The sequence below is a fragment of the Conger conger genome, chromosome 2 (assembly GCF_963514075.1).
Source record: "Conger conger chromosome 2, fConCon1.1, whole genome shotgun sequence".
NCBI classification, from domain to species: Eukaryota; Metazoa; Chordata; class Actinopteri; order Anguilliformes; family Congridae; genus Conger; species Conger conger.
In genome coordinates this window covers 34,825,567-34,969,745 of record NC_083761.1, presented here as the reverse complement: position 1 = coordinate 34,969,745, position 144,179 = coordinate 34,825,567, and the positions used below count along the sequence as shown (strand labels likewise).

Below are 144,179 nucleotides of genomic sequence, written 5' to 3'. Positions count from 1 at the left end.
ACTGGCCTGAAACAGATCAGTAAAATTCCTAATATTCTCCGTTCGTAAACGGGGCCGTATTGAAAGCTTAGTGGTTACTCTCGTTCCACTCGTTTATCTGACTCCATTTAAGATATATAATTTAGAAATTTGGGTTCGGAATTTACGCGAACCTCGGGAGTGATTACACTCGACTCGTACCTGCGCCACCATTACTCAATATATGTTCTCGCGATTAACATTATTGCTGAATATCTCAGTTCAGTGTAGAACTCAGAGGCTGAGGGTCCAGTCAACACAATACATGCAACACAGTCATGATAGTTGCGAGCCCAGGTCGGCGTAGCATTAACTGGGCTCCTTAGAGATAATTTGACAGGAACCAGCGCCGTAACGCCCAGGGGTTCCCTTCGCGTAAAATCACAAGAGCCGTGCCTAACCGACCCTTTAAGTTGGCAGAAACTTGCTGGCCTTACAGCTTAGAACTATCACATGGGTACCAAGCTCTCAGTTCGGTGTAGAACTCAGAGGCTGAGGGTCCAGTCAACACAATACATGCAACACAGTCATGATAGTTGTGAGCCCAGGTCGGCGTAGCATTAACTGGGCTCCTTAGAGATAATTTGACAGGAACCAGCGCCGTAACGCCCAGGGGTTCCCTTCGCGTCAAACCACAAGAGCCGTGCATAGCCGACCCTTTACGTTGGCAGAAACTTGCTGGCCTCACAGCTTAGAACTATCACCTGTACCAAGGGACTGCCGATCGGTCAGTCCTTGGTCCCCATTGTCCCCCTCAATATTCAGTTGTAATTTAGGCTGAAAAGGTACAAGATGAATTAGAGTCATGGAGATCACGCAAGTTACAAACAAAATAGTTTATTTGCAGACGGGTAGGCAGTTAGCGTAGAATTACACAGTCAATTACGAAAAGACAAATTGAAGATAAAAAGAATAGAGTGACATAGTCTTACCCAGCCTGCTTTCGCTACACACATATACAAAGTATGCACAGTGTGGGAAGTCGAGTGCGATCTTCCCTGATAGGCTTGTCTCCCTGGCTTTTATGCCAAATCATGTGTTTGATCCAGGCGGCAGTGCCATAAATTAGCCTGGTGGGGTTGTCGAATCTGGGATTTAGACCCCCACCGTTGGGGGTTGTTGCGTAGGGAAAATTAGATGATTACCAAGAGAGGACGTGTAGGTTTTCCCTTGAGTTATTGAAACTATGGTTTAGTAGAAACCAATTTGGTATGAAATGTATCTCATCTGATTCCTTGATTTTACTGGATCACATCCATACCAAACAGATTATCCTAATGTTTTGTTATGGTGCAGTTACCATGAAACCTCCCTCCTGTGTATCCATTTTACATGTAATTCCTGTTATTACAACACTGGGCATAATGCAATACAACCAGGATCACATGGGCAATGTTTACAATATTTTACTGGGTCTATTGACCATCTCAACAAGAGTTTTTTGGTTTTCCTCCAAGAGAGTAGTCCCTGGGGTAATGACAGCAGTGCCCAAAGGAGGGCACTGTGGTACTGCCCGGAGTCTTTCCCCCTGGAAGTGACCAGGTGTGGGGTCATAAGATATTAGGCACATTCTTTTCCCGGGAGTTTTAATGGCCCTCATGGCCTAATTGCCCGGGAACCGCTCATCCACCCACCATATGTCTATCCCTTATCTTCTTGGCGTCACTGGTCTGGAACTCGTCAAAAGGTACTACAAACAGCATTGTCCTTTGTCCCTTTTGACACACACCAGAACCCCCACCTCACAAATGGCAGGGTCACACTTTGGCTTCCTCCAGAACCCCCAGCTCACAGGCTCCTCACAGATGGCAGTCACACTTTGCCTCCCTCCTACAACCTGACAAACACATTCATATCAAGAGTGCCTTGGTCGCCATTCTTTTCTCATCAGATACAATTATGCCACTCCACGAGAGCCGGCCAAACTCGGCTCTGGCAGTGCCGGTAATCGAATCCTGTTCCTCAGTGTGCAACTGTAACAAACTGATGCCTGCATCAAGGTCCTTTACTTTAGCTGTGCAACACTGCAGCTCCCTCACTAGCCACAGATTTGTAGCTATTAATTAGATCATTAGATATGTAGTGTTGGAACAGCAAGGCCAATTCCTTTGTTATTCCATTTGGGGTTGAGATAAAACGATGAACACAAGACAAAAATTCTGAATTTCAGCTTTTATTTCCTTATATTGACACCAAGATGTGTTAAGCTACTTAGAACATAGCACCTTTGGTATGAGACCACCCAATGTTTAGGTGAGCAAAAGTATTGAAACTGAGAGTATTTAAGTAAATGAAAGTAAATAACACTTAATATTTGGTAGCATATCCCTTACCTGCAATAACTGCATCAAGCCTGCAACCCGTTGACATCAACAAACCGGCCCCCTGCATGGATTATCGTTCACAAACTAATCTTCAATTCACCTGTGGTTTTGCTATTGGCTTTGTCGTTCTGAAGCCTGACAGAACAATCTGGCCAAGAATGAACCAAGCCCCAACCCAGGAGGCGCTGAGACTCCAGGGAGGAAACGGAACTCCGCTCCCTGAACCAGGATGTGGCAAGTCTACACCACCAGATGGCTACCCTGGCTAGCTCACTGGCCAGCGCCCGAGTCTCTCACCCCTTGTCTGTTCCTGCTCCCAAGCCCGTCCATGCCCACCCAGAACCCCGTCTGCCCCCTCCTGATCATGACAATTGTGATCCTAATTCTTGCGGATCATTCCTGTCCCAGTGATTCTTGATGTTCAAACTACAACCAACCACCTTTCCGTCTGAATGCTCCAGGGTCACCTATGTCATCACCTATTGTTCGGCAGAGCTCGTGAGTGGGGAATGGCATTTTGGGGACTCAGGCAGGTGCAACTCCACCCTCATCTATGAAGAGGGCCTTCGACCGAGCTGTTTCTGGACTGCTGCTACACACCAGCTCTTCTGCATCCATCAGGGTGTCCAATTACTCCATTGAGTTCCGGACATTGGCAGCCTCGGCCGGGTGCATCCAGACCTCTCTTCGCGGAGCCTTCAGCAATGGGCTTTCAGACCAGATTCTGCCAATCTCTTTGGATGCCCTATAGACCTGCCCATTCGTGTGAACTTGCGGCTGAGGGAACAACAAACCGCAAGACGTTCCAGGGAACCCGACTACCCCCAAATTACCCCGGCCTCCCGTTCCAGTGGCTTGCTTCCAAGAGAAGACCCCGAGCCCTACTCATGCAAGTTGTCAAACCAGTCTATCCCAGCAGGAGAGAGACCGAAGAATGTTGGGGGGCTCCGTCTTTACTGCGCCGGACCAGGTCATCGCATCAGCAACTTCCTGGTAAAAGACAACGCCCTTCAGTGAACCCAGGGGGTCCTGATGGGTGCCTCCATGCATCCATCCCCCTCAACATCCCAATCTACCCTGCTAGCTGCTATCTCCAGAGAAGGGGAACGACACCAGGTGTGAGTCCTCCTCAATTCGTCTATTCTCCCTGTTACCCCATTCCGTTGGTTTCCTCTGCCTTCTCCCTGAAAGGCTGTCAGTTCTTCACCAAGTTCGACTTTTGGCCTACCACCTACTATCCGTGAGGGGGAAGAATGGAAGATGGCCTTCAACACCCCTAGTGGCCACTATGAGTTCCTGGTCATGCCTTTCTGCGTCAGTAAAATTCCAGAACCTCATAAATGACATCCTTGGGGACATAATCTCCAAACTCCAATATCATCATCTTCTCTGCCTCATTGGAAGACAATGTCATCCATGTTCACCAAGTTCTCCAACGTCTCCTGCTGAACTGGATGTTTGTCAAGGCAGAGAAGTGTGAGTTCCTGTGTCCGGTTGCATTAAACACCTTAAGTGTAATTTCCCCTTGAGGTTTCCTTTAAGTTTCCCTAAGATTTAAGAGAGTTGCACAACAGACCCTTAAGTGTCTCTTGAGGCTTTCCTGAAGTGAAATGTCAGAAACCCTCAAAAACACCCTTAAGTGTTGTAGTTGTAGACCTACACATCTTCTGCAACTCATCAGAGAAAGCCTACAGGTCTGTAGCCTACCTACGTGTTGAAGATGCTGAGGGGCACGTGCATGTGTCATTCATCATGGCCAGGTCACGAGTGGCTCCCAAAAGACAGCTTTCCATGCCTCGTCTAGAGCTCAGTCCGCACTGACAGGGGCACAACTGGCAAAGGTGCTCCAGACCGAGCTCACCCTACCGATCAGGCAGACTGTCATGTGGTCAGATTCTACTACAGTGCTCAGCTGGATCCAGTCAGAGTCATACCAGTACAAGGTCTTTGTTGGGACAAGAGTAGCCGAGATTCAAGAGCTCACTGGTGCTGAGAGCTGGAGATACGTCGACTCTGAGCTTAACCCAGCCAATGACATCACCAGGGGGAAGACACTGCTCGAACTCTCCCAACCTAACCGCTGGAGCCAAGGGCCTGACTTCCTGTTTCAGCCTCCGACTCTGAGAGTAGAAGAATCAGATGAGTGCAGGAAAACCACATTTTGCGGCCATCTCATAGCCATGGATGCGGCCTCACCTGACCCTGCTCAGTACACCACATGGTCTGACCTACTACAAGCCACATACGAGACCATTCACGGGGCGGCTGGACCCCCGATGTCTGCCTCCGCCCGTCTCGAGACAGAGGTGGCTCTCCTGAAGCGAGCCCAGACAGAGATTGTCCCAGAGGAAATGCATGCTTTACAGCATTCTAACCCTGTACGTCCAAGCAGCTGTCTGAGTCCACTCTCTCCAGTATACGACCAGACTCTGGGCCTCATCAGGGTCGGACGCCTCCGAAAAGCTGAAAACCTACACGAAGACACTCTTCACCCCATGGTCCTCGCCCCTGGGCACGCCATCACAAAACTCTTAGTGCAGGATTACGATGACCACCTACTCCACACGGGTGCTGAGCGAGTTTTCGCTGAGATCAGGAGAACCTACTGGATACTCCAGGGTCGCCAGGCAGTCAAGAAACACCAACGTCAGTGTCTGGATTGCCGCAAGTGGCGCAGCAAGCCTGTGGTTCCCCAAATGGCTGCCCTTCCTGCTGCACGGCTCAGAGTTAACCAGCCTCCCTTCTGGTCTACAGGTGTTATCTGCTTCGGTCCCTACACAGTGCGAATAGGACGGCGAAATGAGAAAAGGTGGGGCATAACATTCAAGTGTCTTACCACACGTTGTGTCCACCTCAACCTGATCCCTAGTATGGACACAGACTCCTTCCTGCTGGCCCTCCATCGCTTCGTGGCAAGGAGAGGCAAGCCCTACGAGCTACTGTGTGACAGGTGCACCAACTTCCGCTGTGGAGAGAGAGAGCTCCAGGAGGCCTTTGAGGCTCTCAAACCATCCCTCAAGGAGCAGCTTGCAAAGCAGAGCATCGCCTTCAAGTCCAATCCTCCACTCGCCCCTCACTTTGGTGGAGCATGGGAGAGGGAAATCAGGTCGGTCAAGGCCTCCCTTCAAGTCGTGCTCAAAGACCATACGGTCCTGGAAGAAGTCCTCATGACTGTCCTCATTGAGGTCGAGGGCATACTGAACTCTAAGCCATTAGGCTATGTGTCATCAGATCTCGCTGACCCAGATCCCATCACTCCAAATCTTCTGTTAATGGGGCGGCAAGACTCCTCCCTCCCACAGGCCGTCTACGGTTCCAGTGACCTGCTAGGACGTCGGCGGTGGAGACACAGCCAGGCGCTTGCCGACGAGTTCTGGGAGCAGTTTACCCGCAAGTACCTCCCCAGTCTTCAGCTCCGCCAGAAGTGGCGGAACTCCACTCCTGACCTCGCAGTTGGACAAGTCGTCATGGTCGTCGACTCACAGCTCCAGCGGGCACTGTGGTCCATCGGGCGCGTCACAAGAGTCATACCCAGCGACGACGGCAGGATCCGCTCTGCAGAGGTGGACATTAAAGGTAACATATACACTCGGCCGGTTGCCAAGTTGATCGAGCTTCCGGAGATGCCCAACGACACACCAGCAGGCCCACTAGCCCAGCAGTGACTTTCCTATGATTACGTATTCATCAAGTCGAATCCGGGGGCGGCTGTGGAAAACTCCGTCTAGTGGGACTGCTAAGTATTACAGTACTCTCGCTCTCGCGTAGGCTCTGCCTACTGAGCATGTGCACTAGAGACTAATGTCAGTTTGTATCCGGAGCTGTTGATAGCAGTCGAGTTCTTTCCTGCTAGCCTGGTGTATTTATGTTCATTTTCCTTTGTGTTGGTGTGTGTCACTGACTAAGTAAGTAACAGCTTTAGAGGATGTATATTTGCGTTTACCACTGTTAATTGCTTATCCAATACTTGTTAGTTCTTCAACCGTGGTAAATTGTCGCTAGCCACACAAAGCCGACATTCCTTAACTAACGTCAACTGTAGTCCCCTCATCCATGTTGTGTTTGTGCTATCATTTCGAACTAGGATGTTGTTGGACGGATATATCCTTATGTTAAGTGCGTTATCTGTGTATGATGTCAATCTGATTATCTTAATATGTTGGCTTAATTACCGCAGTGTTCATTCAGTGCTAGTAGGATGCTAATTCCCGTTACTGCTTAAGTTTCGATTTCTCAGAACTCCATTGCGGTAGTAAGATTGCGTCATTTGTGAAGCTAGACTGCCATCATGTGGACATTTAATGTAACAGCACTTTTGTCATTTTAATTATTGCAACATAGTTTGTACCGTACTGTTGCTGACACCTATTTTTATATTGTGGATGGTGTTGTTAATATTGTCCATCTTTATTTTCTTTGTTCTTTTTATAGGAAACCATACCACACTTAGATACACTGTTTGGAGTGGCTTTGTGTTTAATTAAAACCACGTCAAACCGAGTCCGAAGTCTGCAGCCTCTTTCTTACCGAAGAGAATAGCCAGTTTGAGTACCGCCAGTGCAGTTGACGCATACTATCTCTCACAGTAATCAAGTAGAGGTTTAATTAATGGATATGATATTTCAGTAGCGATCTAGCGATCTAGCTAGAAAACTAGCTACAAGGTGATAACGATCATTTCATCATTGATTATCCACTCGTCTTAGTAATGACTTTACGTCCAAAAGAGTTAGGATATAAGCAGCTAGCTAGGATATACAAGTAATCATGTTACCACAACATTTATCAGCTGATTCTGTTGTAAAATATTTCGTAGCTTGCCAGTTTCAACTTTAAACTTGTCCTTCGGATTTTTCAGCTTGAATGTAAGGAATTGTATGATAGAACACATTAAAAGTAAGCTTACCAGTGATCCATGCAAATTCGATATAGTCCATTCCTTCTGGTGTACATGGTACATTGTGATGTGTATTAACAAGAATCCATAGCTAGCTAGCTCAAACCAGGATTCGCACATTATTGCTAACTATTGCAATAGCTAGTTTGGTGAATGTTAAATTGTATGTTAAATATGGGACAATGTCAATAGATGCAGTTACACCATGTCCTTTCTGAGTTTAACTTTAATATTTATTTTCATATTCATGCAGCTAAGTTAGCTACCCTGTAATGCAAGCTTGGGACTCGACTTGAGTAAAACTGACATTTCACATTACTGACATCAACTGATTATTATGCAAATAACTGGTAATTTATTCATGCTTGAGTTGCCATTGGAAAGTAATTAGCTGAGACTGCCAGCTAGGTATTGTGTTTATGATGCGCAATCACCAAAAGGTATGCTTTTCAATCCAAATCCGAATAACATACAAAATTACCTACATTGCTACACTGTGGAAAATGGTCTAATGTGATATTCTTTATTTATTTTGTATTATTGGCCTTGAAGAAATGCTTGTGTCTTCTTAATTATAACTATGTTCGCTGCTGGTTCTTCAAATCGTGTTCAGGAAAGAAAGAGTCGTTACTCGAAATTTGAGGGTGCAAGACAAGTTCAGCTCTTTATTTTTGGTTCCAGGTAATCGGTACGTTCACCTGAGCTTTCTCCAATCTTACACAATCCTTACTGGGAATGACACAGTTTATATGCAGTATCTGAACAAATGAAAACTATCTGAAAGGAAGCGCTTCATCCTCTGTGACAAAACACTCCTTTAGATAGGATTTCTATTGACAGGTTTCCTGGTTAGGATGAAGACAAATGGTTATTGGCACCTAGACCTCAAATTAAGGCATTTCAAAGGACATTTTATTAGAGTGGGGAAAAAGGGTGACTGTGGCGACATGCATTTGAAGGAATAGGAGCAGAAGTTGCATGTAAAATATTTTAAATCAGTTATATTTTGAAGCTTGATAAAAACACTGAAATCTAACAGCCTTTAATAAAAAGGGGAACAATCCCAATTGGATTCATAATCTCTGAAATAAACTTTTTATGTTTCTTTCAGACAATCTGAACTACAAACAGGCATATTAGACCACAAATTTATCAGTGTCAGTAATTCTACGCCAGAGGTTTTATAGGAATATATCATTACCTACATCACTTGCCCTCCCTCCTAAAAAGCCCACCTGTGACAAAACAGTCCTCTTGAAAGTGACAGGAGCACAGAACAGAGCATTGCTCATGGACTCTACTTGTCCCTTTTCATATTGTGCCCACTGAATCCATCTTTCGGGATCTTTGTTGGGAAACCTAGGTATCTGGAAGGTTAGGTATCTGGAATGGCACTATGTGAATAGATGATTATTATTATTATAGTTATTATTAGTATTAGTAGTAGGCGTATTTAATATTACCACAAATTTATTTCTCAAGTCTGACAGAAATTCTAAATTATTTGTATTGTAGGGGTCCTCGCACGGGCTCCAAAATATGTAGGGGTCCTCGCACGGGCTCCAAATAACGTAGGGATTTTACTCCGGGGCGCCAGTTAATGTTATGTAGCAGTATAACTGCAAAAAGTAATCAGTCTCATAAAATTACTGTTATCAGAAATATCCAACCACAAATTTAGTATTTCAATTAATAATTAAAATAACCAATATTAATGATTGAACACACCGATAACCTGATGGTTGGAAGTTCTTCGAAAGACTGCTTTAACTCGGCTCTCATGTCTATGTGATTCCAAAATGGACACCGGGGTGTAATAAAATATATTTATTAAACAACGTACAAACACAGAACAGATACCCTAACTTCCCCTACTAATTCCCGTTAGTTTGTGTGTGTGCGTGTGTGGGCGCGCGCAAGCGCTCGTGTCGCTTGAACAAAGGAAAGGTAAAAGTGGGAGTAGCTAGCTTGGGTAAGCTAGAGTTCTGGGTGTGTTAATGAGTTTCAGTTGTTGCTGTGAGAAGAGTGACTACTTGTGTAGTTCACTCTATATATGCGTGAAAGACGAAGAATCAATTCACGTACATACACGGCTAACAGAATACATTCAAATGATAAGACAAAGCAAATATAGAAACACAGATTCAAAATAACAGTTAAGACTAAGCTAACACTGACTATGCCTGCAAATGCTTGTTTAGTCTTACTGAGTCCATACGCATTGCTGGATCCAAAAGACGTGCTGTCCTTATAGGAGCCGCGATGGTGCTGTGAATGCGTGTCCTGGAGAGGTGCGCAAAACTGGGCCCGCGTGTTGTTGTCTGGTCCGCTCGGTTGCTGGAAGTAGGTTCGCTGGTCCTTTTTCCTGGTGTAAAAGTTTGTTGCTGTTGTTCGTTGGTTAGCTTTGCAGGAGTAAACTGATGTAGCGTTCCGCGTACACCAGTTTCCACTCGCTATAGGCCAAGAAGTTACCGCAAGGTAACTGGGTGTGTCCGTAGGCCTGGTAGTGCGCTGTGCAGCATTCAGCCTCTGTCCGAGTCTCGGAACAGATGAGCTGAAGCGAATGGCCAAAAAGGGTGCGTCGAAGAAGTGAATGAAGAAAGGGAAGAGAAGAAACAGAAGAGATACCCCAAGAACGTGTCTTACTCTTATACGGGAAAGTTTATTGCTCCAGCCATTACGGGATTGGCTGAACCAAGCGAGACGTCATGCGGGTGGACGTCGCGGAATTGTCCTGTGGGAATGTGGAAGTTGTAGTTCCTACAGTATGTATATATCGGTATCAGCGTCCGTATTGTGCAAAGGTCTTAGGCACCTTAGATTTTTTAAAATATAAATCTGTTAGATATTTTATATGTATTTTTTGGTTTTCTGCAATACTGTGTCTCAGTAGAAATCTCAAATTTCAAATTTGAGATTTCCAAACATTAATTTCCAAAAAATGAAATGTCAGTGAAATGTTTGCGTTTGCACTTGATCGAGGTGAGACAGCCAAAGTCTGCAGAATACCTGTGGAAAGTTTGGAACACCCTACCAGTTGATTTTCTGTAGGACAGTTTACCTAAGAGAATTGACGCAGTTTTAGGATGGTCTTCCTCTGTCTACCTGGTCTTTTGACAATTTAATTCACCAGTTGTTATTTTCTTGGTAACAATGAACCAAACTGTTGATTTGAGTATGCCCAGTATTTTTGGAATATTCCTGATTGTTTGTGGTTCCGATATGGATGAAAATACCCTCAAATGACAGTCTGTACTTCAACCTTGAGTGCTAGAGTAGCTACAGAACCAAAATAACCAAAAATGTGTCACTGTCCAATGAATTATGGTGCTCACTATATACTAGTATATAGGCGATTCCTTGATTGGGGTGCCATTTGCGTCCCATATTAAATGTACAACTTTAAACTTTGCATTTTCCCCTCTTCTCTCCTACAGACAATCACACCTGACATCCTCCCATTTGTCGCCTCTGTTGTGAAGTCCTCCCCGTCTTCTGGCTATTTTCCATCATCCTCCAAGAGGGCCCAAATTACCCCGCTGCTAAAAAAGCCTAATGCAATCACTGATTTCACCAACTACTTTACATAGTGTTGCTGTTACATTCGGTTCGACCCACAGAATCTTTTCATTATGGTCTTTATAAGCCATTCATCAGCTAATCATCACGTGTTCAATCCAACCAACCAAGAGTGAGACGGGTGCGTGGGGGTTGGACCCAAAATGCACGACTCAGACAACAAAGATGTGAATAAAGTCCCGTCAGAGACTAAAGGGACTAAATTCATACACAGTAAATCCAGCCAAAACCGTACAGTACCGAGGGAGAAGGCAGTCTCGAAATCGGTACACCATGCAACAAGTGCAGTAAGTCCAGCTGTCAGCGGGGCAGTAGTGCAGACGGACGGTAGGTAGGCTCGGAGTCGAAGGTGGTGCAAGAGTCAAGACTGAAGTCCGCTCCGTGGGGCAAAAGCACAAAGACAGCAGGCAAGAGTTTGTGGTACAGGCAGGCAATGGTCAACAAAACAGAAGTCAATAACGATGGTCAATAAACAGGCTTGGATCACAACAGGTAGACAATGGCTTGGAAAAATGCTCAAAAGCGCAAGTTAACAAGATAATTAGTTATCGTTAGTAATAAACCTATCCTGACCTAGCATTAGTAAATAGTAAATGACATGCTCAAGAAACATAAGGTAAACATGAACACATGGTTAGAATGTTAATATTACTCAATCATGATCTAACGTTAGTAGATTAGTAAGAAGACATGGGAAAATGAAACAATTAGGGAAGCCTGAGTGACAGCAAGGGAGAGAGAGAACGCATGAACCCAAGGTTTGCGGAAAGATACAAAAAAGTGTATTCTAATCAATGAACGGAACAACATAACATAAAACAAACATAAATTGTGACATAACAAGTTAGTGAACTGTGACATGAATAAACTATATAACATGACCTGACAAGACTAGAAAATACATCGTAACAAAAACATGAAACGTAACATGACATGAAAATGAAACGTAACAAGAAATAAAACATAAAAACGTGGCGAGAATAGACTAACATAATATGTGACATGGCAATAAAATAACTAAGACAATAACTAAACATGAAACATGACATGACAAGCATAAAACGTGACAGTCTAGTATTGACTCGCGACTAATAAAACAACGGGCATATCATTTTGTTCTCAAATCATGTCATTTCACACACAGTAATATCACACATTACTTCTTATTCTTATATGTCTTATATTCTGTTTTTAGTGTATTGTATTCTATGTTTTTAGCGTTTCCATGTTTTTGTTACCTCTGTCCACCCTGTTCACCCTGTCACTTCATTCACTTCCTGATTGTTTCCCCACCTGATTCCCATTCCCTCTCATTACTTGTGTTATTTAAACCCCTTTATTTGTTCAGTTCCCTGCCAGATTGTTATGTGTTTATGCCATTCAACATTTTCTGATTGATACCTGTTATGACCTGTTTCGTTCCTGACCTCCGAGTTCAGCTTATCCCGTCTATCTGATTCTGACCCGTAGTTTCTCGGCCCCTTTCTGTTTTTCGACTTTTGTTTCTGGATTGTGTTTTCATCTGATTAGCCTGTTTGTTTTCGACCCCTCGCCTGTGACTGCTACTGCTCTTTGGATTACCATTGATATATGTGTTTGCTGGAAATCTGACCAATCGCCTGGACTATCTACTACGAACTGCCTTATCCCTGCTGTATCTGTTTGTTGGCCATTGAACCTCGCCTGTCTGACCTGCAACTTTATAATAAAGACTTATTATAAATACGACGCCTTGGTCTCACATCTGGGTCGCCTGATCATTTTGGGTATCGCTGGGGAGAAAATGTGGCTGTAACCCCCTTAGTTTGGTTGAAAAAGGCAGGAATTTCTCCTTTATAGCCTATTATGAACTGGACGACAGGCGACAGTGGCTCTAGATCTGGAGGACCATGCAACAGCTGACAGTGGCTCAGGCGGTAAGAGTAGTCGGAGGGTTGCTGGTTTGATCCCCAGCCTGGGGTTTGTCGAAATGTCCCTGAGCAAGACCCACCCCTAAATTGCTCATGACAAGCTTGTTGGTGCCTTGCGTTACATGGCAGCCAATCACTGTTGGTGTGCAAGTGTGTGTATGAATGGGTGAATGAGAAGCATCAATTGTACAGCACTTTAGATAAAGGCGCTATATAAATTACAACCATGGATGCCATATTGGTTTCTGCAACTTTGACAGTAGAAGCAAGTGGGGATGTCCTTTCCATACACTGAACTGTAAGATAACTGGAAAGGAAACATGGTCATTCAAGCCCATTGAATTCAGTTCTTTCACAAGTGGCACCACCGCAAGATGGCTGTCATGTCCCGGAAATATAATTACAGATGAGCCTGCCATTCATTTTCTAAGAGTGTTGTTTAAAGTCATCATACTCACTCCAGCATGAATTACAGGCCCAAAGCCCACATTCCAGTCATCAATAGAAGCAGGCAATATAATAAAATAAGCTTTCCAGGGTCAAAATCTTTCTAGGTTGAACCAAAAAGAAAGAGAGATCAGCGATGAGTAAGCAAACTGATCTCTGATTGGTTGAGGCTGATGCTTATGCAGCCGTAGTTGCATCACCATTTTGTCATGTGACAAGGCCTCACTCCACTGTTGCTTCAGTGACAGTTGAGCATATATCTTGAGCAAAAGTGATACTGTGTTGTCGTTTATGTCGCTAGTTCACACACGTTTCCTGAAACTAGACATTGTTTCTCAAAAGAAAATGGTCGTGTTTCTGCAAAACCTCAAGAAATGTTTTTGTGCCTCCAAATCATAAACACAACACAACAACTGAAGATACGTCATGAATAGAAATGATAAGCACTGGTGTGACACTTAAAATACACTATTGTGAATTAATTTAGGCATCAGTATGTTTTTGAATAGTGTTGTACAGTGAATGTATACACAGTTTCCTGTTGTTTGTGTTATACTGGCCAATACAAAGGATAAAAACTACATTGAGATGGGTTTCATCTTTTTTCCCTAAATCATAGTAATGTAGACAGTACTCATGAAAAATAAACAAAAATGGAGAAAAAGCGACTGGAAAACTACTGGCTGTAAATAAAAATTGTAAAAGTAAAACCATTTTAAATTTTTAAAAGTGCTCTTGATCATGTAACATAATGATAATTTACTTAACATGATTTCCCCCCCCCCCCCCCCCCCCCCCTAACTACTCTACAGAATGATGCAGCCACCCTTGAGATGACTCTGCAAGTATCATTTAACATGCTGGCTCCATTGCTTAGATTGCGGCCACAACATCACTGGGGTTGAGTTCTTCTCCTCTCATTATTACTCCTACTCTCACTCATCCATCGGCCTCTTGCAACAATTTCAGCCACTGCCTGCCAACACAGAATAGCTCACGTTTTCCCCTTTGTGCAAAGGCTCTGATTGTGGATCATATAACTCAAGCATTATAGGTTGACCTGTATAGAGTGTGTGTGTGTGTGTGTGTGTGTGTGTGTGTGTTAGATAGATTAAGTGTATTTATTTTTAAAGGAGCACTTGACTTATTTGGATTAAATGCTAAAATTATGTGTGTAGGCATTTTTAAAATCACAGTCAGTGTAGCCGTTTTCTAGATATGGGGCAAAACTTGATGCATGATGTCACTGGATGTGTTTGGCTTGAATCTCCAGCATGTGTTACCCAGAAGGTAACGGGTGCTCAAACTCCACCCTTGACTGGTTTATGGGCGGCCATCCATCCAGGCGATCACATGACACTCCAATGAAAATACCGTAACATTAGCATACAGATATTAGGGAACCTTCCTTGTCTCGCGTGAGTGATATGAGGACAACTCTGAGTTATGGCACGGCTCCACTGCAGCAATTGCCATCATTTTGACATTCTACCGGCTCCATTGCAGCCATCGCCATCATCAATACATTTGACAGCCTACTGTTGTGTTTTGCTAGCTCACTTACATTGGATGTCGACAGCTATGATGTTTTCACTCATTAGATAAAGCTACGATGCTCTGGTTCAGTTGTAACCAACTAATTTAGAAAACTAACTAACTCCAGTCTCAATTCATTTGAAAGGAAAAGAAAAATAATTGAGAGACTGGAGCTAGTTTGCTAAATTACAGACTGTGATGATGTAGCCGATGTTAATAGCCATATGGAGTTAAATAAGAAGAAACAAGCAGAACAATTACATTTCTCATTAAATTGAATTCACTATATGGGAATGAACCTCAGCTATTCTCTAACTTTGATGCCATCGAATGTATACTTCTGCGTCAAATCTACGAAGAGGCTGCGCCGTAGCCTAGATTTGATGCAGAAGTATGCTGTCCGTCATATCGCTCAGGTTAGCCAGTTAGGTTCTGTGATATTTGTATGCTAGTACAGAAGATGATAGAAAACTCCCATTTTTGAATCGAGGCAGTAGGCTGTCACGTTAGCAAATGTTGCTAGGCTATCAGTATATGATCACCGGTCTAAATTCATATGCTGGCTACCGCCGAAAAAATATCAACTTGGAATCGCAAGAGCTGCACTGTATGATGAGGAACATTGGTTTTATATTGAATATTGTAGTTACATAAGCAGTTTGCTGTTGATTCCTATTCTACAGACAAGGGCATGAAGGCAGTGAATGTGTATGTGTATCGGGTCAGAACTAATGTTGCAAATTAGATTCCCAATATGCATTGTGTTGTATGTACTAGCATTAATAAACTTTGGGTGGAAAAGCAGACTGTTTGTTATGTGATTGCCTAGATGGGTGGCCGGGCATAAACCAGTCTGCATTCAAGAGTGGAGTTTGAGCGTCCGTTACTTTCTGGGAAACACAGGCTGGAGATTCAAGCCAAACTGGACGTGTTTGTTTTGATAAGTTTTGCCCCATTCTAGGAAACGGCTACATTGACGGTGATTTGAAAAAATGCCTCCACACATAATTTAAGCATTTAATCCAAAGGAGCTCAAGTCAAAAAAGTGTGACAGTGCTCATTTAATTTCAGTGATTTGCATGTGAATGTAAGACAGTTACTTTATTACACATGAGATAAATTGTGAGTATTGTTCCTGTCTGCACATGCACTTGAGAACAATGAAAGAATGTCATGCACAGTACAATGTGTTATGAGGGCAGCACTAAATCAAAAAAGGAAGAGGTAGAGTCAGTAATTTAGAATAAATATTCTGATATTCCACTGAGAAAAATTGTTACATTATCGGGTGGTCTAGCAGATGGGAAATTGTTGAGGTATATTCCAAAGTGTCCTCTGACTACCTGTCTCAATGTAGCCATAAAATAAATGTGTAGTATGTTTGAAGGAGGCTTAATAGTAATTTCACATGACTTAAAAATGTTTTTATTAACCTTTTTTAAGATTAGGAAGTAGGATACAATAGATAAATTCAGTTAAGATATACAGCCTCAATTCTTTGTGGCATGGATTCCACAGTATGTTGAAAACATTCCTTTGACATTCTGTTCCATGTTGACATGATTGCATCATGCAATTTCTGCAGATGTGTCAGCTGCACATTCATGCTGCAAATTTCCCATTCTACCACATACCAAAGGTGTTCTATTGGATTCAGATGCCTTTACGGCCACTGAAGAACATTCGACTCATTGTCATATTCATGTAACCAGTTTGAGATGACTTCTGCTTTGTGACAGGGTGCATTATCATGCCCTACAACCTGTGCCCTTGACCCTATCCCCTCTTCTCCAAACTATCACACCTGACATTCTCCCATTTGTCACCTCCCTTGTCAACTCCTCCCTGTCTTCCAGCTGTTTTCCGGGATCCTCCAAGAGGGCCCACATCACTCCGCTGCTAAAAAAGCCTACCCTGGATCCCTCCATCATCCAGAACTACCGCCCGGTATCTCTTCTTCCTTTCCTTTCTAAAACTATAGAACGAGCCGCTTCTACTCAACTTTCTTCCTTCTTTTCTAACAACAACCTGCTAGACCCCCATCAGTCTGGCTTCAGATCGGGCCACTCGACAGAGACTGCGCTCCTCTCCGTCAGTGAGTCACTCCATGCCGCACAAGCAGCCTCCCTCTCCTCTGTCCTCATTCTTCTAGATCTCTCTGCTGCCTTCGACACTGTGGATCACTCCATCCTCCTGTCTGCCCTGTCAGCAACGGGCAGACAATTCAGACTTCTGGACTCAAATCTGTAGGAACACCTTCACGATGACCACCAATACTAACCTGCAACTAATACAAGTTCATTCACAGAACTCATATCACTCACCAAAAGATGTTTAAAATGGGATTTGAGGACTCAGACACTTGCACTCACTGCTCTTTGAATACCCCAGATAATTACTTCCACTCGACCTGGCTCTGCCCACCAACTCACCATTTCTGGAAACAAGTCATAAACCAAATATCTCTCATCTCATATCTCACCTGTCTGTTTGTCTGTTTGTCTGTTTGTCTGTTCATCTTCCTGTCTATCTGCCCATTGGTCTGCGTGTTCATATGTATACACAAGTCACTCTTTCCACACTTTATAATTATTTTTATTATTATTCTTTATTTATTTTCTTTTTTCCATTTATTGTTATTTTTAGTGACTCTGTGTCTGTTTTGTTTTACCCTCCCCTCAAAGGCTTCATACTGTTTTCTTCCTTTGCTCTCTCCCTCTCCCTCTCCCTCCCCCTCTCTCTGAAATTTACCAATGTATATATGTTTGTTTTTGTATTATTAAAAATAAAGTTGACCTCCCAAGAGGGTGGTGGCGGGAATATAAAAAATAAATAAAAAATGGCTTGCATTTTTCCCAAAGACAGTTCTGGTTTTCATGTTGGTTTATCTTTTCTAACACAAATGCAGTCTTCACAGGCAAAAACCAAGGTTAAAGCCAAGAGTAGACATTCAGAACTATTTATTGTTCAAACAAATCAATCTAACAGGACACATCTGGGCAACAAGAAACACCTGTCAGTCACATGTTCCAATACTTTTGCTGACCTAAAAATGAAGTTGGTCTGACATGCAACTCTTAATTGGTTCTTCACTTCTCTTTTGTAAAAGAGGTATTCAACTTCAAACAAACATCATTTCATAAACCACTACACATAATTATATTTTTCACTGAAAATATTGACTGATTTTCTTGGGTTTTTACATTGAAGTCAATGGACAGAAAGCGCTTTTCACTCAGCAGGCATTCTTCCAGGTGCTTCACTGCCTGGACCCTCCCACCTTCTCCAGTTCTCTTTATGCTCTATGGTTCTCACTCTCACCCCCAAAAATTGCTAAACACTTTGAAAATCTCAATTGAACAATGCCTCAGAAATATAGCTAGAATGGCGTACATTTATTTAGCAGCCACTTTTATCCAAAGCAACATACAACATGCAAAAGGCCATTAGAACAACTATAGAACAGGTTGGATAAGGTACAATTCATAAAGAATCAGCCCAAAGAAATAACCATTCATTTATTTAAGAATGAACACAATTTTATATTTAATAGGGCAGCATGCCAGTGTCAGAATCTGGACACCAGCAAACCCTGTTCTTGAGTTTATTGCTCTTAATGAACTGTTCCAACTGTTTATTTATATTCAAACATTTCATCAGGCTTATTTTCCATTCAAACACATACTTTTCCCCCAGAAAACTCTTGAGGAAATGTCTCTGAAATGTAAACAAACATGGCAGTGCCCACAAAGATAACGGTGGCTAGCTAACAAGTCACAAAATAGCAACAGCTATACTATTGAACGAGCACACAATAGCCACTGCTACAATAACATTAATGTGGTTAACCTTAGCTACCTAAGTATTGATTTGGTGTATCTGTACGGCAATCATCGGTATAAAGAGTGAAAAGCATAGCTGAACTCCCACAACCGGGGAACACCAACATTGGTCGTGATGGCAGATGAAAGGGTTTTGTTCACCTTTACAATCTGCACTCTGTTAGTGAGAAAAGAAACATACCAATGAATTAAGTATGGATTCAGTTCCAACTGGACCATTTTGGACACCAAAATATCTGATTGTATTGTGTTGAAGGCTGATGAAAACTAGAAATAGGGCTCTTACATAGGTGTTGGGATTGTCTAAATGTTATTATTAAATTATATGAACCAAAGTGACAACATCATCTTCTGTACCACAACCCTGCTTATAAGAAAATTGGCATGGATTGAGTTTGTCTTTTGTTGTACTGACAAGATGTTGGAGCAGAATTTCTAGAGATTTCATTATCACTGAGGTAAGAGCTATAGGTCTAAAATCCTTATGTCCTTTTGGACATGGAATCTTGGGTATTGGTTTTATGTGTGAAGTTTTCCATGACAGAGGAACAGTATGTTTATCTACAGATGCCTGGAAGACTGGTTGCCACACTGGAGCCAGCTCAGTTGCAAAGTTCTTCAAAAGTTCTACACTCATCCGGCCCAGCAGCTTTCTTAGTATTAGTACGCTGAAATATTTTCCTAACCTCTTCAACAATGATGATAATTCTGTCTGAAGTAGCAGGTATCGAGCATTATCAGAATTATCTAGTGATTGAAATCTGGTAAAGAGTTTAGGTCATTGGCAAAACAAAGTTCATTGTCTGTCACAATAGGTTTAGGTGGCGATAACATTCCTGTTATAGTTTTCATAGTATACCACACCTTTTTATGATTGTTGCAAGAGGCCAATGGAGAGTGAAAGTACAAGTAATAATGAGACGAGAAGCACTTTGAGCAGCAGAAGGACTGCAACCTCAGTGATGGTGTGGCCGCAATCCAAGCAATGTAGCCGGCATGTTAAATAATACTTGCAGGGTCATCTCAAGGGTGGCTGCATCATTCTGTAGCCAGGGGGAAATGTATGTAAAGAAAATGATCATGTTACATGATCAAGAGCATTTTTTAAGTTTTACTTTTACCATTTTTGTTTACACCCAGTAGTTTTCCAGTCTCTTCCCAGTTTCTCCACTTTTGTCTATTTTTCATGAGTACTGTCTACGCTACTGTAATTTAGAGAAAAAAAAGACCAAACCCATCTCAATGTAGTTTTTATCATTTGTAGCTATTGGCCAGTATGCCACAAACAACAGGAAACTGTATATAAATTCACAGTACAACACTGACTATTCAAAAACATACCGATGCCTAAACTAATTCACAATAGTGAATTCCAGAATGCTGCAGCCCACCTGATCACCAGTCAGCCCAGGTCGGCTCATGTCACCCCTCTCCTCATTGGCCTGCACTGGCTTCCTATTGCCGCAGGCATCCGATTCAAGGCCCTAGTGTTGGCATTTCAGGCTGCTAAGGGGACTGCCCCACCTTACATCCAATCCTTAATCACTCCCTACTCCCCAGCTAGACCACTCCGGTCTGCCAGCTTGGGTCGCCTTATGGTTCCCTCACTATGAGCACCTGGCGGTCGAGCTGCACGTTCACGCCTGTTTTTCATTCTGGTTCCTGAGTGGTGGAATGACTTGCCTACCACTGTCAGGACAGCAGAATCCCTCCCCCTATTTCGACGCAGACTAAAAACACACCTTTTCAAACTGTACCTTAGTCCTACCTCCTGATTCCCCCCCCCCCCCCCCCTTTCCCTATCCCTCTTGTCTAACCCAAAAAATATATATAGAATTGCACTTATGATGACTGCATGTTTAGAACAGCACTTCATGTGTATTTTTACTAGTTATGGATGTGTTGCTTTAACTTGTGGAAGAACCTATGCACTTGTAAATCGCCTTGGATTAAAAGCATCTGCCAAATTACAAAAATGTAATGTAAATTGTAATATAGTGTATTTTAAGTGTCACACCAGTGCTTTCTATTCATGACGTATCTTCACTGTTGTATTGTGTTTATGATTTGGAGGCATAACATTTCTTGAGGTTTTGTAAAAACATCACCATTTTGTTTTGAGAAACTATGTGGAGCTTCAGCAAAAGGGTCGACCTAAACTACAACACAGTATAACTATTAAAGTGCCTTTATTTTGAATGTACACATCTGTCACGTACGTAAACGTCTCACCCAAATTATCGTGGTACACGCGCGTTTCGGCTCAGCTCTCGGCAGTCCGTTTGTTTACATTATTGCGTGGCTGGTTTGCCGACGCACTCTGAATAGTCTGGTTGTCGTACAAATCCGGCTCAAATTAACGGATTTTATGTTCTTGCTTTCCAAGTACTTGTTGGTGCACTTGTAAATTAAGCTTTTAAGAACACGAGCGTGCAATTTGAGACACAGTCTTTGCGAAATGTTTTGCACGGTCTGCACTTATGGATAAGCTAACGTAATGTTAGCCAGATTTCTGAACAAAAACTTTCTCCTCCCCTTGCCCTCCACCGTCATGGTCCTAAAGCCCTCCCTAGTACCTCACAGTTGCTCGCTTAAGTTCTTACACTGACTGTATAAAAACCTTAACCATTACAGTCATTTCGGCGAACTACACCAATAACCGTGGGTTTATTTTAAGGTAAGAATGCGAACGCTATATAACGTTAGCTAATAAGACACAGCACGTATCAATTTCTTACTGCATTAAATGTAGCTAGTTCGAGCTAACCGTCTCTAACGCCGCCGGTCGTAGGCGAAGCGATTGTTTTGCCGGTCCTAAAGCCAGCCATTTTGTGCGAATATCTTGTTAGCCAAGCAAGGTAGCTCGCTTGTTGTCTTCAAAGTTGATAATTCACGATGTGTTGCAGAAACTAATATTTTGTTCAATTATTCTCGATACGTTTGCTTTAATAGTACACCCGCAATAGACAATCTATTTAGAATAAGATGCTTCATTTGATATTGTTATTTTAACTTCCTTCATCCAATGTTCATCTAGCCTAATAATTGTCCCTGAGGTCCTAACGCCGGCCATTTTGTGATTGTACATTGTAGAGGGCATATTGCAAAAATACTTACCAATGTAGCCAACCACTGCAGTTAGGTGGTAATGCCGAACCTTTTAAAAGTGGAGCTAATGTATAGAACCACATCTGCATTTACGCAAGTGCTAATGCTATATTCTTAGTGGAAATTTGAGCTTTATAAACGGTATCCTTGCTTATACATTATAATAATTTCACATAACAAAAGCGCCCATAGCAAGCGAGCTAACTTATATGTTATGGTATATAAGATAATATGTGAATAACAGGTCTCTACATGAAGTATTAAAACAATAATCATAATAATAATAATATTATTATTATTATTATTATTATTATCTTAAAGTTAATACTTTCACTACATGTTTCCTGTTTCTGCCAATTAACCTGGCTAAATGAGCTTAACTGGCTGTAGATACCAACACATGTTTTCACATGATCATAGATCAGTAAAACATTTCATATAGGGACAGAAGAATGGTGTTTGTATGTAATTGTGCGCTTTTAAGAAATGTCTGATGGCTTAAATGTTATGGCTAATTAAGTCATTAAAGTCCGAATTTGTCATGAAAACCAGAAACTGATATGGCCCTCATTGCCCACATTTGAAAAAAATAAAACATTTATTGACTATACATTTTTCATCCATACCAGAGACCTGCTCAGTGAAAATGGCCTCCCCCCATTCAGGCAGTTCACCTGTGGCAGGACTAAACATCCCTTCATCTGCAGAGAATGAGACAAAAAAAGAAATAAAGAAGGAGAAAGAAGATGTCAAGGAGCAACCTAGAAGAAGCAGAGGTAAAGGGAAACAACTAAAGACTATGCGCCCTAACAAATGCTCCTCCTGCCATGAAGATTCTCCAAGTCCTTCAGGTCTTCAGAAAATTTCTGCACATGGCAAGGACTGGCAACCCCACACCTGTAATCAATGTGAAAAGACATTCCCCAGTCAGTCCCAGCTGTCCAAGCACCAGCGCTCCCACTCCGCCCTGCGTCCCTTCCAGTGTCCACAGTGTCACAAGGCTTACAAGACGCCCACTGAGTTGCGCAATCATACCCGTTCCCACACGGGAGAAAAGCCATTTGTCTGCTCTGAGTGTGGCAAAGCCTTTATGCAGGCCATCTGTCTGCGCATTCACATGACACAGCACAGTGGGGAGCGGCCTCACTCCTGTCCCCATTGCTCCAAGAGCTACCCAACACTTTCAAAGCTTAAAGTGCACCAGCGGTCACACACAGGAGAGAAGCCCTATTTTTGTGTGGAGTGTGGGAAGCGCTTTGCAGACCCCTCTGTATACCGCAAGCACAGACGCAACCACCAAGGACACCGACCCTACTCTTGTGGCTTGTGTGGCAAGACTTACACCGAGCTAAAGGATCTGAAGAATCATGAGCGCTCACATACAGGAGAGAAACCTTACCTCTGCTCGGACTGTGGAAAGGCCTTCTCCCGTTCATCCTCACTTGCTTGTCACTTACGTATCCACTCTCAGAGTAAGCCCTACCAGTGTGATCAGTGTGGGAAGGGGTTCACACAGTTGTCTTCTTACCAATCTCATCTGCGCACGCACTCTGGGGAGAAACCCTTTCTCTGCCCTCAGTGTGGGAAAATGTTTTCTGATCCTTCCAGTTTCCGTCGCCACCAGAGGGCACATTCTGGCTTCAAGCCCTATCCCTGTGATAAGTGTGCCAAGCGCTTCCGCCAGCCAGCAGATTTGGCAGTTCATCTACGGGTTCATTCAGGCCAACGGCCATACAAATGTCAGAGCTGTGACAAGGCTTTTGTGGCATCATGGGACCTGCGGCGCCACATGCTGGTGCACACTGGGCTTCGACCCTTCTCTTGCTCTGAGTGCGGGAAGTCCTTTGCTGAGCGCTCAAGTCTCAACAAGCACTGCAGGGTACACTCTGGGGAGCGTCCCTTTAAATGTAATTTGTGCTGTAAGGCTTTTGTTGTCTCTTCAAGCCTGCGAAAGCATGAGCGTACACATCTTGCTGAGAGACCACCACAACAGCAGCCAGTGTCTGAGTCTTTGCAGCCTTTTTCAATGTCTCTCTCCACTCCCACCACTCTCCCCCAGTTTTCATGCAGCCATTGTGATGCTACATTTGGTACATGGGAAGAGGTCCAGGCCCATGAAAGTCTCCACAGCATCCCTCCTCCATCTACCACTGTTGCTCTACCACTAGGTCCGCACACGTGTAGCTTGTGCCAAGCAGAGTTTATCCAACTATCTGATCTACGTGCCCATGAGCGCACCCATCCCAAGCCTCGGCCCCACATTTGTGAAAGCTGTGGAAAGGGCTTTTTGAACCAGGCCGGTCTGCGCAAACACCAGCGCATTCATTCAGCCACCCGACCCCATGCCTGCCTATATTGTGGGAAAGCTTTCTTGTTTGCCGCCTATCTACGTAAGCACATGCGCATCCATCGTGACTCCCTGCCCTCTACCCCACCAACTCAACCCCCCCAAATTACAAACACCCAGGTCCTCCCTTCTCAGCAATCTGTGAATGTTGTTTCTTCATGCACTACAGATCCCAGTGCTATCGCTTTGGCTGTTCCAGTGTCTGTATCTCTGTCTGCTTTCCAGACCCTGCCTGCCACTGTGTACATTGACAAAGCAGAGGGTCTCTAATGCAGACTGGATTTAATGCATTTGTCATTGGGCTGCATTTGGGCTGGAGGATCAGTTAGTTGTGGTCTTGAAGAATTAGTTTTCTTCTGGCTTTTACTAAATCATTTATCACCAGCGCAATGACCACACTGAGAAATGTCGAATTCATATATGCACAATATGCAATCGCATATAATTTGCAACACCACAACGCAAAGGAAATGTTTTCATTTTTAATTTATATGTGATGGTCTCTTAAGGTTCTGCCCAGTGGTGTAGGTTATGTGGGAAATTATATATTATGGAGGTAGCCTTGAACTTCTACCCTGAAATGTAGTATTCTTTCATAAGAATTTATATTCATGCCTTTATTTCTCTACTCAGTGATTATTCTAGTTGGGAGGTACATTGTGACCTGCTGAGAGGTACATTGTGATGAATGCAATGTAATGTTTACATTCTTTTTTGCTAGTTGCCAGCAAAATCTGGTTAATTTCATTTATTTGCCATGCTCATTTAGCTTCTCTGTTGTCCACTCTCATCTGTTGACCCTTATTTGTGTTGAATTATAGCATCATTATTTATTGTAAAATTGACAAAACCAAAGCGGGCAGCCAGTAGTGTAGTGGTTAAGCTACATGACTGGGACTCGTAAGGTCGGTGGTTTGATCCCTGGTGTAGCCACAATAAGATCCGCACAGCCGTTGGGCCCTTGAGCAGGGCCCTTAACCCTGCATTGCTCCAGGGGAGGATTGTCTCCTGCTTAGTCTTATCAACTGTACGTCGCTTTGGATAAAAGCGTCAGCTAAATTACATGTAATGTAATCATGATCAAATGAGGATCATTATTTTATCCCCTTTTTTGCTATATTATGTTATAGTACATTTTCAACAAGGCTGATGTAGAACCAAAATTACAAGACACTGCTAAACAATTAGTTATGAGTAGGGTCACCAGTTTCTCTCCCATTGTTTTCTCTCATGGTAGGGTAGAGCAGGGCATATTGTCACACTTTTCACTCTCTTGCAGTTCTTGAGTGCTGTACATCACAGTGAAATAAATGTCATCCCAAATGAAAGACTGAAGTCTCAGGCACATTTTATATTCATTACATATTAATTTATGTACAGGGCTATTGTCAGTAGAGTAGAGTGTGTGCAGTTCTGACAACTTGCCCCATCAGTGGGTAAGTTAATTCAACAAAGTAATTTATTTTTTATTTTTTTCCCCATTTAAAATTAAAAACCAAATATAACTTCATCAAAGGACCTGCAGGGCCAGACTTGGCAGGTGCTTTGCCCTCCAAGTGCAATTGACAAACAACTGCAGAACACCCCCTTTCACAGCATCATAATGTTTGGGACATGTTATGTAAATAAAAGTAGTCATGTTTGTATTGTGTTGCATATCCTTTGCATGCCAGGATTTCGTGATGTCTGGTATCTTATTTTCAGTTTGTCCTACAATCAATACTAGAGTTATGCATTTGAAAGGATCTCTATGGGAATTGGGGGGTGGGACTAGATTCAGCTGTAAATTATGCTGAGACAGTATGGCACATTTGTTGGCTAAATAGCTTTCAAGTCATCAAGAGTCCATTTCGAGCCTCAACCACCATGCTGCTGCCAGACACGCAGTTGATACGAAAATAATTGTTTTTCCTGGATATTTTTTCCATTGAGTTCAATGGGAAAATTTGTCAGGAGAAACTATTCTTTTAAGGATGGGTCTTTGTCTCAAACATTATGGAGGGCACTGTATATTTGTATATGATAATCCATTTACAATAACATTAGTACTATTGCAAGAAATGTAGTTGCTAATTATACAATATCACAAAGATTTTTGCACAAATTCTATGTGTCAATTTATAGTGGGGGGAAGTCATGTGACAACTTGGCCCAAACTGAGAGATATGACTAATTAAGGCTATATCTCAAGGTCAGCTTAACATAGGACTGCAGCTAAAGTAAAAGACATTTTATTCTCTCCTCAGTACAAAAATAGAACTTTTTACATTCAAGAAAGTTTTTAAATGTGAAGTGCCATGTTTTTTACTTTTGAAGCTGAAAAATAAAACCATCCTCACCTCAGATTAGTGTGATTTTGACCCCATGTAAACAAGAACATCATAACACAAAGTCACACAAAATAACTATTACATTTTTGAGGTAGTGTGTCTTGTTTTGGAGAAATGAACAGGATGACAACTTACCCCCGCTCTCCGCTACTTCAGTCCTCTGCCGGCTAGAGATTGCGATAGCCTTTTTGTCATGCCACCTCAATAATTCAAGCTGATAAAGTAATTGGCACTAATTAAGCACAGCGATTGACTGACACTGTTTACCAGGGAGACTGTGGACATGCTGCAATATTTTTATTTGTACAGGGGCTTTGTTGGAAGCCCATGTAAAAAATGAGAGAACGTTTAATTTGCAGCAAGCAATTTTTTTTACCTGAAGTTACCTGAAGTATTGCTTGTAAACAGCACTGTCAATCATCATCTGTGCCTAAATTGGGGGCAACATTGGCTCAGGCGGTAAGAGCAGTTGTCTGGCAGTCGGAGGGTTGCTGGTTCCATCCCGCCCTAGGTGTGTCGAAGTGTCCCTGAGCAAGAAACCTAACCCCCAAAAAATGCTGACGAGCTGGTTGGTGCCTTGCATGGCAACCAATCGCCGTTGGTGTGTGAGTGTGTGTATGTATGAATGAATGAGAAGGATCAATTATACAGCCCTTTTCAAAAGGTGCTATATAAATGCCAACCATTTATCATTTAACTAGTGGCAATTACTTTATCAACTTGTATTATTCAGGTGGTGCTGATTTGAATTGTTTCAGACGGAGCTTGACAGAAAGGCAATCACAACCTCTAGCTGGCAGAGGACAAGGGGAGACAAACTGCAGAACAAACAATTAATAATTGTAAGAGCATTAGTATTTCTTGTGTGATTGTTACACACAGGAACTGTATATAAAATGCTAAAATAACTATAATAAAATGCTTTTGAAATAAGGGTTAACTTTTTTGTAGAACTGTACTGAATAAATAAAACTGTTTAAGGCAATATACTTTAACTGCTGGAAGACACCGCAGCATGTTACTGATAAACAAATGGTAATCAAAAGATAGATATCTTATTCATTCATTTGTTTAGGATAGTCTCATGTACTCTTATTTTATGACCCCCCCTCACCACAAACTTGTGTGGCAAAATGATAAATTGTTATATACTTTTTTTCACATTCACTTACAATGACATATAGCCCTATATTGATCTTCCTATAATACATTGAAGCACATAATATCTAACAAGAGTTTGCTCAGTTTTGTAGGCATAAACCAGTATATTGCAAATGATGTAAGAAGTAAACAGCAAGTCCTCTGTTGCATAATATTAGACACCTAGTCTAATTTTCTTTTCTTTTTTTAGATCAAACTGAATTTATACGTTTTCAAAAGTGACATGCAGGAAAGCAGCCCATATTAATACACAACCCTATATTACTGATAGTACCGAATTTAAACAAGCTGTGTATTTTCTTAATAGTTAAAAGTATTCTTGCACAAAAAAATGAAATGTGTTCCCATGATTGATAAACAAATGTTGTTTGTTACCCATTTAACAAGTTGTTTGTTAAATGGGTATCAGATTTAAGTGTGTATGTATTCAGGTAAAATTGGTTCAACTGATTTCCTTGTAATGTGACTGCACGAAGGGTGTGTTTACTGCTTATATATATACATTCACTGAACACTTGTACACCTACTTATTAATGCGATTATCTCATCAGTCAATCATGTGGCAGCAGTGCAATGCATAAAGTCATGCAGATACTGGTCAGGAGCTTCAGTTAATATCCACACCAACCATCAGAATGGGGAAAAATGAGGTCTCAGTGACTTCAACCGTGGCATGATTCTTGGTGCTAGATGAACAGCTGTTTGTGTTTCTGTAACTGCTGATTTTCACTCACAGCAGTCTAGAGTTTGCAGAGAATGCTGTAAAAAACAAAAGCATTCAGTGAGCAGCGGTTCTATGGGCATTTGTGGTAGGACTTTGTGGTAGGACTATTTAAAAAAAGTTTGGCACAGACATTACAGCTGATCCAAAAATGATGAGTCTGGTCATCCAGGTTTCTTTTAATCAACAAGTCTCAGTTTTTTACAGTTTTTTTACTTTATCAATGTATTATATAGCCTAACTAACTATATTCTGTTATGCATTACCATTTCATAGAACAGAATCATTTTAAGTAATAACTCACCATGGTATAGAGACATTTTATCACAGCTTAGGGGGCGTTGTTGCAACCACCGTAGCTGTGATAAAATTTCATGGAGTTATTGATATTATTGACACAATCCAGTTAAAACAGTTTTCTTATGAACAGTTTCATTAAGAGAATAGTTTACAAGAAAGTCGGTCCCATATGCTTGTAATTAGTGCCAGGTGGTTGCTATGCAACATTAGTAAACTTTAACGTTGTTCTGCTAGCTAGTTAGCTTGCAAGCTACCGAGAGTGAGCAAACAAGAGTTTAAGCCTTTGTTTATTTGATGTTTATTTGTACCATTGTGCAAACACTGAAAAACTGTCCAACCGCTTTCCGAAGGTCTACTTGTTTTATTTTTTGCTGTAGGGCTGCTCTGCTTCCTCCGGTCCGCAAAGTTTCCACCTGTCGGTCACTCTAAAGCTCTTGCACTTCTGCCTGCTTACTGACACAAATCTCTCGCAAATCAAGACCCCCATCTGATAGTTTCTGAATCACGTCAAAGCAGAGGCAGTATGTAGCTCTGCATCCCTGCTTGCTTGCAAATATTCTATTAGAAGATTTGTCCTACCAGTTTTATAAAATAAAATAATTCACATTCAGGTTTTGGAAGCTGTGGATCCTGTATTGTTAAATGTGTTAATAACGTGTCATTTTGAGGTGTTCTGCCTGTAATATAGGAACCGCAAGCTATAGTGCGTTAAAAAAAGTGAATAAAGTGCTATTTTTGAATTGCTTCAATTTAGTTCAATATTTCAAATGTAGTGGAAACATTACACATTCAATTCCAAATCAAATTTTATCAAGTCTGCATTATTCTTTTACAGGAAGCAAAGAAAAGGAATAATAATCTGTACAAAAAAATGGCAGTGTTGACATTTTTCTCTTCAAACTCTCTTCAAACTGTATAAACTGAAGACATTTTTCAAGATTTAACTTCAGAATTACTGAACTAATACAAGCCCAATTCCAAAAAAGTTGGGATGCTTTGTAAAATGTAAATAAAAACAGAATGCAATGATTTGCAAATCTCATGAGCCCATATTTCATTCAGAATAAATCATAGAAAACATATCAAATATTTAAATTGAGAAAATGTACCATTTTAAGGAAAAAATAAAGTAATTTTGAATTTGATGGCAGCAACATGTCTCAAAAAAGTTGGGACGGGGGCAATAAAAGGCTGGAAAAGTAAGTAGTCCTAAAAAGAAAGGAACATGCAATTAGGTTAATTGGCAACAGGCCAGTAACATGATTGGGTATAAAAAGAGCATCTTAGAGAGGCAGAGTCTCTCAGAAGTAAAGATGGGTGGAGGATCACCAATCTGTGAAAGACTGCGTCTACTAATTGTGGAAAGATTTCAGAATAATATTCCTCAAATTCCTAAAATTGCATCATCTATAGTACATAATATAATCAAAATTTGAAATTGATTTGGAAACCATGGACGCTGCGTCCTCCGGACTAAAGATGAGAGGGATCATCCGGCTTGTTATCAGCGCTCAGTACAAAAGCCTGCATCTCTGATGGTATGGGGGTGCATTAGTGCCTATGGAATGGGCAGCTTGCACATCTGGAAAGGCACCATCAATTCTGAAAGGTATATAGAGGTTTTAGAGCAACACATGCTCCCATCTAGACAACGTCTTTTTCAGGTAAGGCCTTGCATATTCCAGCAAGACAATGCTAAACCACATGCTGCATCTATTACAACAGCATGGCTTTGGAGAAGAAGAGTCCGGGTGCTGAACTGGCCTGCCTGCAGTCCAGACCTTTCACCAATTGAAAACATTTGGCGCATCATGAAATGAAAAATAAGACAAAGAAGACCCAGGACTGTTGAGCAGCTAGAATCCTATATCAGACAAGAATGGGACAACATTCCTCTCCCAAAACTCCAGCAACCGGTCTCCTCAGTTCACAGACGTTTATGGGCTGTTGTTAAAAGAAGAGGGGATGCTACACAGTGGTAAACATGGCCCTGTCCCAACTTTTTTGAGACATGTTGCGGTCATTGTCTTGTTGAAACACCCATTTCAGGGGCATTTCCTCTTCGGCATACGGAAAACATCCCCATGCCATGATTTTTGCGCCACCATGCTTCACAGTCTTCACAGTATACTATGACTTGAATTCAGTCCCCGGGGGTCGTCTGACATACTGTCGACCAAGGGTGCCCACCTCTTGAACTGCTTGCCAATAGAAATAAAGGAATCAATAAGATTCTTAGTGTCAAATGTCAATGTTGGCAATGTTGGCTGAAACACAAACAGCTGCTTGCATTTTTAGTCATCATAATACCAAGTTAGCTTGTTATGGAATACTTTCCTACTAGCATTTTTTTGTAATATTTAACACATATGTATCCTTTTTTTGAAACATCGTGATATGTATACATGTATTTAACATTGAATATTTGTATTTTAAGTGTGTATGTTTCTCAGCATCTTCCATTTAACAACTTGTGTCTTATTTTCAATCTTCTTCCTAGGGACCGGGGTTGGAAACTAGCAATAGCTATAATCCCTATATGCAGAACATCAGAACAACATCAGAATGAGATGGCCATTGCAGAACATGGCTGTTGTTTTTACTTAACTATTTCTTTGTGGATTTTTATGTATGCTTGGAGTCAATGTCTTAATGGACAATCTACCCTCGACTCCTTGCAGAGGCAACCAGATTTTCTGCCAAGGATTCCTGGTACTTTGTTGAATTCATTGTGCCATTGATCATAAATAGTGCCCCTGGACCACTGGCCACAAAACATCTCCAAAACATCAATGACCCACCGTCATATTTGACAGGAGGTATGAGGTGCTTCTCCTTGTATGCATTCAATTTTGCCGCCAAACGTGGTGTGTATGGCCAAAACATTCAATTTTGGTCTCATCTGACCATAGCACTCTCTTCCAGTCATAATACCAATGAGGTTTGGCAAACTCAAGATGCTCTTCCCCTTACAGTCCTAAGTGGTTTGTTCAACCATTTATGTATTTTTCTGTGCCCATTATCCAACTTGTGATGGTCAATTACCATCTGTGTCTTGTGAATTGAGTTCTTTGACTTTTCTCATGCTGATGGTTGACGTTTCACTCAGCTCCACCTCTATAATTACAAAGAAAAGACAAAGCAATGCCAATATGAAAATATATATTTTTTCTATATAGTTAACAACAATCTTAACCTTGGTGGCTTAATAAACTACATTTGGTTAATATAATAATGAAGAACATAAGTAAACATGCTGTCCCAATTAGTAGTAGTACATAATACAAATGCTTACAAATGAACCTCTCTTTAAACCGAAGGGATTTCCTTCACAGTGCAAAAATAGTCTTAAATAAAAGCATATCTACAAGTCTGACCAACAGATATATTTCGTTTCAACCACAATTGCCATCTAAGAATTTAGAAGCTTGTTGAAATTCCTGGATTGCAGTTGTGGTTGGAACAAAAACCAGCATACAGAAGTATTCCAGGACCGAGTTTGGGAGCCACTGTATCAGACAACAAAACATGGATGTACATATGTGAATAAAAAAGGAATCACAAACCATCACAAATTGTTGTAATTCTAAAGAAATTAACAGTTTTTACAAGAACCACGTAACCGCATGAATGAAAGCACAAAGAATAATTGTTGTAGCGGGCAAACACAGTGCTCCTGCACAGTCCAGTGACTACATAATTCAAACACTGTCATTGTTCACATTAATGATCTTCTAGAGAGCCTGTATATTTGAACTGTAATATTTCTGGAAGGGAACAGAAAAACGGCACTTTTGCCATGGCCCACAGTTTATCTGATTGGCCAATGTGACATGGCATGTCTGTTTGCAGATTGTAATGGCTGCCTTCTATCAACATGCTAAATTATCAAGCTTTGTGTGCTCGCTAAGCAATTTAACCAGTGTTACCAGACAGAAATTTCGTGAAAATTCTGAACATTCAGAATATTGTGAATAAGTGTTCTTAACACCAGGCTTATGTGATATATTCTGAACACAGGAAAGTAGTGGGGGTTTTGTCCATTTCTCCATAATTATCGGAAACTTGTTCATGAAGCCCTTGATTTCATCCAGGTGCTAATGCATGAAGACGGGGAGATCAACAGGGCTGCAAGAGCAAGTAGGCTAACGTTAAAATAAAAATAATACAACCATCCAAGACATTTGTGTTGCTTCTGACTTTAGCAAAGACTGTTCAATGTAGCTAATGGAAAATGTGCTATTCTTTGATTGTGTTTTAAGTAGGGCAGTCAAACGATCACTTTTTTAAAATCACGATTAATTGCAGGATTTCCATAGTTAATTGCAATTAATCACATTTTTAATCGCATATTCTGTTATTTTGCATTTCAAAACTGTTTATATGTCAAGTCCATATTAACAATGTAAAGCAATTCTTACCAGAGTGTCTTGAATGGGAATTAAATGAATGCAAAGATGATGCCTTATGATCTTGACTTGTCTTTGCACTTCTTTTGATTTAAAAGAAATAATGTAGACAGTTACAACAATGTCCACTTCAAAAATATAACTTAAACAGAAAAATAAAATGCTACAACAGTGTGGTCTTGAACCATGATGAAGAGGTAGGAGACAACTTCAAAGTGCTTATTCTTTGTAACATTTTCAAAGGATGTAATCTTCATTATTCTTCTGTACTGCAAAGGGGGAAAAAAAGTTCAATTAAAACATTTACTGCGACACATTGTATTCAAAACTGTGCCATCTTTCTCTCCTATTTCTTTTCTTTAAGCCAATTGCTAAGACAGACCAGTCTGGTAACTAGCCTCTTTCTTGCCTCAAAAGAAAAACATGACCTGCTATGGAAGTAGAAACTTCAGTCTGAGTTCTCTCACAAGAGAGTCTATGTGTGACTTAAAAATAAGACTGCCATCTATTAAAAAACCCAAGTACTTATAGGTTGACACTTTCAATTTCCTAACTCTGTGTAGTAATTGTGTGAGGGAGTATCTGTGGTTCCTTCTTACTCTTATTAAAAATCACCAGTTTAGATTTATCTGGATTTAATCAACATAGCTCAATACAGCTGGGCCTGAACCATACTAAAAGCGAATTGAAGTTCATCGAAAGCCCTTTTTAATGTTGCAGCGCAACAATAAATAATAGTGTCATCTGCATAAAAATGAAAAAAAGAATTTGCCACATTTTTTCCAATATTGTCAATGTAGATCTTAAATAAAAGCGGTCACAGTACAGAGCCCTGTGGCACCCCCTTCTGGACAGTTAAAACAGTGGACTGCTTTCCAAACTGGACACGTTGTGTTCTACCTGACATTCCTTAAACCAAGCAACTGCCTGACTTGATAAAGCTATGTTCACTAAACTTTTAATATTGTGGTCAACAATGTCAAACGCTTTTCAAAGATCAATAAAAACGGAAAAGCAGTGCATTGTCCATGGCAGCAATAAGATCGTTTACCACTTTCATTGCTGCTGTAGAAGTGCTATCTTGCTTCCTAAAACCTGATTGAAAACTAGATAATATATTGTTGTCACTTAAAAACTTCTTCATCTGGTTGCACACTTTGTTCTCCAGGACTTTTGCAAGAACTGATCAATTTGAAATAGGTCTATAATTGTTAAGAAATTAGGGTTCTCCTCCTTGTAACAGGGGCAGAACATAGACCGACTTCCATACACTAGGGATGACATTTAGCACCAAGGTAAGGTAAAAAAAGATATGGTAGAAGCTCTGCAATCAAATCAGCTGAACGATTAAGAAGATAAGGATCCAATTGATCAGGTCCAGCTGCTTCTTTTGGATCTATATCTTTAAGAGCTATATGTACTTTGGCTACAGTAAAAGGGGAAAAACTAAAACTCTGTCTACTTTCAAACAGAGAACCAGAGGAAATAAAATGTTCATTAAAACAGTTCAACATTTCTGCTCTGTCAGTGACCATATCAGAGCCCTTTGTAACACAAGATGGTCGATCATAGTTACAATTTGTATTCATGGATTTTATTGCTTTCCAAAATTTGGAAGGATTGTTAAGATTCTCTGTTGTGAGGTCTGATTTTAACTTAGTGTGATGTGTACATCTATTTCTTAAGGACCTAAACCAATCAGATTCAGAATTTGTTCTCCTCACCATAGCCCATAGTTTCTCTCATGAATGAGTTTATATAACTCCTCAGAGAACCATGGATTTTCCCTAGCTTTAATTCTATATGTTCTAACTGGGGCTTGCTTCTTTGTAATTCCCAAAAATATGTCTATAAAGAAGCTCCAAGCCATTTCCACATCTGGGATAAAACGAATCCTATTCAAATAACAATAATAAATATCATTTAAAAATTTGTAAAACTTTGTTTGTGAAAAAAGCAGGACTTGGATTTAGGGACCTTTGTATTTCTTTTAGCTGCAATAGCACAATGATCGCTCACATCATTCACAAATATACCAGTAGCAATGTAATTGTGAGAGGCATTCGTTAAGATAAGATCAATACAAGTGGATTTCTCCATACACTTCAGATTTGGACGTGTTGGGGCATTCAATAATTGTGTGCGGCAAAATTGACTCATTTCATCACAGTAACCCTTAAAATCATCAGAGGTAGGTTTTAACCAACAATAACTACCTCATTGTAGTCAAGTTTACCCATGCATTTAGCAAACGATTTCAGCATGTCATTCAAAGCAGACGGGGGTCAGTAACAGCCAACCACAGTAAGGAGGCAGTCTTTCGATACCTCAATTTTGAGAGCAAGCATTTCAAATTGTTTACATATAGATTCCGAGAGCAATACATTTGTACGAAACTTGGTTTTTGCATAGATAGCAACACCTCCCCCCTTTTTAGGTATATCGGTACGTAGCACATTATATCCATGAATAAAAATATCTTTGTCGGGAACAGATTTGCTCAACCACATCTCAGATATTACTAATATATCGGCACCTGTTGTTTCTGCCAAAATCCTGATCACATCCATTTTTAGCACAAGACTATGAGCATTAAAATGTGCAATCCCAAGGCCCCACAAACTTTTGCAAACACCTCAGACCTGTATGTGAATATTTCCAGAGATCAGCAACAATAAAACAATCCAACATCTCAGTTTTGAGTTCTTGCATGATTCTCCTTTTCTAAGACTATACACAAAGTGCAAAAGAGAATCTTCTGATAAGACAAAATAGTAATTCATCAATAACAAATAGTGCAGATGCTGTAGGATTTCCGAGTATCCATAACAGTCTCAGGTAAGATTATCCGTAGCGATAAACCTGCATGATTTGAGTAACAAGCTCTGCTCACCACAGAAAGTGAGTAGACAGCATATTACGAGTAGACTTTTCATTTTGGCTAGTAGCACAAACACCATTCAGGTGAACAAAGATGTTACACCAAAAGTCCATCTGCCTAGAAAGGTACCAGTCATGCTAAGAGAGAGACTAAAAACCCAACTAGACAGGATGGAGAGGCTAAATGTGATTGAGAAAATCGAAGAACCGACCCAATGGGTAAATCCTTTGGTGATTATTGAAAAACCAAATGGCAGCTCACATGTGTTTAGATCCACGTGACTTGAATACAGTAATAATGATAGAACATTATCAGCTGCCAACAGTGGATGAGATCACTCACAAGCTTGTGAAAGCAAAGTATCTTTCAGTTCTCAATGCAAGCTCTGGCTTTTGGCAGATAGATGATGGCTCTTGTCTGTGCACCCTTAATACGCCTTTTGGCCGCTATAGGTTTCCGAGGCTCCCCTGAGGTGTTTCACAGGACAGTGAACCAACTATTTGAGGGCATCAAAGGTGTACAGACCTACATTGATGACATTCTGATATGGGGAAAGACAAAGGAACAGCATTAACAAAGGTTAAGGAAGGTATTAGAGCGAGCTAGAGCAAAGAACTTCAAACTAAACAAAGAAAAGTGTAAAATAGGTTTGGAGGAAATCAAGTAATAAGGTCATGTGCTATCCAAAGAGAGACTGAAACTGGACAAGAGCAAAATACAGGCAATCACAGACAGGCCAGTAGCTTATGCCTCAAGAACGATGACGGAGACCGAACAGCGCTATGCGCAAATAGAAAAAGATGTTAGCAATCGTGTTCAGGGCAGAAAGATTTCACCAGTACATTTACGGTAAAGGGGTTGAGGTGGGTGGTGGCACGGATGGTGCAGTGGGTAGCACTGCCGCCTCACAGCAAGGAGGTCCTGGGTTCGAATCCCCGTCGCCCGGGGCCTCTCTGTGCGGAGTTTGCATGTTCTCCCCGTGTCTGCGTGGGTTTCCTCCGGGTACTCCGGTTTCCTCCCACAGTCCAAAGATATGCACATTAGGCTGATTGGAGAGTCTAAATTGCCCGTAGGTATGAGTGTGTGAGTGAATGGTATGTGTGCCCTGAGATAGACTGGCGACCTGTCCAGGGTGTATTCCTGCCTTTCGCCCAATGTATGCTGGGATAGGCTCCAGCCCCCCTGTGACCCTGATCAGGATGAGCGGGTTCAGATAATGGATGGATGGATGGATGGGTTGAGGTGGAAATGGACCACAAGCCCTTGGAAGTAATCATGGTAAAGCCATTGAGTAGCGCTCCGGCAAGAATTCAGAGACTATTAATGCGCCTACAAAAGTATCAGCTAAAGGTTACATGCAAACCGGGTAAGCTCATGTACGTTGCACACGCATTGTCACGTGCTTACTTACCAGACAGAGGACAACCTGAAAAGGAAAGTGACATACAAATGCACATGTTGACGATAAACCTACCTGTTTCCAGTGTAGAGGCAGAGGAACTTGAGAAAGAAATCGAAGCACAAGTGAACATGCTCTTAATGAACTTCTTAATGTCTCCAGTGATAAATTCAAAGACATAAAAAGAAAAACAAGAAATGATGTGACACTGACAAAGGGCTTGAGCTAGTTTGTTTTATCGCTGTGTTAATCACTGAAACTGGTTGCCTACCTGTTAAGCGATTGAACATTTGTTTTAATAGCACTGGAATTTGTCACTAGATTAGTCTTGATTTGTTATTCCTTGTAAGCGATTTTAGCCAATTGAAATAGGTGTCCTAGATTGTTATGTTTCACCCCATCCCAGTCTGCTCTCTCCCTTGCAGAAGACACCCCTTGCGACATGGGCCTCCACGGCACCGGAACCCCTCCAACATCTGCTACCCCCTGCTGACCCCCTGTGAGGACTTTGCGGTTACAGGGGGACTATGGAACTGCCAGTCTGCCACTCGGAAGGCTGACTTCATCCCCGCGTATACCTCCCTCCAGTCCCTACAATTCCTTGCCCTTACTGAGACCTGGATCACACCTGACACACCTCTCCTCCAACCCACTCCCGCTGCCCTCTCATCCTCCTCCTTCTCTCACACTCCCCGGCCATATAGCTGTGGCGGTGGTACTGGTTTGTTCATTTCCCCCTCATGGAAATTATCTGTTCTCCCCCTCTCTGACCTGTCCATATCCACTTTTTAATAACATTTTGAGTAACATTCAGGTCCCTGGGTTTCCTTAATGAGCTAGACACCCTTCTCAGCTCCTACCCTGAGGATGGCACCCCACTTATTCTCTTTGGAGACTTCAACATCCACCTTGAAGCCTCCCAGGCTGCTGCCTTCCTACCACTACTCCACTCCTTCGACCTCTCCCTGCAACACTCTCCTCCAACCCACAAGGCAGGCAATGTCCTAGACCTTGTCTTCATCAGGAACTGCTCATGCTCCAATTTCACGGCTACCCCTCTGCATACATCTGATCACCACTTCATCTCAGAAGATCTCCAAATTGTCTCTTATAATCCAAGAAAAAACAATAGGGGTCCTATACACCCTAGGTGCTTCACCCCCTAGTAATGATAGAAAAAAACATTAGGGGTGAGACGGGTGCGTGGGGGTTGGACCCAAAATGCACAAGCAAAGTCCATACACGAAGATCCAGCCAAACAAACAGTAAACAAACAAAAAGCACGGTGCCGAGGGAAGAGGCAAACTCGTAGTCGGTAGACGTGCAGGGAAGTCCGGTAGCAGGAGAGCTGTCAGCGAGGCAGAAGTACAGGCGGACGGCAGGCAGAGGCGTAGTCGAAGGCGAAGCAGAAGTCGAAACCATAAAACAAACAGCGAGGCAAAGGTACTGTAATAAACTTTGTTGTTAGGTGTTTTAAGGATAGCGTAATGCTGCCACCACCTTTGGTATACCGGTCTGGTCCGGTGTCAGGGGAATGAGAATGTTCACAGACTGTTACGGTACAAAAGATACAAGTTTTATTTAGGTACCATTCATTAAGACATCACCCAGCAATATGTCCCCAAAAAGGTCAACCCTCAGTACTTAGATGGCCCCCCCACTTCCCTAATAGATACGGCACTGCAACTCAAGTGAATTAGAAAGCTTGGCAAACACACTGCCAGAAACACTGCACAGTATAAAGCACCGCAACCCACTGCACACTAAGGAAACGGTAAAATGCACAGCACTCTAATAAGGACGACTACAAACTATAGGTCAAGTCAAACCACACAGTATGAAAAAATACACGGCACTATATAAAAGGGCCACTAGAGCTAGGCTGGTCAACACCCACTTTCACCCATAGAAGGGTGCAGAGGACCCCTCTAGTTACTAATGCTGCCTCCGGGGGCTCTTGGCAAGGTGATGAGCATTGGGTTAAAATACTGTAAATATCTAGAGATAAATGATGTAGACTTAAGACGAAAAACACTGACAAGACAACACTGAACATGAAAGTCTCTAGAGCGTTTTAAAACTTAACTCGCCCCGGGCCGACGAGAGGATAGGAGTCTCCCGTCCCCGTGGCAACAAGACGCGCCCGCAGCAGCACACTCGCTGCTGTAGCCGGCAAGCAGACGTGACGGTCAGGCGGTTTACTTGTAGAGGCACGAGATGGCATGCTGAGCTTCAGACGTGACGGTCAGGCGGTTTACTTGTAGAGGCGCGAGAAGGCGTGCTGAGCTTCTCCGCCGGTCATCTCATCCAGACTGCAAGGAATACTGCTAAGAATATCGTTCCGGACCTATACAGGCCGTCGGTCAATATTCGCAGTTCCTTCAGACAAAGCAGCCCAGACTCTTCTCCGCCCGGCCGTTCAATGTCTCTTTTCTAGCTCCGCGGCTGCTCCCCACACCCACAACACAGGTGAGCATCATCAGTCATTAGTCAATCGTTCCTCAGTACGTGCAACACAGGTGAGTCATCAGTCCACAGTCCAACGATGGTCAACGAAACAGAAATCAATAAACAATAGTTGGTAAACAGGCTTGATCTTAACGTGAATCAATCAGTAATGATGCTCAAGAGTTGCGTAGTAAACTAGAGGCAGACAATTTCGCAAAGAAAAGTTGCGCGACTGGGCTATAAATGCGGGTGTAGACAGGTGTAGACAATTAGTTTAGAGAGCAGAAAGGAAATGAACAGGTGCGATGGATGACGAGTTTAACAAGGTAATTAGTAATCGTTAGTAATAAACCTATCCTGCCCCAGCATTAGTAAATTAGTAAATGACATGCACGAGAAACGTAAGATAACAGAATACATAATTAGTTTGTTAGTTCTACCCAATCCTGATCTAGCGTTAGTAGTTTTAGTAAATAGACAAATGGAAACAATTAGGGTGTGAATGACAGGAGAGAGAGAAAAGGCGGAACGCAAGGTTTGCGGAAAGACATGTAAAAGTGTAGGTTTAAACGGTAACCAGTCTACGTAACAATAAACGTAAATCAAAACTTAACACAAAACGAAACTAAGACGATAACCACTCAACATAACAATGTAATATAATCGTAACGAAACATAACTAGACATGACGAGAAAATAAATCGTAACAAATAAACTAAACATGACGAACCTAGACTAACATAATACATAAGACAATACGTGACTACGACAAAATGAATAAACATAAAACATGGCAAGACAGTGACAAGGGGTCCTCTCATTATAATCCTAGCAAAAACAAAATGGGTGCTTGGACCCCTTAATGAGTGCCTATACAGAAGAAAGCAATCAATTGGTTGGTTGACTTATGACTTATTGTAATGTTATGTTGTTTCTTAAGGTTCACAGAAGATCCGTGTTTATTCGTTGACAAGCAAATTCAAACGACGAGCAAATTGAACATTAATTAAACATTTTCCACTATGCGGTATCTAGCCTACATAAAAATAAATAAAGCAATATATTATCATTAAGCTATTTATGTGAAGCAGGGGCGAGAGACCAAGAGCGACCGGGAAGGGATCAAAGTTACCAACGATAAGTTGGATAACCACTAAAATAGGCGAGGAAAGAACGAAAAAAGGGAACCAAACTTCACGGCGATCTGCCAACAGAAAATAAGATTGCAGTCACCTGCTTGAAGAGCTATTTAAGTCTCTTCCTGGCACTGCTCTGAGCTTTGGTGTGATTATAATCATAATCAGCCATGATTATACCTGCATTCCACATGCAGGAGGCAATTACACCTGCTGAGCTAAGCCGGCAAGCCCTGTAGAGGGCTAGATTGGTAAATACAGGAATTTTCAGGACTAGACAGTGAGAAACCATGACAATTTATCCATCGGACATTGAAAGCAAAATTTCCCAGAGTTTGGAACGCACCATTTGATTTGAAAAGAGAGAGAGAGCGAGAGAGAGATAGAGAGAGAGAGAGAGAGAGAGAGAGACGCTGTTCGGAACATTGTTACATCATTAAGAAGAAAGAGAGTGCTGTTGTAGTTTGGGGTCATTGCCTTGTGTTTTGTGCCTTCCATCCAATGGGTTTGGAGGTTGTCGGGGAAGCAAAGATTAAGTCCTGGTCTGGCATTCTACTATACATTTCATCCATCGTTTTCTCATTTTTGAGCTTTGAGCTTTGCTTTCTTGGGCTATTTTATGAGTAAACCAGCTGTGGTTTGGTAATGTCTTCCATTGAGATTGTTACTTGTCTGTTTCTGTAACCTTCATTCTTTTAAGGGAGACTTCATACATTTCTTAATTTATTTACTGAATTCACTTAATGGGGCGACATTGGCTCAGGTGGTAAGAGGGTCGTCTGGCAGTTGGAGGGTTGCCGGTTCGATCCCACCCTGGGTGTGTCGAAGTGTCCCTAAGCAAGATAGCTAACCCCCAAATGGTCCTGATGAGCTGGTTGGTGCCTTGCATGGCAGCCAATTGCTGTTGGTGTGTGTGAATGGGTGCAGCGCTTTGGCTAAAGGTGCTATGTAAATGCAGACATTTTCCATTTACATTTACCAGTCACCATTTAATTTCAACCTGGTTCTAAGACGCCTAATAAAGAATAAGTCATCCTTTTAAAAGGATGTGCAGAGGTATTACTCGTATATTTTGTATATATTCTGTATATAACTGTATAATTTTCATTCTTTAAATATCATCTATACTATTAGGAGTACTCTAACCTAAATGTATGTTCTGTGTTGACTGGCGTTGAATTTTAAATGAATGGAATTTAATATTTTATATTAATGTAATCTTTGCATTTATTAATGTATATCGATGTAATGTAAAGCATATTTGTAATGTTATGCATTATCATTTAATGTGTTATGCACAGTATGTTAGGTGTTGACCCCAGGAAGACTAGCTGATCACCATGGAATCAGCTAATGGGGATCCTTTAAATAAACAATAAACAATAAGCAATACCATTGTTGTAATGTGTGGTTATTTGTGTTACTGTCACCTTCCTGTCAGCTTCGAACTGTCTGGCCCATCTCCTCTGACCTCTCTCATTAACAATGCGTTTCTGCCCGTAGAACTGCTGCTCGCTGGATAGAGTTTTTTGCACCATTCTGCAAACTCGAGAGCAGCTGTGCACAACTCCTCGAGAGCGTACTGGTTTTTGCTCCAACCAATTGCCATGTTTTTAATTTGCTGACAGCTCTATAAATCTTAGAAAAAGAGTTTGTTATGTTCCTGAGTCTGTTAGTTTATTCACTGATAGCGAGAGACAGGTGCAAACACTTTGCTGAAACGATAACGTTAGTAAATTAGTTACGTGTATAAATCTAAATTACCCAAAATAAGTGACTGTTAGTTCATTAATACATACATAGAGACTGATAGTATCACTACGTATCCTAGCTCTCCTAGTTTCCCCCATGTTATTGTTACATTACCCCATTATGTTCTTCACCTGTTGTTTATTTGTTAAGCCCTCATCACTCCCGTGCCCCGCCTAGTATGTCACTTCCCCTATGTATTTAAACCCCAGTCTCTGCTTGATACTTTGTCAGAACATTGATCAATTTTCAGTTGCCAATTCGTAGTAAGCCTGATTATTTGAGATTCATGATGAACGGCACCCTTTGCCATTGATTCCGAGTTTGCCTTACCCTAGTGTTTTGTTTGCCTTTCTGATTATTTGGTTATTTTGACTTTTTCCCTCTGCCTCAACGTTTTTTGCCTAGCCCTTTTGTACTTTTTAGCCTGTGATTTTCGGATTATTGACCCCTGCTTTTCTTTTGACAATTCTTTTGCATCTCGATTCTGGCATTGTTTGATTACCTGGCTTTAAATTGGACTGAATGAAGCAGTGGAGGCTGGTGACTTCCAGAATTGAGGAGGCCATTTTTTTCCGCTTGCTCACTTCACTCGCGATGGAATGTTCCCTGTTCTCTTATCTGTCTTTGTGCTGGCCAAAGGCATACTATTTGGAGTGTAAGCTACAGTCAGAAAGTTCTGGCTGATGAAATTCATTGTGCAGAGCTTAGCCTTGTGCCTTCCTGAAGAAATGACATTGCTGTAAGTCTATGAGCCTGCCTGATAATTAAGCTGAGAAATGACATTTGGATGTAATATAAATGCCAAGTGAACATGTGTAAAAGGCAGGAATTTTAATTATGGAGTTAAAAACAATTTTGTTTAGCTTACATTTTTCATTCTTCTACAGCTTCAACATGTAATCACCAATTTAATCAAGTTTAGCATATAAAAAAGATAAGATAACACTTTCTTTATCATATGTAGTTTTATTCAATATATTTAATATAAAATATGTAAAAATATGGTTCCAGTTGGCTTTATCTAACGTTAACGTTATCCACTAGAGGGCAGCACTCTATTCGTATTTAGAGTGAATTTCCTCACAGAGCAACAATTCGGTAATTTGATATGGAAGATTATTAAATTGACTTGTAATAAAACGAAATGGACTACATTAAAAATAAAACTGTTCAATAAATCCCAAATGGTGTCTAACATATTGAATGTCATTCTCACTCCCTAGTATCTGGAATCTGCATATCTCCAGCCCAAGATCTCGAATTGCGCTAGAATCTCGCCGACTTCCGAGGTAGTTTTAAGCAAAAGTGTTTGGCCAAATGAGCTATAAACTCCAGGGATGATAGCCAGGGGTGTTCTCTAAATTTCCTGAAAAGCACAAGTTGATAGGACACTCGTAGCCACTATGGCGAGTGTTTGTTTGACTGAAGTGACTAGCGAATTCTCAAAATGGCTTCTGTGTTGAATAGGAAAGGAAAGGACAGTTGATTCCAAATGAACCAGTAGCATGTGATTGGACGAACAAAATGTCAATCTTTCAGCCCTGGACACAATGCACGGTGAGGCCAGGCCTCCGTTGCCCACCCATTTTCAGTGATCTGGCCAATCACATATTGGCATGAAAAAAATGCATTACATTGACTTCTATGAAAAGCGAATTTCCTAGGGGAGGCCTGGCCTCCCTTAATACAAACTGATAGGGAAATCTGGCCTGTTGCTTTACAATTGCAATATTGGGTTTTAGCCATGGGAAAATTTAGATTTATGAACAAAACTAAAATAATATGAATATAAAAAATAAAAAATATGTTTTTTGTTAAAATAAATAAATAAAATAAATATATTTATTGTTTTTTTTTTATCTCTCTCTTCTCTCAAATTATTGGGGAGGCCAGGCCTCCTCCACCTCTATGGAGGAGCCTCCACTGGAATGAAGACAATGTTTTTGCATACTCCCTAATCCGCGTCTGGGTCCTCTGAATGGTACATTACAGAGTTATGTTATGACAAGTGTAACCTTTAAAGGTAATAATAATAATGGGCTAATAAATAATAATTGCTAATAATAGGCTTCTTCGCATACAATTTTCTCTTGAATTTCAGCTTTTATCACCTTTTGTATAGGGTGGCCTGTAGCGTAGTGGTTAACGTACATGACTGGGACATGCAAGGTTAGTGGTTTGATCCCTGGTTTAGCCACAATAAGATCTGCACAGCCAGCCGTTGTGCCCTGCATTGCTCTAGGGGAGGATTGTCTCCTGCTTAGTCTAATCAACTGTGCATTGCTCTGGATAGGAGCGTCTGCCAAATGCCATTAATGCAATGTAATTAATCAGACTACCCAATTTTTAGGTGAGCAAAAGTATAGGAACATATGACTGACAGGTGTTTCTTGTTGCCCAGATGTGTCCTGTTAAATTGATTGAAATAAATGTAATAAATTTCAAATAAAGTTATGAATGTCTACTCTTGGTATTAGGAATTTGCCTGTGAAGACTGCATTTGTGTTAGGAAAGATAAACCAACTTGAAGATCAGAGAGACTTTGTGAGAAAAGCACCCACTCATCAGTAGTAAGAATAGGAAGGCGAGATTACAATTGCCAAAGAAGTACAGAGATGAACCACAAAAGTTCTGGAACAAAGTTTTATGGACTAATAAGACCAAGATTAGCCTCTACCGAAGTGATGGAAAGGCCAAAGAGTGGAGAAAGAAGGGATCTGCTCATGATCCAAAACCTCATCTTTGAAACCTCATCTGTGAAACACAGTGGAGGAAGTGTCGTGGCTTGGACTTGCATGGCTGCTTCTAGAGTGGGCTCACTAATCTTTATTGATGATGTAACTTATGATGATCAGGATGAATTCTGAAGTCTACAAAAACATTCTGTCTGCCAACTTACGGAGAAATGCATCCAAACTACCTGGGAGGAATTCATTAGGGAGAGGTTTTACACTGGCCAAGTCAATCACCAGACCTTAACCCAATTGAGCATGCATTTCACCTCCTGAATAGGGGATTAAAGGGGGAAACCCACCAAAACAGACAACTGAAAGAAGCTGCAGTAAAAGCTTGGAAAACCATCAAAAAATAAAAATGCAACAGTTTTGTGATGTCAATGGGTCGCAGGCTTGATGCAGTTATTGTAAGCAAGGGATATGCGACCAAATGTAAATAATTATTTCCTTTAATTTACTTAAATATTCTCTGTTCAAATATTTTTTCTCACCTAAATATTGGGTGGTCTGATACCAAAGGTGCTAAATTCGAAGTATTTTCAGTACATGACTGGGACCTGGTTTGATCCTCGGTGTAGTAACAATAATGTCTGCACAATAAGGCCTTTGAGCAAGGCCCTTAACCCTGCATTGCTCCAAGGGAGCTGTAAGTCACTTTGGATATAAGCATCAGCCAATTGAAATGTAATGAAGATGTTCAAAAACAGCATTCATTAAGTCTTCCTCTTCAATCGGCAATATGCATTCAAGATGCAGCGCCAAGAGGATACAGACCATAAGTCCATTGAAACAAGGTCCCGGTGCTCTGGCTCCAGTAGGTCATCAGCATCCACAGCAGCTATCCGGGCACATCCAGCTTAGATACGGTATTTGGCACCATGACACACATTGGCTCCTAATGCCTACTCCAACGAGTCATCAGATGTGGCCAAATATCTGATTAGACAGGAAATGGTGAATTCAAGTCTGCAGAAGTTTCATGATTTTCCCCAAAACTACTGGGGATGGAAATCTTATTTTCTCAGCACCACCACTGATTTGGCCATGACAGCAAGAGAAGAACTGGCTGTTCTTATTAGATGGTTAGGGTCTGTGTCTTCTGAGCTGGCAAAGAGGATTTGTTCCGTGTTTCGTGTTCTTAAGGAAGCAGCAGGCTTGCTTTTGGTATGGCAATGGCTAGAAGAAAGCTACAGAGCCCCAGAGGTTATTGAACATGCTCTGTGAAAGAAAGTTGAAGATTTTCCGAGAATCTCAAACAAGGACAACGTCAAGCTTAGGGAACTTCGAAATGTTCTTCTGGAGCTTGAGCTGGCTAAAGCGGAAGGATACCTACCTGGGCTTGCATTCCTAGACACAGCACTTGGCATAAATCCCATTATAGGAAAACTGCCATATGGATTACAGGAGAAATGGATCACACAAGGATTGAAATACAAGACCACAATCAATCAAGATTCATCCACAACCATGCTAGGACAAGCAATGACCCAAGCTTTTCCTTTTCATCATCCAACACTGCAAGCTATTCAAAGATAGAAAGATCTGTGGGAAACAAAAGCAAAACCCACATTTCTGTGTTCTGTATTCCTTCACCGAGCCACAGCAGGAGAGTCTCTGCAAAAGACTGCAAGCTTGTAGAACCAGAGGCAGATGCAGAAATCAGGCTAGAAGTTACAGCCTTCTCCACCAAGGCTTCAGTAGGATTTCTTGGCTCACAACAGTTAGAGACTACTGGTATGGCCTGGCCAAACTCATTCCCGTTAGCAGGATCATCTCCAAATTACCACAATTTGGCATAGCCTGTAGTGTAGTGGTTAAGGTGCATGACTAGGACAAATATGTATATATATATTTGTTCAATTAATCAAGATTCTGCTTACTTTTGTTTTTATTATACAGATATCACTGTACTGATATAAGGTACTCCATCCATCCATCCATTTTCACCCGCTTATCCGGAGTCGGGTTGCAGTGGCAGTAGGCTAAGCTGGGTATTCCAGGCATCCCTCTCCCCAGCAACGCATTCCAGCTCCTCCTGGGGGATCCCGAGGCGTTCCCAGGCCAGGAGAGATATATAATCTCTCCCGCGGGTTCTGGGTCTACGTCGGGGTCTCCACCCAGTTGGACGAGCCTGGAAAACCGCCAAAGGGAGGCGCCCGGGAGACATCCTGATCAGATGCCCGAACCACCTCAATTGGCTCCTTTCGACGTGAAGGAGCAGCGACTCTACTCCGAGCTCCCTCCGGATGTCCGAGCTCCTCACCCTATCTCTAAGGCTGAGCCCGGCCACCCTACGGAGGAAGCTCATTTCAGCCACTTGTATACGCGATCTCGTTGAACATGGTGTATAAAATGGGTGTAAAACTGACAGTCAAGGTTCAATTCTGCAGAGTCGATCTGGCTTTGTGCACTTGTGCTAATAAAGTCTGATTTTCCTGAAGAGCTTGCTGCTGTGGTGTCTTTTCCCTCGTGAAGTTGTTTTTCAACAAATTAGAGATTGGACTTTGATTTCTGTCATTTCCTAGACACGACAGGAGCACACCCTCCGGTCCCCCTTCTTGAAAAAGGGGGCCACGGTCTGCCACTCTGCACCTCCGACCTCCACGCGACACTGAAGAGTCAGTATCAGCCAAGCCAAGAGCTTTTTGACTACCTCAGCAACTTCCGCCAGGGATATAGGTGCAGATTCCCCCGAGTCTTCAGGCTCTGCCTCTTCCACAGAGGACGTGTTGTTTGGGTTCAGGAGCTCCTTGAAGTGCTCTTTCCACCGCCCGACAACATCCCCAGTCCGGGTCAGCAGTTCTCCTCCCCTGCTGAAAACAGCCTGAGACAAGCCTTGCTTTCCCTTTCTGAGTCGTCGGATGGTTTGCCAGAACTTCCTCGAGGCCAACTGAAAGTCCTTCTCCATAGCCTCCCCAAACTCCTACCATACCCGGGTTTTTGCTTCAGTGACTGCCAAAGCCACAGCCCTTCTGGCCACCTGGTACCTGTCTGCTGCTTCAGGGGACCCCCGAGCCAGCCAAACCCGAAAGGCCTCCTTCTTCAGTTTGATGGCCTCCCTCACCGCTGGTGTCCACCAGCGGGTTCTTGGGTTGCCGCCCTGACAGGCACCGATGACCTTCTGGCCACAGCTCCTGCCTGCCGCCTCTGCAATGGAGGCTTTGAACATGGCCCACTCAGACTCCATGTCCCCAGCCTCCCCTGGGATGCATGAGAAGTTCCTCCGGAGGTGGGAGTTGAAGACCTCGTGGACAGGGGCCTCTGCCAGACGTTCTCAGTTCACCCTCACTACACTTTTGGGTTTACCGGGTCTGTCCGGCAGCCTCCCCGGCCACTTGATCCAACTCACCACCAGGTGGTGATCAGTTGACAGCTCTACTCCTCTCTTCACCCGAGTGTCCAAGACATACGGCCGCAGGTCTAATGATACGACCACAAAGTCGATCATCGATCTTTGGCCTAAGGTGCTCTGGTACCATGTACACTTATCAGCTACCCTATGCTCGAACATGGTGTATGTTATCGACAATCTATGACCAGCACAGAAGTCCAATAACAAGACACTGCTCGGGTTAAGATCAGACAGGCCACTCTATCATTCCCCGGGTGGAACTCCCAACACAGTGGCGCTCAGCCGGTGGCTTGTGAGTATCCCCATACCCGCCCGGCGCCTCTCACCCTGAGCAACTCCAGAAAGGAGTTTGGTTCCGGAACCAGTCCTGTGCGTGGAGGTGAGCCCAACTATATCTAGTTGGTACCACTCCGCCTCCTGCCAGAGAGGTGACGTTCCACGTCCCCAGAACCAGTCTGCGACGCTGAGGATCAGCACGCCCGGATCCCCGCCTTTGCCTACTGCCCGTTGGGCAAAGCACCCGACACCGATGCCGACCCCCGCAGGTGGTGAGCCCACAGGGCGGCGACCCCACGTGACCAATTTGGGCTGTGCCCAGCTGGGCCCCATGGGATAAGGCCTGGCCACCAGATGCTCGCCGACGAGCACCCCTCCCGGGTCTGGCTTCTGAAGGGAGCCCCGGTATCCATTTTCCGGGCGAGGTATCTTGGTACTTGTGAGGCCGTATCATGGAGTCTTTGAATCGCTCTTAGTCTGGCCCCTCCCCCGGGACCAATTTGCCTTGGGAGACCCTACTGGGGGCTAACGCTAGTGCCCCCGACAACATAGCTCCCAGGATCACCGGGACACACAAACCTCTCCACCACGTTAAGGTGGCGATTCCTTGGAGAGGGATATAAGGTACTACAGAATCAAAAGTGTGATCAAAGTAAAGTGTGATCAAAGCAGTAATACGGATGCAAATGCTTGTACTAACCTGTTATCTCTATATGCTTCCAGTAACATTCAGTCACAAGTAACAACACTAGCAGGAAAAAATCTAAACAAATGCACGTTAGAAGAACTACAGACATGGAAGTTACTGGAGGTTAATTATTGAAGTGGAAAAAACTAAAAGAGCTATACGGTCCAAGTTCTGGGTTTTACCGAGACACTACATGACGAGAAAGGGCTTGGGCTGTTGAGTCATTGCTCCAGTGGTTGGAGTAGAATGTAAGTATTTTGACATTACTTTTACATATACTTTGCGTAGTGGCTAAGGTACATGACTGGGATCCGCAAGGTCGATGGTTTGATCCCTGGTGTAGCCACAATAAGATCCAGCAGCTGTTGGGCCCTTGAGCAAGGCCCTTAACCCTGCATTGCTACAGAATGAATGTCTCCTGCTTAGTCTAATCAACTGTAAGTCGCTTTGGTTAAAAGCATCAGCCAAATGACATGTAATGTAATAAATCTATGTAGCTGTTTTGTATTATTTTATTATTATCATTATGAGAAATAAAATGTGTCTAAAAACATAACATTATATACAGGTGCATCTCAAAAAATTAGTAAATTGTGGAAAAGTTCATTTGGAAGACTGCTGACTTGACAGTTGTCCAGAAGCCACAGAAGGTATTTGCTGCAAGGGCTGGCTATTCGCAGAGTGCTGTATTACATTACATTACGTTATTGGCATTTGGCAGACGCTCTTATCCAGAGCGACATACAGTTGATTAGACTAAGCAGGAGACAATCCTCCCTCCCTCCTTGCTCAAGGGCCCAACGGCTGTGCGGATTTTTATGGTGGCTACACTGGGATTCGAACCCCCAACTTTGCCTGTCCCAGTCATTTACCTTAACCACTAGGCTACAGGCCGCCCATGTATCAAAGCATATTCATGGAAAGTTGACTGGAAGGGATAGCTGTGGTAGGAAAAGTTGCACAAGCAACAGGGATGACCTTGAGTGACTTACCAGTCTCTCCTGGCGGCATTCTCTTCCGATGTCACTGCCGCCAAAGCAAAATACTATCGAACACAAATTCAGAACTCTGCTTCTAACCCCCGGAAACTTTTCTCCATTTTCTCCTCTCTCCTCAACGCACCGCCTCCTCCTCCTCAGTCCTCCTTCGCTGCTGATGACTTTGCTGATTTCTTCGATGAGAAGGTCACAGTCATCCGCAGATCCTTTACAACCACCGTCCCCTCACTGTGCCCTTCCCCCACCCTAGGCCCATCCCTTCCTTTTCCACTTTCTCCCCCCTTACAGACTCTGATGTTTCTCAACTCCTGCTCTGCCTCCGCCCTACAACCTTGACCCTATCCCCTCTTCTCTTCTCCAAACTATCACACCTGACATTCTCCCATTTGTCACCTCCCTTGTCAACTCCTCCCTGTCTTCCGGCTGTTTTCCGGCATCCTCCAAGAGGGCCCACATCACTCCGCTGCTAAAAAAGCCTACTCTGGATCCCTCCATCATCCAGAACTACCGCCCGGTATCTCTTCTTCCTTTCCTTTCTAAAACTATAGAACGAGCCGCTTCTACTCAACTTTCTTCTTTCTTTTCTAACAACAACCTGCTAGACCCCCATCAGTCTGGCTTCAGATCGGGCCACTCGACAGAGACTGCGCTCCTCTCCGTCAGTGAATCACTCCATGCCGCACGAGCAGCCTCCCTCTCCTCTGTCCTCATTCTTCTAGATCTCTCTGCTGCCTTCGACACTGTGGATCACTCCATCCTCCTGTCTGCCCTGTCAGCAACGGGCATCTGTGGCACAGCCCTGGACTGGATTGAGTCCTACCTCTCTGGTCGCTCCTTCCAGGTTGCCTGGGCTGGTTCGGTATCGACACCTCGGCCCCTCGCCACAGGAGTTCCCCAGGGCTCAGTCCTTGGGCCGCTTCTTTTTTCTCTCTACACTCGCTCCCTTGGCCCTGTGATCACTGCACATGGGCTATCCTACCACTGCTATGCGGACGATACCCAACTCTTCGTCTTGTTCCCGCCGTCTGATACGCAGGTTTCAGCCCGTATCTCTGCTTGCCTGAGGGACATCCAGAGCTGGATGAACAACCACCATCTAAAGCTCAACCCAGGTAAAACTGAAATGATATTCATCCCTCTCCCGATCTGGATCTCTCCAAACATTGGTGCTAGCCTTCCAAGCAGTTAAAGGGTCTTCCCCAGCTTATCTGCAAAAAATCATCAGACCCTACACCCCTGCCAGACCTCTTCGTTCAGACTCCACAGGCCGCTTGGCACCTCCCCCTCTCAGAACCTCCACCTCACGCTCACGACTACTGTCTGTTCTGGCTCCACGGTGGTGGAACGAACTCCCCGTTGAGGTCAGAACTATAGAATCTCTCCCCACCTTCAAGCGCAAGCTGAAGACACACCTCTTCAAGCAGCACCTCTCCCCATCCCTCCCTACCTCCCTGTGAACCTTAATTGTTGTCTCTGTGACTTGCTTTGTGTATCGGTATTTTTAGTTGGCTAGGTAAGCAGTGTTTGGATAGTTAACTTTGGTGACTTTTGCTCTGTTTGTTTGTTTGTTCAAAAAAAAAAAAAATGGCCCTTGTCCTTATCTTTGTTGTACAGGTAGCAGTTGAAATTGTACTTACCTCTAGGGTCTTTCAGCGAACTTATCCCTGGTTATGGGTATGCACTTTGTTGTACGTCGCTCTGGATAAGAGCGTCTGCCAAATGCCAATAATGTAATGTAATGTAATGATTGTCAAGCAAAGTCAAGGAAATGGGCTACAAGTGTCACATTCCTAGTGTCAAGCCACTCCTGAACCAGAGAGAATGTCAGAAGTGTCTTACCTGGGCTAAGGAGAAAAAGAACTGGACCGTTGTTCAGGTTGTTCAAGTCCTCTTTTCAGATGAAAATAAATTTTGCATTTCATTTGGAAATCAAAGTCCCAGAGTCTAGAGGAAGAGTTGAGAGGCATAGAATCCTAGTTGCTTGAAGTCCAATGTGAAGTTTCCACAATCAGCGATGATTAGGGGTGCCATGTCATCTGCTGGTGTTGGCCCACTGTGTTTTATCAAGTCCTGAGTCAACGCAGCCATCTACCAAGAGATTTTAGAGCACTTAATGCTTCTATCTGCTGACGAGTTTTACGGAGATGCTGATTTCCTTTTCCAGCAGGACTTGGCACCTGCCCTCAGTGCCAAAACTACTAGTAACTGGGGTTTGCTGACCATGGTATTACTGTGCTTGATTGGCCAGACAACTCACTGTAGGGGAAAATTCACAGAACGAAAGATCTCCCTCCTAAAAGCATGATAACCAATCACAAGTCAAAATCAGACTCCGCCTTAGTGAGCAGGCTGGTTCCTCCAAAACTCTCGACGATGTGTGCTAAAAGTTTATCAATATATCTGTATTAAAGTATGATATGTACCCTGTATAGTTTCAAACTGATTAACTGCTAAATTGTGCTAGGATTACACGGTGAGCCCAGCCAGCTGGCAGGGGGGGCCCCGTCTTGAACTGTGTAGACCAAACTGTCGAGGACACGGGCAGAGTGAGATATGACTGTACAGCTGAGTTCTCCAGGACTCTCGATGTTTTATGCCAGGAGTGTATCTATTTGACCTAGAACATTAATTATAGCTGAGCTTATGAAAACGCAAGAAACCACAGTGAAAACTGTCGAAATGAGAGCAAAGAATGCTACGTACATTTATTCCCTTAGAAGAGAATAATGAATCAAATGTTTAGTATGTCTGTATATTTTCAATGATTTCTGCTGCTTAGTTCATTACATTTTTTTACATTACATTATTGGCATTTGGCAGACGCTCTTATCCAGAGCGACGTACAGTTGATTAGACTAAGCAGGAGACAATCCTCCCCTGGAGCAATGCAGGGTTAAGGGCCTTGCTCAAGGGCCCAACGGCTGTGCGGATCTTATCGTGGCTACACCGGGATTAGAACCACCAACCTTGCGTGTCCCAGTCATTTACCTTAACCACTACGCTACAGGCCGCCCTCCCGTCTTATAAAAAGCGAAAGATACAGAGTGACGTGTATGGATGACGTGTTAGAGGGAGGGCATCCAGAACTTTATGAGGTCTGGTAGTTTGCCAAGAGCAGGTGCGGGGTGAAGTGAGGACACGTAGTTGGCAGAATGCCCTGAACTTTGTACAGAGTTGGCAGAGCATAAGGACCGTTGGCAATTTGCCACAATGACGTTGTGGGAGGAGCGTTGGGAGGAGTTACGATAAGAAAAGTGTGGGTGATTTGCCAGAATGCGGTTTGAGGAGGAGTTGTAGGTGGAGTAACTGTGTATAAAATGGGTGTACAAATGCCAGTCGGGGTTCAGTTCTGGAGAGCTGATCCGGCTTTATGCACGTGTGCTAATAAAGTCTGATTTTCCTGAAGATCTTGCTGCCTGGTGTCGTCTTTTCCCTCGCGATGATGTTTTTCGACAAATTGAAGATTTGGACTCTGTCGTTTCCTAGACACGACATTTGGGGGCTCGTCCGGGATACGAAAGAGAAAGAGAAGCTCCCGGCGACTGGAGACCAGGGCGGAGAGTACTTTTTGATAGGCTGCAGCTGCAGCTTATCAGGGAATGAAAGTATTCAAGGACTCTGATCTCCTCTCCCGGACTCCGGAGGCAACATTCTCTCCTATAACTAACCCGGCAACTAAATTAAGGGGAAAAACGTAGCAAACTTTTCAGGAAACGTGCGCGAGGTGAACTGTGAGTAAACGGTGTGGGAATTTATTAATTGTGTTGGAAAATGTTTTTTTAGCAGAACTTGTATTAAGTCTAAAAAGTATATTGATACTGCGGACTGAAGTTATATTGTTGCTGCTAACGATTTTAAGTTATGTGATAAGAGGTGCCAGAGACTTGGAAGGAAAAAAACCCAAAAAGGGGATCCTGCAAGCTATATCTAGGTAGTTACCTCAAGGTGTGATGTAAGAGAAAAATTGCTGTGATGTAAGAGAAAATACTGTTACGCTGTGCTGATGCTTCGAAGGCTTGTGCGAATATAATGTTGTTTTGAGGCAACAAAGGTAAAAATAACGCTGTGCTGAGGCTTAGAATGCTTGTGCGTGTGCGGATATAACGTTGTATTGAGACAACGGAGGTAAAAATCGTTATTTATGTATGTGTAAGATAAGAAACGCAAAGAGTGAATAAAAGTATTAACGGGAGAAAATACAGGCTCTGGCGGAAAAATAAAGATAAAATATATAATAATATAGATAATAATAGGGAAAATAAAGGTTAAAGACATAATAATATAGATAATAATAGGCGGAAAAAATATAAATAAATAGATAATAATATAAAAGTATTACGGGCAGTATATGAAAATGAAAAAGGGAAAGAAAACTGCGATTGAGATAATAGCGGGGGTGTATCTTAAATGTATACAGGAGATAGAAACTATCTCCGATAAGTGGAAACAAAAAAAGAACTAAGAAAATGGTGGCAAAATGGCCGTTTGATAAGAAAAATATGCGGAGGAGAAGGAGAGCGTAATGGCGGCGGGTAGAAACTGAAGCGAAGAGGCGACTCCGCCTCCATATGACGTGTGGCCTTGGGAAGGAGGAGTGTGGAGAAGGGTGGTCAAAACAGGTGCAGAGGGACTTAGCTGGGTGATACAGAACTATAATTTTTTAAAAATAAAACAAGGACAACACAGAAACCCATACGGTTTCGCGATAAGGAGGAGCTCCCCAAAATAGTAGGGCCATTATTAATTAGGGTTGCTGTACCTCGATACATTCCCTGGTCCACTCAGGGCATGCAACATGTAATAACAAATCTCCCTGAGTTACAGAATGGAGTGAGCCACTGGTTCAGGGTGCTGGAGAAGGAGATGAGCGGCCGAATCTTGGCTGTCGGGGGCCTGAAGGCTCTCCTGGGGAAGGTTGTGGGGATGGAAACAATGCTGGACATATTCGAGCAGGCTGGCGTTGTCAGAGCCCAGATGCAAACCTACAGCAGTGGACAGTGGGCCATTTGACAATGTACGTGCTGCGCAGGTGGAGGCTGATAACCGAAAGGGACGCACAAACAGATCCTATAATGCCGTAAAGCCATACGGGAGGGGATGTCACCAGGAGTGGGGTGCCGCCTCGATGAGGTGGTGGGACTGAACACCATGACACACAGGGAGTTTGTGGATCATGTGGCGCATGCTGAAGAGAGACAGCGAAAAGATGGAAAAAAGCTGGAAGATCAAGCAAAAGACATTCAAAGAAAACTACTGTGCAGCTGAAGGAGCTGGAAGCCAAAGAACAAAAGCACCCCCCACACCCGAACCATGGAGCAGCCCGATGGCGCCCCGCCCAGCGGTGGTCTACAACTTCTCCGGCATCCCTCACCCAGTGGCCATGCAAGGTAATATACAAGGGGGGGAACTACAAATGGGTGGGAACCAAATGAAGGGAGGGCCAGGGAATGGTGGGCAAACCAATCAGTGGAAAGGGGAGCAGAGTCAGCGCAATTTTGATGATGCTGGTAGGGGTAGTATTTATGATAGCTGGTATTTATCTGATTCTAATTGGAGTAGATAATCAAAGTAAAAATAAAAGTAAACTTGGTGAACTTAGACAGAGTAGTAACACATAGAGCCAGACGCCTTCCTAAAGGTTCTTTGTCTCTTTTTATTTTCTTGCTCATGTGAGCTTGTGGGTGAGGGACGTTGTCCCCGGTATTTGTATTTTGGTTTGTGTTTTTTCCTGAGCTGCGTCTCATGGTTCTTTATTTCCGTGCCTAGTGTTTTTTCTGGGTTGTATGTTGTTATTTTGGTTTTGGTTTTTTAGGGTCACTTTATTCCAGCTTACAGCTGGGAGTGCCAGAAGCACCAACAGTGCCCCAGCGGACCCAGTACGAGAATTGCAAGCCGGCTCATCAGTGGAGGGACGTGCAGACCACATCCACTGGTTGGAAGATCAAGCCAGCTCACCAGTGGAGGGACGTGCAGACCACATCCACTGGTTGGATCCAGGAGCCCACCTGTTACATGGACTATGGCAATTCCTTGTGCTACGAATCAACATGTTAACAAAATTAAAAGAAGTGTGTGATAATTTTAATAGTTGAGTCACTTAGGATAATACATACAGCTGTGATACGGCTATAGCCAGTCAAATTACGCGGGATGCACTTGTGCAGAGAGTGTTGGAGGAACCATGGAAACGCTGTTATATTGAGTCTGAGGCAATTGGATGCTGCTATAGCAGCAGGGGATGTGCAGGAACCCAACTTAGTATGGTGCATTGGCCAAGGGAGATATTCGGGGCCATAGGTTTTGACCCCGAAAGGGGGGAATGTAGGGGAAAATTCACAGAACGAAAGATCTCCCTCCTAAAAGCATGATAACCAATCACAAGTCAAAATCAGACTCCGCCTTCGTGAGCAGGCTGGTTCCTCCAAAACTCTCGACGATGTGTGCTAAAAGTTTATCAATATATCTGTATTAAAGTATGATATGTACCCTGTATAGTTTCAAACTGATTAACTGCTAAATTGTGCTAGGATTACACGGTGAGCCCAGCCAGCTGGCAGGGGGGGGCCCCGTCTTGAACTGTGTAGACCAAACTGTCAAGGACACGGGCAGAGTGAGATATGACTGTACAGCTGAGTTCTCCAAGACTCTCGATGTTTTATGCCAGGAGTGTATCTATTTTACCTAGAACATTAATTATAGCTGAGCTTATGAAAACGCAAGAAACCACAGTGAAAACTGTCGAAATGAGAGCAAAGAATGCTACGTACATTTATTCCCTTAGAAGAGAATAATGAATCAAATGTTTAGTATGTCTGTATATTAGAAAAGTATATTAGAAGTGAATATTAATGAAATGTTTAGTGTGTCTGTATATTTTCAATGATTTCTGCTGCTTAGTTCGTCTTATAAAAAGCGAAAGATACAGAGTGACGTGTATGGATGACGTGTTAGAGGGAGGGCATCCAGAACTTTATGAGGTCTGGTAGTTTGCCAAGAGCAGGTGCGGGGTGAAGTGAGGACACGTAGTTGGCAGAATGCCCTGAACTTTGTACAGAGTTGGCAGAGCATAAGGACCGTTGGCAATTTGCCACAATGACGTTGTGGGAGGAGCGTTGGGAGGAGTTACGATAAGAAAAGTGTGGGTGATTTGCCAGAATGCGGTTTGAGGAGGAGTTGTAGGTGGAGTAACTGTGTATAAAATGGGTGTACAAATGCCAGTCGGGGTTCAGTTCTGGAGAGCTGATCCGGCTTTATGCACGTGTGCTAATAAAGTCTGATTTTCCTGAAGATCTTGCTGCCTGGTGTCGTCTTTTCCCTCGCGAAGATGTTTTTCGACAAATTGAAGATTTGGACTCTGTCGTTTCCTAGACACGACATCACCTGACCTGAACCCCATAGAGAATTGTAAGGATAATTTTCTTAATTGATTGTAAAGATAATTTCCCAATTGATTCTTAATTTACAATGTGTGTTAACATAGAGATAATCACGTGATCAAAGATAACCTTTTATTATAATCCTTATTCATATTAGACCACTTCTTTATTAAGTGTTAAAGGGGAGTCTTTTATTTGTCTCTTTTCCAGCAGGCAGATAGCCTTTCACCTAGATGTCTCTGCTTCACCCAGAAGGGGGTAGTTAGCACACTCCGGTTCTCATAGAAGGCCAACAAGGGGTAACAGTGAAGACAAAATACTGATAACAGTAAAGACCAAATACTGATAAAAGTTAGCAGCCACCTGCGTGTACTTTTGTTTATGTTCCCCCCTCCCTTCTGGGGCAGTATACTGAAAACTGTATTTAAGTCATACTGTGTGTATGTGCAAATTGAAGAACTATCAGAAAGCTGGTAGGCCTTCCACTCTCTTATTCTGTTTGATCAAATAAATGAGAAAGTTAAACTGAAGAATAGCTATTGTTGTGTTTTTACTGGATCTGTTTCATCAGACGATGCTCACCTGTGATATCTTATATGTGCATTTTTCGCCGCACAGAATCTATGGGGTATTGTCAAGGGGAAGATGAGAGACTCCAGACCCAACAATACAGACAAGCTGAAGGCAGCTATCAAAGCAACCTGGGCTTACATAACATCTCAGCAGTGCCACAGGCTGATTGCCTCCATGCCACACAGCATTTATGCAGTAATTTGTGCAGGAGGAGCCCCACGACAAGTATTGAGAGCATAAGTGAACAACTTTTCAGAAGGTCGACATTTCTGTTTTATAAATCCTTTTCTTGATTGGACTTATGTAATATCCTAATATTTTTAGATACTGGATTCTGTAAATGCCTCACAGCAAGGAGGTCCTGGGTTTGAATCCCTGTCCGCCGGGGCCTCGCTGTGCGGAGTTTGCATGTTCTCCCCGTGTCTGCGTGGGTTTCCTCCCACAGTCCAAAGACATTCAGGTTAGGCTGATTGGAGAGTCTAAATTGCCCATAGGTATGAGTGTGTGAGTGAATGGTGTGTGGGCCCTGCGATGGACTGGCGACCTGTCCAGGGTGTATTCCTGCCTTTCGCCCAATGTATGCTGGCATAGGCTCCAGCCCCCCTGCGACCCTGTTCATGATAAGTGGGTTAGGATAATGAATGAATTAATGAATGAATGAGCTGTAAGCCGTAATTGTCAAGGTTAAAACAAAAAATTATTGCAATTTTTTGAAACGCATCTGTCTTTATTGTGTAGTATTAGTTTTTCCATCATGGAATGCGCTCTGAAAAACACATCCCAGAGTGGTTGTCGTGTCTATGAAACGACAGAGTCCAAATCTTCAATTTGTCGAAAAACATCTTCGCGAGGGAAAAGACGACACCAGGCAGCAAGATCTTCAGGAAAATCAGACTTTATTAGCACACGTGCATAAAGCCGGATCAGCTCTCCAGAACTGAACCCCGACTGGCATTTGTACACCCATTTTATACACAGTTACTCCACCTACAACTCCTCCTCAAACCTCATTCTGGCAAATCACCCACACTTTTCTTATCGTAACTCCTCCCAACGCTCCTCCCACAACGTCATTGTGGCAAATTGCCAACGGTCCTTATGCTCTGCCAACTCTGTACAAAGTTCAGGGCATTCTGCCAACTACGTGTCCTCACTTCACCCCGCACCTGCTCTTGGCAAACTACCAGACCTCATAAAGTTCTGGATGCCCTCCCTCTAACACGTCATCCATACACGTCACTCTGTATCTTTCGCTTTTTATAAGACGAACTAAGCAGCAGAAATCATTGAAAATATACAGACACACTAAACATTTCATTAATATTCACTTCTAATATACTTTTCTAATATACAGACATACTAAACATTTGATTCATTATTCTCTTCTAAGGGAGTAAATGTACGTAGCATTCTTTGCTCTCATTTCGACAGTTTTCACTGTGGTTTCTTGCGTTTTCATAAGCTCAGCTATAATTAATGTTCTAGGTTAAATAGATACACTTCTGGCATAAAACATCGAGAGTCCCGGAGAAATCAGCTGTACAGTCATATCTTGCTCTGCCCGTGTCTTTGACAGTTTGGTCTACACAGTTCAAGACGGGGCCCCCCCCTGCCAGCTGGCTGGGCTCACCGTGTAATCCTAGCACAATTTAGCAGTTAATCAGTTTGAAACTATACAGGGTACATATCATACTTTAATACAGATATATTGATAAACTTTTAGCACACATCGTCGAGAGTTTTGGAGGAACCAGCCTGCTCACAAAGGCGGAGTCTGATTTTGACTTGTGATTGGTTATCATGCTTTTAGGAGGGAGATCTTTCGTTCTGTGAATTTTCCCCTACATTCCCCCCTTTCGGGGTCAAAACCTATGGCCCCGAATATCTCCCTTGGCCAATGCACCATACTAAGTTGGGTTCCTGCACATCCCCTGCTGCTATAGCAGCATCCAATTGCCTCAGACTCAATATAACAGCGTTTCCATGGTTCCTCCAACACTCTCTGCACAAGTGCATCCCGCGTAATTTGACTGGCTATAGCCGTATCACAGCTGTATGTATTATCCTAAGTGACTCAACTATTAAAATTATCACACACTTCTTTTAATTTTGTTAACATGTTGATTCGTAGCACAAGGAATTGCCATAGTCCATGTAACAGGTGGGCTCCTGGATCCAACCAGTGGATGTGGTCTGCACGTCCCTCCACTGGTGAGCTGGCTTGATCTTCCAACCAGTGGATGTGGTCTGCACGTCCCTCCACTGATGAGCCGGCTTGCAATTCTCGTACTGGGTCCGCTGGGGCACTGTTGGTGCTTCTGGCACTCCCAGCTGTAAGCTGGAATAAAGTGACCCTAAAAAACCAAAACCAAAATAACAACATACAACCCAGAAAAAACACTAGGCACGGAAATAAAGAACCATGAGACGCAGCTCAGGAAAAAACACAAACCAAAATACAAATACCGGGGACAACGTCCCTCACCCACAAGCTCACATGAGCAAGAAAATAAAAAGAGACAAAGAACCTTTAGGAAGGCGTCTGGCTCTATGTGTTACTACTCTGTCTAAGTTCACCAAGTTTACTTTTATTTTTACTTTGATTATCTACTCCAATTAGAATCAGATAAATACCAGCTATCATAAATACTACCCCTACCAGCATCATCAAAATTGCGCTGACTCTGCTCCCCTTTCCACTGATTGGTTTGCCCACCATTCCCTGGCCCTCCCTTCATTTGGTTCCCACCCATTTGTAGTTCCCCCCCTTGTATATTACCTTGCATGGCCACTGGGTGAGGGATGCCGGAGAAGTTGTAGACCACCGCTGGGCGGGGCGCCATCGGGCTGCTCCATGGTTCGGGTGTGGGGGGTGCTTTTGTTCTTTGGCTTCCAGCTCCTTCAGCTGCACAGTAGTTTTCTTTGAATGTCTTTTGCTTGATCTTCCAGCTTTTTTCCATCTTTTCGCTGTCTCTCTTCAGCATGCGCCACATGATCCACAAACTCCCTGTGTGTCATGGTGTTCAGTCCCACCACCTCATCGAGGCGGCACCCCACTCCTGGTGACATCCCCTCCCGTATGGCTTTACGGCATTATAGGATCTGTTTGTGCGTCCCTTTCGGTTATCAGCCTCCACCTGCGCAGCACGTACATTGTCAAATGGCCCACTGTCCACTGCTGTAGGTTTGCATCTGGGCTCTGACAACGCCAGCCTGCTCGAATATGTCCAGCATTGTTTCCATCCCCACAACCTTCCCCAGGAGAGCCTTCAGGCCCCCGACAGCCAAGATTCGGCCGCTCATCTCCTTCTCCAGCACCCTGAACCAGTGGCTCACTCCATTCTGTAACTCAGGGAGATTTGTTATTACATGTTGCATGCCCTGAGTGGACCAGGGAATGTATCGAGGTACAGCAACCCTAATTAATAATGGCCCTACTATTTTGGGGAGCTCCTCCTTATCGCGAAACCGTATGGGTTTCTGTGTTGTCCTTGTTTTATTTTTAAAAAATTATAGTTCTGTATCACCCAGCTAAGTCCCTCTGCACCTGTTTTGACCACCCTTCTCCACACTCCTCCTTCCCAAGGCCACACGTCATATGGAGGCGGAGTCGCCTCTTCGCTTCAGTTTCTACCCGCCGCCATTACGCTCTCCTTCTCCTCCGCATATTTTTCTTATCAAACGGCCATTTTGCCACCATTTTCTTAGTTCTTTTTTTGTTTCCACTTATCGGAGATAGTTTCTATCTCCTGTATACATTTAAGATACACCCCCGCTATTATCTCAATCGCAGTTTTCTTTCCCTTTTTCATTTTCATATACTGCCCGTAATACTTTTATATTATTATCTATTTATTTATATTTTTTCCGCCTATTATTATCTATATTATTATGTCTTTAACCTTTATTTTCCCTATTATTATCTATATTATTATATATTTTATCTTTATTTTTCCGCCAGAGCCTGTATTTTCTCCCGTTAATACTTTTATTCACTCTTTGCGTTTCTTATCTTACACATACATAAATAACGATTTTTACCTCCGTTGTCTCAATACAACGTTATATCCGCACACGCACAAGCATTCTAAGCCTCAGCACAGCGTTATTTTTACCTTTGTTGCCTCAAAACAACATTATATTCGCACAAGCCTTCGAAGCATCAGCACAGCGTAACAGTATTTTCTCTTACATCACAGCAATTTTTCTCTTACATCACACCTTGAGGTAACTACCTAGATATAGCTTGCAGGATCCCCTTTTTGGGTTTTTTTCCTTCCAAGTCTCTGGCACCTCTTATCACATAACTTAAAATCGTTAGCAGCAACAATATAACTTCAGTCCGCAGTATCAATATACTTTTTAGACTTAATACAAGTTCTGCTAAAAAAACATTTTCCAACACAATTAATAAATTCCCACACCGTTTACTCACAGTTCACCTCGCGCACGTTTCCTGAAAAGTTTGCTACGTTTTTCCCCTTAATTTAGTTGCCGGGTTAGTTATAGGAGAGAATGTTGCCTCCGGCGTCCGGGAGAGGAGATCAGAGTCCTTGAATACTTTCATTCCCTGATAAGCTGCAGCTGCAGCCTATCAAAAAGTACTCTCCGCCCTGGTCTCCAGTCGCCGGGAGCTTCTCTTTCTCTTTCGTATCCCGGACGAGCCCCCAAATGTCGTGTCTAGGAAACGACAGAGTCCAAATCTTCAATTTGTCGAAAAACATCATCGCGAGGGAAAAGACGACACCAGGCAGCAAGATCTTCAGGAAAATCTGACTTTATTAGCACACGTGCATAAAGCCGGATCAGCTCTCCAGAACTGAACCCCGACTGGCATTTGTACACCCATTTTATACACAGTTACTCCACCTACAACTCCTCCTCAAACCGCATTCTGGCAAATCACCCACACTTTTCTTCACGTAACTCCTCCCAACGCTCCTCCCACAACGTCATTGTGGCAAATTGCCAACGGTCCTTATGCTCTGCCAACTCTGTACAAAGTTCAGGGCATTCTGCCAACTACGTGTCCTCACTTCACCCCGCACCTGCTCTTGGCAAACTACCAGACCTCAGAAAGTTCTGGATGCCCTCCCTCTAACACGTCATCCATACATGTCACTCTGTATCTTTCGCTTTTTATAAGACGAACTAAGCAGCAGAAATCATTGAAAATATACAGACACACTAAACATTTCATTAATATTCACTTCTAATATACTTTTCTAATATACAGACATACTAAACATTTGATTAATTATTCTCTTCTAAGGGAGTAAATGTACGTAGCATTCTTTGCTCTCATTTTGACAGTTTTCACTGTGGTTTCTTGCGTTTTCATAAGCTCAGCTATAATTAATGTTCTAGGTTAAATAGATACACTTCTGGCATAAAACATCGAGAGTCCCGGAGAAATCAGCTGTACAGTCATATCTTGCTCTGCCCGTGTCCTTGACAGTTTGGTCTACACAGTTCAAGACGCCCCCCCCCTGCCAGCTGGCTGGGCTCACTGTGTAATCCTAGCACAATTTAGCAGTTAATCAGTTTGAAACTATACAGGGTACATATCATACTTTAATACAGATATATTGATAAACTTTTAGCACACATCGTCGAGAGTTTTGGAGGAACCAGCCTGCTCACTAAGGCGGAGTCTGATTTTGACTTGTGATTGGTTATCATGCTTTTAGGAGGGAGATCTTTCATTCTGTGAATTTTCCCCTACATGGTGTTTATTTATATATCCTTGAATAAACCAAATCATCTCAGTCATGGTTGTTACACCTTCTTTGTACAATATGTGATTTCTATTTTCCAGAAAAAGGTACTAAGAATACTATAATTGTAGTGTTGAGGATTGGCGGACAGCCAGGGGCGACCATGGGTGATACCTTATAAGTATTAATAATATTAATACCACAAAATCCCGGGAGATAAGGGAACCGGGAAAGGAACAGAAACGAATACGGAGACACTCTCCGATCAACCTTATAAGTATTAATAATATTAATACCACAAAATCCCGGGAGATAAGGGAACCGGGAAAGGAACAGAAACGAATACGGAGACACTCTCCGATCAAATCCAAAGAAACGCCCAAAACGGCTATAAGAAAATAAAACGACCCTTCAAGAACAGGGCGAACAACCCAAAAGAAATAAATGCTGTAATGCGAGCACTGAACACCCCAGTCCGGGGAAACAAAATAAAAGTACAACCTAGCAAAAACACCAGGCACGAAAATAAATAACCATGAGACGCAGCTCAGGAAAAAACGCAAACCAAAATACATATACCGGGGACAACGTCCCTCACCCAAGAGCTCACACGAGCACGAAAATAAAAGTAGAAACAAAGAACCTTGAGAAGGGCGTCAGCTGCGCACACTGCACTAACGAACTGAGCACCCTTCTTACCTTTTTCTTTAAACAGAGAAAATAAACCCAACCAGCACGATACCTGACCCATATAAGTACCGAGTCTACCGTGTGCTTTTACCAGCTTTGCGCCAGAGCGAACAGTGGACACCAAAGTGTCGACTTTATATACACCTTCAGGAGGTAGGTACCCTTGGCACTAATGAGGGCCACGACCGGTACTACCTCCCAACCCTGACAATAATGTATAAACTATTGAACTAAATAACTCGTGGCAGGCTAATTCATTTGGTGTTGGTGTTCTTTTCTGATATGCCAAGAGTGCTGCCGGGAAATATGTTTGCTGTTTTCCATTCTGAGTCTTGATCATGTGTTGCTATAAATAAAATAAAAAATGTGTTCGTATTAGCTAGTCTCATGCGGAAAATATTAAGCGCTATTTAGCTGCCTAGTGTGAAAATGCCCTTGAAGCACAAAAGAAAGGTCGCAGAAAAGAAAGAATGAAAAGGACCAGGAGGAAAAGGTAGCAAAACTACCTAAACTGGACGGCTTTTTGAAAAAACAATCGCTCAACTGCTACCCTGTTCCCAGTAGCAGTTGTCCATCGCTGCACGCGACGGCGGCGAAACCTTGGCGGTAGGACAGCCAACTAGGTATATGTTAGCCTACTGTATGTTTTCAAGAGAAAATTCGGCTACATTTGGCTGAAAAGTGAAAGTTTTCTAGCAACTACGACGTAGCCATGCTGTATCCAGGTGAACCCTCAGCTGTACTGGGGTTAACCTCGTCCGTCTATATGTCAAAACGTCTCTCAACCTTTATTTCCAACCCCGGCCCCGAGTCGTCTTGATTTCAGTTTTGCCCAACGCAGTAAAGTTAATGTGAGCTAACTTCATTCTTAAATTGCTCAATCTTATAATCATTAATTAACATAAGTCAAAGTCCGTAAATGTACTTCACTCGCATTGCATTCAAATTAGCCAAGGAAGCTACTAATTCATCCAGCAGTTACCGTGAATTCGATTTGTTTGTTTAATTGCTGGACTGGTTTTCTTCTGTAAACCAGCGTTCCAACAATGTTAAGTCACACGGCTGTTTATAAAAACCTTATGATATCGAAAGTATAAATTGTATCGCTTAACAAAGAGGAAGCGACCAAATAGGTTTGTTTAGTTTTATCAACTGGAGGAGGAGTTATGTTCATAATAATAATAATAATAATAATAATAATAATAATAATATCTGCAATAAATATAAATATACTGTTAGTTATTTAAACAATAATGACAAGTTGAAAGATAAAACAGAAGCTAAGACAGCAACTGATTTTCATACATTAATTAATATTTTATTGTAAAAAATGCATTCAGTGAATTAGGCATAAGAACAGTGTTGTGCTTTTCGTTTGATACTGCCACGAGTAGCATAGGCCTAAGCTTTAGTTATGTAAACATCCCAACTATCCTTAGTTGATTTGTTGACTTGTTGATTTGATTCTATGACCATCCACGTTGGTCCATGGTTCTGACTTGAATACAAATGTTATAAAGTATCACAAATGATGTGTCCCAATAGTTACTCATGAGCCAAATAAAATCCAAAGTATTGTCTGTGAAATTTCTCTATGGTGTGTGTGTGTGTGTGTGTGTGTGGGGGGGGGGGGGGGGGGGGGGTTTGTGTGCGTGCCTAGCTTATATGTCTTTGCATGCGCGTGCCTGCGTCTTTGTTGGCATTTTTTGTCAGAGGAAGGGCCCATAAACAAATCTTGTACCGGGGCCCATCCTAACTAGCTGCAGCTACTGGCCCTTTTTCTTCTGGTGGGTTCAGTTCTGCTCAAATCTGCGTGCACAAAAAGCGTCTGTGCGATTGCGTGTCTGGTGGGTTTGTAGCGTAATAGTACAGTAGGTGGCGGCAATGCATTCATTTTCAGTTTACCAACCGCCACAAACACCAAAAGAAGAAGGTGATGCGAATGATGTCTCGCGCCCTCCCGCATCCCGTAGTCAGATGTCTCTCGTCACTGCGGCCATTTCTCCTGGTTGTATGGGCCGTTCTGTATGACGCGAGGGAAAGTATTTTGGTTCAGGTAAAGATTTGTGTTATTTTGTATATTTTTCTTGAATTTTATATCCACGCTTTTAACGGGGGTTAAAGATAAACCATAATTTCACAAATTCCCAACTCATACATGTTGTAGAGTTAACAGTGCCGTAAATCTGTCTTGCTGAACTATTCTCAGCCAGCATAGCTAGCGAAGTTAGTTAACGTTAGCTAGTCTAGCTATATAGGAAGGCTACGTTCTTAGGCTTGCGAACCACCCAGATTCGTTGTCCAGCTGACTGGCAAATAATACACACGAGCTAATTTCCCCACGAACTAGGTTTTTTTGTTTCCAAGTACGCTAAACGTCTTGCTAGTTGGCTAACTATGGCTACAGTTGGCTACATACAGAGCATGTCAGCTTGTGAGTTATCAAGTTAGCCCGGATGTTAGCTTGCAAGCTGTGTTCTTGCAGTTACATACGCGATCTATATCAGCATACACTGACATGGTAAAGATGCTCCTCTGCGACAGTGTGGTGGGGAAAGCTGTTGCTGACGAGAGACTACGAACCGTGCAGGCTTATACGGTGATGATTCCTTGTAAAATTGTTCACGCAGGTACACACATCGTTTTATATTGACGGTATCAGTTTTTAATTTATGTTAAGATTAACCAGATAAAATATTTAATAGAAATGTTCCTGCATAACAGAGTGCAAAACTCCAGTAGTTGTGCTTCCAGTTCTGTTCGGAACATCATTACAAAAATGCTAAACCGTTTTTGTAAACTGTTTATCATCCCAGTTTGAAAGCGGTTAGTCGTTTAACCGATAAATTATTGCGTATGAATGCTAGGCGTTGTATCTTATTTACGAACCCCCCCCCCCAAAAAAAAAAAAAAAAAAAAAAAAACTGGAGTAGCCTACTGACAAAAAAAGTATTGTATTTTCAAATGTTATAAAAGGTTTCATTTAATCTAGTTGTAATCGCATAATAGCCAAATTAAGGATTTACATTTACATTGACATCGCGTAGTTAAAGCCGTGTAGGCTATGTCCTGGCGTGCTGGTCTTTTCTTTATTTTATTTTTTTTTTTTTATGCATCGGTTAAAGTTATAATTCTTCGTGTTTTCACATATGCATTCTGCCTGACAGACTTGATTTGCTGAAATGTGACCAATCTGCTGCTATTGAGAACTTTGTAACAGACAGTGTTGTCGACTCAAAATTCCGTGGTCCAATGTCCAATATTTACGTGATACGATAAATCTGGTCTATTTTAGGCAGGAAATCCAACCAAAACGGTGTAAACCGTATATATACAAATCGTGTTTTGTACAGATACCATAGTTGACTGCTCTAGTTAATGATTATAATTTTATGCCAATGGTTTCTATACAATTTGGCTTATGTTTTTATGTAGCAGTAGACTTTGCCGATCATTTGATTTTATACGGCGCAGGGCAATCTTTGTGGTGACAGGATTAATGTGGTCCTTTTTGCTTTAAATTGTTTTGCTTTCAATATCCGATGGATACGATCGGCTGCTGGTCTAAGGATTTTTCTTTTGTGCCAACAGTTCTACTTGATTTTAGAAATAGTTAAACTACACGATCCTGCAAAATGCAGGTAAACATTTGGCCAACATCAAATATATAAAACATTGTATAGTCATTGCACTATTAGGCTAAATAAGTTCTCTGTAAGATTCAATCAATAAATAAATAGTTGGATTTAATTAAATTCTGAACAGTGGTTACACGTAATTATAGTCTTTATTTTTCAACTTTCCTACTGAGTGTACAACATTTGTCCAATGATGTATTGCTTTATTTGTTTTACTTTTGCTTTTAGAATCCTTTTTAAGCGGTATGACATTTAGTGAAGTGGATAAATACAACAAAATAATTCAAGGTTATTTTTTAAGGTACAATAGGTAAGATTTTTGTGTTAAAATATTGTTACAAGACCATTGTAAATCTTGAAAAAGGCTCACTGACATGTTGACTCACCCTCTGCCTGTGTTTATAGTTCTTAAATTTGGGTTTCAAAATATACAGTTGACTGCCCGACACTTTGTATCAAATCATTGTATAACTGGACAATAATTCAAGCTCATTGGTTGAAAATTGATTCTAATTGCCACAGCCAATGGCTTTCAATGTTAGTGCATTTACAGAGAAGGGGGAGGGATAAACAGTGTTGTGGTTTGAAGGTGAAGGTGTTTGTTACTGCTATTCCTCTCTTGACTGTTAGAAGTCCAAAATTACCTATTGTACCTTTAAATGTATTTTACATTCAAATGCATTTTGTGCAGATGTGCCACAATTTAAAACAGATGAACATATCTGTGATTGGACATAATGCCTTTGCTTAGGAAAAAGTGCCAATTGTAATTGTAAAGTGTAATTCTGGACTCATCTGACAGTCTGATCCTAAATATTATCTCCACAAAGCATTCCTGAGTAACAGCCTACTTGAAGAGTGACCCTAAAATTCAGACGCTTTGGTATCAAAACCGAGTGGCATAAACTTAACTTTGGCAAAACAAACACTCATAGGTAAATCAGAGTGCTTCCTAGCATTAAACAATACTTAACACACTAGCACATTGTTTAGTGTAAAGGATCCCAACAAAGACAGGCCTGACCATGGTACAGATTCAGTATCCAGTTTAAGAAAAAAGGCAGTGCAGCTTCTGTGAGTTAAGAGAGCTAGGAACTGTGGATAACTTCTTATTCTCCTGCCCAAAATACAAAACAATTAGACACCTCCCAGAATCCACAAGCACAAACAGAGTGAGGTGTCAACTCAAAATAATACTGTTGATTAAATGAAATTATCTTGGCATTCCCAGGCATTAAGAAACGTAAACAATTATCACATTTAAAATAAATGTGAAAATACCGCTTTAATTGACTTTGATGACTCTGTTAACTGTCTGTTTAGTCAAAGATTGGGGCAGTAAGAGTACATTCTCAAAGTGCTTGCTGTTTAGCCCTCCATGGCTAAACAGCTGCTCAACTGGAGCACTTGAGGGCTGAGTGGTTTTGTGTTTTAGGAAGAGGAATCTTCATCAAGGATAGGCCTTCAATGAATTCAGAGTCTTGTCTGGATCTTGGAGGCATTTTCAACTTCATCCTCCACTGTGGTACTGGTCTTAAATGGTAAATATCTGCCTTTATATAGTGCCTTTTATCCAAATTGCTGTACAATTGATGCTTCTTATTCACACACACACACACACACACACATACACCAACAACGATTAGCTGCCATGCAAGGCACCAACCAGCTCGTCAGGAGCAATTGTGGGTTAGGTGTCTTGCTCAGGGATACTTCGATATAACCAGGACGGGATCGAACCGACCACCTTCCAACTGCCCAGACAAGCGCTCTTGCCGTCATTACCTCCTGAGCTAATGTCGTCTTCTGGGTATTCCCAAAGACATAGACGTTTTAATTTGTCTCTTCTGACTCACTTTGGGCAGTCTTTACATCAGAAGTCTCCAAAAGAGTGGCCTCTTGAACAATCATCCTTCACATCTCTTCCCTCTCTTCAGCAGCAAGCCACCACAGCCTTGTTCCAAATTGCAACACATTTTCACATTGCACTTCTGTACAATTTGCGTGAGGTACCTTGCGATGCAACTTTTTCCAGAAAAAAGTGGCAATGAGGTTGAGTGTGTGTGCTGCGCGCCGCTGGCGTGGGGGAAGGAAATAGTGATGTTCTCGTTGTAAATTATCAACATCTTCAAGAATTTCATTCATTGTCTGTCACTGGTGCTCATTTTGCCTTGGATGTTGAATTCTGCATGGATCTCCGTTATCTTTGCAGTGAGATCCTAAGTGTGGTGGCCTCGCATTCTTGCACATGCTAAAGCACCTGATCTCTTCATCGTCCCCTTTTCGATCCAGTGACAGATCATGCCAAAGAAGCTGCTATTGTGAGCTGCTCATATGTCTGCTGTGGTGCACATCATTCGAATCCGCTTTATTGAAATGCTTCCTCAATCCATTGCATCAGTGTTTTTCTTTTTATTTAATTTTATTTATTTTATTTATTTTTACACATTTTCCACTGATTCCCTCAATGAGCCTATGGAAGGCTTCCTCTACTAATGAAAAGGCTTGCATGTTTTCATTGATAAAATAAAAAATCAGTGCATTCACTTTCTTCTGGGAGATGATGGCTGCTGTATTGAGCATTGCTTCTTTTAAAGGGGGTCCACATGCTCCGGTGGTGATGACATTGCATTCATCATCTGGCGCTGCTGATGGCCTTTTCCTTGATAAAATTGGCATACAGTCTCTGAAAGAATAAAATGGAAAATGGAAATGATTAGCAATTAATATGGTGTATATACTTGCTTTTACAAATTTGGTTAATTAGGTTAAAGGAACAGAAAATATTGTTTACTTAATCTCTACTTAATGTTATAACTTCTAAGAATCCTTGATGTGTTTTAAGATTGAGAAACAGTTAGCTTAGATTCTCTTAATAAAACCAATGTTATATATAATCCTGAACCCCTAACTTACTTAACTAAAATTTTGTTTCTTTACTGCCAACTGCTTTGTTTGAGAAACAAAGCTCACAGTTGTTATGATTTCATTACAACCACTTGCATTGCCAAGCGTTCAACAGGGGGCTCTGTACCATTATCCCACGTGTTGAGCCAGAGTGCAGTTGACCTCATGAAGTTCCTGGATTGTACAGAACCAGCAGCAGCGAACGTTATTGATGATCTCGCAGTTTGCTTGCAAGCTAGCTATCGACATAAAATTATTTTCACTTTGCTGTCTAGCTAACACTGGCTGACATTTGCGAATTATTACTTTCCTAGCTAACACTTGGGTAGCTAGCTAGCTAATCTGACATGTAGCTTGATAATGTTTGCTTGCTTGCTAGCTAGCTAGCTTAATAGAAAAAATGCATAACTTCAGGATGTTTCTTGAGGTTTGATGTTGAATCGTTAGATGCTGAAAGAACGCCGCTTGCACTGTACCGTAATATTACGGCCTTTGTCATTCTTGGAAATTAAATGTTCTTGATATTTCCAGGACATGGAGCATTGTATTCCATGCCTTCCATCATCCTGCAACTGTGGATATAGGAGGGGCTGCAACCATTCAAGCAAAGCTAACTTTTACCCCCTTTTTTTAGTTCTGTGTCTGTAGAAAATTCTCAACGCCGCATTTCCGTGAACGAGAAAGCTTCACTGGCATTCATGTGCTTGACACATACTTCGCAACTGTTCATTTTTCATACATTCTGTCATTCTTTCTAACTGAACAAATAATGAAATATTTGTCACTGGTGAAAGCGCATTTATTTAATTCAACATTTCAGCTGTAGAAAAAAAAATTGGTACATTGCGTCGTGTTTTGAGAGATACTTTTCTGCATACCACTGTTGTAATGTGTGGTTATTTCCGTTACTGTCAGCTTCTACGAGTCTGGCCATTCTCCTCTGATGTTTCATTAATAAGGCATTTCTGCTGCTCACTGGATTTTTTTTCATGCACATAATTCTAGAGACTAATGTGCATGAAAATCCCAGGAGATCAGCAGTTTCTGAGATACTCAAACCACCCTGTGTCTGTGATAGCCAAATAGCAACCAAAATCATAAACCACATTCATCAGGAGACAACCAATTTTCTAAAATGTGCTTATGGATTCACAAACCTACCACAGCTATATGTATAGGCCTAGCTAGTTAGCACCATCCTAATGATTCTTTCAACTAACTACGAACATAACTATTCATTCTGGTACAGTGTGTTTTACAGTAATTATCTTGGGCTGAGTCATGAGAGGTTTCTTTTCCAACGGAACAACAGCCTGTTCGTTTACTTGGTATACATTAGTGAGTCCAAAGACTGTAAAACAAAGAAGTTACTTTAAATAGCTTAAATAGGCATTATAGATCATTTTACCATGGTCCTTTGGCAGATAATTACTTTTCTAAGTGAATACATTGCCTGCAATGTTTTAAATAGTTTAACGATTCTTTAAATGCTCTGTAAACTAACAATAAAAGTACAATTTGGAATTTGTTGCTTATTTATTATTCTTTTTTGGTTACTCTGTTGGCAAAAGGTTATTAATTTGCAACAACCCCTGTGCTAGCAGGCCTTAACCAAACACAGGGGAAGTGAAGTGAGTTTTATTAAATGGCTGATTGTACATAAAATGGGGAAAACGAGACAATCCTTGGCTTACAGACATTGCAACGATACAAACACACACTTTTACATAGAGATGTTGTGAATGCCGGCAGAATGTAGTGGTGCGTATTCATTTTGCTTGTACCATCAGCAGTTATATCATCAATCATTAATAATAAATGAGCCAGTACTTTTGCAGCCACACATGCCAAGGCCATCACTCCCCCTCCACCATGTTTTGATCTTGGACAGTTCCTTCTCTCCTCCATACTTTGCTCTTGCCATCACTCTGATAGAAGTTAATCTTCAATGTGTCCCAAATATTATAGTGTCCTGAAATGTGTTTAAACCCTGCTGTAATTTTTACAGGGTGATACCAAAATGTATAACAATACCCTTTAAAGAAATCTGATTGTGCACTGTAACCATATGTTAATTGTGTGATTCCAAATCTGAAATTGTTGCAAATCAAGAAATAATGGAGGGCACTGTATCCTATCAGGAGAACATGATCTGATTTGGTACATGTGAGCAAGAAGTTTCTTGAGTCTACACTCACCGAGCACTTAATTGGAAATATTTTAATCTACTTATTCATGCTACTATTCAGTTAATGTTCACATCAACCATCAGAATGGGGAAAGAAATTTGACCATGGAATGATTGTTGGTGGCAGACAGGGTGGTTTGAGTATCTCAGAAACTGCTGATCTCCTGGGATTTTCATGCACATTAGTCTCTAGAATTATGTGCATGAAAAAAAATCCAGTGAGCAGCAGAAATGCCTTATTTATGAAACATCATAAGCACACATTACAACAGTGGTATGCAGAAAAGCATCTCTGAACACACAACACATAATAACTCTAAATGTATAAAGCAGTCTAATAAATACCAAATAAAGTGCTCATTGAGTCTTTGTCAGGTGCTATTCAGGCCATTAGACAATTATTTGTGTGCTTGTTTTGCAGAGGGAATGATGTCTGGAACAGGGGGAGGGAAGCGTGCTGCAGGGCTTGGGGGGGACAGTCCTCCTGGACCTCCTGAAAAGAAAGGGAAAAAAGAGGAAAAAACCACCACCACACTGATCGAACCAATTAGGATTGGAGGAGTGTCCTCAACGGTGAGTTGCTTGTCCCGTGACAGCTTGTACAGAAATGTATGTCTGTTGTATATGGTATTATGAGCCAAAAACCTGGTCTAAAACTTGACAAACAAACCCCAGTGTATCCATTAATTTACTAAATTGTGGCAGCCCACCAGTAATTTGTCCTGCGACAGTTTCAGAATGAAGCCAAAAGAACGCTTTTGTCAGGCAAGTGAAGTTTAAGGTGAAATAGGGTTTGTTTCTGAATCCTGCCATTTTAACCATTAATACACTTGTTTAATGTCCGGCACTCTGAATACCGAGCACAAGTGTATCAACACTTAAAACCATTCACTTAAACAACATGAAGATACATTTATTAGATAGAATTTGTTCAACAGTAAATGATCAATTAAATCGCCAAATTCATATAAAATGAAGAAATGTATTACAACACAGATTTGCGTCTAATCAAGAGGTGGGTTCAACTACCTTAACCCCTTATGGGTGGATGCGACCTGCGCGTTACATCTCCCTTAACAGACTGATCCGACGCCAGCGTGACTGTTTTTCAATACACATGACCGTTCAAATGCATTGTGATTCCTAGGCCTTTCTATGGGTTATGTATAGGGCACCTTAGTCCATAATGGGTTAAAACAATGAAGTTTACAGACATAGACAAGTGACCGTCACAAGAGAAATGAAAGGAAATACTGAACCACGGCTTATTTTCTCTCAAAATGAGTCCCAAGGAAGCCAAAAATCCGGAAACGGACAAATACTCCAATATGACCTGGGATGAACCGAGGTACTGGACTTCCAACTCAAAAGTGAACTAAAAAAGACCCGATTTTATCAAGGTGAAGTCGGGGCGGGACATCCCCTCTTCCCCTGGCCCATGCATATTAATGATCTAGGATATCTTTCTTTATATATTGCTTACAACACATCCCGTTTTAGGTAAATTAACCCTCTCCTAGTGAGTATTATTATTATTAGGGGGAGGGATAAACAGTGTTTGTTTTTGTTTTTTTGTGATCAAAATGTTTTATTTATTTTCTTGAAAATAAAAATAATACAGAAGGGGGCAGAAAACAATAAGGGGGGGGGGGGGTACAGAGAAGTCATTGAGATGCAGACAAGTTATATCTCAAATAGATTAGATTGGAGAGCATTAATCAATATATTACTTTGCAGTCAAAATAAATTTAGATATCTCAGAGGAAAACAGCATCCAGACATCAACTGTTGCCGGTTTAGCTTTGTTTAGACTAATCCTTTTTAAAGAGCATATCCAAAATGTACTCATGCATACATCAGGTGTTATTCAACACTGCGGAAGTTGAAAGCTCCATGGCACTCCGTATGCCTTCAGAGCAGAGCGCAGTTGTAGATTAAAAAAAAAGTGAGGGTACTGGAAGAGCAAACTTAGTTTGAAGGTGTTGGAATGTAAATCGCCATCATCACCACATATGTCTCCCAAAGTGTTTACACCATGAGAGCTCTATGTTACCTGCGTTAATGGTTTGTTACCAGACGTTAGGTTTAAATTATTGTGTAAATTAGGGGTGTGGAGGCAAAATGGAAAGGAACCTCCCATGATTCTCTCAGCATCTTTCCACACCTTAAGGGCATTGATTATAATACAGCCAAATCTCTGTGTGAGATTTTTGCGTTCTGTGCCTGTGAAAAGTAAGTAAATCTGGAAGACTAGATGATACATTTTGAAATTTGGGAACGCCAACCTGCCCGATAATTTGGGCTGCTGTAAGGTTGCTAGACGAATTCTCGGGCGTTTGCCTTCCCATAGAAATTTTGAGATCATTGAATGAACGTTATTGAAATAATTAGGTGGTGGGGGCAATGGTAGTATTGCAAACAGGAAGTTGATTCTTGGCAAAACATTCATCTTAATTATTATAGCTCTACCTTGAAGAGACACTTTAAGGTTATCCCATCGTTGGACATCTGCTTTAATCTTATTCAATGTAACATCAAAGTTATCTCTGATAATTCTTTAGTGATGCCAAGGTAGGTGAAGAGATTTTTCACTGGGATATGTGTGGGAAGACGAGAGGTTCTTGCTGATGGGCTAATGGGCATTAGAATTGAGAACTTCATCCAATTGATCTTGTAACCTGACATTTCCCCAAAATCTTTAAATGGTAAATGGTTGGCATTTATATAGCGCCTTTATCCAAAGCGCTGTACAATTGATGCTTCTCATTCACCCATTCATACACACACTCACATGCCGACGCCGATTGACTGCCAGGCACCAACCAGCTCGTCAGGAGCATTTGGGGGTTAGGTGTCTTGCTCAGGGACACTTCGACACAGCCTGGGCGGGGGATCGAACCGGCAACCCTCCGACTGCCAGACGACTGCTCTTACTGCCTGAGCCATGTTGCCCTTTAAATACTTGTAACACATGAGGGACAGAAGTTTCAACGTTATCTAAGAATAACAAAATGTTATCAGCATATAATGAAATGTAATGTTTATGGCCATAAAGTGCAATGGGGGAGATGGATTTATTCTGTCTGATTGTCAACTGATGCGGTTGATGCAGCAAGGAAATGACCCCCAAAGCCAAAGCGTTCCGAAGTGGCCCACATATAGCCCCATTCAAGCCGGTCAAAAGCCTTCTCAGTGTCAAGTGAAAATACTGCACAAGAACTGAGAAAGCTAAGTTGAGGATATGGAGGAGTCTATGCAAGTTGTCCGATGCAAGGTGTCCCTTCATAAACCCTGTCTGGTTCTCATTGATCAGAGAATTAGTAACGGCCTCCAGTCGTACAACTTTTGGTCACAAGAAATTAGTGAAATTGGCCTATAGCTTGAACATTCCAACAAATCGTTACCCTTTTTTAATAGAAGAGAAATAAGGGTCATCTTTTGGTCTCTGTGAAAATCACCTGTGGATAGTATAGTTCTGGCAGGAGACCATCTAACCCAGGAGATTTTCCTTTTTGTAAGGATTGAAGAGCTTTGAGTAGTTCCTCAAAACCTAAAGGGGAGTGAAGCATCTCCCTTTCAGATTGAGATATCTTTGGCACTCTGGAGCAGGTTTTCTTTGAAGACCTCTCTGTATTTGGCTGCATTCATCATTCCCTCAATTCTGATGAGTCTCTCTGTCCCTGCTGCGGAGAAGCACCTCTATAGCATGATGCTGCCACCACCATGCTTCACCATAGGGATGGTATTAGCCAGGTGATGAGCGGTGCATGGTGTTCACCAGACTGAATACTTTCTGAAGTATGGGGTTAAAGTGCAGACGGCTGCGTTTAATTTGAGGGTATTTACATCTATATCGGGTAATTTGTCCTGGAATTGCTTACCTTTTCATACATACATACATACCCAAAAGTAATTGGACTTTCTCTGCCTCATAATGGCTTGCACATCACAGCCACAGCTCTGGTCTTCATGTTGACTAGTGCCAATAGCAGACTACAAAGGTAACCTAAAGCTTGGAATCAAGACTAGAAATATATATCAGTGAGTCTTTCAATGATAGGAAGGTATTTACAATGGTTTTGACAGTTGGCTTCTCAGTTGTTTCTAATTAGTTGGGTGTATTCAATCGCTTCCTATGTGTAGGTATAAGTATGCTTTCAGTATCTAGTCTTGATTCTAGGCTTTTAATTGCCTTTGGAGTCAGTTATTTGTGTTTGTTGACATGAGGACCAGATTGCTGCAAGGAAGGAAGCTGAGAAATGTAATCATCATGAAGGAGGAGAGAACTGGTGTATGTTTGGGATCATTACCTGTGGCATGAAGCACCTTCCAATGAATTTGGTGGCATTTGATTCAACTAACTGCTATCAGCAGTTACATTATCAATAAATGAAATCTGCCATACATGCCCAAACATACACCAAGTTTCACAGATGAGGGGGTGCTTTGATTCTTGGCCTTTGAGCTTCTACACTTTGCTCTTGCCATCACTTGTTTCCTTTCTCAGACAAAGAAAGGACTTTATTCATCCCCAAAAGCAGCATCGGAGTGCAGCTTCTCGGGTGGGTTACAGTAAATCCTCAAATTGTGTCCGGGATTCTATTTGAAGCTGGGCCTCGGATAATACCCGGGGGTGTGGCCGATTTGGACAAATAAAGGCCGGCCCCCAAATACAAAGGTTCAATAGTCTTACTGAGTATTTCAGCAAGCAGCTGTTTAACAAAGCCATGAATATCTATCAAGATACAAGTCATCCTCTGTTTACAGAATACATGTTGTTGCCATCTGGCTTACGATTTAAAACTCCCATTGCTTTAAAACAGAGGTACAAAAATTCCTTTATCCCTCTTTCTATTCAAGCACTGAATGCACACAACAGAAGAAGATAGCCTTGTCCACTTAGTGACCCCATACCCCAATCCACTACCTCTTTTTATATCTGCCTTATATTTATTGAAACTGTATCTTGATTTTAAATGACTCAGTTTTTAATGCACTGCCAATATTTATCACAACTGAACTATTTATTATGCTTCTTGTGCAGAATCTGTCTGTATTGTGTTATGCCTATTGTTGTGTGGTATGTGTGTGGTCCTGCTGCAAACAAATTGCCCATTTGGGACAAAGAATAAACTGAACTGAACTGAACTGATACAAGCCGGGGTAATATTGCCTACAAGTAGGGCTATCAGTCCATGAGCACTAGAAGACATTGTTTCGATTTAACTGAATTAAATAAAAGAGCTCTTCTTAATATTCTATATTGTTGGTTGGTTTAATACTATTGCCAATGAAAAGTCTACACCATGGGTCTCCAACACGTTGCTCTCAAGCTACCAGTCGCTTGCTGCCTGCTTCTAAGTAGCTTGCCAAAGGCTGAAGCAGTATACATTTAAACACAATTGTTGGCGCAAGGCATTCCAGCCTACGAATTTAATAAAAAGTAAATCAGGCAACGCAATAAGGTTTCCATGTATTTACAGCACAGCGCACGTTCAATGAATGAATGAAAGCGGCTTCCTTGGCTTGCAATAAACAGACGGGTGGAAATCCCCTCTCTCTTTCAACTACATAAAACTTAACAGTGAACCATCAAATACCCCCCAGTGCCCATCAGTCCCAACATTTAGCAATAGAATCAAACAGTCCAAAAGTAAATTAAATCCCAAACCAAAGTGAAAATCTTTTGATAGCCTACACCTGCTCCAAATGAAACGCATGTCTCACAATAAAACGCACTTTAGGAAAAAAAGATCCTTAACTTGCTGTTATCTATGCTAATTTGTTATTGTTCATGAAGGCGTGTCTGGCAAGTTGTTATTTTATGGATTCTGGACTTGTATGTGATTTATTGTGTTGAGAATATTTGCAATAAACTAAGTCTGTTAAGACTGACACTATGACTTACCAAACGGTGTTTCCTGATTAGCCTACACTAATTGATTTCTGAACGGTTACAGGAAGTGTTTAACAGTGTTGGCCCACTTTAAGTGCAGCCTTTTACTTTATTTCTAAGAATAAAATTCTACAACGGAAGCCTAATAATAAATCAAGGCCTGCCTCGAATACAAGCCTGCCCCAAATAAAGGCCTGTGCTTTGTGCAGCCTAAGTAAATAAAAGACACAATTTGAGGATTTACGGTAAACTAAGATGATAAGAAATTTGAATCCAATGTGCGGCATTGGCTCAGGAGCTGAGAGCAGTCGTCTAGCAGTCGGAGGTTTGCCGGTTCGATCCTGCCCTGGGTCCCTGAGCAAGACACCTAACCCCTAAATGCTCCTGACGAGCTGGTTGGTGCCTCGCATGGCAGCCACTGATGGCTTGCATGTCATTGCCACAGCTCTGGTCTTCATGTTGACTAGTGCCAATAGCAGACTACAAAGGTAACCTAAAGCTTAGAATCAAGACTAGAAATCAGTGAGTCTTTTTCAATGATAGGAAGGTATTCACAATCATTTTGAAACAATGTTTTAACCCAGAAATCTTACCTTTTGTGTCTTTAGCATCATTCATTGTTTAATTTTAAATCCATTACATTACATGTTATTTGGCTGGATTTCGCTGACTTTACTCATTTATAATTAGACTATCCCCCTGGAAAAATGTGGGGTTAAGGGCAATGTGGGATTAAGGGCCCAACAGCTGTGATGATCTTATTGTCGCTACACCGGAGATTGAACCAGCAACCTTGCAGGTCCCAGTCATGTATGTTAACCACTACACTACAGGCTACCCCAGAAATCCAATGTGCTGCAGTTCAGTCTCAAAAGAACAGAAACTGTATCAATGTCTCAGTACTTACAGGCTGCACTGTATCTGTCCAATGTAGCCTACATCTTGTCCGTTTTCCATTGCTCCTGACTGTCCCCCCCATACGGGTATGATGCGGCTTGAGTACTGCACTGAATTCACATTCTGCTGTTGTGTCCACAGGAGGAGATGGACATGAAAGTTCTGCAGTTCAAGAATAAAAAACTGTGTGAGCGTCTTGAGCAGAGGCAGGCCATGGAAGATGAGCTCCGTGAGAGGATTGAGAAGTTGGAAAAGCGACAGGCCACTGATGATACAACGCTTCTTATTGTCAACCGCTACTGGAGTCAGGTGACACACACAGGACTGTTTGGGCATTAGTCAATTTGGTTGCTCAATATTGGCGCACATATATATTCTTTTACCCAGAAGTACACCTTGGCAAGTGTAATGCATTTTGTTTAATATTACAGTGATCTAAATAAGTCCAATAGTTAAAAAGAAGTGGTCCATGTTTGTTGTAGGCTTGACACTATACTGCTCATATTACTAAATAGATACATGTTTCATTACTGTATACTTTCTCCCTTTCTTGCAGTTGGATGACAATGTTCAGTTCCAACTTCACCGGTTTGTCCCAGAGGAAACTCAGCCTGCTGACCCTACGCCAGGCTCTGAGGGAAATGAGAGTGGGCAATTCCACCTTGAGCCACCAGAGGAAGGGAAGGTCTCTAGAGAGAGAGCAGGGGATGACTTTCAGCAGGATGGCACTACTGGTTTGTCACACTCTATTCTCTCCCTAATGATTGGTCATTTTATAGTGATAGTGTTTCCTGATTGGACAACAGTAATATTGCATAAAAGCACCATGATAACCTGAATGTTGGCTTTTGGGGAATCTTTGCATGTGAAATCAGTGCATTGTGTTAACGTGATTAGCGTTTAGACTGGAAATGCATGCCCAAATCAATGTTTCCACGATAGATTCTGATGCTCTGTTCCAAGTTCCAATTGCTAATATCCATAATTTTTCTGGACTGCCTAGTTGCATCTACTCGTAAGTGAAGATATTGAAATATCTTAAGTGGGCAGCCAAAGTGTTTTTTCAAGCCACCCAAGTCTATTGGAGAAATCACCTCAAAAAAACCTCAACAATGAAATGTTCCATGCATTTTTTGGTCGAATTTGGTTGTGAATGAGACTGCATTTCAAGTTTAGCCTTAGACACGCTAAATTAAGTTAAGTAGAATCTGCTTAAGTTCATAAAAGAATGAGACCATACACATAGTGTCGTGTCTAGGAAACGACAGAGTCCAAATCTTCAATTTGTCGAAAAACATCTTCGCGAGGGAAAAGACGACACTACGGCAGAAAGATCTTCAGGAAAATCAGACTTTATTAGCACACGTGTATAAAGCCGGATCAGCTCTCCAGAACTGAACCCCGACTGTCATTTTTACACCGATTTTATACACGGTTACTCCACCTACAACTCCTCCTCAAACCTCATTCTGGCAAATCACCCACACTGTTCTTATTGTAACTCCTCCCAACGCTCCTCCTACAACGTCATTGTGGCAAAGTGCCAACAGTCCTTATGCTCTGCCAACTCTGTACAAAGTTCTACGTGTCCTCACTTCACCCCGCACCTGCTCTTGGCAAACTACCAGACTTCATAAAGTTCTGGATGCCCTCCCCCTAACACGTCATCCATACACGTCACTCTGTATCTTTCATTACATTACATTACATTATTGGCATTTGGCAGACGCTCTTATACAGAGCGACGTACAACAAAGTGCATACCCATAACCAGGGATAAGTTCGCTGAAAGACCCTAGAGGGAAGTACAATTTCAACTGCTACCTGTACAACAAAGATAAGGACGAGGGCCTTTATTTTTTTATTATTTATTTTTTTTGAGAACAAATAAACAAACAAACAGAGCAAAAGTGACCAAAGTGAACTATCCATACACTGCTTACCTAGCCAACTAAAAATACCGATACACAAAGCACATCACAGAGACAACAATTAAGGTTCACAGGGAGGTAGGGAGGGACGGGGAGAGGTGCTGCTTGAAGAGGTGTGTCTTCAGCTTGCGCTTGAAGGTGGGGAGAGATTCTACAGTTCTGACCTCAACGGGGAGTTTGTTCCACCACCGTGGAGCCAGAACAGACAGTAGTCGTGAGTGTGAGGTGGAGGTTCGGAGAGGGGGAGGTGCCAAGCGGCCTGTGGAGGCTGAACGAAGAGGTCTGGCAGGGGTGTAGGGTCTGATGATTTTTTGTAGATAAGCTGGGGAAGACCCTTTAACTGCTTGGAAGGCTAGCACCAATGTTTTGAATTTGATGCGAGCCATGACAGGCAGCCAGTGGAGGGAAGTAAGCAGGGGGGTGACGTGTGAGTATTTGGGAAGGTTGAAGACCAGACGAGCTGCTGCATTCTGGATGAGTTGGTGGGGTCTGATGGCGGACACTGGGAGGCCAGCCAAGAGGGAATTGCAGTAGTCCAGGCGGGACAGAACCATCGCTTGGACCAGGAGCTGGGTCGAGTAGGGGGTGAGAAAGGGGCGGATTCTCCGTATGTTGTATAGGAAGAACCTGCATGACCGGGTCACCGGAACGAGACGAAGAGTTGGGTATCGTCCGCGTAGCAGTGGTAGGATAGCCCATGTGCATTGATCACAGGGCCAAGGGAGCGAGTGTAAAGAGAAAAAAGAAGCGGGCCTAGGACTGAGCCCTGGGGAACTCCTGTGGCGAGGGGCCGAGGTGTCGATACCGAACCAGCCCAGGCAACCTGGAAGGAGCGACCAGAGAGGTAGGACTCAATCCAGTCCAGGGCTGTGCCACAGATGCCCGTTGCTGACAGGGCAGACAGGAGGATGGAGTGATCCACAGTGTCGAAGGCAGCAGAGAGATCTAGAAGAATGAGGACAGAGGAGAGGGAGGCTGCTCGTGCGGCATGGAGTGATTCACTGACGGAGAGGAGCGCAGTCTCTGTCGTGTGGCCCGATCCGAAGCCAGACTGATGGGGGTCTAGCAGGTTGTTGTTAGAAAAGAAAGAAGAAAGTTGAGTAGAAGCGGCTCGTTCTATAGTTTTAGAAAGGAAAGGAAGAAGAGATACCGGGCGGTAGTTCTGGATGAGGGAGGGATCCAGAGTAGGCTTTTTTAGCAGCGGAGTGATGTGGGCCCTCTTGGAGGATGCCGGAAAACAGCCGGAAGACAGGGAGGAGTTGACAAGGGAGGTGACAAATGGGAGAATGTCAGGTGTGATAGTTTGGAGAAGAGAAGAGGGGATAGGGTCAAGGTTGTAGGGCGGCGGCAGAGCAGGAGTTGAGAAACATCAGAGTCTGTAAGGGGGGAGAAAGTGGAAAAGGAAGGGATGGGCCTAGGGTGGGGGAAGGGCACAGTGAGGGGACGGTGGTTGTAAAGGATCTGCGGATGACTGTGACCTTCTCATCGAAGAAATCAGCAAAGTCATCAGCAGCGAAGGAGGACTGAGGAGGAGGAGGCGGTGCGTTGAGGAGAGAGGAGAAAATAGAGAAAAGTTTCCGGGGGTTAGAAGCGGAGTTCTGAATTTGTGTTTGATAGTATTTTGCTTTGGCGGCAGTGACAGCGGAAGAGAATGCCGCCAGGAGAGACTGGTAAGTCGTGAGGTCTGAAGCGTCTCTGGATTTCCCTCACTTCCTCTCCGCTGCGCGGAGGCTGGCCCTGGAGGTACGGAGGGTGTCGGATATCCAAGGACTGGGAGGGGATGTGCGAGGTGGCTTTGAGACAGGCGGACAGAGAGAGTCAAAGGCAGAGGAGAGAGATGAAAGGAGAGTGGCAGATGCAGAGTTAGTGGGGAGTTTGAAGAAGGATTCGAGAGGGGGGAGTGAGGCGGTGACGGTGCTGGCAAAGGAAGAGGGTGAGAGGGAGTGGAGGTTACGGCGGGCTGAGGAAGTGTGGGTGGGAGGAGGGGGAGGAAGATGGGGAGGAAGAGGGAGGGAGAATGAGATGAAGTGGTGATCAGATGTATGCAGAGGGGTAACCGTGAAATCGGAGCATGAGCAGTTCCTCACAAAGACAAGGTCTAGGACATTGGGTTGGAGGAGAGTGTTGCAGGGAGAGGCGAAGGATAAGGCAGGGATAAGACAAACTAAGCAGCAGTAATCATTGAAAATATGCAGACAAACTAAACATTTCATTAATATTCACTTCTAATATACTTTTCTAATATACAGACGTACTAAACATTTGATTAATTATTCTCTTCTAAGGTAGTAAATGTACCTAGAAATAGGTAGGCATTTGCACTGTTAGGTCATAATACAATTGCTGCGATATTTTTATTTGCATTTATTTATTTATTTATTTATTTTGCTTTTTGCTTTTTGCATACCTGTTTATCACTTGTGAACCCCTGTTAATATTGTACAAGTTTTAAGTTTGAAAAATTAATTTCAAGCCATCTTTGAATTCAAGGAGCACTGTCACGATTGTTTCAGTTTATCTTATTTTGGATTAAATGCTTAATTGATGAGTGTAGGCCCTTTTAAAATCATAGCCATTTCCTAAATATGGGGCAAAACTTCTAAGGGCAAACATCCACGTTGAATTTCCAGCCTGTGTTGAGAATACCATTACACCTGTTGTAATGACCCCTTACAGTGTAATCCTTCAATATACAGTGCGCTCCATAACGTTTGGGATGCAGACTTGCCTCTGGTTTGCCACAATTATAGATTTGGAATCACACAATTAACATGTGGTTATAGTGCACATTGTATTTTTAGACAGTTTCATTCCAGTTTCACTATGTAAATATTACAGTGGTGTTTACACAGTCCCCTCATTTCAGGGCACCATAATGTTTGGGTCACATGGCTTCACAGGATTTTGTAATTGCTCAGGTGTGTTTAATTGCCTCCTTAATAGAAGTATACAAGATCTCTCAGCACCTAGTCTTTCCTCTAGTCTTTCAATCACCTTTGGAAACTATTATTGCTGAGGTTGTGCCAATGAAAGTCAAGAAGTCATTATGAGAGAAAATTGGTTACAGACATTGGCCAAACCTTAGGCTTACCAAAATTAACTGTTTGGAACATGTGCAACATGCTCCTTTCTGGTTGAAGCGCACTTGCATTTAACTTGCATTAAGAGGATCACTATCGTGTTTCCTTTAGCTTGAGATTTGTTTTGGTGCTTTTGAAGTTTTTCATTCTCTTCAAAATGTTGTTTGCCATAGCCTAATTGCTCCGTTTTTGAGTCGGTGGTGCCACAATCATGTTAATTTGGCTACACTGAAATTCTATGACCCCACTGCTAGAGGCTACCCACAACTCCAATCAAAATATAGAACGGTCTTAAAAATGTCATGTAAGGATTCATTTCTTTTTTTGTCATTTTGTGTTCAAATGTCACCTCCATAACCGTGGAATTGCCCATATACAGTGGGCTCCAGAATTATTTCAAACGTGTGAAGTTGTGTGCTGTTGGGGAAATAACAACTTAGTAAATATCAGCCTCATTAAATTAACTTACTTTGAATGTGGAATTTCAATTGATTCATTACGCTATTAATGGTAAGATCAATTAAATAGAATTAAATTAATAATTAATAAAAAGGACGTTTTAAAACTAGCCAGCTGGGGAGGTAGCTATAATTCAGGAATGGATATGTTAATGCAGGTGTAGCTATGCCATGCATGTTCTTGACTCGAGTTGTCCAGCCATTTCATGATGGTAAAGTAAATAAATATTTAAACATGAAATAAATGAATAACTTGTGTGAGGGAGACTCAAACCATTCCTGTTTGCGTTTGTCAAACAGTGCGTATGCCTAATTCTAATGGCTTAGTCGCCGCCTTGTAGCGGCGCATAGTTCCCTTAATTCCTATTTGGAATTACGATTCAGGCTCAAGAGAGGAATTGCAGCAACAAACACCCTCAAACCACAACATGCATTGTTTTGGAAAGTTGAGTGACGCAACAGAGCCTGCTGTCTTTTCGTAGTGCTCTTGTAAGAAAATATTTGCTGAACAGGTGACTTTATAAAATGTTGACTTTAGTGTGCTACACAACACTATGTGTTTTGTCTTTTTGAAGTTTTCACTTCAGCTAACCATTTATATTATGAGCAAGCAACTTATGTGGCTATATTACTAAGATATGATAGTGTACCACAAACGATACAACTGCAACTTAGAGTTTGAGACAAATAAAGTTTTAGCTAAACACGCATGATTCAACACGTAAAGAGATAACATGTCAGTGAGCCTTTTTCAACGATAGGAAGGGATTTAAAAATGAGTCTTGTAACAACATTTTAACACATTTAACAATCGTGCACTTTATGATACAAGCACCAAATTATGCCTAGCCTACTCTCTAAACTGCTTGAGATCGACGTGTCCCCAATTTATTGCATAATTCATGATGAGGAACTCAAAGGACATGGTTCTGGGAAATACAAACTATCCCTTTAACAGTACCTCACAGCGAGCTGACTAAAAGTACGTGGATCATATGAGCTATGAAAAGAAACCATTGATCTCACATTTTTATGGATCACAGTACTCACCAAGCAAAACTCTCCAAATGCAGATGGCTTGCAGAGACAAAAGATGTACAGCTGTCCAGATAGTGATTATGTACATTAACTAGTAGTTGATTTTTCAGGAAATGGTGCTTTGCATGTACATAGTGTGGTAACCCGCTGGGTGAGAGAGAGAGGGAGAGAGAGCAACACGGGTGAAGTAACTCAGTGCCGACAAGTTAGAGTAGGGGTGAACACAAATTGTTTTCTTTCCTGTTGGGGGTTTCTGTATTCATCGTCTTTGTCTGTGACGGGGCCGCTCAATCTCTGTGTTTCCCCGGCCTTGGTAGTCCTCTTTCCAAGCCTAGTCGCCCTCCTTGGGTGATTCCGTCTAGGATTAGAGTGGGAGAGGTTAGCTGGCTTATAGCGGGAGAGATATGGTCACGTGAGTCCGGGATTTAGGTTTCGTTCGCGGGGTCTCTTCTGCAAGCGCGGGGCTCTCTCGTGGTCCTCCCCGGATTTCCTCCACGTTTTTCTGAGTGGGGGTTCGCTCGTCTTTAGGCAGAATTCTTAGAACGCACTGGCTTCGCGTCTCTCCGCCTCCGTCGTAAGCCCCGCTCTGCTCTCCAGCTCTGCTTTTTGTAGGGTGCTGCTCTCTTCCTCTAATTCGGGCCAGCTGTGCCTGTTCAATTAGAAATTATTAGTTGGGTGTGTGGTTGTGTTCCACACGCGCCTTGCCCCGGTGGTGCTGGCCTTGGTGCTGACTCTTCCCCCCGGGCTCTCTCCAAGGTGCGGCCCTATTTAAATACGGCACAGGGAAATATTTGCAGTTAATCAATTTCCCCAGCTCCTGGCGCCGGTACACTGGCCGTTCTACTCCAGATCGGGCCACCACAATAGTACATATCTTACCTGTGACACGTGGAATTCGGTGGGGCAAAAAAGTATTTAGTCAGCCACCAATTGTGCAAGTTCTCCCACTTAAAAAGATGAGAGGCCTGTAATTTTCATCATAGGTATACCTCAACTATGAGAGACAAAATGAGAAAAAGAAATCCCGAAAATCACATTGTCTGATTTTTAAAGAATATATTTGCAAATTATGGTGGAAAATAAGTATTTGGTCAATAACAAAAGTTCATCTCAATACTTTGTTATATACCCTTTGTTGGCAATGACAGAGGTCAAACGTTTTCTGTAAGTCTTCACAAGGTTTTCACACACTGTTGCTGGTATTTTGGCCCATTCCTCCATGCAGATCTCCTCTAGAGCAGTGATGTTTTGGGGCTGTCGCTGGGCAACACGGACTTTCAACTCCCTCCAAAGATTTTCTATGGGGTTGAGATCTGGAGACTGGCTAGGCCACTCCAGGACCTTGAAATGCTTCTTACGAAGCCACTCCTTCGTTGCCCGGGCGGTGTGTTTGGGATCATTGTCATGCTGAAAGACCCAGCCACGTTTCATCTTCAATGCCCTTGCTGATGGAAGGAAGTTTTCACTCAATCTCACGATACATGGCCCCATTCATTTTTCCTTTACACGGATCAGTCGTCCTGGTCCCTTTGCAGAAAAACAGCCCCAAAGCATGATGTTTCCACCCCCATGCTTCACAGTAGGTATGGTGTTCTTTGGATGCAACTCAGCAATCTTTCTCCTCGAAACACACCAAGTTGAGTTTTTACCAAAAAGTTATATTTTGGTTTCATCTGACCATATGACATTCTCCCAATCCTCTTCTGGATCATCATTTGCTCTCTAGCAAACTTCAGACGGGCCTGGACATGTACTGGCTTAAGCAGAGGGACACGTCTGGCACTGCAGGATTTGAGTCCCTTTTTGTAGGGTGCTTTTTGTAGTGTGTTACTGATGGTAGCCTTTGTTACTTTGGTCCCAGCTCTCTGCAGGTCATTCACTAGGTCCGCCCGTGTGGTTCTGGGATTTTTGCTCACCGTTCTTGTGATCATTTTGACCCCACGGGGTGAGATCTTGCATGGAGCCCCAGATCGAGGGAGATTATCAGTGGTCTTGTATGTCTTCCATTTTCTAATAATTGCTCCCACAGTTGATTTCTTCACACCAAGCTGCTTACCTATTGCAGATTCAGGCTTCCCAGCCTGGTGCAGGTCTACAATTTTGTTTCTGGTGTCCTTTGACAGCTCTTTGGTCTTGGCCATAGTGGAGTTTGGAGTGTGACTGTTTGAGGTTGTGGACAGGTGTCTTTTATACTGATAACGAGTTCAAACAGGTTCCATTAATACAGGTAACGAGTGGAGGACAGAGGAGCCTCTTCAAGAAGAAGTTACAGGTCTGTGAGAGCCAGAAATCTTGCTTGTTTGTAGGTGACCAAATACTTATTTTACCGAGGAATTTACCAATTAATTCATTTAAAATCCTACAATGTGATTTCCTGGATTCTGTCTCTCATAGTTGAAGTGTACCTATGATGAAAATTACAGGCCTCGCTCATCTTTTTAAGTGGGAGAACTTGCACAATTGGTGGCTGACTAAATACTTTTTTGCCCCACTGTAGCCCAAGTGGTGTATTTGTTATACCAATAAATGAGAAGTGCACAAACAGTTTACACAGTTCCTTTTTACTGTTAATAACAGGCCGATGTGGTAATGCAAAGCCAGCATTTATTGAAATCAGATTGAATTAATGCCTTCAGAATGTCTCCACAAAAGACATTCAACATTGTTATATGTGCATTATAACTAGGCTACTCCTATCCTGTATTACAGTTTTTAGACAAATATAATCCATTAATCAAATGGGCCCTAGTCCTTATCTTATTTGCACTTTTAGCACTTGAAATTGTACTTCCCCCTTTCAGCACATGCACATCCATGGTTATGGGTATGTACTTTGTCATACATCACTCTGGATAGGAGTGTCTGCCAAATGCCAATAATGTGATGTGATGTTTCAAATGGATAAAAATGGCATAATTCCTTAGGTCATGGACTAACAATGTTAAAGCAGAGCTAACATCATTACATGTTTTCATTGACGTGAAATGTTCTGAAAATGTAAATGTTACCTTTAAAATACACCCAGTCGTGTGGTTTTAAACAGTATGTTTGGGTATATTTTAAAATATTTTTAAGTTTAGTTTTCACCAATATGCCTTCATAAGGTTCATAGGTCTACTGTGCATTGACATTAATTGACTGCTTTTGTATCAAATTTAGCAATCGTGCATTATTGGGTTAAAGGTTAAACAATAAGAATTTTGTTGGCTGAAATATTCCCACTTACATCTTTTCTATCCTCTCCAGGCTTGGTGACTCCCCCTGCTCCACTTCGTGACAGTGCAAAGTCCTTCCTCTGTACACTGGGCAGTAGCAGTGAGGAGGAGCTTAGTCTGAAACTGCAGGACAAAATGCAGTTTAGCAAGGCGGCTGTGGCCCATATCAGCTGTGTCTTTGACCAGTTGCACCATCAAATTGAGGACCTGTGTGCCCGCATTCAAACTGCTGGTAATTACTGAATTCTATATACTGAATACGCTTATTGCACTTAGCATCATTTCTTTGTTTCATCACAGGTAACTACGCTTATACACTGTGCAAAAAAAGGAATGCTGCTTCTGTTGGTAACTACTGGGTGCACTAGTACAGCAAGCATTTCTCTGCTATCATACTGAGCAGGTTCATAATGTATGCTATTCAGAAGCACGCCATTACCTTGCTGAACCATGTTGGTGGCATTTTCGGTTGCATGTGTACAGTTTGATATTCCTAAGTCCCTTTTGGTGCAGTGCGCTGAATGTAATAAACGGCTTGGCTACCGTTCTGTTGCTTTAACTGGAATATGGTGTAAACAGTTCTGTTGCAGTAGCTGGCAACTGGTTAACACAGTTGTCAGTAGGTCGACCCTGCTGTTTATTTATCACATTTCTTCCCCATTCTGACATTTGGTCTGAAAAATAGCTGAACCTCTTGACCATGTCTGCGTGCGTGTATGCATTTACTTGCTGCCACATGATTGGCTGATTTAAATATTTGCAGTAACCAGCTGCCGTATAGGTCTACCTAATAATGCTCAGAGTGTGTGTGTATAATATATATACACATACATACATACATACATATACTTTTGAACCTTTTGAATCTTTGGCCTTGGGCAGTGGTTCTCAAACTTTTTTTGTCGGGCCCCAGTGGCTGCTGTGAGCCTGTTTTGCACTGCACATTTTTTCAAAGCGGGGCTGCAGGTTTGATATTGCCACTCTCAAGTCATCCTCAATTTTTAGCTTTGATCTGTACTTTGTTTTCATTGAGGCAACAGCAGAGAACCCTATTTCAAATAGGATGTGGCATACGGCAGCAGAATGCCAACAGCTCTCTGGCCAATGAGTGGAAACTCCCTCTCCGCCCCAAGCCAGAATTCTCTCAATATCTGAGATGTGAACTGTAGTCTCGGGTTGGAGTCAGAAGTCATCTCAATGAACTGGTCCTCCTCAGAGGAGCTGAAACCAGCAGGTGCTGTAGCACTGATCAGCACCCAACACAGCTCTCTGATCAGCACCCATCTCCTCGCAGAGTGCGGCGAATAGTCTGGCTTTTAGCGCTCTTGTTTTCATGACGCTGACAGCAGTAATGACGGCAGACAAAACCTAATTTAGCTCTGGACTGAACTGCCTTGATGCAAGAGCTTCTCGGTGTATAGTGCCGTGCTGTCTTGATGAGTGCCTGTAGCCCACCCCGTTTCCCTGCCATGGTCTGTGCTCCATCCATACAAATGCCCACTCCCATTTAAGCCCAGCCCCCGTCAGGTAAAAAGTTAATTGGCTGTTGCTCTATTTGGGATATATTTGCAAAACAGTAGATCTTCACTGTGAATTGATATTTCGCACATAAGCAATTAACAAAGAGAGGTGTATGGTAATTATTATCGGTATGAAAGAATTTCTGTAGCTGTTGGTTGACTTATGGCTTATTGTAACGATGTCGTTTCTTAAAGTTCACAGAGGATCTGTGTTTATTCGTTGACATGTGAATTCAAACTAGCTAATTGCAAACTGAACGTAGCTTTCCACTCTGTCGTTTATATAAAAACGAATAAAGCAATACATCATTATGCAAATGTTGTAAGCAATGTTGCAATACGTGGTTTAGATTCTAGACTAGCAATCAATCTGTAACATTTCCGGGGGTTAAGAATGCAAACACCGCTGGGAATTAAATGCTACAATACAATAGTTCTCATTTCAATTTCGCAGTCAATTTGTGTGTATTTTAAATCTGTACCTGTTCACTTATGGCTTATTGTATGGCGTTTCTTCATTCGTGTTTATTTGTTAACATGCAAATTCAAACTACCGCAAACCAAACCACTATGTGGTATCAAAATTAAAATAAAGGAAAACATTATCATTAACATGGCGGCATGGATGGTGCAGTGGGTAGCACTGCCGCCTCACAGCAAGGAGGTCCTGGGTTCGAATCCCCGTCGGCCGGGGCCTCTCTGTGCGGAGTTTGCATGTTCTCCCCGTGTCTGCGTGGGTTTCCTCCGGGTACTCCGGTTTCCTCCCACAGTCCAAAGACATGCACGTTAGGCTGATTGGAGAGTCTAAATTGCCCGTAGGTATGAGTGTGTGAGTGAATGGTGTGTGTGCCCTGCGATAGACTGGCGACCTGTCCAGGGTGTATTCCTGCCTTTCGCCCAATGTATGCTGGGATAGGCTCCAGCCCCCCTGCGACCCTGATCAGGATAAGCGGGTTCAGATAATGGATGGATGGATGGATTATCATTAACATTTAATTATTGTTAATCTCACCACCATGATTGTCCCGTGCCATATAATATGCATTGGCAAAGTTTACCATTACGTAAAAATATATCAAATTGTATAGAGACCTGTATTGGTATAAATGTAAATGACCAGTCACCTATGGTAAAGTAGACTCGGTGGTGTTATATTATGTCACTCCCAACAGAGTGCATAACCCCGTCTGTAGCAAAGTTCTTAACAGCAGCATATTTACAGTTTTCATGCCAATCAGGTCTGTCAGACAGAAGCCATAGGGCAGAGAAAATTGAAGAATTATTATTTTAACTGGGATGGTATCCATTTACAAAAACTGATGATTTGTCACATCCTTGGTCTATACCAGTTAGCGAGGATATGATCATGATCATTCCCACTTTACATTCTACACTCCATCTCCCTATTCTTTACCCTGTCACGGCTTGACCGTAGACTGAAAGGTGGAAGTGAATAGGGTGGCCTGTAGCGTAGTGGTTAAGGTACATGACGATTCCAAGGGGCGACATGGCTCAGGCAGTTAAGAGCAGTCGTCTGGCAGTCGGAGGGTTGCCGGTTCGATCCCCCGCCCGGGCTGTGTCGAAGTGTCCCTGAGCAAGACACCTAACCCCCAAATGCTCCTGACGAGCAGGTCGGTGCCTTGCACAGCTCCCAATCACCGTCGGTGTGTGATTGTGTGTATGAATGAGTGAATGAGAAGCATCAATTGTACAGTGCTTTGGATAAAGGCGCTATATAAATGGCAACCATTTACCATTTTACATGACTGGGACCCGCCAGGTCGGTGGTTCGATCCCCGGTGTTGCCACAATAAGATCCGCACAGCCGTTGGGCCCTTGAGCAAAGCCCTTAACCCTGCATTGCTTTAGGGGAGGATTGTCTCCTGCCTAGTCTAATCAACTGTAAGTCGCTTTGGATAAATATTGTTGCTGACCATGTGCATCTCTTCACGGCCACAATGTCCCCATCTTATAATGGCTACTTCGCATGATAATGTCACAAAGTCAAACTGGTTTCATGAACATGACCATGAGTTGTTCTTCAGTGGCCTTCCTAGTCACTGGATCTAAATCCATTAGAACGCATTTGGGATGTGATGAGGTTCGCGGCATGAATGTGTAGCTGACAAATCTGCAGAAATTGCATGATGCAATCATGTCAACATGGAACAGAATTTCAAGGGAATGTTTTCAACACCTTGTGGAATCCATGCCATGAAGAATTGAGGCTGTTTTGAGAGCAAAGGGAGGCCCTACCCATAATTAGTATAGTGTTCCTCATAAAGTGCTCCATGAGTGCATTTCCTTGTGTTTTAATAAAGGCTATCTTGTGTCATTATTCAACTTAGTAATTTTCTTTATGAATAGGCTTATATTTGTTGTAATCGACACGCATACAAAAAGGCAACGCAAACAATATAAAATCTAAGTAAAGATAGATTTTGACAGTCTCTTTTCATCCCAATCCATAGTTTGGATTTATTCTAGCACAGGGGTGCAGAAGAACGGCCGATTACTTAACCAGGGTTGTGCACCCCTGTTCTTGCGGAACCACTGGTACCTGCTCCTTAGACCAAAATTCTTGACCAATCTGTGCACTCTATGCGAGTGAGTAATTGCCAGTCTCGTCATAGTGTTTCAGGACGACAGTCAAAGTGAGATGCATTCTCGGAATCGCATACTACTGGAGGATAACATTAGACTGCAGGACCTGGCTGCTTCCCTGCAGGGTCGACACCACAAGATGTCCCTAGAGGTACGTTCATTCAGATACATTGGCTTCGATAATTGTCTCAACTATCCTTTGTCTGACCAAAACCTGCATGCAAATTTACTGATTTAAAAATGATTTAATCTTGTTTGTTTTTATTTCTCTATTACTTCTGACAAGTACTTTTTATTTGTTTACTGTGGCTTTGTGTTAGGATGCTGTATACTCATCACGTCCTCATGGCAATTATTATTCTTAATTTTTTTTGTTTAAATCTTTTGTCTATAATCTTATGTCACGACAATGGTAACAGATGGAGCCCAGTGAAATTACTGAAATGTTGCTTTTGTTCAATGTCCTGCACTTGCATTTCACTGCAATTGATGGCGAGATGACAGAGAAGAGCCATGGCATACAGCGCCTAATTAATTACTTTGGTTGGATATTTTTAGAATGAGAAGGGAAACCTTTTTTCTGCCATCATCTTTCCTGTCTTGGGCTGGGTATCATTCTTTGATACTAGTAAGGGTACCTTAACTTAGATTCCATTTTGAAAATTTTATTTTGTATTATTATTATTTTACTTTTTTTTTTTTTTAAAGCTTACTGCTTTAAAGTAATAAATGTGGATAACAACTAGGCAAAACACTCCTGTGTTCACAAAAAAAATATGTACACAGGACTATGAACTGATTAATTTAGACCATTTTAACTCCCCAGAGAGTTTGGCCAGACCAGTGATTCTAGTTTATGTTCTTGGACCAGATAATGAAACAGTGGCTAAAAAGATCACTGCACTAAAAATAATGCGCGCACACCCTAAACTGATCAAGTGGTATTTATTCTTGCCAATTTTAACACCTGCAATCTTTCTAACCACCTGCCTCTTCAGCAATATGTGGACTGCCCCACCTGGTTGTCATGCAAATTTGAGTAGTTTTATGGAAGCATTACAGACAGATTTTAAATGATGCAATTTCCCTAAAACCTTAAAGGGATGTGTTGCAATATATGAAGAGAAATACATCTATACTCATAGGACCCCAGCACACACACCCCCGCAACTACTTAATAGATGATGGTTTATTAGATTTTCTAGGCAGTTTTACAAAATACATTTGGGGACTCCTAAAGGGCACATGTAAACTAAATGATACCATGGGACCTATTCAGCACTTTATATGAACCGGCAACCCTCTGACTGCCAGATGCCTACTCTTGCCAGATGCCTACTCTTACCGTGTTCAGGAGAGCATACACAGTCCCTTCAAAAAGTATTGGAACAGCAAGGTCAATTCCTTTGTTTTTGCTATACACTTAAGACAATTACTGACTATTGAGCAACAGACATTGAACAGGTCGACCAAGGAAAACAACAGCCGTTGATGACAGAAACATTGTGAGAGCTGTGAACCCCAAAACATGAGTCATTGACATCGAAAACAATCTCCACAGGGGGCAGGAGTGAAGGTATCTCAATCAACTGTTTGAAGAAGACTTAGAGAGCAGCAATATAGAGGCTATACCACAAGATGTAAACCACTTAGCAGTAGTAAGAATCGGAAGGCGAGATTACAATTTGCAAAGAACTACAGAAACCACAAAAGCTCATCTGTGATGCATGGTGGAGGAAGTGTCATGGCTTCGGCTTGCATGGTTGCTCCTGGAGTGGGTTCACTAATCTTTATTGATGATGTAACTCATGGTAGCAGTTATGACAAAAACAAACAACTGAAATAAGCTGCAGTAAATGCCTGGAAAAGCATCACAAAAGAAGAATGGTGATATACATTGGTTGCAGGCTTGACACAGTTATTGCAAGAAAGGGATATGCTACCCGATGTTAAGTGTCATTTACTTTTATTGACTTAAATACTCTCTGTTCCAATACTTTTGCTCACCTTAAAATTGGGTAGTCTGATACCAGAGGTGCAAAAGCAGCATTTACACATGTTGGTGTAAATACAAGGGAATAAAAGTTGGAATTCTGAACTCTTGTCTCGTGTTAATCTTTTTATTTCAACCACCAATGTATTCGGTGTATTGCAAAAACAATTTTGTTTTAGTAATATTTGGAGGAATTCTGGAGACTCTTAGAAAACAAACTCCAAAGGGTTACCTTTCAGAAGAGACCAGGATTATGCCTGTAGTCAAAAAGGATCAAGAATAGAAACCATTTTATTTTGGGTATATCAAGAAAAGAGGTGAAACTTACATTAAAATTGAGTTTTAACTTTTTCACCATAGTCATTGAACATTGCACCGTGAAAAAAGGAATGAATGCAAAAATACCCACGAGACTTAAACCCTCTGGGTCGGCATTGTTGCCGGCGACACCAACACGATCAGGTCAACTTTCCTTTCTATTTGGATGATTAACTTTGTGAGATTTTACCATATGATGCAAGATGCAATGAACATATTGACAGAAACCTTAGAATCTTGACTTTTCAATGCACTTATTGACATATAATATGAATAGTTTTAAAACGTTTTAAATTAGATGAATAAGACCACAAACAAACTGTGTTTCTTCCATGTGTACTGCAACTTATCCAGCTTCGTTTCAATATTCAGCAATATGCGCGTTTGTAAATTCCAACACTCTAACCATTGCATCTCAAAATACTACATATGTGATGTGTAGTGTTGTAGCCAGGATTCTAAAACTGGGTGTCCTCCCACAATCGATATTAGCGTATTGTATCTACGTTCAGGGGAAAAGCAGAAATAACTTTAAACAGACCAACTCCAAGAGCAAGTGTAAGAGTGATGCCTCCTTGTGCTTGCAGTTAAACATGAACTGTTTTGAAAAATGGCACATATGTTTGAATGGCATTTTCGTTGTTTGTAGTTTGTGTGGTTATTTCAATAAATTCCTGAATCAAAAAAATCTTTTGATACCCAAGACCTTGATAAACTAATTTCAGTGATCCAAAAATTTTGTTACAATTGATTTTAGTATGCGTTTTTACAGCATTCATGTATGTTAAACTACTATTAACAATTTGTGTGATTCTAGAGCAATTTACAACCAACATATGATTCTGAACTACTGTTGCCATATTATTGTAGCTGAGTTTGTGCTGAAAACAAAGACATGAAACACTTTAAAATCACTGTATATATTGTTGATTAGAATGACACAAATGTCAGAGCATGGCAGTCACCTGTTTTCCTCATTTTGCCCTCAGGCCCCAGAGGGTTGAGACGTTAAACCCAATATTTGTTTATACTTTCTGTGCTTTGCTTAGTAATGAAACTGGAACAAATGTTTTCTTGATGTGTCCTGTTATAGTTTCATTGCAGGTGCTCTGAATGTCTGAGTTGAGCAGTCTCATGGTGCCAGCGCCTTGGCCACTAAAGGGCTTGTGCGATGGGATTAAGATGTTGCTTTAAATAAAACTTGCCTTATTTAAATTAAGCTTCTGGTCTGAGTCGTTCTTTGAATTTAGTTGAATATCGCAATATTTTTTGATGCCATATCAACAATATTAAGATATATAATGACAACCCTAATCATATCTCCGTTCATGTGTGAAATAAGCCTTTGCTTCTTGTTCTCATCTTTCCGCCTCTTAGTATAATGAGCTGGTGGATAAGGTAACAAGCTCAGAAACCAAAGTGTCTGAAATGGAAACGACTGTGGAGGATCTGCAGTGGGACATCGAAAAACTTCGCAAGAGGGAGCAGAAGCTCAACAAACACCTTGCTGAAGCCTTGGAACAGGTGTGTCCTGCTTACTCTGCCACTATAATTTTTTCTTCAAATTCCATTCTGTTACGTATTTTACTTCTTGTGCACAAATTTTTCTCAGGCATTTGAAGCCAGGGTATGTTATTATCTTATGGCCCTTTTTGCACTGGCACATGTCAGTGTCTGTCTATCCCCTGAAGAACTTATTATTCCTTTGATGTTGCTGTGATGTGGTGTCAATGTGATTACTGTCTCAGCAATAGTCCGATATTGGAACTGGCAGTACTTTGAAGCTCTTTTTTTTTTTTTTGTGTCTAACCATGATCTGCGCGTACACTGGAAGATTTTATGACATGTCTCTGTTCACATATTTCTTTGTCTCTGTCCATTTGTAGGTAGCTTTCTGGAGCACTTCATCTGTTCAGTGCAATCACTCATTGATTATTATTCTCATTTTACCTTTCAGTTGAATTCTGGGTACTACAGCTCTGGCAGTTCAGGGGGTTTACCTGGAGGACAGATCACATTGAACATTCAGAAGGTGAGCACTGCATTTACTGTCAGTCATTGGTGAATTTAAACATGACGGTCCAATCAGTATTCCATGAATTTTACTTTCTAGTATACAAATTCTCATTGTGCAGCCTCATTTCTGCCTTGTTAGGAATAAGTTGCTTTAGGAGAAAAGTTGATCTTCAAGCTGTTAAAATTAATTGCAAAAGTAATTTAACTGTGGTGTGATGCCAGGAAGCAAATTGGGGTCCTGTCCTCCAGGGAGAATGGCCCAATGGAACAGCTTTCAAGCTTTTCGTTTAGTCAATTGATGTGAGGCCACCCCCTACTGACACCTATATTTGCGCTCAATAAGCCTATTTTCTCATTGGGCTCCATTAATGTTTGACTGCTGATTTTTTTTTTTGACAGCTGCTCTGACATTGCGCCTTCATTTGGCAACTGCCCAAGCATTTTTCATTGGTTCGTTTGCGGAGGCAAGGAATTTACCCTGCGTTTTCGTCGTTGGGCATGAATGAACCGAACTGCTGTGGGAACTAGTGTGGCAGAATTTTTCCCCATTGGTTTCTATTAGCATAGCTGTCTCTATATATTATGTATTCTAAGGTATGGCTGTGATTCATTGTAATCACTACAGCGATGGCCAATTACATAATCATTGGCCCTAATAAAAGACCTGGCTGTCAGGCATAGAGGAGGATGGTTTTGAAGACTGCCTGGTGGAAAGGCATGTTTTTGTGGGCTACAATTTTTAGTTTCTTTGACCTGGAACTTTTACCTGCCATTTTTTCCATGTGTGTCCTTTGAAGATTATGTTTTGAGATTTTTTTGATTTTGTAGTGTTTTTTGGGTTCTTGGACTGAATAAAATTCAAGAAGCCAATCTTCCTTCCTGTTTGTTCACTGCATGATGGAGAGGTTCTGCAAAACCTGGTTGCAATAGTAACAACATATAGTATGATTATTATCATTATTATTATTATTATTATTTTCATTATTAAGCTGTATTTTACCAGGAAAAGCCCAATGAGATTTTTTTTTTTTTTCAAGGGGTACCTGAGAAACATATAGTTAGCAATCAAATATGACAAGACAAATTACAGGAAACAAATTAAATGACTTGACAAATTAATGGAAATTGACAAATCACAATTATAAACAATGAGTAAAAGAAATAAGAAGAGAAGTAGAAAGGAAAGGGAAGTCTCTGAAGTATACATGCAAAGCATCGGTGGACAAAGTTCAGACAGCAGATGGCTTGTTGCAGAGGCATAAATTAGCCTTAGCTTGTAGTTTCCCAATGATTGCTTTTGAAGTTGCAAAGCACATTTGATCTCCAATGGTAGGATCTTATGCTAGAGTAAAATGCCACACGATAAATAATTCCTGTTTGTGTCATACCAATTTTGTTTTGTTGCTGGAGGCAGAAGTGGCAGAGGAATTAATGAGTAAACAAATCCTGTTCTACATTGCTGATTATTTAAGGTGTAAATGGTGTGAATTAAACAGGTCAACATGCCATAAAACATTTCTATCAAAATGATCAGTCCATGCAAATGTGAATATCGTGACCATTTACCCAATCTTCGTCTGACCATACACCTTCTCAGTTTGAGCTCTTGAATGCAGAGCTGGAGCAAAACCAGGAGCTGGCCAATAGTCGTATGGCAGAACTGGAGAAGCTGCAGCTGGAGCGTCAGGAGGCTGTGAGGGAAAGTGAGAAGCTGAAGGTAATCTGTTTTTCTGTTACTCCAGGCACAGCATAAACAGCGATTCCGTCACTGTTTATGCTGTGTATTCAGACCCTTTGCTGTGGCACCCCAAATTAGGGGCAGGTGCATCCTGTTTGCTTTAATTATCCTTTATGTGTTTAGGACTTTGGTCTGCCTGTGGCAAATTGAATTGATTAAACATAGTTTAAAAAGGTACACACCTGTGTATATAAGGTCCCACAATTCACACTGCATTTCAGGACAATGTAGAAATTGTGGTGAGGCATAAATCAGGGTAAAGGCTGAAACCATTTCTAAATCGTGTTCCCTGGAGCACAGTGGCCTCAATAATTCTGAAATGGAAGAAGTTTGTAACCACTCAGTCCCTTCCTAGAGTTGGCCTTCTGGCTAAACTGAGTAACTGGCAAGAAGGGTCAGCGAGGTGACCAAGAACCCAACAGTCACTCTAACAGAGCTTTGGAAGTCCCCTGCGGAGATGGGAGTACCTGCCGAAAGGACGTCCATCTTAGCAGCACAGCATCAATCAGGCCTTTTAAGTAGAGTGGCTTGATGGAAGCCACACTCAAGTAAGGCATATGACAGCCCACTTGGAGTTTGCCCAATGGCATTTAAAGCAATCTGAGAATAAACACAATGCAGTCTATACAATATATGATATACAATATGTACAAGACACAACAAACACAGAGTTCAGGAGGTATTGAGGAGGGCTACTGCTTTGGGATAGAAGCTGTTCTGGTGCGGTTAGTCTTAATAGACCTGTACCGCCGTCCGGAAGGGAGTCTGTGGGCTGGATGGGAGGTATCAGCCACAATCTTCCCTGCACATTTCCTTGCTTCGGAGCTGTGCAATCCTTAATAGAGGGCAGGTGGCAGCCGATGACCCTCTGTGCCGTGCAAAACTCTTCGTAGCTTGGCCTTAGAGTGGACAGACGCCGTGTCGTACCAGACAGTGACGGATGAGGTCAGGATGCTCTCTATGATGGCCCTGAAGAACTGAATCAGGATGTGAGGCCTGACATGGAGTCTCTTCACCTTTCATAGAAAGTACATCCACTGCTGTGCTTTCTTGGCAAGGTGGTTGATGTTATTGTCATATTTTAGTGTGTTAAAGATAGTGGTACCCAGGAACTTGAATGAATCCACCTCGGCGACAGTGGTGTCGTTAATTGGGGGCGTATGTTGGAGCATTTTTGCGGTAATCATCTCCACTGTTGATTGTTGCTAGCACAGCATGAAATGACCCAACCTCCCTCCTGTTGTTGGATTCAACATTGTCGGTGATGAGGTCTACCACTGTGGTGTTAATCGCAAATTTGGGGATTTTGACATTGGTGTACAGGGAGTAGAGCAAGAGGGACAGCACACAGCCTTTCACGGCGCCCGTGCTGACTGTGAAAGGATCAGGCAGGTGAGGTCCCAGTCTGACATATTGCCCCCGTTGGTAAAAAAGTTAGTAAGTCAATATTCAACTGGGTCAGTTTGCTGTGAAGATCTAGGATGATGTTGTTGAAGGCTGAGCTACAGAAACAGGACTCTGGCATAGGTGTCTGGTTTATCCAGGTTCTGCAGGATGTAGTGGAGCCCCATAGCGTCCTCTACTGAGCGAGCGATTGGGCCTGTATGCAAACTGCAAGGGGTCCATGAGATGTTCAGTGGAGGCTTTAAGGTAGGAGAGGACTAGATGTTCAAATGGTTTCATAACTGCGGTGTGGTGAGTGCAACTGTCTGTTGTCGTTCAGGCAGGAGATGTTGGACTCTTTGGGAACCGGGGCAATGACTGCTGATTTTAAGTAGTCCGCTTAGGTTCAAAGACTGGTTGAAAATGTTTGTGAACACTGGAGCCAGCTCACTGGTGCAGTGTTTGAGGGCAGCAGGTGACACCATGTCCGGGCCTCAAGCTTTGCCGGGCCTCATGCTTTGCACAAAAAACAGTCATGCATTTTGCTTCTTTTATACATTTATTTTAGGTCTTCTTGAAGTATGACACAATCTGCTTGGTCAAACATAAACATACAGCAATTGAATTACCAATTCTGCTGATGTAGAAAGTTGTCAATCAAATTTTCTTTGTGGCATGGCCTCTTAACTTTTTGCGAGTGATTGTGATTGACTATAGCTGGTGACTTCACTGAGCCCATTTAAATAGGGCTCGTTTGATACAAACCCTACAATGGGAAAGTCTAAGGAGCTCAGCACAGATGTTAAAAAGCGGATCATTGACTTAAACAAGTCAGGAAAGTCACTTGGAGCCATTGCAAAGCAGCTACAGGTCCCCAGATCAACTGTGCAAACAATTGTTTGTACGTATAAAGTACATAGCATAGTTGTGTCACTGCCACAATCAGGAAGAAAATGCAAGCTATCACCTGCTGCTGAGAGAAAATTGGTCAGGATGGTCAGGAGTCAACCGAGAACCACCAAAAAGCAGGTCTGCAATTAATTAGAAGCTGATGGAACACAGGTGTCCACAGTCAAACGTGTTATACATCGCCATGGGCTGAGAGGCTGCTGTGCAAGACAGATGCCCTTACTCCACCTTAAGACTCGACTGAACAAGTAAGGGCCTTCTGGAGGAAAGATATGTGGTCAGAGGAAACAGAAAATTAGCTATTTGGCCACAGTGGCCAGCAATATGTTTGGAGGAGAGAAGGTTGAGGCCTTTAACCCCAAGAACACCATACCTACTGTCATGGTGGTGGTCGTATTATGCTCTGGGTCTGTTTTACTGCCAGTCGAACTGGCAGAAAGTAAATGGAATAATGAAGTAGGAGGATTGGCTCCAAATTTTTCAGGAAAACCTGAAATCATCAGCCAGAATGTTGGGTCTTTTAAGCATGCAGTCGGGTGTTCCAAGAGGACAATGACTCCAAACATTGTTTCAATTTCACCTTCAGAAAAAAAAGGTTATCGGGTATCAATGTTTTGTAACCAGTTACAAATCAGTTTAGGTTAACCGGTTAAACGTTGAACTGTTCACACCCCTAATTGCTGTATGTATATTTTTGACCCAGCAGATTTGGTCACATTTTCAGAAGACCCATAAGAACCAAAATACATTAATGTTTTTTGTGACAGACATATGTGATCCAGTTATTCCATCACAGAAAAATAAGAGTTGTAGAAAGTATTGGAAATTCAAGACTGCCATGACATAGATGTTCTTTACACGTGTATGTAAACTTTTGACCACAACTGTAGCTCTGATCACAGGTTATCATTGGCCCTTTTCACAGAGATTACATCCATGTTCTTCTCCTTTCAAAAACCTAGATCAATGTTTTGAAAACTTTACATACTGAATTTTTACAAACTGGTTCTGTCCTCAGTGGTAGAAGGTGTGCTGATTTGTGAAACCAGTAGGTGTAGTGATGGGTTAGAATGGGCACCCCTGCTATAGAGGATCTTGTTGCCTTTTCACAGGAAGGTTTTGCAAACTATTGAAAACAGGCATTTGTCACTTTCTTGAGGAAATACAAAAATTTGAGAAATGTTATTTTGGTTGGTTCCCCTGAATCATTACTTGAAGTCAATGTTTTTCCACAGGGTAGTGAATTAAAACTGGTCTTAGTGCACTGTTTAAGATGTCAACTAACATTTCACAATTGTCAAATATATCTAAATCACTCAAAGATCTCAGAATGGGACAATTTGTGCGGGTACCAGACATGCAGGTACGAAACCAACAGTCATTGGACAATTCATTTTTTTCTCCTATGTTTGGCCTATGAAAAAGATAGCATGTTCATCATGTACATATCGCCCCCACCACCTCAGTCCACTCAGCGTTGTCTCTTACAGATGGACTTAAGAAACATACCTGAGGAGGTGGTTAAGGACACTCCGGAGTACAAGTGCCTGCAGTCTCAGTTCTCCCTACTGTACAATGAGTCTCTTGGTGTGAAGACACAGCTGGATGAGGCCCGAGCACTGCTGCTTACAGCAAAAAATGCACACCTGAGACAGATTGAGCACATGGAGGTGAGAAGTGAGCAAAAGCCTTGTTAACATGATGTCACAATAATATTGCTGTCCTACTGAAAAGGGGCTGATTCTGTTTTATGCGACTATTATGCATTGGCCAGGATATGACAAGATGGGGTTCTCATGAGTGGGGCTGTTTAATTTGACTGTGGTGTATTTATATTTTTTGGTATTCTGCTTTGAAAGTGTCTATCTTACTTTTGGCTCATTCTCATGCATTCCAGAGTGATGAACTTTCCCTCCAAAAGAAGCTTCGCACAGAAGTTATTCAGCTAGAGGACACCCTGGCCCAGGTCCGCAAGGAGTATGAAATGCTAAGGATTGAATTTGAGCAGAACTTGGCTGCCAACGAGCAAGCAGGTATCTCATATTTACATATTCAGACTTGAGTGACCACATCTACATGCACACCAGATTCCAAATAATGATCCTTGAAAGGAATAACCTAGTCTTATTCATGGATACATGGTTGGCTGTATATGTATGTCCTTCAGTCAGTGCTGAAGGATCGCGTCCAAGTAATTGGACGCAATAAATCTGAAGACCCTATGCAATCAAAATCATGATTTTAAAATGCTTATGTTATGTCAAAAGATTATAAGGTTATTTACACATTGATGTTAAAATTATTTCATATGTGTTTGTAATGAATTAGATTTATTTTCCTAAAAAAAAAACAATGCTCGACATTGCCGCCTGGTGGAGTATTTGGTATTGGTGGTTTTCAATCGTGATGTACCAAATGCTTCTAATTTGCCTTGACCAATGCGCAGTGGCCAAAACACTCACCCATAGATAGTCATGCATCTTTTCACGCCTTACCTAAAGATCAAAGTCTCCAAAAGGTCTGAATCAATTATATTTATCAAAATAAAATGGTGCAATATCAAACATTACAGAATTGTGCAGTACATATTTTACCCCTAGTTCATTGTACAATTATGAACAGAAGAGGATGGGTATTGCAAAGACAACGGTTCTGAAGCCACATTCGATCAAGATGAGGTTTGTTTTTCCTTTTTACTTTAGGTGTTCCGTTAAGCATCCGTTCAGGCTAGATAATGTTCTGCAATTAATCGAATCAAGCAACCGGAACTATAACGTGACCGATAACATCATCTCCCCAATTTACTTGCTGTTTGGCTATTTACTTGCTGTCTGGCTATCGATAATTTTGCTAATATAGCAATGAGCTGTACTTATCTTCTGTAAACATAGCTAACATTAGCTGATGAGTGTAACATTACTTTATTCTCCAGACTGTTATAATATTACTTCCGCAGAAAGAACCAATCGATAATGTGCTAACGTTGGTTATCCTATTACGTTACGGTCCTACATTTTAAGATACCGGTATATGATGGTATTACTATTATGTTACAGCTAATATAATCGATTCAAGCCTGAAAATCACTTTAAGTCACATCCCCAATTGAATTGATGACTGGCTATCAATAATGTTATCTGCTTATGTAGAGATAAGCTGTTCTTACTGTTATTTCTCCATCTTGTCTAGTTAGCTGAGGGGAAATTTTAAGTGTGCTGCTGCTGGTGCCCATCCCTCACACAAACAGAGATGTAACCCACAATTTGGTCCTCACAAAAATGGAGAACCTCATCTATACACGTGTGTGTGTGTATTTGCCCTTATGATAAGTTCATAGGCCACACACACACACACACACACACACAGATCTAAAACAAAATTTGGTCCTCACAAAAATAGACATCCTCATCTATACACATGTTCTGGGCAGTTGCTAGGGTGTTCTGGGCGGTTGCTAAGGTGTTCTGGGCAGTTGCTAGGGTGTTCTGGGCGGTTGCTAAGGTGTTCTGGGCGGTTGCTAGGGTGTTCTGGGTGGTTGCTAGGGTGGTCTGGGCAGTATAAGGGTACAATTCCCAAGGTGGCGTTGTCTGGCTAAGTATGGGTTGCTCAACCACACCCACCCTCCTGTTACAGTTAGCACAACCATTAAGACATGGACATAGAAATAAAACACTTAAAAACCTCGGTATTTTCATATAATGTGGACAGGATGGAGTCAGTCAGTTAGCTAGTTATTTAGTTAATTATTCTTATTAATTACTTAGTTAGACGTGTTAGGCAGAGGCAGAACATGCATACAGTTCAACAGCATCACAAACTACAGATAACAAACAACCAAATCAACACCTCTCTAAAATAAAAAAAACTTTATACAATATTACACTGCATTAGTTTTGGTAAATATAAATTACAGTGACAGTTCACTAATCAGCTGAGCTTAGTTAGCCAGTCAGCTGACTAGTTAGCCAGTCAGCTAGCTAGCTAGTTAGTTAGTTAGTCAGTCAGCTAACTTAGTTAGTTAGTTAAGATAGCTAGCGCCGAAGCTAACGCTAACTAGCGCGCCGAAGCTAACATCAAACAACATACAGCCTGCTATGTGTCAGGGCCGTTGAGAGAGAGAGATGGGCGGGCGGGCGGTTGAGTGAGCTGAGTGTGCTGGTTGCCAAGCAACCAGGGGCTCGTGCATGTTCTGTGTGTGTGAGAGTCTCTGTCTGTTAGAGATCTAGGAACTAACTTTTTTTTCTGACATGCTCGGGTTTAAACGCTTCTCTTTCCAAAACTATACATCATATCTCTTAGATATTTGAATGTGAGTGACAGGGTGAAAATATGAGTTTGATATATAATATGTCACGGTACTGTGAAAATTGAAGGAGTAGCGGCAGTTTGTGTGTACAACTTTGTGTAAATGTTTAACTGCTTACGGCCTGAATGCTAGTGGTGAAGCTAACTGGCGCTGGTGCCGAACAAATCCATGTATCTTCAAAAGTATAAGTCAGATCTAATTTATTTTTGTATTTTGAGCGACCCAAGACTTCAATGGCGATTCCGATCTATGAGATGTGTCTGTAGGATTTAAAATGCAGGAGCGGTGACAGTTTATAAATCACCATATTGTGCCTACTTTACGCGGCAGTTGACGCTTCAGGTAACATTGGAGTCAATGAGAGCTGGATCCGGCACTCTCTGCACTTTTGGGCGATTTATTAAAAAACCATGAGTCCTATCTCAATGGAAGTAACATTGAATGAGAGAGGACAAGTTTCTCTACATTTTGATGTATAAATTGTTGTTGTAGAGTAGAAGCTGTGGGAGTAAGATGAGAATGTCTTGAATATTTTGATAAAATTTGGAAGGGCTGAATGCTAGAGTGGGTGATGTCACCGCACTCTAAAGCCACGCAATACACATCCATTATAAAATCTGAAAATCTCAAAAATTTCTTAAAACATAAACTGTGATTTTGTAAAAACCGTAGAAGATATCAAAAAGTGTCCTTAGACCAACACAGTTCAAAGTCTTTTGACCCGGTTAAACCTTTAATCATGTTTCTGCGACAAAGTATGACGAAGTGGTGTGGCTCCAAAGAGTGGTGGGTTTGATCAATTTGTGAGATTTTTTTTACGAATTCTCATTCATTCCTATGGGCAAAAATCGGTCGGTTTTTCGCATTTCGTAAGAAAACGAGATGTCGCAGAATTGAGAAGTCTTTCCCATCGATTCCCATCTATTCCGGTCGTTTTGATATATATCTTGCCTGGGATTTCTGAAAGCTGTGGGAGGAGTAGCATGCCAAACTTTTGAAGGAAGAAAATTAAAGAAATAAAATTATGAAGTATGGCTGAGAATATTAAGGTGTGTGCTTTTGCACTACAAAGCTCTGCTTTGTATTGCAATGCGCAGCACACAATTAGGGCAGAACTGACATGCCATCTTGAGTGCTATATTAATAAATTCAGGTTTTACATCAAAGCAGGTTCTTTTCAAAGTTTAATGAGTAGAAATATACATATATAAGCATATACATATATAAGCACTTTATAACATTTTGTTTTCGTTTTTTGCACCATTCCTTGCAAACTCTAGAGATTAGTATGTGTGAAAATCCCAGGTGATCAGCAGTTTCTGAGATATTCAAACAAGTCTGCCGCCAACAATCATTCCACGGTCAAAGTCACTTAGATCAAATTTTTTCCCCATTTTGATTGTTGATGTGAGCATTCAATGAAGCTTCTGACCCGTATCTACATGATTACATGCATTGCATTGCATTGCAGTGCATTTGGCTGATTGGCTGGTTAAATAATTGCATGAATAAGTAGGTGTAATAAAGTTCATAATAAAGTGCTCGGTGAGTGTATTTATGTTATCTAATCAACCAATTGTGATGGCTCTGAAGCTGAGAGTGTCAACTCCATTACTGAAGACTCATTTGTTCAAAAGGATTTTTGCAGGCAACCTGTAAGCATTAACTTTATTTTGTGAAGTAATAACTTTTTAGATCGGTGAAACCATGCTCATTGTATTATAAATTGATTATGTCATACAAATTGTAATATATAATATAATTTTATATATTTATATATTATAATATATAGTGGGAGCAATAATTTTTTGATCCCTTGCTGATTTTGTAGGTTTGCCCACTTACAAAGAATGGAACTGTGTAGAATTTTAATCATAGGTACATTTTAACATTGAGAGACAGAATATCACAAAATATTCCACAATAACATTTACATTTTACATTTTAGTCATTTGGCAGACGCTTTTAATCCAAAGCGACTTACAAGTGCATAGGTTCTACCACAAGTCAAAGCATCACATCCAGAACTAGAAAAATACACCTGGACTGCTGTTCTAAACATATAGTCGTCATCATAAGTGCAATTTTTTTTTTGTTTTTTTGGGGGGGGGGGGGGGGGGGGGGTTAGACAGGGATAGGGGTATCAGAAGGGGGGGGCGGGGTAAATCAGGAGGGGGGACTAAGGTAGAGTTTGAAGAGGTGTGTTTTGAGTCTGCGTCGAAATAGGGGGAGGGATTCTGCTGTCCTGACAGTGGTAGGCAAGTCATTCCACCACTGAGGAACCAGAACGGAAAACAGGCGTGAACGTGCAGCTCGACCGCCAGGTGCCCGTAGAGAGGGAATCGTAAGGCGACCAGAGCTGGCAGACCGGAGTGGTCTAGCTGGGAAGTAGGGAGTGATCAGGGATTGTATGTAATGTGGGGCAGTCCCCTTAGCAGCCTGAAATGCCAACACTAGGGCCTTGAATCGGATGCGTGCGGCAATAGGAAGCCAGTGGAGGCCAATGAGAAGCGGGGTGACATGAGCCGACCTGGGCTGACTGGTGATCAAGCGGGCTGCAGCATTCTGGACCAGCTGGAGGGGCTTGATGGCGCACGCTGGGAGACCGGCTAGGAGGGAGTTGCAGTAATCCAGGCGGGAAATGACGAGCGTCTGGACTAGGAGCTGGGTGGCTTTCTCCGTCAGGAGATGACGGATGCGGCGTATATTAAACAGAAAGAACCTGCAGGTTCTGGCAGTGGAGGATACTTGTGGAGCCAGGGAGAGGCAGTTATCAAGAGTCACCCCAAGATTCTTTGCCGTACGGGAGGAGGAAACTACAAAGTCCTCCACAGTCAGTGAGAGGTCGATTGACGGAGAGGACTTAGCAGGGATGTAGAGAAGCTCAGTTTTGGCAAGGTTGAGCTTCAGGTGATGGGAAGTCATCCATGCAGAGATATCAGCCAAGCAGGCAGAGATCTGTGTGGTGATTTGGGTGTCAGGGGGGAAGGAAATGAAGAGTTGGGTGTCATCAGCGTAGGAGTGATAAGAGAAGCCGTGGGAAGAGATAACAGAACCAAGAGACATGGTGTATAGCGAAGAGACATGGTGTATAGCGACATCATAACAACATCATATAAATTTTATAAATTTAATATCATATTTTCACATGAAATAAGTATTTGATCCATAGAACAATAGGACTTAATACTTGGTGGAGAAACCTTTGTTGGCAAGCACAGAGGTCAGACGTTTGTTGTAGTATTTCACCAGGTTTGCACAGATCTTGGGAGGGATTTTGGTCCACTCCTCTTGCAGATCCTCTCCAAATCCTTAAGGTTCCGAGGCTGTTGCTTGGCAACTCGAAGCTTCAGCTCCCTCCGCAGATTTTCGATTGGATTTAGGTCTGGAGACTGGCTAGGGCACTCCAGAACCTTAATATGCTTCTTTTTGAGCCACTCCTTTGTTGCCTTGGCCGTATGTTTTGGGTCATTGTCATGTTGGAAGACCCATCCATGACCCATTTTCAGTGCTCTCACTGAGGGAAGGAGGTTGTCGCCCAAAATTTTCTGGTACATGGCCCCATTCATCCTCCCCTCGATACGGTGAAGTCCTGTCCCCTTAGCTGAGAAACACCCCCAAAGCATAAGGTTTCCACCTCCATGCTTCACAGTGGGGATGGTGTTCTTGGGGTTATACTCAGCATTTCTCTTCCTCCAAACACGGCGAGTCGAGTTGATGCCAAATGGCTCTATTTTGGTCTCATCTGACCACATCACCTTCTTCCAAGCCTCCTCTGGATCATCCAGGTGTTCTTCAGGTCATTAACAAGCTCCTCTTGTGTAGTACTGGGCAGATCCTGACCTTTCTCATGATCATTGATATCCCACGATGCAAGATCTTGCGTGGAGCCCCAGACCGAGGGAGATTGGCGGTGACTTAACCACTAATTGCTCCAACAGTTGTTAACTTCTCACCAAGCTGCTTGCTTATTTCCTTGTAGCCCATCCCAGCCTTGTGCAGGTCTACAATTTTGTCCCTGATGTCCTTAGACAGCTCCTTTGTCTTGGCCATGGTGGAAATGTTGGAATCTGATTGATTGTGTGGACAGGTGTCTTTTATACAGCTACATAACGATGTAATGAGTTTTGGGTAATGAGTTGAGATTAGGAGTGCTTCTTAATGGAAAACTAACTGGTCTGTGGGAGCCAGAATTATTGCTGATTGGTAGGAGATCAAATACTTATTTCATGCAAAAATACGATGATGTTGTTATTGTGGATTATTTTGTGATATTCTGTCTCTCAATGTTAAAATGTACTTATGATTAAAATTCCACACAGTTCCATTCTTTGTAAGTGGGCAAACCTACACAATCAGCGAGGGATCTAATTATTGCTCCCACTGTATAATGACCATGCTTATTGTATAATATATAAGATTATTATACAGTCTATTTTCGAAATTGACAGAGCCCAGAAAATACGTCATACATGCCGCTTTCGCCAGTTAAACTGAGCGGGGCATCCAGCGGATCCACTGGCTGGGGCAAATTTGAAATGGTTTGCAGACTCCGCCTACCCGGCACACCGCAGGCGTACGCTGGCGTGCGAATGGAGCGGACCTACTTACGATGTGTACCTCCATGGGTGCTGCCATTGTTGTGTGACATCAGACAACTGCATCTTGTGAAGTCTGGGTAGATGGATTTTCCCTGAGTTCACAAGTAGGAATTCTGACTGCACTTTTTCTTGTAGGAAAAACTTGTAGTCTGGAATGCAGCATTTGTTTGCCGTCTCACTCCAGTATTGTCTCTGGTATTTTGGTAGCATACTGTATTTAATTCCGGAAAAACACTTTTCAGCTTTCATGATAATGCAACCTTCTGAAAAGTGCACTGCTGCCCCCCTACTGTCGGAACCTGCAATTACGTCAGACCGCTGTTGATTAGTGCGCTAAAATATGCCACCTGGTGGTGGTTGTGCGAACAACATGTAATTACTGTAGAAAAAAACAAAACCTTTCCCGCTGACTGGCGCCAAATGAAACCCCGAAACCAGGCGTGGTTATCAAATGCCGCTCTGGTTTTATTGTCAGTCATTTCAATATATTTGAGGGTAAAGTCCAACTGAAATAGGCTCAGAAATAAGAGTTATGCGACAGAGATTAAAGGGAGTCATTTATGACACCAATAATAGTTCCTGCAATTTATTTAGCGCTTTTCTCACCAGCCGATGATTCAAAGCTCTTTACAGTGCACCCACCTGGGTGATGCAACGGCAGACATTTTTCGGCAGAATGCTCACAACACCAGCTGAGGTGGAGAGGGAGATAATTAATTTTGGCAGTTAAATCAGTGGAAGATTCGGTGGCAGATTGAGAGAGCCAGGATGGGTCAGGACCTTGGTTTAATGTCTCATCCAAAAGACAGCGTCTCCTACAGTGTCCCCATCAGGGCACTGGGACATTGGGATATATTTCACTTGAGGGATGACCGCCCCCTTCCCACCGACACCACTTCCAGCTGCAACTTAGTTCCCAGGAGGTCTCCCTTCCAAGTACTAACCAAGCCCGCACCTGCTTGGCTTCTGCCATTTGGTAGGTGCAGTGTTCATGATAGTATGACGCCTGTTGTCATCCAGGTTCAAGGAGTTAAGAAGAGCGCAATGAGGACACTTGACCAAGACGGTGGGGTCATAGAATGTCAGACTAGCCAAATTAACATGATTGTGGCACCACCAAGTCGAAAGCGCAAAGTACGGCAAGCAGCATTTTGAAAAGGATGAGGTAAAAACCTCAGTGTCATTTACGTTGCATGAAACTTGGGTTCAACAAGTACATTAAATAATACGCGACAAAAGCACCATGACAAATCTGTAGAGGAGGGAATCCTGTAAGGAAACTTAAAGTTCAAAACTAGTGCGATTCAACTGGAAAACAGCATATTGCGCAGGACGTACGTATGATTAATAAGGACACGTGGTTGAGAAGGAATGGACTACAGTGAAGATAAAGTCTGACTATCTGCGATTCTGTCTGTTTTACCACCAACACCAACAGCTGAATGTAATGTAATGTACTGTAACTTCCTTGCAACGGCGGCAGAGGCTAACCGACTGTAACATGTTGATGGTTGGGAATTGAAAACGGCTGTGCTGCAAGCTGAAATGAACAGACTAAAAACCATATGAGATGGGTTTTAATAGAAAAATTACAATGAACAATTACACTTTGACAAGTTTGATTATTGTATTGCCAGCCAAAAAAGGGACCTCGGAATCAAAACAAGCCCAAAAAACTGGATAGGATTTTGTGATTGTGGACCGTGGCTGGGAGTTGAATACCAGTTGTAAAATTAAAATGCAAGAGTCCTTGAACTAGCCATAAATGTGGAAAAACTGGTTGCTTGTTACATTTACATCCAAAGGAGCGATCAGATTTCTTTAAAGCAGCCGAAAATCCACGAACCCGCAACTTCACTTTTTCCACTTTGGAAAAACAAGCACAAAGTTTTTTTCAATAAATTCAAAACAAATTCTCATTTTCTTATTTTGACTTAATCGAATGAGTCAATTGGACTGAAATTGACAGCCTGACTTAAAATATATTGCGTTCAGATGTCTCCTCGTCTGTCCAGAAATTAGGGCTTTGCTTGTCACAATATTTTTGCAGTAGATCTCTACATCTTTTGAGTTAAATTACTAAGGTGTTAACACTTTTTATTTGTGAAGTATTTGAGCTTTATGCAGCCAGTATTCCTTTTGGATTTAGTATTTTCAGAATAAGGGCTTAACTGGATTTTGCTTTTCAGAATAAGGTGTTTACTAATCCTGTATCCTAATCGTTTTCCAAGGGACAAGGTTGGAATAATCATGTGCATATGAACATAGTCAATGCGGTTAGATATGCTTTTTGTTCCTTTGCGAATGAGTCAGATTTTGAGCCTTGGGCTTGATTTATTGGTGCTTGTCTGGTTGTTATTTTTGTTATAACCAGCCCAATGAAGTCTGCAGATTTGGGTTGCATTTTCTTTCTACATACTTTTTGTGCTTTTATTTGGCACATTGTAAAGTTCTATATATCGGAGTTGTGCCACTACCACAGTTTATGGGTAATTACTTGACTAAACCACTGAACGTTTTTATTAACTATTAACTAACTAGTGCAATTATGGGTTGGACCAGAAAATTATATTGGGAAAAACATATTGGATGGATCGGTTTCACTACTTTGTAATAAATATGCCACTTGAATTTAGGAATGTCACTTGAATGCAGGAATTCTTTAATGAATAATAAAATGCAAATAAATGATCCATTTATATTTTAAATAATTTTGTTGTTCAAGGTCCCATTAACAGGGAGATGCGTCACTTGATCAGCAGTCTACAGAATCACAACCACCAACTGAAAGGAGATGTGCAGCGTTACAAGAGAAAGCTGCGGGAGACTCAGATGGAGATGAATAAGGTTTCAAGGCTATGTTTATCTTGGCTATGTCTATACAACTTTAATCTCACTACATTCAATTTTGCGCATTTTTCTGTTTGTCATTATAACTTGCACATATAATATTTGAAAGACATTTTAGGTGACCCAAGTAGTTCCTGATCCCATTTTCAATGGGGCCATTCCATGAAAAATCAAGGTGTGATAGGTGTGGCAGTTGACCACTCCAATTTGGCTCAAACTTTGTGGAAATGTTCTTTATGTATCAAATAGATAATTTATTTAGATCAATGCCAAAGTTGGGTCCAGCCAGAAAATTACCAAAAAGGGTTGCATATTCAACCTAGTAGTTGATATGGTGGATAGTTTCCTATCCCAATGAAACTTTGTGTACTTCAAATTGTATAATAGGTCTACTTATGTACAATCAATTGTTTTAAAGAGAAGCTTAAGTCACAATAAAATGTGTTTGATGGCTTCTTACATCAGCGCCACTTGGTGTATGGTGTCCAAACTTGACTTCTGAACTGCCACAAGCAAAATGAAGTCAAATAGATAATTCATTCAATTATTTTTATTTTTTTATTTTTAATTAACATTAAAACCACCTGATTAAACCATTTTTGTCATTATTAAAAATGCTTTAAACTGTGTAAACTAGGGTATAGGTAAACTAGGGTAAACCCTTAATACTTCATTATATCATATGTGTACTTATATAAGCATAATCATAAGTGAATTGCATTGAAAAGTCAATTGCATCAGAAAATGTAAATCTTGTAAGCTCATTGGGTGGTGGGGTGCATTGTTTTGTTATTTAAATATCTTGGTACATCCTGGTGTTCATGATCACATCTATCTTAACGGGTGCTCCAGGACCTGTAGAATTTTTCATATTTAAACAAAAATAAAAAGACCACTATTTCAAAATCTATTTCGAGATCTATTCCTACATACGTTTCACCACATGTAATTCCAATGGAGGGAAGAAGGGTGAAACTGATGTAGATTAGATGTCATGCATTTTTAAATATGGCTGCCCCTTATACCTTTTTGGTCCTATGAAAATTACCAAAATAGGCTACCTTGTTTTATTCATAATCTCTTCATGTCCATTGGTGGTAGGGACCTCAAATATTGGTGTAGGGCCATCTGTCTCATTCACTGAAACGCACAGGTATAGATGTAAGATCAAACGGTTTCGCAATGAGTTTGTAAATTGCACCAAGTGGATATGCTCAGAAATCTAAATTCCATTAATGTATTGGCATCAAAATTCTAATCTCTTAAACAGCTGAGATTAAATCTAGCTGGATCCAGCTTCTGCCCCAGCTGGACACTATTTGGAACTTGGTGGTGGTCTGTTTTCTGTACCAAGCTGGCCCACCAGCTCGACCTGGTCTTGACCATCTATGAACCAGCTTCAAACAGGGCAAGCTTAAAACTAGGTTAGAACCAAGCTTCAACATCAGTGTGTTCACAGAGTAGGGGGAGGGTTAAACAGTGTTTTGGTTTGAGGATGTTTGTTGCTGCTATTCCTTTCTTGACTGTTAGAAGTTAAAAAATAACCTATTGTACCTTTAAAGTTATGTTTAGTTTATTTGGCAAAAGTGGTAGGGACAAAATCACAAAGTCAAAAAAGTCATAAGGACATACCGTGACCAATTATATAGGAATCTATGCCCATGCCTAAAGCACATTTTTCTATAGTGTAATGTTTTTATTCTGGTGTCTTTTTGGTCATTAAATCAGCACAGCATACAAGTGTCTTCATATTTCTTCCTTCAGTTACGTTGCCCGAGTGGGGAAATTGGGGTTTTGATGTCAGAGGAGATGGGGGGTGAAGGCGTGGATGTGAAGAAAGAGGAAGACGAAGAACAGGAAGAGGAGGAGGAAAGGAGGAGGGAACTGGAGAGGCAACGGGTTCGAGAACGAGAGAGGGAGGCCGAGAGAGAACGAGAGAGGGAGCGAGAGAGGGAGAGAGAAAGACTACGAAGTGAAGAGTTGAAGAGGAAAGACTCTGACACGCTGAAGTTACTGAGGGCTGAACTTAAGTAAGCATGTCTTTTTCTCGAATATTTTTTATTAGTCAGAATTTACTTGTTGCAGGGCTTTGACTCTCTCTGTTTTTCAGAAAAGCACAGGAGTCTCAGAAAGAGATGAAACTACTGCTGGACATGTACAAATCAGCACCCAAAGAGCAAAGGGACAAAGTGCAGCTCATGGCTGCTGAGCGGAAGTCCAAAGCGGAGGTCTGTTTCTCTCTCTCTTCAGACCCTGCAGGGCTGGCCAAGATTCAGCTTTGTCCCTTAGTGACTGACTAACATTGTTGAAACATGCATCTTTGAGGTTGAGATAAATCAACTTTTTAATTGTCATTTAAACGTATTACTCTGGGATGGTATAGAATATCTCGGTTACAAATATCCTGCTGGCCATCTGGGTGTCTGTGGGCTGCTTTCTGAGCATGCACATGAATCGGTTTCCTCTGCCTCTTCTGTGTGTCCGAGGCTCGTAACTATGGTCTGAAAAGAAACAGTTGACTGGAACAGGTCTCAAGAGTATGTCTCAGCATGTCTTGTTATAGTAGTGGTTATGCTGAAAACGTACGCTTTTGAGCATTTAAAAATGTAAAAAACAAATGTTAACATTCCAGGCCTGTTTGTTCTTTTTTTTCCCGTCTGCCATCTTGTTAGCAAGCCATTCGGGAGCTTACCGGTTACAAATACTGTAGCAGTGGGCCTAATTGACATAGTTTAATGTCAGTTTTTCATAAGCCTTTACCTCCCTTTCTCTCAGGTGGATGAGTTGAGAGGGCGAGTGCGAGAGCTGGAGGAGAGGGAAAGAAAGGAGAGCAAGAAGCTGGCAGACGAAGATGCCCTCAGGAAAATCCGTATGGCAGAGGAGACCATTGACCACCTGCAGAAGAAGCTGGCTGCTACAAAACAGGTTTGCCGTAATTTCTGATTTAAATGCAGCTCCAATCTATAATTACCAGGGCCATGTACTCACAGCACAAAGCCAAGGAATTATACGTCTGTTGTGACTAGGGTTGGGACCCAATTTGGAACCGGATGCCATATGCGGTTAGTCTAATATAGAACATTTCTACAGGACAATTATCTGATGAAAAATGTAAACAGTAAGAAATGCTGGACTCACAAACCTTTGACTTAAAACAAAGTATTTTTCAGTCCGTTTTCTGACATTTCAGATGCGGTGATCAAGCTGTAACTGTTGTTTGTTAGTAACAGTTGATAAACAAGCATTGTTATATCAAGTAGCATAGTTCCCAATTTGGTAAAAACATCTTTAGTGTCAACCCAGATAAGGCATATTTTGGGTGCTGGCCTGATTGGGCATGTGACAGATCAGTCACCTATAGCCTGAACCTACCTCATGGTGGCCAGCAGGCACTAATTGTGCAGCCCTGGAATTTTTTTAAATACTTTCATAGATTTTGATTTCACAGGACTTACAGCACAGACATTACAGCAGTTTTTTTACATAGTCCTCCCTATACTTTTATTTGGCTGGGTGGTTGGAAGGAAGGAAGGAAAGAAGGTATTAAAATCATGAACAATTACATTTTCCCTACCCGTATATACAGGAGGAGGAGGCTCTGCTCAGTGAGATGGATGTTACTGGCCAGGCCTTTGAAGATATGCAGGAGCAAAACAGCCGACTGATGCAACAGCTGCGGGAAAAGGATGATGCCAATTTCAAACTGATGAGTGAGAGAATCAAATCCAATCAGATCTACAAGTTGCTGAGGGAGGAGAAGGAGGACCTGGCTGACCAGGTGCTCGCACTCAAAACCCAAGTGAGTGGAATGGGGACGGTGCACATCAAAAAAAGATCATTATTATCAGCCAACATTATTTGACCATTAGTGCCATAGTAAACATTTTACCAAAGATAAAACTTAATTATAAGTACAGGTAGAAACAAAAAAATTAAAAAACTGGACTGAATATTAAATAAACTAGAAGAATTATTGTGTAATTATACTAAATCGTTCTACAATCAATATCTATGACTAAAAATTGAATAAATATACTATATTACTGTTGGTTTACACGTAGAGCTGTCCCTGTCGAGATTCCATCATAATTTATTTCCTTGAAGAATCTGACTGAGAAGTAAACATGCAAATAGAAAGTGGGGGTAAGCATTTACATTGTCTATGTGTAATACCCCACGTGTTTAATCAGTTTAAACTCCTTAAAGTTAATTCTGGTTTGTTTGATATAGATGGTACAGGGCAGTATGAGCTTTCCAATGGTCTATATAGGCGGCCTGTAGCATATAGTGGTTAAGGTACATGACTTGATCCCTGGTGTAGTCACAATAAAATTTGCACAGCCGTTGGGCCCTTGAGCAAGGCACTTAACCCAGCATTGCTCCGGAGGAGGATTGTCTCCTGCTTAGTCTAATGAAATGTAAGTCGCTTTGGATAAAAAGCGTCAGCCAAATGTAATATAATGTAATGGCTATGGCATTGTATGGTCCAAATAAGGTAGGGATTTTTCACTCGAAAATGAATATGAAATAGTGATGATTATTAGAAATATATACATCTGAGTCCTTGCGCGGGGTGCACAAATTGTGTGGGATACGCCCCTACATACACGCTATGTGTAGATTGCTAGGATTGATGCATACAATATACATACATAATAATAATCGTCATGTGTCAGTCATAAAATTACTGTTATCTGAAATATCAAACCACAAATTTAGTATTTTGAAGGTACAATAGGTAATTTCGGACTCCTAATGGTCAAGAGAGGAATTGCAACAACAAACGACCTCAGACCACAACACTGTTTATGCTTCCCACAGTCTATGAATATAACACGTAATATAAAGCATTATTATACAGTTCAGTGCTCTCGTGCACTTTCGGAAGTGCAGTTTGGCTGTTTTGGAAAGTTGACACTGACAAACGCAAAAGAGCCTGCTGTCTTTTGGTAGTGTTCTCGTAAGAAAATGTTCGCCAAACAGGTGACTTTATGAAATGTGTGCTACACAACACTATTTTGTCTTTTTGAAGTTTTCACTTCAGCTAACCAACTATATTGTGAGCAAGTAAGTTATTTGGCTAGGTAGCTAGCTGGCTATATAACTAAGATATGATAGTCCACCACAAGCGATTCGACTGTAACTTATAGTTTGAGAGAAATAAAGGTTTAGCTAAACACGGATTATTGAACACGTAAAGAGATAAAAGGAACATGTAGCTGCCCAAATAGCACTCCAGACAAGGGATCACAGAAACTCTGTATACTATTGCTCATCTAGTTACCAACAATACCAGCTATTAGCTATTACTAGTTAGCTTCCTGAATTTACTAATATCCACCTGAAGCACACACGACTATGTTCGTATTGCCTATTTTCAATCAATGAGCTTGAATACTTGTACAGCTGTACAGTGTTTTGATACAGATTGACAGCCCAACAAATGTACACTTTGAAACCCGAATTTAAGGACTAAAAACACAGGCCGAGGGTGAGTCAACATGTCAGTGAGCCTTTTTCAATGATAGGAAGGGATTTACAATGGTCTTGTAACAATGTTTTAACACAAAAATCTTACCTATTATACCTTTAATTAATAATTAAAATAACCAATATTAATGAAAGCATTTATTAAACAGATGTATAAACACAGAACATAAATGGGGTGATAAGCTAATGGGAAGTTAGTATCGTGTGTGTGTGTGTGTGTGTGTGTGTGTGTGTGTGTGTGTGTGTGTGTGTGTGAGAGAGTGTGAGCGTGTGGCGCCATAAGCACATGATTTAGATTTAGTTTTATTACAGCTTTTTGTTGTTTGATTCTGTTTCTGGGTATGGGGAAAACATCTCTTTGGTTAAAGAATATTACTTTCGCAAGTTCCCCAAGCGCACCACGGTCTCAATAAACTGACCAGCTAGCCGACAATTAAAGAAAGTTTGGTTCAGACCTGAAAGAAAGGGGTTCACTGCTTTGTAGGATAACATTGCTAGTGTGTGGTTGGACTATCGCTGCTTGGACGTGCTTTTTTCCAAATACCTTATCGATGAAACACAAGACTATACAACTGTGTCAATATCTTGCAACTAAGCAAACAACTGATGTTACAGAAGCTCACAAAAATATAATTGTGCTTTCACGTTGACCTGAGTCCAAGGCACTCTGAATGATATGACAGAATTGGGCTACTTTAAAAACCCTTTATTGTAATGGCATGTCCAACAAGGAGTAAGGATTCAAAACCATGCTATTGCAGGGTTTTACTGTAGCCTATTAAATTGAGGAATCTGTATTTTTCTGGCATCTAAGGATATATGTATTTAATGATTTATGAGACCGTAATATGGCCTGCTTCTAACTTGATTTTAGGTTTTATTTTTATTTTTTTTATTTAAAACTGAATTGTGCGTGCCAACGGTTGGACTAATGAAATGGCAAGTAACACACAGCTTCTTCACATCATGTTAGGAGATTAAGTGATGTATGTATGTATCGGATTTTCCATTAAATATATGTTTTAATGACCAAGTAGCCTACATTTAAGAATAGTCTTATGTTCTAGTCTTATAACATTCAGTATAGCAATAACGAAACCAGTGCTTGAAGATTGTTGACCTCTCTTCCAAACAATGAGCTCATTTCTGCTGCTGAGTCTCATGCTCATTTTAATTGACTGCATCTATATATTTGGAGACACTTAAGGTACACCAGGAAACATTGCTTACATTTTGCTTCATAGATCTTTTGTAGCACCCTCTGATTCTGCACAGTTGTGATCAAGGAGTTTATGATTCAGGAAATGTATACTTTTGTGGCCTACCTGTTTGTAACGGTTTGCATTTCATTCAGAAATTAAGAAACTTCATTTTAGAATTTTTGTATTTGTAGCACTTTATTTTTACCTAAATCATTAAGATAAACTAAATTAAGTTTGTATTCTAAATACAAGTGTCCTGTTTCATTTAAGCCATTTTCCAACTTCTTGTGATGCTAAGCTCTTGAAACGTCTAAAATGTAAACACTGGTGCCAGATTGGTAGTCTGCATGAAGGTGTTAAGTTTGCTTGTTTTGACGAGTTGTGGCCTGCTTGCAGCTCATTGTTTTGTTTTTTGTTTTTTTTGGTACTTTTTAATTTAGTTAAAAAAAAAACATTTTCCATCTCAATAAATAACTTCAACGCAATTAAATTGCTAAAAATAAGATTGTATATTGTGCTCCACTATGTTTGTGAGAAACTGATATTACCCCTGTGCTGTGTTCATATCCCAGGTAGATGCCCAGCTGCTAGTGGTGCAGAAACTGGAGGAGAAGGAGGGGGTACTCCAGAGCTCTCTTTCTACATTGGAAAAAGAACTTGGGCTCCGAACACAAACACTGGAACTCAACAAGAGGAAGGTAAAATGAGCTGACACTGTGCTCATATGTTGAACTGGGTTTTAAAGTTAACTTTTATATATATATATATATATATATATATATATATATATATATGTTGGGTGCACTGGTATATTTGGTTTTATGTTGATTTGAATTTTAGAGTAATGCACTGTTTATTCTCAATGTGTGTTCAAGGATAAATGTAATTGTCAAGGAGGGGGAACTATGTGACTTTTGAGCCAAAGACTGGATTTATCTTCATTCATTGCTGCAAAGTGGCTAGGTCGACTTGTTTCACCTTACACATCGTGCTGGTCTCTTATTGTATGGTTTATAGCTTTTAGCTGTTAGATCCCAGCTTTTCTCAGTGGAATCACGGGACAATGCAGGAACTCACCCAAGTCAACAAGCACTTTACTAGAGAAAAATAGAAGGTTTTTGGATGTCATGCCTGCCACTGAAACAAAACATGTTTGCAGTACAGCAACCTTCAACACATGGTTGGCCTGGCTTAAATACCCTTGGTGTTAGGTCCTTTTCGCTCTCATACAGGATAACATCACAAGCTTATTATACATACTGAACTCATCATAGCATATTTGTGAAGCACCTTGACATCTTTGATTGTGCATACATTATCATTGCATATAGCCAAACAAAACTAGTAAAAATATCATCATATGGATGTGGTTTCCCTTAAAAGCCAGTTAGCCACCTTGTGACTTATCAGTCAGCTGTTTTGCTAAACATTGCAAATTCACACATTGCTCTCATGGCTAAACTTCCTGGGTTCAGATATCTTCATTTCATAGATACAGTGGTGTGAAAAAGTGTTTGCCCCCTTCCTGATTTCTTATTTTTTTGCATGTTTGTCACACTTAAATGTTTCAGATAATCAAACAAATTTAAATATTAGTCAAAGACAACACAAATATTAGTCAAAGACAACACAAGTAAACACAAAATGCAGTTTTTAAATGAAGGTTTTATATTATTCAGGGAGAAAAAAAATCCAAACCTACATGGCCCTGTGTTTAACCCCTGTTAAAACATAACTTAAAACATATCAAACCTGAGTTCAATTTCTCTAGCCACACCCAGGCCTGATTACTGCCACACCTGTTCTCAATCAAGAAATCACTTAAATAGGACCTGCCTGACAAAGTGAAGTAGACCAAATGATCCTCAAAAGCTAGACATCATGCCGAGATCTAAAGAAATTCAGGAACAAATGAGAAAGAAAGTAATTGAGATCTATCAATCTGGAAAAGGTTATAAAGCCATTTCTAAAGCTTTGGGACTCCAGCGAACCACAGTGAGAGCCATTATCCACAAATGGCGAAAACATGGAACAGTGGTGAACCTTCCCAGGAGTGGCCGGCCGAAAATTACCCCAAGAGCGCAGCGACGACTCATCCAAGAGGTCACAAAAGACCCTACAACAACATCCAAAGAACTGCAGGCCTCAACCATAAGAAAGAGACTGGGCAAAAATGGCCTGCATGGCAGAGTTCCAAGACAAAAACCACTGCTGAGCAAAAAGAACATTAAGGCTTGTCTCAATTTTGCCAGAAAACATCTTGATGATCCCCAAGACTTTTGGGAAAATACTCTGTGGTCTGACAAGACAAAAGTTGAACTTTTTGGAAGGTGTGTGTCCCATTACATCTGGCGTAAAAGTAACACAGCATTTCAGAAAAAGAACATCATACCAACAGTAAAATGTGGTGGTAGTGTGATGGTCTGGGGCTGTTTTGCTGCTTCAGGACCTGGAAGACTTGCTGTGATAAATGGAACCATGAATTCTGCTGTCTACCAAAAAATCCTGAAGGAGAATGTCCGGCCATCTGTTTGTGACCTCAAGCTGAAATGAACTTGGGTTCTGCAGCAGGACAATGATCCAAAACACACCAGCAAGTCCACCTCTGAATGGCTGAAGAAAAACAAAATGAAGACTTTGGAGTGGCCTAGTCAAAGTCCTGACCTGAATCCTATTGAGATGCTGTGGCATGACCTTAAAAAGGCGGTTCATACTCGAAAACCCTCCAATGTGGCTGAATTACAACAATTCTGCAAAGATGAGCGGGCCAAAATTCCTCCACAGCGCTGTAAGAGACTCATTGCAAGTTATCGCAAACGCTTGATTGCAGTTGTTGCTGCTAAGGGTGGCCCAACCAGTTATTAGGTTTAGGGCGCAATCACTTTTTCACGCAGGGCCGTGTAGGTTTGGATTTTTTTTCTCCCTTGATAATAAAAACCTTCATTTAAAAACTGCAATTTGTTTGATGATCTGAAACATTTAAGTGTGACAAACATGAAAAAAAATAAGAAATCAGGAAGGGGTGCAAACACTTTTTCACACCACTGTACATAGAGAAGTTATTTTCATTTCATTTTGAGGCAATATTGCAGAATTCTTCATCTTGTTGAACTGTGTGGTATGGTGAAAAGTGCTATTCTGTGCAAAAATCCCAGTGTTGTCCAAAACTGCAAGCAGTGTTTGTGTCCAGCACTCTTTCCTGTAAAATTGGTTTGATGGTCTTGGCCACCACCCATTCCCTGCCCCTCACCTCTCCTCAGGCTGTTGAGGCAGCACAGCTGGCAGAGGATCTGAAGGTGCAGTTGGAGCACATTCAAGCCAAACTTCGGGAGATCCAGGCCTCTGTGTCGGATAATCGCACAGCTCGCGAGAGGGAGAGCTTCAATTTGAAAAAGGCACAGGTACATATGGTCCAGATCCATACATGTATAACTCTTCATCCACTGGTTTTGGTTTTCCTTGGTTTGGAGGGGGGTGGGGGGTGAAAGGGGGGGGTCCAGTCCAGTCCACGTAATCCACCGGTTTGTGTATGCATCCATTAATTACTTTTCCATCTAGAATTATCACTGGTTTCTGTTGACTAGTTATTATTTATTAGACTTTCAGAAGTATAAAAATAAGTCTGTTTAAAAAAAAAAAAAGTCAGAAAGTGATAAAGATAAAAAAACTCCAATTAATTGATGCATTTTTGTATGCGTGCTTGTTACAGAATTGTGCAATGCTTCCTTCCAAGCAAGCTAGAGCAGACTGAAATACACTGTTGTTAGCAACAATGGCTAGCATTGGTGCATTTAATCACCACTACTTAAAGCTTAATTTAGCTACCCCTTACATTTTCTGCTTACAGCTTTAACACGTTTTTTAACTGTGATTGCAGTAGTAGTAGCTGCTAAATATATGGCTTGTGTGGAAAGCAACTACAGAATCATATTAGGCTGCGGGTTTCTTAGCTCAACCCTATCAGACTGTAGTCTGCAACACCAAGAATCATCTTGGGGATGTAGACGGGGTTGAAAATGGGGGCATAGACATTTTTGTGTGTAAACAGGAGTGATGCGAGGAAAGAAATCCTGTATAGCATGCCTTTAAAGAGGTGGAATGTTGAAGAGAAATGGTCAATATGCTTCCATGCTAGCTTGGATTCTGCTAAAAAGTGGATTGTACTCAACAGGCCTGTGAATGCCAAATATATCTAAATCAATGCGTTTACATTATTTGATTGCGCAAAAAAAAAACTAAAAACTTTTTTAACCCTGTGTCAACTGGGAAGATTGAAATATGTCCCCAGATGCAAGTGCAGACAGACAGAAAATGGGTAACTGACCACAGAATCCTGCCTAAAGAACAGGGAAACCAGCAACAACACATTCAAATTCCCCTGAAAAATACCCAGTCATGTTCATGTTGAATAATTATCAGATAATAATTATCAGATATTCATGCAATAACCTAGATTGATATCTTTTCATAAAATTATAACCTGTCTAACATTGTTATGTTTGAACGTCCATGCCTGCCAACAGCTATCCTATTAGGTATCATGCATATGCCAAGCCTAATTGTTTAGTTAAATGTAAAAAATATATAGTTAAAGCCTAATTAAATATGTCTAAAATTACAAACCGTTTGCATTGTCAATACTTGGGAGGGTACGTGAATGTTCTGGTTACTAGGCAACAAATGTCCCTTTGGATATTTGTGATGGCTGAGATGTAATAACTATAATAATGTTATTGGCCTAAAAATGAAGTTACGGTATTTCTGTGAAAACAAATGTGCATACTGATGGAAATTAGAATGTATAGAATGGTCAGATGCATGCAGTAAGACTATAGACCAGATGGAACATTGTCCTGTTCAAATTTTTATATTCAGTGGGCATATCCAAAGTTCACAATATGGCAAGCTAGTTTACTATATTGGCCCCATTACTATATTATAATCAGACAAGGAGAAGGCAGTGGGCACACTTAGCAGTGTTGATGGCTGACTTTGTCTGGACTAATGTATTGTATTTTGTAGTATTGTAGTAATGTATTTTGCACTTTGATTGGTGTACATTACAGAAATGCCATTAAGACAACATTAATCAATCATGACTTTCACTGGTGGGGACTTGGTGCCTCCCCTGCACTCTTTCACTTTCAGGAGGACCTGTCCAGGCTGCGTCGAAAGCTGGAGAAACAAAAGAAAGTGGAGGTGTACACAGATGCAGATGAAATTCTGCAGGAAGAGATCAATCAGTACAAGGTTAGAGTGTTTAGCATTACTTTAAATTACTATTTAAAGTAATGCTTATAAAGACTTTTGAAGAGTAAATGTTGGGTTTTTTGCCACCTAGCAATAATAGATTTTTCCTTGTTCTCAGGAGCATTATGGTTGCTCTAGTTGTCTCTCAGAGAACACATTTTTCATCAGAGATTCAAACAGTGTATTTGCTATCCCTCTTAGCATCCCTCTTAAGCAGGAGTGGTCAATCATGTGCCAAGAGGCATTTGTGATTAGTCGATTGGTATTATGCTTGCTGTACCAAAAATCTGACATGAGAGGGCGAGGGTGGCTACTTGCTCATCGCTGTAAGCCAATGATACAGCAAGTAATGAGTCAGTAGTAGTGAATGACGCGCCAAGAATGGCGAATGAGAGACTGTGTACACGGCTGGCCTTTCACACCTCTCCTAGGCTGGCAGCTCACTCTCTTACACCCCTTACAGACTTGACAACTTCATCTCACATCGTGTGAAGCCAAACCCAAACCCAAGAGCAAAGCGGAACTCATTGAGGCCATCGAGACATTATAGACTTACAAAATAACCAGCTCTTCAACAGATATATACACCATCTGTAGATTTTAATGCGTAAGAGGAGAGGGATGTGTTATGACACACTCAAAATAGTGAAGTGAGTTTTAGCGTTTTTCTAAATGTGCCTACAATGTGCCTTAATACATTTTCTTTTAACCTAGTCATGTGAAAAAATTTGGACACCCCGTTAAATATTCAGTTATTCATTAAGAAATTATCACTTATCGATGTCTAATCTTGTTTTTATTTATCTCTGGAAAAGAAAGTGATCTAATTGCAGGTAAACAACAAAAATTAACCTTGTTTTACTCATTAAACAAAAGACATCAACATAAATGCATATTCTAACTGAGGAAAAAGTTAGGACACCCTACCCCGTAATACCTAGTGTTACCCCCTTTGGCTGTAATAACGCTTCTTGTAACCATCTACCAGTCTCTGACATTGGTCTGAGGAAAGTTTGGCCCACTACTCAACACAGAATTCTTTAACCTGTGAGTTGTTTGAGGGGTTTCTTGCATGTACAGCCTGTTTCAAGTCACCCCACAGTATCTCAATGGGATTAAGATCTGGGCTTTGACTGAGCCATTCCAGGACTCTCCACTTCTTAGTTTTCAGCCAGTCCTTGGTGGATTTACTGGTATGTTTTGGGTAATTGTCATGTTGCAGGGTCCAGTTCCACTTCAGCTTTAATTTTCTTACAGATGGTCTCATGTTCCTCAAGCACCCGCTGGTACACTGTAGAATTCATGATAGATTCTATGATGGTGAGCTGGCCAGGTCCTGCTGCAGCAAAGCATCCCCAAACCATGACACTTCCACCTCCATGCTTCTCAGTTGGTATGAGGTTCTTTTCCTGGAACGCTGTATTTGGTGTGCGCCAAACATCGCCTCGGGATCCCCCAGGAGGAGCTAGAATGCGTTCCTGGGGAGAGGGACGCCTGGAATACCCGGCTTTGCCTACTGCCCCCGCGACCCGACTCCGGATAAGCGGGTGATGATGGATGGATGGATGGAAACATGTCCTCTGTTCTAGTGTCCAAATAATTCAATTTTAGACTCATCTGTCCAAAGAACATTATTCCAGAAGTCCTGGTCTTTGTCTATGTTCTATCTGGCAAACTTGAGTCTGGCCTTAATGTTTGTCTTGGAGAGTAAAGGTTTCCTCCTTACACACCTCCCATGAAAGTTAAACTTGTGCAGTCTCTTTCTGATTGTAGAGGCATGCACCTTCACATCAACAGTCGCCAGAGCCTGCTGTAGGTCCCGTGATGACATTTTAGGGGTTTTGGAGACTTCTTTTAGCATCTTGCGGTCTGCTCTCGGGGTGAACTTGCTTGGACGGCCAGACCTGGGCATGTTGTCAGTTGTTTTGAATGTCCTCCTCTTGTAGACTATTTTCCGGACAGTGGAATGGCTGATTTCAAAATCTTTTGAGATCTTTTTAAATCCCTCACCAGACTCATAAGCTGCTACAATCTTCTTTCTGAAGGCCTCAGACAGGTCTTTCGATCTCGCCATGGTGTTCACTCTCACGTCAACAGTCAGGAGCACACCAAACTAAATGTCGAAATGTTTAAATAGGGCAAGCCTCCTTCAAAATGCTGAGTAACAATGTTCTAATCATGTGCACCTGATGTGATACACCTGTGTGTGATTTCAGCCCTTTTAGGTGGGGAAAAAATGTGGGGGTGTCCTAATTTATTCCTCACCAGAAATTGAAAGTTTTAAAAAGGATTTTCTTCAGTTTTACTTGTTTAGTTATATTACTTGAATCTCTCAGTTTTGTTCAAATTAATATTAAATATCCATATGTCTAAAAATGTTTTTTAAAAGCATTTCCATAGGGTGTCCTAATTTTTTCACAACATTTTCAGACATTGGTATCCAGAAGGGTCTACTTGTGCCAAAAATAGCCCAATCAAATTTTCCATGGATCATATCTAATGGCCAAAAAAAACAGAGTACGAGTTGTAACAACCGACTGGATTTGGAATGACCCTAAATGGTTAATCACTGAAAACGTTCGATCCCTAACATGTTGAATTAAAGAACATTTCACATCCATAAATTTACCCCTCTAAGAAGTGTTAACTTTGGTATTAATCATAGCTTTCACAGATGAGGACAATGCAATTTTGTAGAATAGTATTACAGGTACAATAGGTAATTTTGGACTTGCAGCAAAGAGAGGAATTGCAGCAACAAACACCCTAAAACATCAACACTGTTTATCCCTCCCCTCACTCTGTATGAACGCGCTGATGTTGAATCTCGCCCACTTGCTCCAGGTTGTCGCACTGTTTTGGAAAGCTGAAAGCGACATGGCGACCGAGCCTGCCATCTGTTAGTAGCGCTCCAGTTAGAAAATGTTTGCATGTTGACTTTATTGTGCTACAAACACCCCCCCCCCCCCATCCCCACGCTTTTGGCTGTGCCACTTAGATCCAATTTTCAACCAGTGCGCTTGAATTATTGTACAGCTGTACAATGTTTTGATACACAATTTCGGTCCATCAACTGTATATTTTGAAATTGAAGGACTATAAACACAGGCAGAAGGTGAGCCTTTTTCAATCATAGGAAGCCATTTACAATGGTCTTGTAACAATGTTAACACAAATCTTAACTACTGTATCTTTAAGGAGACAAGTTTTTAAAAGTCCATGGGTTTAACATTGCAAAATGTATGTTGAGCTGTGTCAGTGTTTTGTCATTCCTGTTGAAAATGTAAAAACTGATCAATATTTGATGTCAATAACCTTCAATGTTTTAAGTGGAATTAATGATTGGGTGCTGCTTCTCTCTTTCAGGCCAAGCTGCGCTGCCCCTGTTGTAACACACGGGACAAGGAAACTGTGCTGACCAAGTGCTTTCATGTTTTCTGCTATGAATGTCTGAAGACACGCTACGACACTCGGCAGCGAAAATGCCCCAAGTGCAATGCTGCCTTTGGAGCCAATGATTTCCACCGGATTTACATCACTTAAATCAAATAGCAAAGAAGACCTTTATGGGGCGTAGTATCTTTTTTTTTTGTTACGAATATTGGCTGTGGAATCTGCATGTCCTTTAGGTACATTATTTTTGAATGTTATTTCTACCGTTTTTTTTTGTTTGTTTTTTACTGAAAGCTGCTATTGCCATATTGTACACTAAAAAAACTGTTATGTCCATCATTGTGCGATCAAATGAGCTCATTTTGTTCCTATAACAGAAATATTAGTGGTATCTGTCAGGTCAAATCTGGGGAGGATAAAAAACATTTTTCTGACTGAAGTTGTAGTCATCTCTATTTTATTAGCCAGTTACAATTATATTACAACATATTAGGCCTTCCAGTATGCGTCTCCACATTTATAGGGACACACGTCATTCTGGTATTCTGGATATGTACCTAAGTTTATGCCAACCTGCTGGCTTTACAATGGCCAGTATGGTTCAAAAGAGTGAAAACCACCTATTATCAAAGACCATGTCTGGATATGAGATGAGCTGATGTGGTTCATGCAGAAAATTCAGATGTATATTTGTTTTTTTTAAGTAGAGGACATATTACTTTCATTTTGTTCTTGCATTTTTCATTGCTGATCAGCTTTTTTTTTTTATAACAAATTAGCAGTAATGTGTGATTGACTGTTAGTTCAGAGCTGTGTAATAGTTAATTTTTTGCTTCTTGCTCATAAAATTAATTTGTTTAATGCATGTGATTTTGTCCTTTTAAAATAAAGGTAATTTCCTTTGTATGAAATCTATTTTTCTATATTAACTCTCCACCCAATATCACACTGTTAGCATGAATAACATTGACTGAAATTAGTGAAATTTACAAAAAAAAAATGTATGATGGTCATTTAATTCATTCTCATGTATAACATTTGGAGCATAAAGCATCCTTTTCAAAACACTTTTAAATGTTTCTGTATCAACAAGGAAACTTTCAGTGTACTTTCAGTGCAGTAAGAATTTTCTTCATATTGGCACTAAGTTGCAACTGTACCACCTGCAATTGCAGAAGACCTGGCTGAAGTGTGTCGTCTTTGGTAGGCAATTGTACCGTTTATTATCCATTACTGTGTGTGTCTTAGAGGTGTAGGGTCCTCACTCGAGGCGTACAAATTAAGGGATACGCTAGGATTGATACAAACGCTGTACGTAACGAACGTAACGCGCCAATTAACGTTTATGTAGCTGTATAACTGCAAAACGTAATCGATCTCAGAATTACTATTATCTGAAATATCTAACCACAAATTTGGAAATGTAATTAATTACATTTACGAATATGAATTGTTGAACATACAGATAATGATAAGATACTGAAAGTTCTTTGAAAGACTGATTTGACTTGGCTCTCATATTCATGTGACTCCAAAACAGACTCTGCATTTAATTAAAGAAATGTATTAAACAGACGTACAAACACAGAACATAGACAGGGTTGAGCTGACACCGTGAATCGGTATCCTGGGGAGATACGCAAAGCTGGGGTGTTCCTGTGTGCTGCGCGGTGTCGTCCGGTCCGTTCTGTCGCTGAAATATGCCCGCTGGTCCTTTTTTCGTGTGGAAAAGTTTGTTAGCTGCAGTTGGAAGTTTGCTGTAACTTTCTGTGTGGTCAGCTGAGGCAGCAGTTCGCGTGTCTGCGAGGTAAGCTATTTGTGTCTGAGGCCTAGCAGTGCGCAGTGGGGAACTCGACCTTTGTCGGAGTGTTGGTAGCAGGACGAGATGTAGCTAGCTGCGTGAAGTTGGCAAATGTTGCTGGCCACAATTGGAGACTTCTGGTTCGCATTTATCAAAATAAAAGTTTGGTGAATAAAATTATTTATGAACTGTAATTTTGTCAATTTTAATTGTTAAATTAATACAGTTGGATATGATTGTGATGTATTTGCAGAGAATATAAAATTGTGCACAAATTTAAATAAAAACTGTTTGGCACCTGTTGTTGCTGTCTGTCAGGTGTGGTATGGGCATGCATTGCCATAGACTGTCAGTTGCCACCCAACTCATTTGCATAGCTCATAACTCAAAAACTATAAATTGTTTCAAAATGAAAGGGGGTATACATTTGTTAGCTGGACCCTTATCTTTAATATTAAACAGTCCTTTCTGCAAAATCCTGTTCCGAGCAATTGTTGCTGTGTTTCTAGTGTGGGGAGGCCATACATTGCCATAGACTGTCAATTGCCACCCAACTCATTTGCATAGCTGATAACTCAAAAACTATGAATTGTTTCAAAATGAAAGGGGGTATACATTTGTTAGCTGGACCCATATCTTTAATATGAAACAGTCCTTTCTGCAAAATCCTGTTCCGAGCAATTGTTGCTGTGTTTCTAGTGTGGGGTGGCCATACGTTGCTATTGACTGTCAGTTGCCACCCAGCTCATTTGCATAGCTCATAACTCAAAAACTAGAAATTGTTTCAAAATGAAAGGGGGTATACATTTGTTAGCTGGACCCTTATCTTTAATATTCTACAGTCCTTTCTGCAAAATCCTGTTCCGAGCAATTGTTGCTGTGTTTCTAGTGTGGGGAGGCCATACGTTGCCATAGACTGTCAATTGCCACCCAGCTCATTTACATAGCTCATAACTCAAAAACTATAAATTGTTTCAAAATGAAAGGGGGTATACATTTGGAAACAAACCGAGGCCTTAATTGTAAGGAGGATTTGCTGTTGGGCTAATTCTAATGAGTATTTCATTTTAAGTTAAGTCATCTAGGACAACCTTTCGCATTTTACTTGGACTGCAATTTAACTGATTACTATCAAGTATTATACTTTTTGAAAACACAAACGTAAAGTCCACAGCTGCTCCCATCTAACTGACCTGGAAAGGAAGGACATTGGTGAGCATATTCAAAAACAAAATTTACTGGATGTAGTTTTCCTGTAATGCCAAAATACTGTAAAGATCAATAGAGTGAGAGACGGTCAAGAACTGCTAATAAAGATGAGTTGTGGTGCTTCAGTGAATCCATTAATATTGCTTTTAAAAATATTTTTCCCTCTAATATCCTGCAATGTTCCATTGTAATATGAATCATGGTCCAATGTAACAAATCTAAATTCACTGGAACAAGGACAAATTTAAATCTCCACCAATTTCTTTTTAAATTTGGTAAATTTGGCAAGACCTCAATTGTCTCGCAGTACAAACTATACAGTTCCTGGCTAACAAATGTAGAGTGGACTGCAAGAAATTTTTTTTTGGGTACTGTTCTGATTAAAAATGACAGGTATGTGTTTATAATGGAATCATTTAGCCAATTGTTTCCAGGAATTCACAGAAAAGACTGTAGAATATTAAAGATATGGGTAGCTAACAAATGTATACCCCCTTTCATTTTGAAACAATTTATAGTTTTTGAGTTATGAGCTATGCAAATGAGCTGGGTGGCAACTGACAGTCAATAGCAACGTATGGCCACCCCACACTAGAAACACAGCAACAATTGCTCGGAACAGGATTTCACAGAAAGGACTGTAGAATATTAAAGATGAGGGTCCAGCTAACAAATGTATACCCCCTTTCATTTTGAAACAATTTATAGTTTTTGAGTTATGAGCTATGCAAATGAGCTGGGTGGCAACTGACAGTCAATAGCAACGTATGGCCACCCCACACTAGAAACACAGCAACAATTGCTCGGAACAGGATTTTGCAGAAAGGACTGTAGAATATTAAAGATAAGGGTCCAGCTAACAAATGTATACTCCCTTTCATTTTGAAACAATTTATAGTTTTTGAGTTATGAGCTATGCAAATGAGCAGGATGGCAACTGACAGTTAATAGCAACGTATGGCCACCCCACACTAGAAACACAGCAACAATTGCTCGGAACAGGATTTTGCAGAAAGGACTGTAGAATATTAAAGATAAGGGTCCAGCTAACAAATGTATACCCCCTTTCATTTTGAAACAATTAATAGTTTTTGAGTTATGAGCTATGCAAATGAGCTGCTTGTGAATTGACAGTCAATAGCAACGTATGGCCACCCCACACTAGAAACACAGCAACAATTGCTCGGAACAGGATTTCACAGAAAGGACTATAGAATATTAAAGATATGGGTCCAGCTAACAAATGTATACCCCCTTTCATTTTGAAACAATTTCTAGTTTTTGAGTTATGAGCTATGCAAATGAGCTGCTTGTGAATTGACAGTCAATAGCAACGTATGGCCACCCCACACTAGAAACACAGCAACAATTGCTCGGAACAGGATTTCACAGAAAGGACTGTAGAATATTAAAGATATGGGTATATAGAGTAAATATATAACCCCTTTCATTTGGTAACAATTTATAGTTTTTGAGTTATAGGCTATGCAAATGAGCTGGTCGTGAATTGACAGTCAATGGCATTGCATGCCCTTACCACACTGTAAATACAGCAACAATTGCTCAGAACATGATTTTAGATAATAAATGTATCATTTAATATATATTATACATAGATTTAATGTATGCCCCTTCATATTTGGCAACATTTTTTTGCAAACAGTAAGCAGGTATGCAAATGAGCAGTTATTGAACCGACAGGGTCAAGCAATTTATTACATTACATTACATTATTGGCATTTGGCAGACGCTCTTATCCAGAGCGACGTACAACAAAGTGCATATCCATAACCAGGGATAAGTTCGCTGAAAGACCCTAGAGGGAAGTACAATTTGAACTGCTACCTGTACAACAAAGATAAGGACGAGGGCCAATTTTTTATTTATTTTTATTATTTTTTTAAACAAGAAACAAACAAACAGAGCAAAAGTGACCAATTTATGCTTGGCCTACAATATAGTAACTAGTCAAATAGCAAGCTAGTTGCTTGCTGACTTTCATAAGTTCTATCAGCAATGAATTTAAACAATGGTAATTATGTGAGGAAGCGCAGCAAACGCGGTAACTATGTTCTCATTATTTAACGTTACTCAGCAGCTCTTATTTTGACGGAAAATCACAGGAATTTGAAACCGGAACTTCTGTACAGGAAGTCTAATTGTTGCCAACTTCACGGAGCTGATGTAGCTGCAGAAGCCGGAAGCTAGAGCTGAAGAGAACAAGCAACTGCGATTGTCCTAGCTCTGACTGTGAACGTTTATTACTCCCGGCGTTACACTATTGGCTTAACGGCAACTGGACGTCACGCCGGGGTGGTGGTGTAAAACATTGAGTCGATTTAGTTGACATCATCGCAGGAATGCTCTGACTTGTAGGCATTACAGCTAACTGGAATAAAGTCAACATAGCGCGATGGCAACACCTTCACGACCAAAAACCATCCTGAAGTGGTTTATTGCGCTTATACCACGGCTACTCATCAAATAAATAATTTAGCGCCTATTTAAAATTCCAATTTTATTATTTAGAGAAAACAGTATTACAGTTATATATGTGCACATCCGCAGAATATAGCTAGACCCTCGCAAACTAAATAGAAATTAGCTAATAGCAATTACCAATGTGTTTAGCGATCGCTATATACAGTCTGGATAAATCATTCCCATTATTTTGAAGGAAACTATACACATCCACTTACACTGCTACAGCTTAAACCCCCGGTCACTAACTAGAGTTTAGCTGATGTTAACTATATAGCCGGTTCTTAAAACATGACTTCAGAGATATTAAACCTATTTTTTCTCTTGCAATTCCCAGTCAAGATGCAGCTCACTTAACCCAGTGGTGTTTATTTTATGATTGGGACATGTAAAAGAACGCATTTTCACTGAATAAACATCTACAACACGAAGATGTCCAGTAGTGCCATCAGCTCAGAATTGGCAGAAACCAGTGGGACCCAGGTACAACCATCAGAGAAGTCTGGTCAAAAGTGGTCTTCATTGGAAGAATTGCGGCCAAAAAGCCATACCTCCCACGTGGAAACAAGGCCAAGCGACTCAACTATGCACGAAAACACAGGAACTGGGGTGCAGAAAAATGGCAGCAGGTTCTCTGGACTGATGAGTATAAATGTGAAATATTATATAAATACGTGGATTGTAGGCTATGTTATTATATTTAGTCAGAATGCGCTGCCCGCGCTCTCCACCATATGTGATAAACTTCAGGGTGGTAGGAGTAGTCACGTGACCAAATACAATGTATCAGCACAATTCAAGTTCAATATTAAATACATATTAAATTGATGATCATTAGCAATTAGTTAATCACACACCTGACTATATGCCTATAAAATCTCTGACTTTGTGCAAGTGTAACTGGAAGAATTGATGCTGGTTTGAAGGCAAAGGGTGGGCACACCAAATATTGATTTGATTAAAATTTTTCTTCCATTCACTCACTTTACATTCTGTTAATTGATAAAAAATAAACTTTTAACATTTATCATTTATATTTTTGAAAGCATTCTTACTTTACACAGGGTGTAAAGTAAGCTATATATATATATATATATATATATATATATATATATATATATATATATATATATATATATATATATATATAGTATTGTTGTACTCTGGGTATTCTAGCTGCCAACCGTGGTATGCTACTTCGTAAGTTGATGTATTCTTCAAGGGTTTCAATTGTATCTATATGGTCACGCTACGACTCGGAACCGTACTATCCTCGCGAGTCCTCATCACACTTGTCCCTGTGTTCAATCTGCACTTCACTGTAGGTCGATCTGGATAAGAGTGTCTGCTAAATGCCTGTAATGTAATCTAAAGTGGTGACGATAAATTCCGTATATGTTGATTGACCGTTCATAAATCCTGCCCACTCTAGCGACCTCTAACAACACAGTGAGTTTAAGTGAGCACAAACAGGATACTTCATCCGCTTCCACCAGAAGTTAACGTCTGTACAATGGTAGTTGTGGTTTATCATTATTGTTGCTTATTGACTGTCCCAGACACTAAATCACATGTGAATTGATCTAGTATTCATAAATAACTGCACAATGTCGGAAGGTCGGAAGACCGTATTTTATATTCTATTCACTGTTATGAGCATTTTCTCGAAAACGCTGGAAGCTGCAATTACATGGTTACTTGTGGAGGATGCATGAGCTTCATACCAAATTTTGGCACCATCGGAGCACGTTTGGTGGAGCTACCTCTGAAACGGTCCTGCAAGTATTTTTTGAATGTAGAATTGTGTTCACTTGTTTAAATTTGCAAACATATGTAATCTAGAGACTAAATGATAGCATAGGCTTCAATTTAAAAAATTGAAACCTAACATAAAAAGGATGAAGAGCAGTCAGGAGTTATCAAAGAATGGTGGTGGAATTGAACAAATACATGGAACAGCTAGAGGGCCCACCAGATAATGCATGTTTTTTGCATTTTACCTGTTGCATGGTGCCCAGTGCAGGGTGGAATTTAACTTACTGTTTTTAGTTCCAGATGTTTCTGTTGTATTTGTTTATGCAGGCTATTTTTAGTTTGGTTAATGCATGATCTTGTGGCGGCACGGATGGTGCAGTGGGTAGCACTGCTGCCTCACAGCAAGGAGGTCCTGGGTTCGAATCCCCATCGGCCGGGGCCTCTCTGTGCGGAGTTTGCATGTTCTCCCCGTGTCTGCGTGGGTTTCCTCCGGGTACTCCGGTTTCCTCCCACAGTCCAAAGACATGCAGGTTAGGCTGATTGGAGAGTCTAAATTGCCCATAGGTATGAGTGTATGAATGAATGATATTGTTTGTAATACATGAACACACAGTAAACGTATTGTGGAATTTATTGTTGATCTACAGTATTTGAAATTGTTCTAAGAAATGTGTTCTAGTGTCCACGTCCGAGAGAAGTTGTATTCAGATGTGATGTGAACTTGAGGAATGATGGCGACAAGCAAGTGTATTACTGATGTAATGTTTAAATACTCAGTAAACTAAATTTAAACCTTCAATGATGCTTCGCTGACCGTTCATTTTTACCAGAAGTTGTAGTTAAGGTTAGTAAGTTTCTTTCTTGCAAACATTTATCTGCAGGTTTAATAAAACATTAGGCTACGATTAAATGGTCACTGAGTTTTTTTAAACGGCTACCATCGCATTTTTAAATGGTTACCCGGTTAACTGATACTGCTTATGACCGCTAGGGGTCTTTTATTATTTTTTATTTTTTTATTTTTTTTATTTTACTGGAGTACTAATTTAATTGCATTTTATACTTTGTTTTGGGCTATCTCAATAATTAAAGGTCAACATTATAAGTCAGATAATAGCCTAATTGCCAAAGTAAACATTTACATTTACATTGACATTGTACAATGTAACAAGACACCTAACCCCTAAATGCTCCTGACGAGCGGGTTGGTGCCTTGCATGGCAGCCAATCGCCGTTGGTGTGTGAGTGTGTGAGTGTGTGTATGAATGGGTGAATGAGAAGCATCAATTGTCCAGCAGTTTGAATAAAGGCGCTATATAAATTCCAACCATTTACCATTTAACCTCACAGTTTCAGAAATCTGTAGTTAAATCCCAGTAGTTTCCCTCCAGGCATGCTGGTCGATCCTGTGTAATTTTTAAAAATTCATTGGTTAAAATTATAATTCTTCATGTTTTCATCCCAGTGGCGGTAGCTATTTAGGATGGGCTCCGGTGCCCAAAGATTTTTTTATGGGCCCTTCCTCTAACACAAAATGCCAACCAAGATGCAGCATGCACACGCAAACGCATATAACTCACACACACACAGCACCATTAGACAGATATTTTAAAGACAATACTTTGGATTATATTTGGCTCATGAATAATTTTGGTTATTGGGACACAGCCTACATCATTTGCCATACTTTAGAAGATTTGTATTAATGAAGTCAGAACCATGGACCAATGTGGATGGTCATAGAATTCAAATCAACAAGTCAACAAATCAACTAACAATAGTTGGGATGTTTAAAAAACTAAGTTTAGGCCTATGCTACTCGTGTCAGTATCAGAAGAAAAGTACAACAATTCACTGAATGTATTGTTCACTGTGTTCTTATGCCTAATTTATTGAATGCAATTTTTACAATAAAATATGAATTAATATATTAAAATCATTTATTTTCTTAGATTTAGTTTTATTTTTCAACTTTTCACTATTATTTAAAAAATTAACTGTATATTTATATTTACTGCAGGTACTTATTCTTATTATGGACGTAACTCCTCCTCCAGTTGATAAAACTAAACAAACCTATTTGGTCGCTTCCTCTTTGTTAAGGGATACAATTTATACTTTCTATATCATAAGGTTCTTTAAAACAGGCCCCTGACTTAACATTGATGGAAAGCTAGGTTTACAGCAGAAAAACAGTCCAACAATTGAACAAACAAATCAAATTCACGGTAACTGCTCGGAGAATTAGCAGCTTTCTTGGCTAATTTGAATGCAATGCCAGTGAAGTAGATTTACTGACTTATGACCAATGTTAATGAATGATTACAAGATTGAGCAATGTAAGAATGAAGTTCTCACATTAACGTTACTGCGCTGAGCAAAACTTTCATATAGGGGGTGGAAATATAGGTTGAGATGTTTTGACATATATGAGACGGGTGCGTGGGGGTAGGACCCAAAATGCACGACTCAGAAACAATGGTTAAATAAAGTCCCGTTAGGGCTTTATTCGGGACGAATCCCAGGAGCGTAGTCAAAACAAGCAAAGTCCATACACGAAGATCCAGCCAAACAAATAACAAACAAACAAAAAGCACGTACAATCAGCGAAGCAAAAGTACAAAACGGTAGGCGAGGACGTGGTCAAAAACAAACGATGGTCACAAAACAGAAATCAATAAACAATGGTCGGTAACAGGCTTGGATCGTAACGTGTAATCCATCCATCCATCCATCCATTATCTTAACCCGCTTATCCTGAATAGGGTCGCAGGGGGGCTGGAGCCTATCCCAGCATACATTGGGCGAAAGGCAGGAATACACCCTGGACAGGTCGCCAGTCCATCGCAGGGCACACACACCATTCACTCACACACTCATACCTATGGGCAATTTAGACTCTCCAATCAGCCTAACGTGCATGTCTTTGGACTGTGGGAGGAAACCGGAGTACCCGGAGGAAACCCACGCAAACACGGGGAGAACATGCAAACTCCGCACAGAGAGGCCCCGGCCGACGGGGATTCGAGCCCAGGACCTCCTTGCTGTGAGGCGGCAGTGCTACCCACTGCACCATCCGTGCCGCCGTAACGTGTAATCAAACAGTAAATAATGCTCAAGAGTTGCGTGGTAAACAGGCAGACAATTTCGCAGTGAACAGTTGCGCGACTGGGCTATAAATGTGGGTGTAGACAGGTGTAGACAATTAGTTAGAGCGTAGCAAGGAAATGGAAAACAGGTGCGATGGATGACAAGTTTAACAAGGTGATTAGTAATCGTTAGTAATAAACCTATCCTGCCCTAGCATTAGTAAATTAGTAAATGACATGCACGAGAAACATAAGGTAACATGAACACATGATTAGTTTGTTAGTTTCTACCCAACCCTGATCTAGCGTTAGTAGTTTTAGTAAATAGACAAATGGAAACAATTAGGGAGTGAATGACAGAAAGAGAGAGAGAGAAAAGGGTTTGTAGGCGGTGGCGGTGGCGGTAGGCGGTGGCGATCAGCAAAACGCCGATTACGGTCTGCCGTGCTTAGCAGCGCGGCCTTGGCATCCCTCCAAACTTTGGCGCACCGTTTCATGTGGATGGCGAGGGAAGGAACAGCGATCTCGGCTTCTTGTTCAAGGAACAGTGGAGGTTGGTAGCCCAGGGAGACCTCAAATGGAGATTTCCCGGTGGCGGCGCAGGGTAAGGTGTTGTGTGCGTACTCCACCCAGGTGAGCATCTTGCTCAATGCGGCAGGATTCTTGGCCGATACGCAGCGTAGGGCGGCCCCCAGGTCCTGATTGGCCCTCTCAGTTTGGCCGTTGGACTGCGGGTGGTAGCCCGAAGAGAGGCTAGCTGTAGCCCCGAGGGCCACACAGAACGCTTTCCAAACCTGGGAGATGAACTGCGGTCAGAAACGATATCTGAGGGAAGTCCGTGGATGCGGAAAACCTCTCTCACGAGGACGTCAGCTGCCTCTTGGGCGGTGGGCAATCCAGCCAGGGGGATGAAGTGTGCCGCTTTGCTGAATCGGTCCACCACAGTCAGGATGGTGGTGTTACCCTCGGAAAGGGGAAGTCCGGTCACAAAGTCCACTCCAATGTGGCTCCAGGGTCGGCTGGGCACCGGCAATAGTTGAAGCAGTCCAGCAGGGGCCTGGTGTGATGCTTTGCTTCTGGCGCATGTGGTGCAAGCCTTGATGAAGCGTCTGGTGTCGGGGATCATGGAACTCCACCAGAATCTCCTCTTCAGCACCGCCAAGGTGCGGGTAAAGCCGGGGTGGCAGCAAAGGAGGGATGAATGGGCCCATTGCAGCACCTGTGTTCCTCCCGTAGAGCCCTCTGGATCACCGACTCGATCTTCCAGGTGACGGACCCCACGGTGCAGGAGGCCGGAAGGATGTTCTCAGGAACCTCACGCTCAGGACAGGTGTTAAATTGGCGAGAAAGGGCGTCAGGCTTAACGTTCTTAGAACCCAGGCGGTAGGTGAGTGAGAAGTTGAACCTCCCGAAGAACAGTGCCCATCTGGCCTGTCGGGAGTTCAGCCTCTTGGCTGTCTGGAGGTATGCCAGGTTCTTGTGGTCGGTCCAAACGATGAACGGCTTCTCGGACCCCTCCAGCCAATGTCTCCACTCCTCCAACGCCGGGGCCCCACCGGAATGGCACCGCAGGGGACGTGAGCTTGGTTAGAGGGGAGACCACTTGGCTATAGGATCGGATGAACCTTCGGTAGAAGTTGGCGAATCCCAAGAAGCGCTGGAGTTGCTTACGTGAGGTGGGTGTGGGCCAGTCGGTGACCGCCAGAATCTTCTTGGGATCCGCCCTGATCCGTCCCCTCTCAAGGATGAATCCAAGGAACTCAATTGTGTCAGAGTGGAAGACGCACTTCTCCGCCTTGATGAACAATCTGTTCTCTAGAAGTCTCTGTAGCACTTGCCTGACGTGGTTCTCATGATCCTTGGCATTATTAGAGTAAATTAAGATGTCATCCAGGTAGACGAACACATGGCGGCCCAACAAGTCCCGAAGAACGTCATTAACCAGGGCCTGGAAGACAGCAGGAGCATTGGTGAGGCCGAATGGAAGGACCAGGTATTCAAAGTGTCCGAGAGAGGTGTTGAAGGCGGTCTTCCATTCATCGCCCTCACGGATACGGACCAGGTGGTAAGCGTTGCGGAGATCCAACTTGGTGAAGATGGTGGCCTCGTGAAGTGGGTGGAACGCGGAGTCCATCAGGGGCAGAGGGGCAGATACTTGTTCCTCACCGTGATGTTGTTCAGCTCCCTGTAGTCGATGCACGGGCGTAGGGAGCCATCTTTCTTCTGAACGAAGAAGAATCCCGCACCGACGGGAGAGGAAGAAGGGCGAATTAGTCCGTTAGCCAGGCAGCCACGGTGTATTTCTCCATCGCCTCCCTCTCTGGTCTGGAGACGTTGTATAGGCGACTTGAGGGAAGTGACGAACCAGGAAGGAGCTCGATGGCGCAGTCGAAGGGTCGATGAGGCGGCAAAGACTGAGTTTGTGTCTTGGAGAACACTGTGCCCAGGTCATGGTAAGGAGTGGGGACCCTCTCCAGGGAGGGTTTGGGAGTCTGTGGGTGGACTAGGTATATAGTTTATAGTAGATTATAGTACAGTAACTTTCCATTCCCTGCGGTGTTTGCATTCTTAACCCTCTGAAATGGCTAGATTGCTTGCTAGAACTACTGAAGCTTGTCGATTGGTAGTTTAGAATAGTTTAGAACCGCTATAATACGCCTGGTGGTGAACGTGCATTTATTTTAAACTAAAAAAAATATTGGTTATCGGTCAGCAACTTTTTGTAACCGTTTATAAATCAGTTTCGGTTAACTGGTTAAACGTTTAACCATTCACACCCCTAGTAGTTATTAAGCCCAAATAATTAATTTCAGTCTGATTAATCTTGTCGTGCAAAACATTTTATTGGTTGTGCAACATTGCAATGTTTACGCAGGGTTAATTTTCAAGGATTTCAGACCTATACCATTTATTTAATCGATACAAACATGAAATTATGGGCCCTTGTTTCATCTTTTACAACTTTGATTCCTGCCTGCCTTTGGTTTGTTCGCCCCACAATTGAAAAAAGCACCTGGATGATCCCCAAGCCTTTCAGGATAATGTTTTATGGACAGATTAGTCAAAAGTGGAACTTTCTGAATGATACAGGTCCAATTATGTCTGGTGTAAAGCAAATACAGAATTTCACATCATACCAAAAGTAAAAAATGGTCATGTTACTTTGATGATGTGTGGATGCTTTGCTGATTTCTGACCTGGACAACTTTTCATTATTGAAGGAACCATTCATCTTAAGGTCTTAAAGATAATGTCTTGTAATCTGTTCATGTGCTGACAATGAAGTGTAATTGGGTTATGTATCAAGACAATAATTCAAAAGACAAAAGCAGGTCCACATCTAATTGACTTAAAATAATCAGTGAATTGATCCTGAATTGAACCAAATATACAGGTGCATCTCAAAAAATTTGAATATTGAGGAAAAATTCTAGATTCATTATTCATAAAGTTAAATATTTCAAGCCTTTTTCGGTTTTAATCTGTTTTAATGATTACAGCTCATGAAAATGAAAAATCCAGTATCTCAAAATATTAAAATATTACATGAGACCAATCAAAAAAAGGATTCATAATACAGAAATGTTGACCTTCTGAAAAGTATGTTCAATTATGCACTCAATACTTGGTCAGGCAATCATGGGGAAGACTGCTGACTTGACAGTTGTCCAGAAGACACTTATTGACACCCTCCACAAGGAAGGCCACAGAAGGTCATTGCTGAAAGGACTGTTCGCAGAGTGCTGTGTCAAAGCATATTCATGGAAAGTTGACTGGAAGGGAAAAGTGTAGTCGGAAAAGGTGCACAAGCAACAGGGATGACCGCAGCCTTGAGAGGATTGTCAAGCAAAGCCGATTCAAGAACTTAGGGGAACTTCACGAGGACTGGACTGAGTCAGTGCATCAAGAGCCACCATGCACAGGCATGTCCAGGAAATGGGCTACAAGTGTCACATTCCTAGTGTCAAGTCACTCCTGAACCAGGTCAGAAGCGTCTTACCTGGGTAAGGAGAAAAATAACTGGACCATTGTTCAGTGTTCCACTTTTCAGATGAAAGTAAAATTTGCATTTC

General features: G+C 41.6%; 2 protein-coding genes across 3 annotated transcripts; both read left to right on the top strand.

Moving 5' to 3' along the window:
- The first annotated feature begins 20,870 nt into the window (after window positions 1–20,870).
- Window positions 20,871–27,271, top strand: znf668 (zinc finger protein 668). The gene is made up of 2 exons (XM_061231620.1): window positions 20,871–21,230; window positions 22,291–27,271. Exon 2 carries the CDS (start codon window positions 22,308–22,310, stop codon window positions 24,276–24,278), a length of 1,971 nt encoding a protein of 656 aa, XP_061087604.1. The 5' UTR covers window positions 20,871–21,230; window positions 22,291–22,307; the 3' UTR covers window positions 24,279–27,271.
- A 39,608-nt stretch (window positions 27,272–66,879) lies between these two features.
- LOC133115348 (E3 ubiquitin-protein ligase BRE1B-like) lies at window positions 66,880–130,682 on the top strand. Of its 2 annotated transcripts, XM_061225219.1 has the most exons (21): window positions 66,880–67,006; window positions 70,024–70,129; window positions 74,105–74,256; window positions 80,618–80,785; window positions 81,033–81,210; window positions 90,230–90,430; window positions 94,352–94,473; window positions 98,011–98,157; window positions 98,591–98,665; window positions 100,247–100,366; window positions 104,170–104,349; window positions 104,577–104,712; window positions 114,312–114,433; window positions 116,201–116,466; window positions 116,547–116,664; window positions 117,212–117,361; window positions 118,023–118,235; window positions 121,701–121,826; window positions 124,389–124,529; window positions 126,277–126,378; window positions 129,745–130,682. In XM_061225219.1, exons 3-21 carry the CDS (start codon window positions 74,110–74,112, stop codon window positions 129,919–129,921), a joined length of 2,889 nt encoding a protein of 962 aa, XP_061081203.1. In that variant the 5' UTR covers window positions 66,880–67,006; window positions 70,024–70,129; window positions 74,105–74,109; the 3' UTR covers window positions 129,922–130,682. The 2 variants fall into 2 exon arrangements, with proteins under 2 accessions (XP_061081203.1, XP_061081209.1); XM_061225225.1 differs by lacking the exon at window positions 70,024–70,129 and having other exon boundaries at window positions 66,903–67,006.
- The last annotated feature ends 13,497 nt before the right edge of the window (window positions 130,683–144,179 follow it).

Coding starts and splice junctions, on each gene's coding strand:
- LOC133115348 (XM_061225219.1), top strand. CDS start 74,110: ATGATGTCTGGAACAGGGGGAGGGAAGCGTGCTGCAGGGCTTGGGGGG. Junction 104,350..104,576: donor GACAGATTGAGCACATGGAG/GTGAGAAGTGAG, acceptor CATGCATTCCAG/AGTGATGAACTTTCCCTCCA. Junction 104,713..114,311: donor GGCTGCCAACGAGCAAGCAG/GTATCTCATATT, acceptor TTGTTGTTCAAG/GTCCCATTAACAGGGAGATG.
- znf668 (XM_061231620.1), top strand. CDS start 22,308: ATGGCCTCCCCCCATTCAGGCAGTTCACCTGTGGCAGGACTAAACATC.